Raw genomic sequence first — 135,392 nt, forward strand, 5'->3', positions numbered from 1 at the left:
TGAAGAAGAAGACTGTAGGAAATTACCTAGAACTGCCAAACACAAATATATGATAAGGCTCCAAACATTAAAACAATGTGGTACTAAAAAAAAAAAGAGAGAGAGAGAGAGAGATAAAGATATGATTAATTGTCTTCAATCTTATTTTTTTCTAACATTTGTTGAGAGCCACAGCCGAAGGGGCCCCAGCAAACTTCCAGCTGCCAGCTGATGATTGGCTCACAGCGGCCCCAGCAACATCTAGCTGATTGGCTCCTCGGCCCCAGCAAAATCTAGCTGATTGGCTCCTCTGCGGTGATGCTCATTGGACTGTTTCCCTGCCCTTTCAGACCACAGAGCTGCTCATTGGGGGACTTTTTTGGCTCTGCCCACGTGACCCAGCCAATCGGCCTCAAGAGCAGGAGGATTGTGGGAGGTGGAGAGAAGCTTGTGTGGGAGAGAGAGGCTTGTGGAAAGCCGGTGGTGGCAGTTGAGGCTCTGAGGGTTTTTCCTGAGAGGCTGTTTTGTTTGGCGTGTGTGGTTCTAAAAATAAAGTTAGTTTCTTTTGACAAGTGGCTCCTGATTGTGCCCAGCCAGACTGCGGCATTTGGTGGCTCGCACGGGGAGCGACTGAGGGTAAGTGAAACTGCTCGCCCCTGAGGGCAGGGTGAGAGGATGGGTAGCCATTTTAAGATTCCTCTTTTATTTTGCTTCACTTTTGTTTTAAGTTGCCTGTCCCTGGAGATGAGTGAGACGGAAGAAAAACCACTCACATCTGAGGAAAAACTATTTACGTCTGAGGAACAGATAGGGAGAAAGGACGGATGCACATGTCAGGAGGATAGAAAGGCTATAATGACTTTTTGTTGTTCCCTTTTTATTTCATTCTGTCTCGGTTTTGTTTGGCGTCATCTTGTTGGGTTGTATTATAGTAGAAATACGGGATCAGAAATTAGTAAAAAACAAACTGAAAGAGTGTTAAGTAAATTGTTAGAGGAAGGAGGCATCTCAGTAAAATCAAGAACAATCAGGGCATACGTTGATACAATACAAAAATGTAGCCCATGGCTTTTTAAGGAGGAGTTGTTAAATATATCACAATGGAACCATCATGGTGAAGATTTAAAAAGAATAGAAAAGAAAAGCCCAGGGACTCTGCCAGTTGGCACATTGCCATTGTGGACGTTCATATCTTGTTTGCTTAGTCCAAAGCCTTCAGTTCAGACAATGGTAGAGGAAGGAGAAGACATAATGATTCAAGTAAAAGAGAAGGTCTCTCAAGTTAGTCAGACAGAGGAAAAGATTCAAGTAAAAGAGAAGGCCTCTCAAGCTAGTCAGACAGAGAAAGAAAGTGTAAAACAGAAAAAGCCATCAGGGGGAAAGTTACAACAGGAGACTGCTACTAACACCTTTCTATCACCAGAGGGTGTAAGTGTCCAACCAACAGCACCACCTCTACAAGAGACTGCTACTAACACCTTTCTATCACCAGAGGGCGTAAGTGTCCAACCAACAGCGCCACCTCCATATGCTGGGAGGCCCCCAACCCCCGCAGTTGATAGTTGGGATCCTGAGACAAGATCTCAAATATTAACATGCCCTGTATTTGAGGCAGGAGGGCAGCGATTTTACCAAGTTTTAAATTTCAAAACAGTGAAGCAGCTAAAAGAGGCTGTAACAACCTATGGTCCTCAAGCACCCTTCACTGTAAGCATGGTCGAATCCATTAACAACTTGAACATGACGCCAGCAGATTGGGCTAATATGTGTAAAGCTGTGCTAAATGGAGGACAATACCTGTTATGGAAGGTTGCCAATGAGGAATTTTGCAAGGAGACGGCTAGGTGAAATGCAGCAGCTGGTTATCCTCAGAGAAATCTAGATATGTTGTTAGGAAAGGGACCTTATGAGGATCAGCAGCAACAAATTGCATATGATCCTGGTGTATATGCACAAATTGCTGCAGATGCAATTAAGGCATGGAAGACTTTACAAGGACATGAAGGTTTACAAGGTCAATTATCTAAGGTAATACAAGGAGATAATGAACCTTATGCTGAATTTGTAGATAGGCTTATTCAAACAGCTACCAGAGTTTTTGGGAATACAGAACAAGCAATGCCATTACTAAAACACCTGGCTTATGAACAAGCGAATCGTTGGTGCAGAAATATCATTAGACCATGGAAACATGAAGATTTAAACACATATATTAAATTATGTAGAGACATTAATGAACAAGAGCAAGTCGTGGCAGCTGCAGTAAAACAGGCTTTAGATGCCAGAGACATTAATGAACAAGGGCAAATTGTGGCAGCTGCAGTAAAACAGGCTTTAGATGCCAGGCCAAGAACATGCTACAATTGTGAACAAACAGGACATTTTAAAAGGAATTGCCCCATTGGAGGAGAGTTTAACAAAACTAGGTATCAAAGGAGTAGAATACCAGGTATTTGCCCACGATGCCGTAGAGGGAGACATTGGGCTAATGAATGCCGTTCTCAAACCACCATAGAGGGTACTCCATTATCAAAAAACGAACAAGGACCAGGTATTTATCCACGATATCGTGGAGAAAGGCATCGGGCTCCATTGCCAAAAAATGGACAGGGGGGCCCAATGCTCCGGGGCCCAAAACCACAAATATACGGAGCACTGGAGGAACCCAGCAACCCCATCAGGGTAGTGCCCACGACACATTGTCCATCAGATCCCCCATCAGACAAACCAGAGGGAGCGCAGGGTTGGACATCTGCGCCTCCGCCAGAGCAGTACTAACTCCAGAGATGGGAGTTCAAATCATTCCCACAGGGGTGAAAGGACCTCTTCCCAAAGGAACAGTAGGCTTATTATTGGGACGCAGCTCTTCTACTCTAAAAGGACTTATGATAAGTCCTGGGGTAATTGATCCCGATTATGAAGGTGAAATAAAAATTATAGCCAGTTCTCCAAAGGGTATATCAGTAATTTCACCAGGAGATAGAATAGCACAGTTACTAATAATACCCAGCCTACATGATAAATTTTCCAGTCGTACTGTAGAAAGAGGTTCCAAGGGATTAGGCTCCACAGGTATAGATTGGGCTATGCTTTCTCTAAATTTAGATTCTCGCCCCATGCTAAAACTAAATATTCAAGGACATGAATTTAATGGGCTACTGGATACAGGTGCAGACCTTAGCATCATCTCTCGTCAAGAATGGCCAAAACATTGGCCATTACAACAAGCCACTCAAACGCTTCGAGGCCTAGGAGTGGCGACTAATCCCTATAGAAGTGCAATGGTATTAGATTGGAAGGATCCTGAAGGATGTGAAGGAACTATACAGCCATATGTATTGGATCATCTTCCCGTAAATTTATGGGGACGAGATGTCCTAGATCAATTAGGTTTGACATTAACAAATAACATCAACCAAAATGCACCCACAATTATGACTCGACAAGGTTTTAGGAAAGGACAAAGATTAGAAAAACAAGAACAAGGTATAGCAGCACCAATACAAATAGATCAAGGAACAGAAAGACATGGGTTGGATTTTCAGAAAGGGCCACTGAGACAATAAAAATTACTTGGAAATCAGAAAGACCAGTATGGGTTCCTCAGTGGCCCCTGACTAAAGAAAAGATACAAGCAGCCCATGACCTGGTCAAACAACAATTAGCGGAAGGACATATACAACCTTCTGTATCTCCCCATAATACTCCCATTTTTGTCATCAAAAAGAAATCTGGTAAATGGAGATTATTGCAAGATTTAAGAGCCATTAATAATGAGATGGTTATTATGGGACCTGCTCAATCAGGGATTCCTCAATTGTCTGCTTTGCCAAAAACCTGGTATGTTTTAGTTATAGATATTAAAGATTGTTTTTTTTCAATTCCAATTCATCCTGAGGATAGTCCACGTTTTGCATTTACTATCCCTGCACTGAATCATGAAGGTCCTGATCAGAGATATGAATGGAAAGTACTCCCTCAAGGGATGGCTAACAGCCCAACTATGTGTCAAATTTATGTTAACAAAGTAATCCAGCCACTTAGAAATCAAAATCCTGAACTACAAATATTTCACTATATGGATGATGTATTATTAGCACACAAAGATAAAAACACATTGCTAGAATGTTATGCCACACTTACAAACTTATTAAAAAATTATAATCTAGAGATAGCAATAGATAAAGTACAATTAAATTTTCAAATTAATTATTTAGGAGTTCTATTATCCTCAACCATGGTCCGTCCACCAAAAATTCAAATACGAGTAGATCAACTCAAATCACTTAATGACTTTCAAAAGTTATTAGGAGACATAAATTGGATAAGGCCTTATTTAGGTATACCAACAGGAGAGTTGGGACCTTTATTTGATATCCTAAAAGGTCCATCAGATCCAAATTCACCCCGAATGTTAACGCCTGAAGCAAGAAAGGCATTAAAAATCATTGAAACATATATGGAAAATATGCATTTGGATAGAATTGATATAAGTTTGCCTTTATTATTTATTGTACTACCAACAAAAAATATTCCTACAGGAGTATTTTGGCAAGAAGGTCCATTATTATGGATACATTTATCTTATTCTCCTAACACTATTCTTACTAGGTATCCTGAGGCTGTAGGACAATTAATACTCAAAGGAATAAAAGCAGCAAAGGGAGTGTTTGGAATTTCTCCCAATAAAATTATTACTCCATATACTATGAATCAAATTGATGAGTTAGCTAATGAGTTAAATACTTGGGCAATAATCATGTGCAAATCTAATGTTTCATTTGATAACCACTTACCATCTAATCCTTTATTGTCTTTTTGGTCATTGCATCCTGTAATTTTTCCAAAAATGACAAGAAAAACACCTATCATGAATGCTCCAAATATATTCACTGATGGGTCAAATAATGGTACAGCAGCAGTAGTTACCCCTGATCAAACTTTTACATTTTTAGTACCCAAACAATCAGCTCAAAAGGTAGAGCTTAATGCAGTTTTACAAGCTTTTGTGATGTTTAAAGATTCTGTATTTAATTTATTTTCTGATAGTCAGTATGTAGTTAATGCTATAGTATCTCTTGAAGATGCTGGTAGGATTTCCCCTTCTTCTACTGTTTTCTCTTTGCTTTCCACTATACAAAGTCTAATCTGGGACAGAAAAGATCCATTCTTTATAGGACATATCAGGGCACATACAGGATTGCCTGGAGCCCTCAGTTTGGGCAATGATTTAGCAGATAAAACTACACATGACATACATATTTTCTCTACACTAGAAGAAGCTATAAATTTTCATAAAAAGTTCCATGTCAATGCTAATACTTTACAAAAGCATTTTAAAATAACTAAGGAACAAGCTAGACAAATAATAAAACAATGTCAAAATTGTGTGACCTTTTTACCACAAGTTAATCTTGGAGTCAATCCTAGAGGATTGATACCTAACCATATTTGGCAGATGGACGTCACACACTTGCCAGAATTTGGAAAATTAAAATATTTGCATGTTACAGTTGATACTTCTTCTGGATTTTTGATGGGCTCCCTTCATGCCGGAGAAAAAACTAAAGATGTTATAGCTCATTGCTTACAAAATTTTGCCACTGTGGGTGTTCCAAAACAGTTAAAAACAGATAATGCCCCTGGTTATACTTCTCTTTTAAACAATTTTGCTCAACATTTGGCATTACTCATATAACAGGAATCCCATACAATCCACAGGGACAAGGCATAGTTGAAAGAGCTCATCAAACTATTAAAATGTACTTATTAAAGCAAAAAGAAGGAATTGGGAAGGGGTATATATTCCCCAAAGATAAACTTAAAATAACCCTTTTTACTCTAAACTTTTTAAATTTGGATTCATCAGGACTTAGTGCTGCGGAAAGGCATATGTGTCCAAAAAATGTACATAAGCCCAAGGTACTTTGGAAGGATATTCTAACAGGACAATGGAAAGGTCCTGATCCATAATTGTCTGGAGTCGGGGGTCTGTTTGTGTGTTTCCACAGGGAGAACAGCAGCCGATTTGGATTCCAGAGAGATTAACCAAGGTCCTCACCCAGTGATTGTCTGGAGTCGGGGGTCTGTTTATGTGTTTCCACAGGGAGAACAGCAGCCGATTTGGATTCCAGAAAGATTAACTAAAGCGATTTCTACAGACCAAAAAGAAGATGATTTGGCTCAAATCCATAACAACTGATATCCAAAACTCCAGTTTGGCTATTCTTACATCTGCAACAGAACCAGGATGCTTTTTTCAATATCTATTTTATTATTGCCCTTTGCCATATCATGAAGTTCTATTTTGTTTTTTGAGCTCATACAGACCTAGGTTAATGTTTTGCTGATCAGTTCTATTTTTTGACTATAGAGTTTTTAAACATTGCAATGGAGATTTCACCTGTAAAAAGTTATAAGGCCTTTACTATAATGTTATGTGTTGTATGTATTATATTATGTGTGCACACTTGTGTTTTGTGTTATATGTTTGAATGTACGTATGTCCATATATCATATATGATGAGCGCTCATGATAAAATGGATCCAAAATTTTTTTTTCACGTGATTTATATGGTTTAATTTAAATTGGGTAAACAACTGTTGAGGATTGTTTTAATATGTAAACAAAAAAGAAGGTTAACAGATCTGTTTGTTTACTTTCACCTTTCCTTTTCATTATATTTAATAATTCTCTTAAAGATAATGTAAATTGTTAAGAAAATTGTTTTCTTTTAGTGCCTTCTGTAATGCTACATAATTTTTTCTTTAGCCATTATTGCCAGAATTCCTATCTTCATCCCAGTGCTAGTGAAGTCAAAGATAAAACCAATCTACAGCTTCTACAATAGCCATCACTGAACTGCTTGCAGAACTTGCCTGGACACATTGTGAGCTCACCTGTATGCATTGTGAACTATCTGTTGGTACAGCGAATTGTGGTAGTGCTGGAGTATTTTTGCTGATGGTGTCACCGGTGGTACAATTTTTCAAAGGAGCCCTCAATTGGCTTAATGTCATGGCATTTTGCATCCTCCTCTACTAGTGATGGTCTAAAATTTGGGGGCCAACAGAGGTGAGGCAAAGAACCTCACCCCCCCACTGGTGCAAAGGCCTATCCACAAGTATAGCTGTATGCTGGACCGGTAGTCAGTGACGGGTATGATCCAATTGCAGTGGTACCAACCTAAGACAGGAGGCTGACGCCTAGAGGTCAGTTCATCTGATGACGGGTAAGGACCATATGTTGAATTGGACTGCCTAACAGACACGGTCCCTAAGCCACATGCTTGTTGTTTAAACAGAGAGGGGGAGATGTTGAGAGCCACAGCCGAAGGGGCCCCAGCAAACTTCCAGCTGCCAGCTGATGATTGGCTCACAGCGGCCCCAGCAACATCTAGCTGATTGGCTCCTCGGCCCCAGCAACATCTAGCTGATTGGCTCCTCTGCGGTGATGCTCATTGGACTGTGACCACAGAGCTGCTCATTGGGGGACTTTTTTGGCTCCGCCCACGTGACCCAGCCAATCGGCCTCAAGAGCAGGAGGATTGTGGGAGGTGGAGAGAAGCTTGGGTGGGAGAGAGAGGCTTGTGGAAAGCCGGTGGTGGCAGTTGAGGCTCTGAGGGTTTTTCCTGAGAGGCTGTTTTGTTTGGCGTGTGTGGTTCTAAAAATAAAGTTAGTTTCTTTTGACAAGTGGCTCCTGATTGTGCCCAGCCAGACTGCGGCAAACATTGTTCCTATTTGCTTTGAAATATTGTCTGAGCTTTAATTGGCTTTCTATCCCAGGCCTAGTATTAAATTTTAGATGTTTCAAGCTTAAAAAAAAAAAACAATGTGGTACTGACAAGTGAATAGACCAAAGGATGAATAGAACTGCACAGAAGGTCTAAAAATAAACCCAGATATATATGAAAATTTAGTATATGTTAAAGGTGACATCATAAACTGGGATATAGCTCAGGGATAGAGGACATGCTTGGTATGCATGAGGCCCTGGGTTCAATCCCCAATACAAAAAAAAATGGTGTCACAAATCACCAAGAAAATAATTTTTTAAATGTTGTTGCACAACTGAACAACTATTTGGAAAAAATATTGAATTTATGTTTCACATCATCCTCTAGGAAACATTCCAAGAAAATCGTGGTTCCAAATCTACAGATTGAAACCATATTGCACTAGAAGGAAGGATGAATTCCTTTATCACCTCTAAGTTGTTACAACTATAATTCAATCTAGAAATAATAAATATTTATAAATATGATTACACTGAATTTTTTCCATTTTTGCATGACAAATGAATATGATAAACAAAGTAAAAAGACAAACGATAAAAAAGAGAAAATGCAACTTTTCACAAAGGACTAACATCCTTATTACATAAAATTTTCTAGAATTGAAGAAAAAGGTCAACATCACCATATAAAACTGAGCAAAGAAAGTGAAATAAGCTAATCCCAAAAAACCAAAGGCCAAATGTTCTCTGCTGACTCACAATGGGGGGGGGGGGCAGGAGTGGAGGTCACCAGATGGGGGAGGGGTGGGATGGGGGAACGGGAAGGAGGATGGGAATGGGAAAGAAGAATGAATCAGACATAACTTTCCTATGTTCATACATGAATACATGACCAGTATAACTCCATATCATGTACAACCACAAGAGTGGGAAGTTATACTCCAAGTATGTATGATGTGTCAAAATATATTCTGTCATGTATAACTAAAAAGAACAATTTTTTTAATTTTTAAAAACTGAGCAAAGATAGTTCACAGCATGCATAATATAAATAGCTCTTAAACATATGAAAGATGATCAATTCCACATTAGTAAGGGAAATGTAAAGTTTTTTAAACTGCACTATATATATATATATATATATATATATATATATATATATATATATATACTATTTCTCAGTTATTATAAATCTAAAATCCCTAAGTTGGACCATAACTTCTTTCAGTGAAAGTGTGATGAAATAAGCATTCCCATACCAATCACTTCTGCTGGGAGTAGTGCAGAGTCTATAGAAAGCAATTTTTAAAATATCCAACTTTTTTATACATACATTGGACTTCAGTCCAGCATTCTCACCTCCAGTAATATATCCCAAATGCAGGTGTACAAATACAAAATGAAAATCACAAGGTTATTCATGTGGCATTATTTATAACAGGAAAAGACTGGAAAGTACAGCTGACCATTACATAAAACACAACTCAGTTATAAAGTAGAAGAGGAGGAGAAAGAGAACAAGAAAAAGTAGCAAAGAAAGATCATGAAACCCATCATAGATAAAGTAAGGAAAAGATCAAACTGTAAAACAATGTTTCAATAAGCAATCTTCGCAGCCAGATGTGGAAGTAACATGCCTGAAGTCCCAGCGAACTGAGAAGCTGGGATCACTTGAACCCAGGCATTTGAGACCAGCCTAGGCAACAAAGTGAGACTCCATCTCAAAAAAAAAAAAAAAAAAATCAATATACTACTTTTGTTTTAAAAAGGGGAGAGGAAATGAAAAAAACATGTGTATATGTTTACTTTTGTTGGGATAAAACCACCAAAAGAATAAATGTGAAACTAATAGAAAGTTTGGGGATGGAGAAGAACAGAAGCCAGATTCCTCCATGAGTACATTTTTATAGAGAGGGCTTTCAAATGTATGAAGGATAACATCAGAGCAGGGGAACAAACAGCCCTGTGGGATCACGGCCTGCATGAATAGGTGTCCCAGCTAAGTGGCAGTTCAGTGGGCTGAGGATACTAGACCTATCCAGGGGAGATTCTGAAGTAACTAAATGAATTGAGCATAATGGGACCCAGAATTCTGGCTATTGGAAAGATAAATACAATTAAGACAAGGAAAGCTGGAGTGAATTCTGTGGTGTTGAATTGGAATCAGAAGTAAAAGACTTCAGTCTTTTGATTTTCAACATATGCATATAGAAATACCTATGCTTATTGGTATAAATGTACATATATACACAAGTTTATATATATAAAAGTTCTGACAACAAATGGGCCTAGAAGCAGCAAGATTCCTGTGTATCTCAGTTTCTAAATACCATTCTTCACTTAAAGAAACTAAGAGTACTTGGAAAAAATAGCTGACTGCTGGGCAAGAACAGGGGAAGAACGTGGAACCCTGAAAAATTCTTATTATTCTAGAAGTAAGGAAGGAAGTGCTCAAAAAATGATGGAGACGTGTAAAACAAACACAGAAACCAGCTTAAAGGAACTCCCTCAGGGAAGATTATGGACAATTTGAGCAACAACATAATACCACCAGATACCACAATGACATATTCAGGAAAAGAGGAATATTTCGATCTATTCAGTGTGTTTATTTACAGAGTCTGAGCCAACTCAGAAATCCAGGGGCCCAAAGCTCCATCATTGCCCTCTGTTAGAGAAATGGCACATGGGATTCCCATCACAGCTCTATCTGAACTCACTGGGTCCATGAAGTAACATGGAGTAACTCACTGGGACCAGAGAGTGACATCTCTCCGGTTCTAAAGTATGCCATTGAATAGCCTGATATAGCAGTTAGCAAAAGCCTCATATTGAGTCCCTGACCTATAGGATAAAAGCTACCACAGTAAGAAAGATCAAGTGGCATCCCCTGAAACTATACTCTCCTCTAGTCAAATTAATAAATATATTGCACTCCATAGAATGGCAGATATTGGTACTACCCTCAACAATTTGAATGATGCAGGGGTGTTTGTCTCATTGATACACAAATTGATTGTCATGGTCTGACTCTGATAAAAAGCAAATATAGTGGCAGATGATGGTGTACTACTGACAGCTACCAAACAGTATTACCAACTGAAGATGCTGAGCCAGATTTGGCATCATTACTAGAACACAGTCGCATAAACTCTGGTGTTTTAATACCCATCAGGAAGGAGGATGAGAAGCATTTCACTTCAGGTGGGACATGCCAAGAGTATACAACATTGGTGCTCTCTGTCAGAATATGTTGTGAAGACAGAAATACTATATTAGCATTCTATATTAATGACATCATATTAATATAAACTGATAATCAATAAACAGCAAGTACTCTGGCATATCCAGGAGATGAACATTACAAAAATATAAAGGCCTGCCCCATCTGTGAAGTTTTGGGGAGTTTGATGTTTTAGGCATGCTGAGACATCCCCTTCAAATCAAAACACAAGATGATGTACCCCTCACCACCGAGAAAGGAGCCCAAGCCAAGGCTTGATAAGGCTCTTTGGGTTCTGGAAGCAGCATATCCCATGCAGGGAGACACTGCTATATTTCACTTAGTGAGTGATGTGGAAGGATGTCAGCTTTGATGAGAATCCAAGCAAGAAAGGATTTTTTAGCAGGTTCAGTCTGCAGTACAAGCCACACGTCATTTAGGCCATATAACCCATGGATCTCATAGTACTAGCAGTACCTGGGATAGGAAAAAAGAACCTGTGAAACAGTCGTAAATTGCTGCCAAGAAGGTAAAATTGTGCAACCACCTGTGGAAAAGTTTGGCAGATCCTTGAAATGCTAAACAGAGTTACCATGTGTCCCAGCAATTCTACCACTAAGCAGACATGCAAGAAAAATGAAAATACATGTCAAGACTAAAACTTGCACATAAATATTAATAATAGCATCATTTGCAATAGCCAAAAAGTGGAAACAACCTAAATGTACAACAAATAATGAACAGAGAAACAAAAGGTAGCAGATTCATACAATGTTCTATCATTTGGCAAGAAAAAAAAAAAACATTGAAGTGCTAATACATTCAACAGCATAGATGAATTTTTGGAAGAGGTTACCAGGAGTTGAACCCAGGGTCACTTAACACTGAGTCACATCTCCAGCCCTTTTATTTATTTTAATTTTGAGACAGGATCTCACTAAGTTGCTTAGGGCTCACCAAGTTGCTGAGGCTGGTCTCTAACTTGAGATTCTCCTGCATCAACCTCCCAAATCACTGGGATTATAAACATGCACCACTGTACCCATAATGTAGATGAATCTTGAAAACATTTTCCTCAGTGAAAGGAGCCAAATACAGGAAAATGAGTTATATGCTTCCATTTATTTAAAATGCCCAGAATAGACAAATCACAGAGATTAAAAGTCTCATGGGCAGAGGCAGGATTAGGTGAGGAGTAGAAATGGGGAATACCTGCTAAGGGATACAGTGTTTCTTTTTGGAGTGATGAAAATGTTCTAAAATGAACATTTTTTTAGTAAACATTAAAAAAAAAAAAACAGCACTATACACTTGTGCTACACATTAATGCCCACTAGAGGGCATACACTGCAAAAGACATGAAACAATCAAGTGAATAGGATCCAGTAGATGTCATCCAGCCTGTGTCCTTGGCCACCCTAAGCTGACCTAACGGGATCATAGGTGAAACGGCCACGGAAGATATGAAAATGAAGCACAGAGTGTACAACACGATCTCACTCTCACCAAGGTTGATCTGGCTACTGTACTGCTGCTGAATGTCTGCTTTGGTTTAAATATGAGTAGTGTCCCCAAAAGGTCCATGTGCTAAGATCCCAGCAGGCTATGATTGGGAGGTAGTGAGACCTGTAAGAAATAAAATAAGACTAGTTGGAGATCTTTGGTCATTCAGGGTGTACTCTTGAAGGAGGTTGTGATACCCCAGTTTTCTTTTTTATCTCCCCCACCCCTAATTCAATATGTGGTGTTTTGCCCCTGTATCTGCTCCCACCATGATGTGCTGCTTCAACACAGGCCAAACCAATGGGTCCACCTGATCTTAAATTTAAATCTCCAAAACTGTGAGCTAAATTAAACATTCCTCTTGATAAAATTAGTAGCCTCAGGAATTTCACTGTGGTAATTCAAAGCCATTTAATACAATGTGTAATCTGTGGGCAACAAAGACCAACCGGTGAGGCCACCCAATATGGCAACATCCTTCCAGGACATCAAAGAGCCACCTATTGATATTTGGGTAATAGTTGGAATCTTGCATCTAGGGTTGACACACATTCTGGTATAACTATTTGCCTTTCCTCCCCACAGTGCCTCTACCAGCACCATATCCAAGGGCTCACAGAGTGAGGGCCAGAAACACAGTGAGACAGTGAGGCATTGGAGCAAAACAGCAAGTCTCATCTTAAAGTTGGTATTAGGGCACCACACTCACCATGCCCTAGACCCATCCCTGCACAGAGTAACTGATTCACTAACATGAAACTACACAGAGCATGGTATCGGACCAAGGGTCACTCTTAAAGGCCAAAGAGGAAAGCAGTGGACACATGGATTCACTGATTATACCATGCACCACATCATTCAAGACTGATAGGGGTGAAGAGGCCTCTTACAAATACAACTGAGAGGGCAAGTCTCCTTAAACCAGTGTCCATTGTAGGGGAAGGGTCCCCTGTGGGCACAATGCTTAGGCCCAGGAAACAAAAGATGGAAGCAGAAGAAGTCCCACTCAGCATCTGTTTTAGTCAGTTTTTTCACCACTGTGACCAAAGACCTGACAAGAATAATGTGGAGGATGAAAAGTTTATTTGGGGCTCACAGTTTCAGAGGTTTCAGTTCATGGTTGATCCATTGTTCTGGGCCTGAGGTAGGGCAGAACATCATGGCAGAAGAGTGTGGTGGAGGAACTCAGCTCAGGACATGGCAACAGGAAGCAGAGAGAGAATGAGTTCTGCTCACCAGTGACACAATATAGATCCCCATGACATGCCACAAGTGACCTACCTCCTCCAGCCACATCTTACCTCCCTGCAGTTACCACCTAGTTGATCCATTCAAGTGGGTTTATGCACTGATTAGACTAAGGCTCTCACAACCTAATCATTTTGCCTCTAAACCTTCTTGCATCATCTCACAAAAGACCTTCTTGGAAATGTCTCATATCTAAACCATAACTTCATCACTCTAAGGGGCTCACTCAGGGAATTTGGGCTTCCCACACCTGCAACTCTGGGCCAGGGGTATCTAGAGGTCCTGGTTCTCAAAGAAGCATGCTTACACCAGGGAAAAAACACAAGTCTCCATAACTTCCTCCCAATCATCATGCCATGTACTCTTTTTTTTTAAGAGAGAGAGAATTTAATATTTATTTTTTTAGTTTTTGGTGGACACAACATCTTTGTTTGTATGTGGTGCTGAGGATCGAACCCAGCGCCGCACGCATGCCAAGCAAGCGCGCTACCGCTTGAGCCACATCCCCAGTCATCATGCCATGTACTCTTCATGCCTGCAGCCCACCACGCTGCCAGGAGCAATTGACTCTTATCATGAGGGGGCAGGGTTGCTGCTGCACAGTGGGGGCAAGGAGGAATGTACTGCCCTGGGTGTTTCTTCTTTTTTTTTAGTTGTCAATGAATCTTTATTTTATTTATTTATATGTGGTGCTGAGAATTGAACCCGCTGCCTCACATATGTGAGGCAAGTGCTCTACTGCTGAGCTACAACCCAAAGCTCATTCTTGCTCGGGTTCTTCTCTTTATCTATTCCCCTTTCCCCATTCCCTTGCAAGCTTATTCTAAAAGCATTTCTTAATAAATCACATGCACACTGATTCCCACCTCAGATTCTCCTTCTAGAGAATCTGGCCTGAAATTACACAGGTCAATTCAATTTCAATGTGGAAACAAATTTAAATGAACTTAAATTGAAGTAATTTGATAACCACAGTTCAAACATCATCCTCTAGATCAGTGACTCCAAGATCTCACTGTGATAGAAATCACACAGCAGATTCTTAACATGGCATTTCCTAGGTTCTACCCTAAGCTGTCTTAACCAATACTCCAGAATTGTGACTTAGGAAGCTCTTTTCTGAAAGTTCTCCTGGTACTCCAGACTACTTAGTGTGGAAGCCATTGATTTATACAACTCATTTGTATTGGATGGTTTAGATATATCTCTACAGGAACTTGTGGGATGTGTGAAATGAAATTTCAAGATCCCTCCCAACATTAAGTCTGTGATTCAGTTAACTATCCATTACAAACCAATATCCCTTCACTGAAGAAAAATATAAGTTGATTTTAACCTAATCACAGAATAATTATTCATTATGAAAGCAATTTAATGTGACTATTTCTGAAATCTTAACATAAAATTTCTGAAATAGTATATTTTTATTGATTAGATTGTTCGAAATTATGATGATTCTTTTTAATATGTAAGTGATACAATTTACTTCGTTAGTCAGAATAGGTTACTCTATGACCATAAACGAGTTCAAAATCTCAGTGACTTCATACAGTGAAAGTCAATTGCAAAGTCCACAGCATGTCTGGGCAGCTGTCTCCAAGTCCAGCACTCAGCTGTACAGACAGCTTCCATCCTGAGGCCCTCCATCTCGACACAAGGCTTGGAATTCACTGTTGCTGAGAATCTCATAGTGGAAATTAAACACCATGGCCCTGAAGCAATTCCGACCATTTCCATTTACAGGTCCTAACCCATCAGTCAGCACTAGTCATATTCTTCCACAATAAGAGAAAAAGCCACAGAAGGCTAATTCTGCCGTGTGTCCAGAATGAGAAGCTAACTGCATATTGTGGAGACTATCAGTGTCTATAATAGTTATTAAATTAAATGTGGAAGATTCACAAAAGTGGAAGAAAGAGATACACACATATATGAGCACATACCCACGCGTGCACACTCGCACCCACACGGCACCACTGCTTTGGGGTTCGCATTTATTTTTCCTTTGAATCACTGAATAACATTTTTATAACCCTTATTTTTATTTTATAATTATTCATTTTCACTGTAGAATTTTTTTAAATACAACAATTATTATACCAAAAATTATTAAAACCTTGCAATCGCACCTCCAAAAGATAACCGCATAACATTTTTAATGTTTTATTAGTGTCTTATAGCTAGCTGTATGTAATAGTGGGGTTCATTTTGACATAATCACATATGCAATGGGATATAACCTGCTCCACTGCAGTCCCCAATACCTCCCTTTCTCCCCTTCTCCCACCTTCTCCATTCCCATCTCAGTTCCCCCGCCTTTATCCCACTGGCCTCCCTCCCATATATTTATTATTTTTATAATTTTGTACTTTATAAATATACATAAAGGTGGAATTCACTGAAACAACTAATTTTTAATCAAATCTGGAATAACACTACTCATATTTTTTCTAATATGCTTGTTCTCCTTATCAATACACACAAATTTCAATATGCTAATGACTATCAATTGTGATTTCTGGGTCTGTTATTCCATCTCTAAAATAAGGATATTAATCCACTTAACTTCTATTCCCACTCCCCTTATTGTGGTTTAGCTTCCACATATCAGACAAAACATTTGACCTTTTTTGGGGGGGGTATTGGCTTATTTCACTTAGCACGATAGTCTTCAGAGCCATTTATTTACCAGCAAATGTCATAAAGTCATTCTTCTTTATGGCTGAGAAATACTCTGTGTGTATATACACTACATTTTCTTTTTTTTTTAATGTTTAGTTGTAGATGGACACAATACCTTTATTTTATTTATTTATTTTTATGTGTTGCTGAGAATCGAACCCAGTGCCTCATGTGTACTAGGCAATCACTCTACTGCTGAGCCACAACCCCAGCCCCTACATTTTCTTTATTCATTCATCTGCCAAAGAGCCCCTAAATTGGCTCCACAGCTTAGCTATTGTGAATTGTGCTGCTATAAACATTGATATGGCTGCATCACTATAGTACCCTGATTTTAAATCCTTTGGATATATACTGAGGAGTGAGATAACTGGGTCAAATGGTGGTTCCTTTCCTAGTACTCTGAGGAATCTTCATACATCTCTCTAGAGTGGTTGCACCAGTCTTTAGACAAAGGGAAATGAAGGGAAGCAGGAGGGGGTGGGGGGGGTAGGAAAAGGAAAGACAGTGGAAAGAATCTGACATAACTTTCCTATGTACATATATGAATATACCACAATGAATCTCACCATCATGTACAGCCACAAGAAATTAATTTTAAAAAATAATAACTATGAGTAAATGATGGAAAGGGAAGGGACCAGAGGGTGGGAAAAAAGAGATCCTGTGGTTTGAATTAGAATAAGATATATTCCATGTTTGTATAGTTATATCAAAATGGATTCTGCTGTCATGTTTAACTGAAAATAACAAATAAAAAATAAAATAAGGATATTTGAAGAGATTATCTCTAAGATGCCTTCTAGCTCTAGTAATTTGTGGATACACACACACACACACACACCAATGCCTGCACATGTTCCTCTCATGCCCCCTTTACCAAAGGTGACTCCCAGGATCATCTGCACCTTGAAGAACAAAGACCTCAAATCAACCTCCCTTGGAGTCCACTTTCAGGACCCAGAACAGCTCTCAGCACTGGGGCTCTGTTCCTCAAGATGACCTTCAGAAGCCCCTGTTACTTTCACTGTGATATACGAACATCATTAGGGTCCTGAACTCTTGGCCAAAATTTTCATTAAAAAGTCCTGCCAAACCAGAGTACAAATACTTAGAATTGATGAATCTTAGAATATGTGGTTAGAAAAGAACATTGGAACTGTTTCCCCCAATAAAATGCACTCTTCTGAAACAAGTGCTTTATTTTGCTCACAAGTGTTCACACTGTCACTTAGAACATTTTCTGAAACAGTGAACATTCGTCATTTGAATAAGTGACTCTAGCCTTACCCTTTTGTCTTCTAGAATACTCAAAAAGGATTCATACAACATCTGCTTCTATACCTCTAGCAACAGAAAGCTGATCATCTCCTGAAAAGACCTGACCCATTGTTTCACTAAGCGACATCTGTGCCTGGAGGAGGGCAGTAAAGAGAAGGGAGGTGACCAGCCAAGTAAACAAATAATAGGCTCTCAGGAAATACAAGCTTCAGAGATGATTTCCTTGTTTTTAAACTGAATTTTACTGTACAGGAAATTTATTCCCATTTTTTGTTTGTTTCTTCGCTTTTGCTGTTGTTTTTTTAATTCTACCTTGTAGGCTGGGCAAAGAGGAGTTATTAAATTCAGTTGTTATTGACAGAGCCTTTCTGCAATTTTACATGACCACCAGGGGGCGCACAGGTTGTTTAAATCGTCACTATCTCTGCGGCTGGGGACCTATAGAATCTTAGGCTGATACTGGACTTGAATAAATAAGCAGACATACCACATTAAGGTTCTGTCCTAGCCCTTTTTACAACAACAACAAAAAAAAGATTATTCTTAAAGGGATATTACCAAGCAAGACAGATACTTGAGTTAAATGGCAGCTAGTGAGAAGGGTGGATAGAAATCCCTTCTTTACCTTTTATTAGGCAGCCAGGATACCCAGGAGAAAGCCAGAGATCTACACCTGCATACTAAAGCTTTGAGGTGAAGGAATTGCAAGGTGAAGGAATTTGCTGCTCTGGAATCAGTCATACAGAAGTCACCTGTTTGTACTTCCTTACTCTCTACATCTCTGGCAGTCTCCTTGTAAAATGTTAGGGCTGGAAGGAGCTACAAGAGCATCCAGCCATTGCCCCACTCTTCTTACAGATGGGGAACTAAAATCCAGAGGAAAATAAATTATTTGCCCAAGGTCATATTATAACTACATAGTTGCAGATCCTAGATTGAAATCCAGGAGGTTATTTCAGTAAGCATCTTGACTGTTTGGTGGAAAGGAGGTGGTCTTTAAAAATATCCCTTTGGGGGCTGCAGTTGTGGCTCAGTGATAGAGCGCTTGCCTAGCATACCTGAGGCACTGGGTTCACTCCCCAGAACCACATAAGAAAAACTAAACAAAACAAAGGTATAGTGTCCATATACAAATAAAAATATTATATATATATATATATATAAATTCTATCAGTGACTAAGATTGCTCTTTGTAGAAGGGGTTATTGATTGCGACATGTTTACTCAAAAAGAAAGGGGATAGAGAGGTAGAAAAGATGGAGACAGAAAGCAAGCAAGGAAGGAAGAGAGAAGGAGGGAGGGGAGAGAAAACTAGAGTTTTCTGATGGGCTGGTCTCCAGGCAGCCTCTGCTGCTGCTCTGTCTTCCTAGCAACTGCAGCTATGCTGCATTGTTTGAAGGACTCAGTCTGTTCAAAATCAAAAATGAAGGATGAACCCCCAAAACAAAAGCATTCTCCTCCCAGGGCTTAACACAACATAATTCAAGGACAAAAGAGTCAAAGGTGAGCAATCCCTCAAAAACTATCTGCAGAACAATTAAACATTGTCAATAGCACAATTCATCTCTGTAGTGTAGACATGGAGAGCCTAGAAGCCAGAACTAGAAAGGCCTTGGAATCATCTTATTCAAGTTCTTCACTTTGCAAGTAAGGAATATGCAGTTCCAAGTGGAGGGCATGATTCACAACTCAAAAGCACACAGAGGCCAGGTGAATGAAAAAAGCTGGGGGCAGGTAAGACACTTGTTAGCTGTTATAGGAAATAGTGACAGTCTCCTTTAAGAAAAGCGACAGAGTCATCACATTGATAAATGACAACTGGAGGCCTCAGTGTTGAGGATAACAGGGAGAACACACCCTCCCTCAAGGGGCCAACTGTTCCAGCTCCATTTGGTCAATGCCAGGTAAGAAAGTAACCTTTAAGTTGCCAAACTTCATTTGTTTATAGGGGTTTGTCTGGATCAGCCTCCAGTTTCTGGTTTGCGCCCTTTGGCCTAGGGTACTATTGGATAGGAAGAAAGTTCCCCCCAGGAAGGCATGGCCTGGGGTAGTTTCAACTCAGCTGTCCACATGCTTTGTGACCTGCCAGAAATCACTGCTTTCTTTAATGTGAGGATATAATAGGGGACCTCTAAGGTTTGACTGGACTGTCTTTTTGGATGAGGATTCTAAATCAGCACGTCACTGTGGGAGGATCACGGTCCAGCAACCTCCTGCATCTCTCCGTGTCCCTGTCCCACTGAACTTCAAACTGGTCCAAAACTGAGCTCATTATCTCCCCAGATGGTTCCCTGCTGGTCTTCTCCCCTTCACACTGTACCCCACATGGATGGCACCACCCCTCAACCAACTGCCCAGCTCTACAACCTTGCCCTCATTCTAAATTCCTCTCTCCCACTCTCATCCACTCAGCAAACTCTTATCAACCCAACTTCTTATCTCCCAACTCGGTTCACTGCTTCCCATCTCCAGCTCCATCCTCCTAATCCAAGCATCCATAAATTTCACAGGAATTACTATATCAGTCCCTCCCACTACCCCTTCCATCTCCATTCTCAACCTTCTCTAGTCAATCAGATTTTTATTCATAAAACACAAGTTCCCAGCTTAAAGTCCTCCTGTGATTGCCCTCACAATGAAATCCAACCTCCTTAACATGCCCAATGCCTGGCTTTCTCTAGCAGATACCTAATGCACTGCCTCAGAGAGACAGAGAGAAACACAATAGCTTATTCACCTGGGAGTTCCCAGAACCCTGCACAGTACTGGTTCAAGCCCTGACAGCAAAGTGATGTTCATTGAATGAATGAATATAAGTAGCTGAGGACTCTGTCGCTTAATAGCTGTGTGTCTCTATTGTGAGTCTCGCCAAATCTAGACACATATATGCCTCCCCAAACCAATGCCAACAACTGAACTTAAGATCATTTGTGTGTGAAATTTGCAGGGACACCAAATAAAACACAGACACAATTACCTTTATACAAGCTTCAGGACAGCTTCCCCACTCTTAAGTCTCAGCTCACCAAAAGAGAGAGCAAGAGAAAGTCACGAGAGGCTGGCAAGAGAGAGAGCACATTCGGAAGTGAGCTTTTATTGGGGGGACTCTTGTTCTTAGAAAGTTCTATCCAAAAAAGGGCAGAAGAGGCAGGGCTAAAAGGGACAGGGGAGTGTAACTCAACCCTGGGGACACATCCCACAAAGAAGACCTCTTACTATCCAAGCTAGACCCCGCCCAAGCCAGAACAAATGCAGTGGTTGGTCAGAATCTGAGGCATCAGGACTGGAAAGAGTGTGGTCATTCACTGTGGCTCCCCACAGATGCACATCTAGACAACACATTAGTTGCTACATATCTTCTTTGTGCTTCAGTTTCCTGGCTCAGTACCTACCTCCATAGCCTCAAAATGTGAGTTAATATATGTAACATGTTTTGAATAGCGCCTGGCACATTGTGGAATTTATTAAATAAATGTATGATGACAATGACTGACCTTGACAATGATGACTGACCTTGACAGCCTTCTGTGGCACTGTGTATAGTGGATATCTGCTCATTTGGGGATGCTCTTTTGGTAATAGACTGCCAGTTTCCTTTTGGATAAAGTCTTGAATAAAGTCTTTATCAATTAGGGGTGCTCCCCCCCCCTAACCAGTGGAGTAAACCCAGGCCTATAACTCGGTCAAAGTGAACGCTAAGTGTCCTAGAACTATGAATCTTGAGTGGCAAAAAGAAGGGAAAAAAGGTCAGTGTTCATGCGTCCTATAGGGATGCCTGATGTGACTGTGAAGATGTTCTTGACCCTGCCAACTTATAAAACTTCCCAACTTTCACATTTCAAGCCTAGTTCTTCAGCTCCCCTCCATCTGTGAACCTCCCCCACAGCTTTCCAATGCTCAGGTGAGCCAAGGGTTATTTCTGTGTCTTGCTGCCAAAGACCATGCACCACCCTCCAGGGTCCAGAGGCTGGTCTCTATTTCCCCACAGTTCATGCCTACTTTTCATCACTTTCCCCACCTAGAAACCTCCAGTAGCTTCCTGACTCATTAGAATAAAATCCAAATTTCTCCCATGGCAGGGGGGCAACTGTTTTCTCTCTAATGTGCGTACCCAACTTCTGCAGCAGTAGCGAGCTTACAATACACTCTCAACATCTGTTCAATGAATGTGCTCTGCAAGCACCCCAATGACCACAGGAGAAACAAAACTCTGATTCTCACTCCTCCCAACACAAGTTTCTCTGATGTTACTTCCTGGGATCGTCACCCAGGCAAACTTGGCCCTTACCTTGAGCTAACTGATGGGTGTCCACAGCTATTGGAGGCTTGGTCTAATCTGTAGCCAGCCCCTACAGGGAGATCACACTCTTAATCCCCAACCCCAACCTGTACACACCCCAGCAATTGATCTCAGCTAAGTTTCTCCTCTGAGAAACCTTTCTAATGTCCTTGGTTAGCTCTTCACCCTTTGGGCTTGCAGCCAGGAAATATAACTCCTCCGGAGGTGAGCTCTTAGGAACACCAGGGTGCCCTCTTTCTTCAAATCTATTGTTTCACACAAGAGCTCTGCTTTTTATTTTCCCATCTCCATTCCATCAATAGGTCCTAAACCCCCAAATCCTTTTTAAAAATTTTTTTTGTAGTTGTAGATGGACAGCATGCCTTTATTTTATTTTTAAAGATAAAAATGCTGAAGATCGAACCCAGTGCCCCACACATGCAAGGCAAGCGTTCTGCCGCTGAGCTACAGCCCCATCCCCCCAAATCCTTTTTTTTAAAAAATCTTTAGTTGTAGATGGACACAATACCTTTATTTTATTGATTTATTTTTATATGGTGCTGAGGATCAAACCCAGTGACTCACACATGCTAGGCAAGTACTCCATCACTGAGCTACAACCTCAGTCCCAAAATCCTTAATATATGGTGCTTGGGAGCTATCCCTAGACCCCTAAAAAGTATAACCTGTGCTAACTTAAGTATGGAATAATGCCTAGCTTTCACTGAAAGATCTCACCAAAATGAGGTTCATAAATCCCACTTATCCATTTGCTCTAAATGACATTGGCCGTATGAACCCTAAGGGTCTTCCATCAGGAAAAAAAAAAAATTCTCTAGAAGACTTGTTCTTAGAGCTAAGACCTAGAGCTACCTCAAATCTTTTACAGAAGTGAGTAGGGTAAATAAGAAGAAAAGAAAGGTGGAGGGAAGGGAAAGAAAGTATGAATTAGTCCAAAAATAAAACTTACCTACTTTGGCACTGCAGATATACTAATGTGTTCCTTCACCTGTGAAATAATCATTCTAGCATTTAACAAAAAGTATTTGTGTACCTACTACATACAAGGTCAATGTCTGTCCATGTGAGCCTTGTATTTTAGTGGGAAAAGACAGACATTTAAAACAGTGAATATATTAAGTAGATGAATTCTCGAGTTTTGAATTCATAAATAAGTGTTCTGATATAAAATATAGAATTATTATATACAGGTTAAAATATATCATAGAATGTTATATATAAGACATAATTATAAACTATATTATAAGACATTCTATATATATAATGTTAGTAATAATTAATGTATATATAATATTCTAAGCATACAGAATATAGTTTATAAATAAGTTATGCCACTGTAAAAGGAAAGATAAAGGCAGATGGGAAGCTGAAGGGAGCAAGAAGGGGCAGGCTCCAGTGGTCAGAGGTGGGCACCATGCTACACATTTTTAATCCTAACAATTTTGTATCCTCCAGATACAAAATACAAATTCGAGGCCAGCCTCAGCAACTTAGAGAGATCCTCTCTCAAAATAAAAACTTTTTAAAGGGCTGGATGTGTAGCTCAGTGGTAAAGCGACCCTGGGTTCAATCTCTAGGACCACCAAAAAAAAGGGCGGGGGAGAGGGAACAGTGGTCATGGAGGGGAGACCCACTGAGAAAGTGACGCTTGAGCAAAAACTTGAAGGAGGTAAGGGTATGTGTTCTATGTAACTCTTTCCATTTCTTTTGGCATCCAAGATGATCAAAACCAAATTTGAGACTCATTACAATACCTGAGAGGCCCCTGTGGACTGTAAATTTGTGGTCTTTTGTCCCTTGGAGAGGCAGGGCAGTACAGTGGCTAACGGCGGTGTGGGTTCCAGTATAAAACTGGGTTCAAACACGGGCCCTCCGCTTACTGCAGGACTTAGCACATTATGTTTCGTTTCTCTGAGCCTCTGTTCCCAATGCTTCAAAATGAAGACAATAAAAGTACCTACCTCACAGGGCTCTTTTCAGGATTAAATGAAATAACATACGCAAATTCCTTTGCGCGCACACACTTCATTCCTTTGCTCACAGGAAGAACTCAATAAAAATCAGCTGTAATTATTGAACCTTGCTCTTGTCTCTCAAAATCTATTTACATTTTACTTGGTCCTAACTCTTTATTCTTATTGATATTTTAGCATTGCTTTATGGCTTCTGTTTCCGTGGTAAGCTACCTCAAATCCTTTGTGGGTTGGGAGGGTTATAAATAAGGAAGTAAATATATAAAAATCTGGGCAGGAGAATACTTTCAACCAAAGCAAAACATTTCATTACCAATAGAGTGAATTGCAAGTGAGGCCAAAAATCAAGAAATATTGACTCTAATTTCTAACAATCCATCAAAAACCACCAGCAAGATGTTTTCTGGTTTTTCAAACCATCCCTTCCCCTCTTTCCCAAACCCCTCTTCCTCCCTCCAACAAGAGAGGGTAAATGAGTCACGCAAAATGACCTAGACACCTCCTAAACCCTCCCAAACTCACATCTACTTCACTTCCTTACGCCTCATAGCACTGTCCTTCCCCATCAGAGAAGAGAAATCAATGGGGTCACTTTCCCCCATGGTTGGGGGGAGGGGGTGGATGCCAGCTCAGTGAGCAGTCAGACCTAGGCTAGAATTTCATTACTGCCATTAACCAGTGAGTGCTGTGGCCACAGGGAAGCCTCCTGGTCTCTCTGGGCTTTGCTTTCTGGTTGGAAATAAGAGTACCTCCCTGCCAAGGTTCTTGTGCAGATGAAAGGGAGAATGCAGGGAAGCAACATGGATAGCTTATTTTCAAAGCCCTCAATAAATGCTAGTTAGACCTTCCTTCCTTAGCTGCACCCCAGGGTAATGCTTAGTGGACTGTGGGAATCTGAGTCCCCTTAGTAAGAGAGTGGATGGGATAGAAGTGGGGTGAGGTATATCTCTGCTCGATAGAAACTCACTGAGTGTCTCTGGGAATGTCAGGGAGGCTCCAAGGAAAAGAAGCAAAAGAGAAAGAAGTGAGTAGGGTAAATAAGAAGAAAAGAAAGCACTTAGTACTTTTCAAATAGGTCATCCCAGTTCTTCCTCACCCCAGCCCTTTGAGGTAGGTGTCATTAACCATACTGACAGTCAGAGCTGGGCTTTAAACCCAGAGCACACAGCTAGGAAATTTTGGGAAGGCAGCTCTGGCCTTCCAAGGTTGCCTTTAGGAAGGACAACAAGTTATCACCACAACAATATATTTTAGTCAGCTTTTTCGCTGCTGTGACTGCAAGAGCCGACCAGAACAATTGTAAAGGAGGAAAGGTTTATTTAGGGGCTCATGATTTCAGAGGTCTTAGTCCATAAGAGGGCAGTTCTGGGCTCTAGGTGAGGCAGAACATCATGGCGGAAGAATGTGGCAGAGGGAAGAGGCTCACTTGGTCAGAAAGCAGAGAGAAAGCTTGAGAGAGAGACTCCACACTCCAGATACAAAATACATACCACACAGCCACATCCCCAATGAACCACTTACTCCAACCACACCCCACCTGCCTCCAGACCCAACTTAATTAATCCCATCAGGGATTGATTCACTGATTAGATTAAGGATGTAACCCAGATCATTTTTCCTCCAAACCTTTTTGCATTGTCTCACATGAGCTTTTGGGGGGACACCTCATATCCAAACCATAACACAGTAAATCCCAGACAACACTGACAAAAACCTGTGAGGTCCTAGCCCACCTCATCTGTGACTCCTGAGCTAGGTACAGCAGGAATCTGCTTGGTGGACCTGATGAGGACTACCTAAGACCCGCTTTCTCCTCTTACTTCCATCAGCTCCCAGGGCTGTTGCTGTTAAATCATCTCTGCTCTCTGAGATTGGGCTTTGTGATTGGCTAGATCTTTTTTTTTTAGAGAGAGAATTTTAATATCTATTTTTTAATTATCGGCGGACACAACGTCTTTGTTTTGTATGTGGTGCTGAGGATCAAACCCGGGCCAAACGCATGCCAGGTGAGCGCGCTACCGTTTGAGCCACATCCCCAGCCCCTGGCTAGATCTTAATTTGAAAAACACACCCTTTAAATAACTTTAACCAAGTCACCTACTCTTTCTGGTTCCCCTTTGGATTATGGGCCTATCAAAATGCCTACCTTCCAAACTTGCCATGGAGATTAAATAGAGCAATGCACTGAAAACATACAAAACAGTGCCTGGCACAGACTAGAGTGCTCATTTATGGCAGCTGCTACAGTCACACTGCTGCCGACATGGGGGGAAATCAGCCTTACTTTCAACCATGGTGTCAATATTCTCAAGGAGGGAAAACAAGGTCTCGAGCATGGCCCACCTGCACATCCATGAAGCCAAGCAGTATAGCCTGGTTACCCCACAACTGCTGTCCCCAAAGGAAACTCCTGGAGGGTAACAAGGATATCTAGTGGGCTTTGTGTCCCCTCCCAAGAAAAAGAAAAAAAAAAGCTAATCAAGGTCCAGTCTAGGGTCTCCTACCAATATCTTTGAAACACATACCTTAGAGCCCTTCTGTGCTGGAGTCAGGGAGAGAAAAGCACCCAGTTCTTCTTCTCGTGAATTCACATTCCACCCAGGGAAAAGATAAGGAAACTCCATCACAGTCAGAATGAGAGCAGAGTGTCTCTGGAAATGTCAGGGAGGCTCCGAGGAGAAAGCAGTATTTGAACTAGACTTTGGGTAGTAAGGAAGTCATGGGAGATGGCATTCCACAGCATGGACAAAGGTCTAGTGATGGGAAAACAGAATACTTCATGAGGATGGAAGACTAGATGGGAGATAAATGAGGAGGCAGGGGGAGCTAGCAAGGTCCATAAGCCTCAGGGGCAGGGAGTACATAATAAAGGTCACAGCTACCATACAGAAAATGGGGAAAGCAGGCCTGAAGTTCTAAGTAGGACAGTCACAGAAGGCTTCTTTGAGGTGACACCTGGAAGATGAGTAAGCCATGTGATTACCTGGGGAAGTGATTCCAAACAGAGAATAATAGTGCAAAGGTCCTGCGGCCACAAAGTGGCTGCCACATTGATGACGCATTAAAAAGGTCAGTGTAACTAGACCTTGGGAGGAAGAAGGAGACTTTGAGGTTACAAAGTTAAAAGGAAATAGGTTCACCAATGGCCCTGCAGGCCATAATGGGGGCTTTAACTTTTACTTGGATTAAATGGACATTGCAGTAAAGGAACAGCATTACCTGACTTAGATTTTAAAAAGATCATTCCAACTGTTGTGCAGAGAATCAACTGCAGATCAAGGGTGGAACCTGAGTGACTAGTAAAGAAGCTATTGCAGAAATCAGGCTAAAGAGGTCAGTGACTAGAACCAGGGTAGCAATGGTATGGTGGTTCTCCTGGGCTTCCCCGTGCAAAAAAAAAAAAAAAAAAACTTAGGATCCCCACCCTGTATGCAGCCCAAAGCATCAAAAAGCCCCCCTCAGGATGCAGTGTAGGGAACGGGCCAGCAGGGTGCCAGCCTGAGGAATGTGGAGCTTGTGGGCAGTTGCTTGCACGTCCAGGCCCTTGGTGCCCACAAAGAAAGTAAGACAGGTGCTGTCTTTCGACGCATGTCAGGTGGGTGAAGGAAGAGGTGTCCACTCGCCCTCGTTCCTCAGAGAGAGAACACCGAGGAGTGGGAAAACCGGCACCTCTTGCGAGTCCTGGAACCGGTTCTGAGCTACTGGCACTGAGTGCGCCCGGGGCAGCCGCTGCACGTACGCAGGTGTCAGCACCTCGCGGGAAGCGCCACGGCCCCTGCTCAGTGCACCGCTCTTCCTACTAGGCCCGTCCGCCAGCTCTGACCCTTTGTATCGTTTGCCTCTACCCCCATCCTGTCTGCCTATCTGTTCTACCCCAGGTTAGGTACCCACTGCCCTGTTGGGGTCCCTCTGGCGGTGGCCGTAGCCGCGCAGCTCCGACCCGGGGCTCCAGGAGAAGAAAATCATGAATGAAATGGATGCGGTGCTCCCACTCCCCCGCCCTCCCTGTCCAGACAACCTTGGTTTGGGGGCGGTGCCTGCGGGGACTCCGCTCAGAGTTGCTGGGGGCAGGGGGCGCCTGGGATGGGTTCAGAGGTTAAGGGTGTGTGATCCTCGCCCCCTGGGGACCTGGGCGCCGCGGGAGCTCCCCACCCCCCTCCCTTGCAAGCCCTGCGCAATTCCCCCCAGCGGCGCAAGCCCGCCCGGGGGCGGGGCGGAGCCAGGGCTGTGGGTGCCCAACCGACCCGGCGGCTGCGCTCGCGACTCCGCAGCTCAAGCGCATTTGGTGGGGCTGTCGGGCAAGGGAGCGCGCACGGAGCGCGGGACTGAGCGCCTGGCGGACGGACCGACGGACGGACGCCCCCGCACACGCAGACGCACAGAGCTCGGCGCGGCCCCCGTCACACACACAATCGCGCAGAGACACACACAGGGACACACGCAGACACACGCACACTCGCGCGAGTACATCCTCCCGCCAGCCTGCCTGCCCGCTCGCCGGCGCCCGGAGCCCGCTCTGGCCGGTAAGTGCGGCGCCTCCGTGGGCGCCTTTGTGTGTGGAGCCGGAAGGCGGAGGGCGCGGGGTCCCTACTGGGGCGGCCGCGAAGCTGAGACCTCCTCCAGCTCAGAACGGAGGAGCCGGCGCCCGCCCCCGCCACGCCCCCCCGTGGGGCTCCCGGCGCCTCCGGACGGGGGGGAGGGGTCTCCCATGCGGGGGAGGGGGCTTGACGCTTGGTGGCTGGGAGGCAGCGGCAGCCACTCCCCGCGAAGCTCTTGCGCGGTTCCAGGGAGAGATCTGGACAGTGGTCCAGGTCGAGCCTCTGCGGCCCAGGCTGGTGCGTGGCTCTTGGCTGCATGGCCTCTCCAGTGTCTGAACCCCAGGAGGGAGGTTGGAAGTCGCCGCCAGACTGCTGGCCTCTAAACCTCAGCTTCCACAGCCTTCTTATCATCGCATTGCCTTCCCGACCCTTTTGCTTTAGGCACCCGCGTCCCACCCACTCGCAAAATAAAAGCCCAATGTGTTCCCCTCCCCCATCATATTGCTTTTTCCTGGATGAGGCCCAGGTTCCTGCAAAACCCATAGATTGCCCAGGTCAAAACCTTGAGGGGCTGGAGGGGTCCCTGGATGTGGTCCTTACCCAAGAATCGCACATCTTAGCTGGTCAGGACCAGAAGAACCTTGGGAACTCATTTAACCCCTTCATTTTACAGATAGGGAAACTGAGACCCAATGAGGTGGTTTGACCAAGGTCACCGGAGAGTTAGTGGCAAAACCTGCATTAGAATCTGGGATCCTTGGCTTTCATACTCAACCCCTCCCCTCCCACACACAACTAGATCCTATTCCCATTGAAACCACAGAACCCCAAAATTAACCTAAGAACCACGAATATTTGTAATTCCAGCCCTGCCCCCATTTGAAGCGGCAAGTGCCATTCATTTGCTACCATTTTTACTGTTTAAAAAATGAATAAATAATTGTCCTTTCATTTGTTTCATTCATCCTCTAAGGCGAGCTGTTTTGCAAGCACTCCAGGTTTAGGATTAGTTTGGGAGAAAGAAACAGCTCTGGATTGGAGATGAGATTCCAGGGTGTTAGTCCCAGTCCTTCCAAGAGTCCCTGAGCCTGAGAGTCTTCAGCTGGCCCAGTGGCACTCAAGGATTCATCCTCTTCCGCCACTTTGACTTACTGCATCCCTCCCAGTCCCTCTTCCCTACTCCTTAAGGACCCAGGTTTTCTAATCCAACAAGGCTACCTCTTCTTCCTTGGTGTTTGTTAAGCGCAGCTTCTTGGTATTGCTGACAAAGCTACTAGAGAAGCTTTAGTTACAACTACACCAGGTTCCAGAGTGTCTCAGCACAAGGCTCAGTCAAGGGCAGCTGGGTGTCCCCATAGCTGATCCCCATGCCTGGTACAGAGGGTGCCCCCAGAGGTAGGTTGAGGGAGTGCTAGCATAGGTGTCTGGTGAAGGGATGAAGTCCATCACCTTCCAAGAGACTGAATAGAATGGTTGGCAGAAGGACAATGTTCAGTCTCTAGGGGCCTGAGGCTCTGTCTCAAGAGCTTCTTTCTTGAGTGGGCTGAACTGAGCCAGGGGGCCAACTGGCATAACTCCAGGGGTGGTCCCTGGCATTGTCCTCAAGAGGCACAGTTTACAGAGACACAGACACTGTAATGAACAGTAGCCCTGGCTTTTTGCTATGCAGAGGCTTCCACTGTGAGAGTGCAGAGAGCAGTGTTCCAGGCCAGGCCAAGGCTCTTTGCTGGCTGTACAATTTCAGTAAATGCTCACACTCTCTCTGCATCTCAGTTTCTCCATCAGAAAAATAGGATTGTGAGATTGGAGATTTTCAGGATATCTTTCAGGTCTGAACTATGTATTGAGGAAAGGTGGGAGGGGGAAGGAGAAGAGCACTTTTATATAACTATTATGGCCCTGATTTCCTCTGCTTTTACTCTATGAGGGTATAATTCCTGACTTAAAGAGATAATAATGTAGGTAGGATACTGAGCACAGTACCTGGGGCATAGAAAAAGCTCAAGAATTTGGTAACTATTAATACCATTAGGGCCCCAGCTTTATAGATATTCCCTCCACTTCCCTCCTTCAAATCATCCAAGGACATGGGATCTTTAAATCCTTAAAGTCCTTCTCTCTCAAAACAATCTCTTCCCTGTGACCTATTCCTGGATTTAATGCTCAGACAGCCTAAGACATCCATCTAGGAGGAACAATACTTTTATTTATCAGTTATTTTGCAACATAATGTAAGTAATAATATGTTTGTTGTATGTGTGTGTACACATATAGTGCCAACAGTTTCCTTACGCTTTAGCTTTTGTATTTAGTCTTCATAACACACTCACAGTAGTGTTATCGGGCCCCTTTTACAGAAGGGGAAGACAAGACTCTGCTTTTAGCTTTTCTAAGGGTGCATGCCTTAAGAGTGTCAGAGCCAGAGAGCTAGGTTTCCAGCTCAGATGATCTGACTCTAGAATCTCAACTCTTTTTTCTGTATCATATTGCCTGTCCTTTCTGGAGACTTGCCCTAAAAGAGAGACAATAACCCTCTGGAAAGAGTAAAGAAGAGGAGATTTATCCTTCTGGAAGATCAGATGGCTTCTCACAGAAGCTAGGTGGCACCTGAGCTAGGTCTGAAAATCTTGTACATTAGAAAGACTGGAGGAGCATTTCAAGAAGTGGAAGTGGCCACTAGGAAGGACTTCTAGGACATGAGCAGAGCAGTTCATTCCAACTGGAGCAAAACAGATAAAAGAAGAGTGATGGGAAGGAAGGCTGGATCGGAGGGGCAGAGGTAGTTAGGGCACTGAGTGACAAACTAAGGGGTCAGTCTTTAGTTTGAGTAGGGGAGACACATTTTGAAGTGTAAAGAAACTCACTCTGCCCCATGGAGAACAGGTTGGAGGTGGAGAGCCTGCTGGCAGGGAGCCCAGCTAGGAAACGCTGTCGGTGGTGGAGGTGAGAAATAAGGAGGGTCTGGACTGAGGTGGTTTTAAGAATGGGTAGAAAAAGGAGTTGATGCAAGAGGCCTCAGTGTCACCAAAACCCAATTTGATGGGGGTGCTACAGGGAGGGAGGAATAAGTGACAGCAAGGCTTTGCAGTAGAATGGATGAGGTTGCCATTCTAGAAGAGCCCAGCAGGATGGGGAGTGGGGAGGCTTAGAAAGGAACCATGACTCTGACGGGGAACCCTGACGATCACTCCTGCAGTGCTGGCTCACCAGTCACCATCCATATTGTCAAGAGCCAGTTCATTCATTCATCCCATTCATTCTCCAATGAATGTGAACATCTCTGATATGCCAGGCTCTTGTAGGCTCTGGGGATGCACGGCTGAAAAAGATGAACTTCCTGCCTAAGCTCTCCCAGGAGAGACAAAAAATAAAACCTAAGCATAAATATTTCTTATGGAAAGCTGTAGTCTGGAGAAGAGTAAAGCAGGATGAAGGGTTACTAGGGGCACAGGTGGAGGAAGAGATTTGCCTTTAAACAGTATTGCCTTTGAGGCGTGATATCTGAACAAAGCCCTGAATGAAGCGAGGAGACCAACTGGAATAGCTGTCAAAGAAGATAAGTGCAAAGGCCCTGGGGTAAGAGTAGCTCAGTGTTTTCAAGGAACCTCAAAAGTAGCTGTAAGAGATAAGCAAAGGAGAAGCATGGCAGAGAAAAAGGTAGGAGAAAGGGGCAGGGCCAATGGTGTAAGTTCTTCAAGGCCTGAGAAATGAGAATTTGCATGGGGTTAATGGGTCCAAGAGAGCTTGCGTTCTGTTCCCCTTGGGTACTTAGTGCCTAGAAAAATAACCCTGACTCTACTCAGTGGCTCACTAAATAGTTAATGAATGTTGGAAATGAACATTTATGTGGGAGAATTCATATGTTAGACTTACTATGACCCGCTATATAATTGTATCAAGGCATAGTAAGGACATAGTAGGCTGTGGTCTGATCACAGTGGTAAAGCTTAGAGGACTTGAATGTCTGTGTTGAGATTCAAATATGAATTTTTGAGTCAAATCTGCATATTTTCTTCAGTAGGGCTTGATATTAGAAACTGCTGTTGACTAAGACTAAATAGCAAAACATACCTGAAATTACTGTAACACAATTAAAATGGTGACATCTGGGGGTCTTCCTTCATCCCCCTCCCAGCACAAAGGCACATCCTCCTGGCCTCATTTCACCTTTCCCTTGCGTAACTCTCATGCTCTTGGCCATTGCCCTCAGAAGGGCCCATATTTGTAAGAGAAGACATCTTCATCATCCAACACCCAAAAAGACAAGTGAGGAGAGAGAAATCATTTATAGGAGTAGAAATTCTTCTCTGACACTTAAATAATTATTTGTATGAATCTACAAGTGGGAATGGGAGAACTCCAGAAGATAGCCAGTTATGTAAAGCACTCAACTGCATTAAACTGGACCCAGGACATGTGCATATTTCAAATTATATGGCACCTGATAAGCAAATATGTAACCAATTCACCAGGAAATATCTCTGAACTAGTGTTCCTGCCAGTGTGGATCAGCACAGCTGTCTGTATAAGTGTCCATGTTCTAATCCTAAACTTACCAGTGAGCAAGTGACCTGGGGTAAGGTTCTCCCCATCTCCCAAACTCAGGTTTTCCTTATCTCTGTGAGGTAAGGCTTGGGTTTCTAGGGCCTCTGAATCCCAAAGCTGTTCTGGCCTGGCCTGTCTGTGGGCCCACATTATTGTCCTTGAACAAAACAGTGTTTGTACTCAGTGTGGACCCCGTGGTGCTCAGATGGTCTTGGTGGGTATGAGGCATGATGGGTATGATCCTGCTGTGGAGATTAGATGGTCCCAAGAGCAGAGGAAGCCAGGTATCATGTTGGATCTTATGATAAGCAAATTGACATATGGTCTCAGCCTTAGAATCATAGAATCTCTGAGCCTTCTAGTACAGACTCCATCCAGATCAACAGATCTGTCACCTCTAAATTGGAAACTCAAGGTCATCCTAAGGGGAAAAAAAACCTGAAAATTTTTGAATAATATTCTTCCAAGAAAAAAAAAACTCTTCCTTGCCTTAAACCAGAATATTATGGAAAATAAGATGTCTGCCATTCTTCTCATCTAGTGAGAAGTGGAAGGCACTTTGGCCACTAATATCTGCAAAGCTCAGAAATTTCTGCCGTGTAAGACTGAAGAAAGCATTTGTTTCCCTGAGCTTGCAGCACCTGGAACAAAAGCCACCCTCATTCCTGTGTCCCTTGAAGCATCCATGACTCTAGTTTCCATACCTGGGATGCAGCATGGGTTGAAAGGGCTCTCCTTGAGGTCCATGCAGGAAGCCCACAGTTGGCAGATATGTAATGGAGCAGGCATCCTGGTGTATATTCCTAACTTCAGGCTAGCATGGGGGATAGGCTGTTTACAGCCCAGTCTCCTGAGTATTCTAATAGCAAAATGAAGACATTGAATTGCCTTACCGTTTTGTGGTGAGGTGGGTGGTTGCAGTTATTAGAGAGACATACAGAGATTCAACATGTGTTTTTTTTAAGTCAACACAAATGCCCTCCTGACCCTGCCCTCTCTCTCTGGAAACCATTCAAGAAGAATTGGTGGACTTCAGTGGTGGCAGCTATGTGGGTACCTGGAGTCAACCTCACAGATTGTTGCAAGGCTGATAGTGTGTGTATGTCATCCACCTGCCAAGGGGTACTACCCAGCCTTTAAAAAATAAATCACAGTTGTGAAAATCACACAGCCCTACTAATACTAGAAAACATGTGAAATTAACAATTCTTTTGGGAAATTACTCATTATATACCTACCAATGGTAATGTGGTAATTCTATATGTATTTTTGTTTGTTTGTTTTTGTACTAGGGATTGAACCAAGGAATGCTTAAACACTGAGCCACATCCCCAGATCCTTTTTATTTTTTATTGTGAGACAGGGTTACGCTAAGTTGCTTAGAGCCTTGCTAAGTTTGAGGCTGACTTTGAAGTTGCAATCCTCCTGCCTCGGTCTCTGGAGCCGCTGGGATTAGGATGTGCAACACCAGGCCCAGCTTTGGATGCTTTTTTTTTTTTAAAAAAAGAATTTTGTTTGCCTGGCTTGAAAAAGACCTCTGAGGGAAGTCTTAAAAGTTGAGTCTGGGAAGAAGTCATCAATTTAAAAAAAAAAAAGTATATTTTATGTGAGCTCTGCATGGCCTTGGAGGTAATAGAAAGGAGGAAAGACAGAGCAAAATACAAATGAGTCAAACCTCCATTTCTGAAGAATTATTGTGATGAAAATGCCTTGTGGGTAGAAAAAGAAAGCTCTCAGGGGAGACCATAGTGGGTGGAATTCATTCATGCATATAGGTATTTACTGCTCTGGGCATCGTGGTGGACACAGGAGCCTCAGCAGTCGACATGATCAGGAGGACCCTGCCCTCGAGAAGATGATGTCTGGTTGCCAGAGAAACAACCTGGCAACAGTGACCCATATTGGTGCATGCTATGATAATAACAAGACTAATTTTTACTGAGTGCTTAACTGCATTCTCTTACTTAATCTTCGGTAACAGTTCAGTGAAGAAGGTTTTTGTTATATTCAGTTTGCAGGCTCAGAGAGAGCTTAAGTAATTTGCCAAGAACACACAGCAAGTAAACAGGCAGAACCAGAAGTCAGACCTAGGCTGCAGCTGCTCTGGTGCTGAGACACAGAAACACAAAAGAGGCACCTGCCCAAGGTGGAGGTCACAGAAGGTTTCCTGAAGGAGGGGCTCAGGTGAGCATTTTCATTTAGGTCAGTTGTATTCTTCTTTAGCCCAGGATTTCAGAAAATGAGTTTCTCTAGCAGCAGCAGCCAGTTCTGCTTCCAGGGATTCCAAACTCCCAGGGAACACTACCTTACTGAGTCTCTGTCTCATAGGAAGATGGTCACTTTTATTCTTGGTGCTTATGCAGGAGGTAGTAAGGCCAGGGAGGGGCACTTTCTTTACCCTCCAACATCTGCTGCCTCTTCCTCTTCCCTAGCAGCCCTCCTTCCAACCCTGTGGTATCTGGAATATCATGAGGGCCTCTGGGGCCCCTCTTGGACACGGGGAGAATCAAGTGAGTGGGCTGCAATTAGCCAAGTCCAAGGCAGTGAAAGTCGTATTCTGTGCCTGTCACTCACCTGGAAGCCTGGACTTCTTGGCTACCATCACCGCCAAAGCCCTATCCCCCCTAAGCACATATGTAGCCAGTTTCTCTCTGCTTTTTCAGTTCCTCCAAGGCTCCCTATGGCCTGCAGTGGCATTTCTCAACTGGGCTCCTACTGGCCTTTGGGTAGGAGAGTCATTTGCTCTGAGAGCATCCCTGATCTCATCCTTTGTATCTGCCAGTAGCATCCTTCAGTCATAGTGACAACCAGAAACACACATAATTTTAAGATCTATTTTATAAACAACCTGAGGTACAGATCTGAAATGGTCCATTCAGTGAGTTTTGACAATCATGTGAACTTGTATGACTGTCCCCGAGATCAAGATATAGGACATTTCCATTACCCCTCAAAGTTCAGAGGCAATAGTTGCTCCTGTTTCTATCATTGTGGGATAATTTTGTCTGTTCTCCACTTTCATGTGTATGAAATCTCATAGGTAGGTGGCCCTTTGTGTCATAAAGTAGTTTTTGAGATCTCCCCATTGGGTTGCACACACATACAAAACTAACTCTGTTCTCTCTCACTCTCATTTCTAAATGCCAACTAGAATAGCAATACCTGCTTTATTTCCCCTGAGGGAAAAAAAATGGCCTTTGAGTTAAGATCAGTGTCTTAGCTGAATGCTCAGAGCCCTCTGACAGGACTCCAATTGGAGTCCCTCTTCTGCCCAGCCTCTAGCCCCACTCACGTGCCCCCTCCTCCCAGTATACCTTGCTCATTTCCCTCTCCAAACCTTGGCCCTTGCCGTGTGCACTGCCTGGAAAGTCCTTGTCACATATGGTGACTCCCGCTTGGCCTCTCCCACACCCTCACATAAGAAAGACAGCCTCAGTTTGCATCTAACAAACCTGGCTCTACTCACTGTGCTGGAAGCTAGCAGAGTACAGGGACCGGGTTCAGCTACATATTGCCACAGGCCCAGCACAGAGCCTGATATTAAAGAGATGGCTATAACAACCAGTCCTACCATTAGGCATAATTGTAATACACCAATAAAAATAGGAAAAAAGAAATAGATGCAAAATTACAGCAGGTTTTGCCTCAAGATTTAAAGACAGAGTTTAACCCATTAAGTCCCAGGTTTTCAGTTCTGCAAATATTTCAACAAAATGGACACAGGTGCATAAAAACTTACGTGGGAAATCATAATCTAGAACTTCCATATATTTTTATTAATTGGCATTAATATTATGTTAATAATATTATGTGATTATGTGCTATACAATTATATATTGTGTACTATATTTAAGTTTTCAAGGTGTTCCACATCTGGGACGAGATGAAGCAGATTAAAATAACTATGCAAAATGGATCCTAAACCACTCTCTAAAGAGAGGATTAAGACCAAAAAAAGTAGTCAGGAAAGCCTAATCTCTGACCACTGATGATAAATATACCCTGAAACTTAACTGCCAGTGAGCAAAGGCTCCAGTCCTTCCCCCAAATACCTGGCATCAATGAGTGTGAAGTAATGCAGCTCAGGGGCCCAAGGGGACAAGGAGTCTCTCCAGGAAGGTTCCTGGAGGAGGTGAGCTCCAGGATTGTCAAAGAGAAACCTTTGTTGAGTCTGGGACTTACATAATCTAGAGATAATTCATAGAGATCCTTAGAGCATGATCTGTCCCATTGTGACCCTTGGAAGGGCAGGAGGCCACAGCTCCAAAGGGAAGAACAGGGAGACAAGTGTTGAGAGACAGGGGTGAGCACGGTTAGAGGGTGGGCCAGTTTCGTGTCAGAGGAAAGCTTGGGGAATCTACTTCTTTTACCTGCTCTTCCTGGGGGGGCTCTGGCTCTGGGGACCTAGAAACAGCCTGGAGCTCTCCAGAGGGGGAGTCATCAGTTCTGCCAGGGAGGCCCTTCTCATCCTCCCGCTCCCCTTTCTGTATTGTTCTCATTAGCTCCCGGAACACCTGGCAGAGCCTGAGGAAATAGGAAACAGACCTTTATAGCTGACAGCACTGCCTGGTACAAAGAGCAGGAACATCTCATGCAGGGTTGACTTAGAGGGAGACCGGAAATGAAGCTCTGAGCCAGGTCAGCAGGAATAACGAGGAGGATGTCCGCCTCAGGATTGCTTAGCACTCCCTTCACACGTCACTCCCTTCCTGGCCTTCACCACAACCCTGCAGCTCCTACAGGGTGGAAGCTGGGGCTTCAAGAGATCAGACACTCCTCAGGGCCCCAGGGGAGAAGACAGCAGGATGCAGCATTTCAACCAGGTCCCCTGCCTCTGAATCCATCCTTTTTCCAGAGGACAGTGGTTGTGTGAAAGTGTGCAACCTCAGGATGGTCAGTCTGTCATATTTTGATTCAGCTCATGACTGAGGACCTCTGTTGACCGCTGCCCTGGCCTCCAGGTTTCCAGCTGTCTTCAGCACAAGGCAGCAAGAGGATCCACCATCCTGGCTCCTTCTGCTCCTCTCCACTGGCTACCTGAGCAGGACCAGCGGGACCACTCATCCACTCTTGTGTTAGACCCTAACCCCTCTAAGTGCTTTTCAGCTCCTATGTCTTCTTTACTTGTTTGTCACAAGGGACAAATAGTAGGGATGCAGCTTATATTTATTAAATTTGAATTCAGAAGGTCAGACCCTTTTCAACCTTGATTCCTGGTCCCACCTGGATTTTTTTTTTCCTAGTTCACACTAGTCTTTCTCCTTGCAGAAGAGCCTCAGATCTAACTGATGTTTCTAAACCCAGGCCTTACTGACTCAGTTTGATTCCATCAGACCCTATGGTGGCAGCATTTCCCCAGCTTGTACTGCCACAGCCCGAGCCAAGTATGACCACAGGAGGGTTCATCAGAGGCTGGGGACAAAGGTCCTGATGAGCAACTAGAGCTTACGGTGGGTATGGCAGGAGCTAGGGCTCCTAGCTATAGGTAGGAGCAGACTTAGCCCTGGACCTCAAATTTCCCCTCCGTAAGAGCATCCAAGCCCTATGGGAAAGAGCTTTGAAAGTGACAAAGTACAGAACAGACGCCAGACAGAAATATTGCAGAAGATCCAGAGTCAGGCACAGGCAATACTTGGCAGTTCAGGCCAAGGATGGCATCATGAAGTCTAGGGGTGAAACCAGATGCGGGTAGAGACCAAATGTAAAATAACATGTAACCTGGGTGCACCCAACACAGGTGAGGTCTGAAGTCTAGTTTCAGGCAGGAAGGGGAGAGCTGCAAGTTCAGACAAAGTCTCATCGTAGTGGCAGGGACTCTACCTGTTAGAGCAGAAGGCAGAAGGCCAGGTGCTAAGTTTGGGCCAGAGCCAGACAAGCAACATTGAGACTGAATTAAAACTCTTTTAAGGACAGTACTATTGGCTAACACTTAACATAGTGTGCTGTGTGCTATGCGCGCTTCTGAATTAGGCTTACTCACTAGGGATTTATTGAGTTAGGTATTACTACTGGGCCATATTATAGATGAGGAAACTGAGGCATGGAAAGATGGAGCAAAACTCTTGACTTCATCTAAAACTGGCAACATAAACTCTCACACTCATAGATCAAAACCAGCTATGAGGAACCACTAACACCATAGTTATTGACAAATGCCAATTGACATATTTTGGAATATGCTAGGCCCTGTTCTAAGCATTTTACATGTATCACATGTAAAAACTGTGTGTGAAAATCAAAATTCACTTAATCTTCATAACCATTTCTAAAGGTGCATACTGTTATCTCCACAGATGAAGAAACTGAGACACAGGGAAGTCACATATTTCACCCAAATTCAGCCAGCCAATAGGGCGGCCACGATTCACACTTGGGCCATCCAGTGCCACAGCCCACCACTTTTGTGGTGTTTTGAATGAGCCATTTGTAAATGCTCAAACCCTATCCACTTTTCATTTAACTTTTTGAGAAATAGTATTTAAACATTTGCCTGGTGCCAGATAGAGTAGGCATGGCAAACAGGAAGGTCCATATCAAGAGGCTCTAAACCTGGAGGCTTAAACAAAGCCTGGACCTGGAGCTGCAGCAAAGTGAGTTTGAAGTCTGCTCCTCTCAAATGTGTCAACTGTGTGACCTTGAACAAATGACTCATTCTTTCCGTGTCCCCATCTCCACTTGTGTGGAAGGAGGAAGATGGCTGTTTACTGCTTAGGGTTCTAGTGAGGAACAGTGACATTGTGCCAGGTCAGTGGTTGGCATGGCATCCAGCTCACAGTGATCCCTCACTTTGGGAAGTCACAGTGATTACAAACCCCAGGCTTGGGTACAGACACTCTTGTGAGGAAGGACACAGGCATCAGCAGATAATCCCCATCAGGAGAGGTGAGAAAAGAAAAGGGAGCATCCAGCTCTCCTGAGGGAGACAGGGACGGTTCTGCTGCAGGTGACATTTGAGAGGGTCTTAAAGAGCAAAGGAGAGTTTTCCAGGCAGAGAAAGGAAATGGGAGAGTGGTTCCCAGGGGAGAGGAAGTACATTCCAAGGCATTGCAGACAGGAGCAGCATCTCACTAAAAGGAAATACCAGAACACTCCTATAAGAGGTGTGATCACACTTTCATGTTTATGACTGCCTGTTTTCTCCTTGTAAATTAAACTGTATACCTGGGGGGGGGGGGTTATAAAGAGAGGGAGCAGTCTTGGGGAGCAGGGGGTTAGACCAGATGAACTTTGAACCCCAAAGTTCTATGATCTTCCTTTGAGGTCCTGTGTACCACACAGTTTATAATCGAGTCCACCCACAGCACCAGATAATCTCGGTGGAACAGCCTCCCCTCTGCTTGGTACTGGGGCAGCCTCTACCTAGGCTCCATGGACCAAGGCCTTGCTTCCCTGCTGCTGTGAGTGCCCTCTGCTGGTGCACTGCCACTCCACCATCTGCCTCCTTGCTCTTGGTCCCAGAACCAAAGACTGTCCTGTAAGGAAAGGCCCCTAAAGGCATTCACTTACCCTTTGATTTCTCTTTGGGGCTACTGAGATTCAGATCAGGGGAAATGACTGGACCACAGTCACACAATATACCCAGCCTGTGACCACAGCCCAGAGCTGGTGGGTCCTTAGCCAGTGAATATATTTGTCCCTTCATTGATGGAACACAGCAGACACCATCCCACACTCCCCACCATACCTGCCTCCCAGTTCCTGGAGGTGCCACTTCAGTGGAGAAACCTACAGTCGTGTCCAAGACTGGGCTTCCAGTCATTCAGTTCCTGGGAAGGCACAGCAGGGAGCACCTTCAGGATTGTTGGGCAACCCCCACCCGTACCCCCAGCTCCTCCACTAACTTACCCGCTGTATGAGCCCAGCAGACATTAGTTTCTTCATCTGTAATATGGTCATCCCTACATGCTACCCAGTGGATTATGTTGAGGGTTCTCTAAAAGAAAATATAGCAACTGTTATACTGGGTACTCTCTTCCTCTTTGAAGAGTATGGTTTTTACTAAAGGCTAAAAAGTAGAAGAAAAGAGAGGTTAGGAATATGGGCAGTGGCAGGCAGATCTGTAATTACCAGCTGTGAGGCACTGGGCAGATCGCTTCACTTCTCTGAATCTCCATGTTGCCCTCTAGAAAAATGCAGGTAATGATAGTGTGTTTCTCCCAGGGCTGTCATAAGAACTGAATATCACACGTGCAAGGCACTCAATGGCAGCATTGCATGGTAAGGGCTCCCCAGGGACAGATGCTCTTTCTATTGTTGATACTTTTGTCATTGTCATCTTTTTATCAGGCAGAGGGCTGTGGAAGATATTCCTGAACAAGTGACCCAAAGATTGATTCTGCCCACTTTCCTCCTTCTGGTCACCACTTGCTTTCCATCCTCACCAACCAACCATGAGAGAAAAAGAATGTGGGTTTTGAGAGCAAGTAGGAGTGGCCTCAGGGAGAGGCTGGAGAGCCTGAGCTGGACCACAGTGAGGTTCTTGCCTCTTCCCCCCAAAGATGAGGTCAGGACATAATGCTCTGACCTCAGCCTGGAGTTCCCTGACCTCTCTTGATGCTGCCCACATAGCTGGCCTCTGCTGCTCAGGTCCTAGTGTGTTGACCAAGATGAGCAGAGAACCTTTGTGTGTCTCTGCTGTCCCCACCACACCCAAGGTAAGGGTTTTGCAGGATGGCGACCTTCGACGCCTCCCTGCAGCCGTCTCCTCAAGGCACAGGGGTAGCAGTAAATTTAATTATGCCAGATCGTTGGACCAAACCACAAGCATAGGCAGGCTTGAAAACTCATTCCTGTTGTCCCCAAGAACTATGCACAGTCCTTAGATGCCTCACTCATCCTAAGACTGCCAAGGCAGGTAGGCAGAGTTCAGAGCCTGGCCCGCTTTCTAGAAGCCAGGTCCTGGCCCTTGGCTGCAATTTGTGCATTGACTGCCTTCTCACCTTCCCCACCAGCACCCTCATTCCTCTTCTGTGCTGTGCCTCTGTTGGTCATTTGCATAGCTCTGAACACTTGCTATTTACTAGACCCCATGATAGTCACCTCCACATTTTTCTTGTTCAATGGTAAACCTCACCCCAATCCTGTGTGGAAAGCATCATCATCCCTATTTGCCAAATAAAAAAAAGTTCAGTCCCATAGTGATAAAGACCCTTTCCAAAGCCACCCAGCTTGACTGGAACCAAGTAAAGATCTTCCCCAGTGAAGGCTTTCTGGGGGACTTGAAGATTCAGCTGGAGCTTAAAGCCTGAACTAGATTTTGAGGAGGGGTGCAAGAGGTGATGGCATCCAGGCAGGGGACTATGCTTCCTGGTCATGGAGGTGAGGGAGAGGCAGTTACAGTCTGAAAGCCCAAGCATCTGGGGGAGGTGGTCCAGCAAGCCCAAGCCAGGACACCCCCTTTCTCTTCCCTGGATTATCACACCTGACAGTCCCAGGTCAAGAGTCCACTCTTGGTGCCAGATCTCTGGTCAGGTATGGAAGAAATGCCTTATTGTGTTTCTTAAATGCAACAAGGCTGCACTCAGAGCTCCCCATCAGCCCTGGCTACTGGGAAAGTCAATCTGAGTCATTACCGGGAACCTGTCTCTACCTGCTGCTATGACCGCCATCCATCAAGGAAACCACACTGATTAATCTGAGATTCCTTCCCCTCCAGCCTAAAGGCCTCTCCAGGGTCCACTGACTCTGCCCTGGGTGGGGTTTGCCTATGTGGGGCACAGAAACCCTAGTCTAAGATCTGGCCCTCTCCATGCACCTCAAAGCCATTCCCAGGTGATCCTGCCATGGCCCTCACACACATCAGGCACTGATCTTGGAACCTGCTGGCTCTGTTGCTTCCTAAGCCTAGACATGGCCTCCACTCCCTCACCTTCACCATCCTGATCAAGAGACTCCCCTCAAGGGTTTCAGCACCCACAGGACACAGAAAATGAAGGACAACTCCTCGGGGAATATGCCCTTGGGCCTGCCACCAAACCTCCCCCAGGGCCACTAGACAACATCTCTTACCTCTCTGGAAACAAGGGAAGGGAAAAGGAAAACATCACCAAGGAGCGGCTCAGCAACTGCCCTGTCCTTTGCCACACTCCCTCTCCATGCTGGCCTTGTCAGACTGAAGTCTTTCCATTCCTCAAATGTGTCCTATTTTCTCTCAACTCCAGGCCCATTCACGTGCCCCCCTTCTGCCTGGACACCACCCGCAGTCAGTCACTCCTGCTCCTCATCCCCGTCACTCCTATGCATCATTAGGAACCTCAGCAGTGCTCCTAGGGTCAACTGCATGTGTCCCATCAGACATGCCCCCTGGCCCTGACCATTTTTTTAACCTACATCCCCCAGGAGATGCTTATAGCTCATTATGTTCCCAGGGGCCTCACATGTGGTCTGCACACAGTAGGTTTTTGTAAACACATGTTGAACAAATGAATCCCGAATCAGATTCAGCCAGTCCCTGAATCAGACTCACTTAAAAGATAGAAAACTGTTGCCTGAGCCTCTCAGCAAGCTGAGCAGGCCCAGTGACTTTCCGTTTTCCCTTTCATGGGACCCATGAGTTCCCTGCCATCCCTGTTCTGTGGAGGATTCAGTCATGCCCAGGCCCCAAATCCATCACCAGGGTAGGGATGAAAGGGAATTCATTCATCTGGGTCCATCCCACCCAGAGAACACTCAGACCCTGTGTTTGGGATCCAGAACACTCCAAGTTTGCAGTGTGCTCAGACCTGGGGACAGATGGCTGGACAGTGGACAGCTGGGCCAGGAGGGTAGGCAGCTTGGAAAGATGGAAATAGCAGTGAACTAAGCATTGGGAGTCCTGGGCTCAGAGCCTATCTGTTCCCCGAGTTTGCTGCACAGATCAGTCTGGGTTCTTTGGCTGCCAGCAACAGAAACTGATTGAGTAACCTAGGCAGCAGAGAGATTTATTAGAAGGCTTGAGGGGTGTGACACTGAAGTACCAGATAACAGAGCTTTGGTTTGAGGGTCCTCCCTATGGTGAGGGGAAGGCAGGGTACCAGATCAGGAGAGAGGTAAATCTCAGAATTTTGTGTACTACCTGAAAACATTTGTTAGCATGCTGTGTGTCCTGAGGTAAGTCATTTCTCTGGGCCTCCATTTTTCCATCTGGATGTTCTGAAGTTGGCCTCTCTTCCTCCATTCACATCTCCAGTTTGCTTTTTGCTGAGAAACTTCCCACCCTGGCCTCAGATGGCACCTTTCCCCATCCGGACACCTTGGGAATGAAGTTTGAGGGAGCTAGGTGAGTGTGTGTGGTGCCCCACAGCCCACCCATTGAGGAGGCCAAGCCTTCTCCACCTGCATGCTCTGTGATTTGTTACTCACTTGCATGTGGTGACCAGCCTGATCATTTCTTCTCCACCAAGCCAGCATGGCCTCTGCTCCTGCGTGCTGAATATTCTGGGTGGCATTATGGGCTCTTCCTGGCCTTGATCTGGCCATCTTCTCTAGCTTGAGAAGCTCTTAACTAGAGTCTGCCCTCCCAGAAAATCCAAAGCTACCAACCCTGAGACCCTGCCACTGGCCTGCATTTGACCTTTAACATGTCCATTAATAGGCTCAGGGCCTGTGCTGAATGCCTAGATACGCAGTGGTGGAGGGGATGAGGATGTTCCAGAGTCTCAGAAAGCCAGTGGGGGAGGCAGGTGCATAAACAGCTAATTATAGCAGCAGAACAAAGTAAGAGACAACAGAAGTGGGAGCCAGGTGTGTGGGGAACCCAGAGGCAGGACAGCTTGGTTCTTCTCGGAGATCAGAGAATGCTTCATGGAAGAGGATATGCCTAAGAACAAGTAGGAACGAATAGGATTTGGCAAGACAGAGGAACAGCATGAACAAAGGCCTCGAGAGGTTTGATTCAGTGAATAGAGATGTCTGGAGGACTTGGAGCCTTAGGAGATTGGTAAGCACTCCATGCAGCAGTGTTCAGAGGGGTCCAGGGGCATGAAGTCCAAGGCACAGACCTCATCTGCTTGGGGTTGGCTCAGTCTCACACCCAGGAATCCTGACTTCAGTATCCTAGCTCCTCCTCACTTGTCACCCATCCTGGAAGCAGACTCGGGCTCCTCTGCCCACTGGTAGAATAGCTATAAGGTAATATTCCCTCCATGACACAAAGGAACAGATGAAGGTGCTAGCATTTGAGTTGCAAGGGGTTTAGCGTCTGACCACCTTATTTTATAGGTGAGGACTCAGGCCCAGGGCAAGGAAAGGATCCAAAGGCATAAGGCTGTTGGGAACAAATGGGAAAGCGTAGTTTGGTTCATAACAATGCTGTTCATGATAGCCAAAAGCCTGAACAGCCTGAATGTCCATCAGCTGACAAATCTATCAGCTGATAAATGGAAATGGACAAATGGACAGTGGAAAATTATCCAGCCACAAAAAGGAATGAAGTACTGACACGTACTACCAACTTGTATGAACCTAGAAAACATTCTTTTAAGTGAAAGAAAACAAACAAAATGCTTCCAATTATATGAACGATCCAGGATAGGCAAGTCATAGGAAGCAAATTAATGGCTGCCAGGGGCTGGGGGAGGGGAGAATGGGAAGTGACTCCTTAATGAGTACATGGGGTTCCCTTTGGGGTTGATAAAAATTTTCTGGAAGTAGATAATGATGGTGGTTGCAACACCATTATAAATGTAGTAAATGCTTCCAAATTGTACATCTTTAAATGGTGAATTTTATGAATTTTATCACAATTAAAATGGGAGTAGTTTGGGATCAGAGAAGATGCCACCAGCTGAATCTAATGTCCATTCTACAAACATATGCCACCTTCCTGTTACAGATCTCCCCACCACAGTCCAGGCAAGGGGAGCATATGCCCCCTCTCAATGCAGGGAAGCCTCACGGTAGAGTGGAGGAGGGCTGCCCTCCTGGGGCAAGGTTCCTCATGTCTAGCCTGTTTCTTGATCATGTGCCTGTACTGAAGCCTGATTCCCCATCCCACTGGCCAGCTGACTTCTCATTAGTGCCAAAGTTTCCATGAATCTTGGGCCTTCAAGCCCTGCTTTTATTATTTGCACTGCTCCAAAAGTTCTTCCCCTTGCAACCCATCATCTACCTAAAAACATCCTTTAAGAATCAGCTCCTGGCCAGGCACGGTGGCGCACACCAGAGTCTCAAAAGGCTGAGGCAAGAGGATCATGAGTTCAAAGCCAGCCTCAGCAAAAGTGAGGCCCTAAGCAACTCAGCGAGACCCTGTCTCTAAATAAAATATAAAATAGGGATGGGGATGTGGCTCAGTGGTCCAGTGCTTCTGAGTTCAATCCCCAGTACCCCCATCCCCCCCAAAAAAGAATCAGGTCTTGTCTGCCCCTTGGAGAAGACTTCCTTTCTCCCTGCTCCCTCACCACAAACTGACCTGAGCCTCCCCCTTTAGTTTAGTGTATATATCAACTAAAGCAGGCATCCGGGTGCAGTCATGTTTACTTGTCTCTCTCCTTGAAAAGTCAGGAGAGGGTAAGCAGTGGCCTGGCTTGCTCACTATTGTTTTCCTGGGACAGCTCTGGGCCTTTCCTGCAGGAGGTGCTCAGCAGATGCTTGTCAAATGAGCACCTCCATCTCTGGGGTTCTCTGAAAAGATGTTCTAAAAGCATCAGTGGGGGGCCAGCCCAGCAAGTTGCAGTCTGTTGATACAGGACAGTTTTCTGCTCCTATCGCCCCGCTGATAGAAATGGAAGAAGAGAGAGAGAGAGAGAGCCTATAGCAATCCATTATAAGCAGCTATTTCTGTTCCTGGTGGGCAGGGAGGAGGGCAGTGCCCAGAGATGGGGTTTCTTCATCCGGTTTACATGGGCCATCTCTGTTTTGAAAATCTTGCTAAACCCTCCCCTGAATAGCCCAGATGCACAGCTTTGCCCTAGGGGGTTCCTGGAGTTCTCTACCACGGGGCAGAGCAGCAGGCCCTTGTTCCATTTTTCCCCTGCAGTTGGGAAGTGCTACTCTTTCTGCTTCTCTGATTATGAAATTAGTCATTTTCTAGGAAGCTTATTTATAGAGTCCGCTGCACACAGGCAGCACTGAGCTATTCTGAATGCGGCTGGGGGCCTGGTAGGCTTAAGGTGTGAAAGCAGGTGTGAGTCACACCTGGGTCCCTTCCAGAGGATACCCTGGTGACTTTCTACCCCACCCCCACCCCGTCATGGGTCAGCCCTCCTGGGCGAGCATGCTCCTTGGTATAAAGAAAGCTCATGATTGGCAGGTCGGAGATAGGAGTTCTTCAGCCTGAACCCTGAGGCCACAACCTCAGTCTATAGCTTGGTGCAAGTCAGACTCCTGTTCTCTGCCTCGGTTTCCTCCTCTGTAAAGGGAGAGCCCTTCCAGATTGTGTTTCTCTAACTGTGCTGGACAGCAGCTGTGGGGGAGGGTTCCAAATAGCTTAACAAGGACGTGCCACAGATTATCTCAGATGATGGCTATGTTTGAAGTCCTGAGGTTTTTTTAAGAATGTCAGGGAAACCTTGAACGTCCTACTGTGAGTCAGACACTGTGCTCAGCTTTGAAGACACAATGGTAAATAAAACAGCAATGGCGGTCCCTGGCTTCATGTGGCCCATAGTCTAATGTCTGAGACTAGTTAATCAAACAATGGCATAAATTAAAATGAATTCCCAAGTGTGTCAAGTGCTATGAGTAAAATAAAAATTAAAAAAAAAAAACTGGGAGAGCTGGAGGAGCTGTCCAGGCAAAGAAAACATGTTCAAAAAACTGTGAAGGGAAGGACCCTGTCCAGAGTGGCTGCAATGTAGATGTTGGGGGCAGAAGGATATGCAATAAAGCTGGAGGAATAAATGAGGCCACATCACACAAGAGCTAGTGAACTGTGCCAAAGGATGTTTATATTTGTTCTAAGTATAAAAGGATGCCATGAAAGTATTTTTTTTCAAGGAAGGTTATGTGACAAATTTCAGTTTTGATTCTAGCTCAAGCCTGCCTCATCCAGTTGTGCAGGGTATAAACTGGGCAACCTCTATAGGCCATGTGCATTGGGGCCATGTGGAGAAGGTCTTGGAGGCCAGCCTCAGTGGATGCCAGAGACCATCAAAGAAAGAGAGCCCTTACAGTTTGTCATTTGGCTGGAAGATAGTAGCCCTTTCTCTGCAGGAACACTGGGCCCTGAGACTCAGAGACTCTGCCAGTTGGAGTGAGGAAAAAATAAAACAACACAATGTCAGTTAAGAGAAGAAAATATCAAAATGTGAAGAGTTATCCTTGACCTGGCCTGCCTGCCCTTAATTGTTTAAAATCTGCAGTTGGACCTGAAACAGGCCTCAGGACCAGTGAGAGGCAAGATTCCCTGTCAGGTGGGTAGGGAGACAGCTGACCTCCTGGGCATCTTAGGAGCAATGAGCTAGTACATCTGTGTTAAAGATTGTTTTGATGTCAGTTTCAGGGGGGAAAAAATCCCCCTGGCTTAGCTAGAAGGTAATGACTTATTTGAGGGATCCTGGGGCATCTCATGGTCTTGATGAATATGTCGTCCAATCAAGACTCAGCACAGGAAGGAATGAGGCTGCTCTGGGGCCCTTGGAAGCAGGCGTTTGAGGCCCTTCTCTCCAGGGGATGACCACTACCATGATTCAGCACCAGCAGCTGTGGGCTCCAGGCCTCCAGAATACATTACAGTTGTGCAGGAGAGAGGTTCTGGTGGACTTGCCCTGGTTTGTGTGTTCAGCCTTGATCAACCCACATTTGCCACAGGCCAGAGACCGGAAGGGCAGATGGGGCCATTGGAGTTCTCCCCTGCATTTCATGCTGTTGCCAGAGTAGGGGACCCTGTGAGCAGTGCAGGTGCCCTTCAGGTCCGTCAGTTCTGAATCCCATGCATGGGTCTAACTGATCTCCACCGTCTTTTTCCAGCTTCTTGGGTAAAGAAGGAAAGTTAGACTAGGACAATCCTATAAGTTACCTTAATGAACTAGAAAGAGGATTTTCTAATTTCAGAAAGAGAACATTTAGAAGATGCAAAATACATACATCACTCCTGTTTCTAGCTCTTTCTGGAGAATTCTGCCTGCTGCTTTCCATTGCCTGAGGCCCACGGCTCTTGCACATCTTGGTGAGCTGGACACAGGACTGTGGTTACCAGACCCCTCTTCTTGCTCAGCCCTGGTTCAAAACCACAGGATTTAGGAAGCAGAACTACAGAGCAATAAGAACATGAGCTTGGAATCCATGATTTCAAACCCAGCTCCACTCTAATGAGCTCTGTGATCCCAGGCAAGTTACTTAATCTCTCTGAACTTGTTTAATGACCCCTGATTCATGGGGTCATGGTGAGAACTCAACATGGTAAAGTTTGTAAAGTGCTTTTGCACAAAGTAAGCCCCCCATATTAGGGAAGATGGTGATGTTGATGATTCTACATGGAAGACACCTGCAAAATTCTGCAGGTGTCTAACCTATTTGATAGACTGGTCTTTCCCTCAGGTCCCTCTGATAAGGTGAGGCTACTTAAGGGACAGAGTGCTGAAGTCTTTTTATCTTTGCTTGGGATTTTGTCCTGATCCAGGCTCAACAGCCTCATCTCATATCTTTCATCCTGCTGCAGGAGTGAGAGAGAGAGCCTCGCCGCTGATGACTCCGAGGGAGGGGCCCTGGACATGTGCTGCAGTGAGAGGCTGCCGGGTAAGTTTCCCCCAGCATCCAAGTGCCCCGGGGTCTCCCAGCAGAGAGAGGGCCCCTGCTGACATGGGGCTGGAATAAAGTCTGGTTAACTGTGATCTTGGTCCAGAGGTACAGTGCAGCTGCTCCAGGTTTAAATGGGGAGTTTCCTCATCTCTGATGTCTTCCTGACCTGCTAGCGTTTGGAGCTTCTCTAGGCAGCCAGGAAGAAAGGGCAGCTATGGCTGTGCTGAGAGGTGGAGGGCTCAGAGGGACATGTCTGCTGACCAGCAATGTGTTGGGCAGACTTTGACCACATTGTTGGGAGCCTGGCTGTCTGAACCCCAGCCATTGCAGTCACCACGGAGATGTTACCAAGGCACTCCTGCCCACAGGGTGGCAGCATGCCCTACCAGTTGGAGACCACATACCCAGGTCGTGATGAACAATCTTGGAAGGAATAAAGGGAAAGGGGCAAGGAGAGGATTTTTAAATGTATGTTTCCTCCTTTTTATAATTTTTTTTCTTATAACAAATGTCCATAGTAGCAATACTAGAAAATAAAGACAAGTGAAAAAGAAAGAAAAGAAAATCATCATAATCCCATAGCAAAGCACAGCTTTTCATATCCCTCTTACAAAGTTTTTGGTTAAAGAAAAAAATTCTTAAGAAATAGCCTTTTGAATTCTAACTGAAGTCCTAAACCAGCAGCTTGTCGGAAACCTCATGGTTGGTAAGAAACCTTAGAATGGAGTCTCCATGTGACACCCTCTAAGATTGATGTCGCAAACAACTAGATGTGACACTAAAGCAGTGACTCTCTAAAAAAAAAAGAGAGAGAGAGAGAGAGAGAGAGAGAGAGAAAAGGCAGTTATTTTATTCACACCAGTGTTGGTGCCCAGGCTCCCCAGGAAGCTCCTCAGCTATCCTGCCTAGTGAGCCCTTCGGTGCAGTTCACCCCTTGTCCAGTAGGGGAGCCATTGCTCCCTTTGGAGGGACCTTTGAGCTAGTCTGGGACGGAGCATCTCACAGAAGAGTTGTGGGGACCAGAACAGCAAGCTTGAAGAAAAGAGTTCTCTGAAGGGATGTCTCAATATCTGCAGCCATCACATGGAAGGTCAGCAGACCCATTCTGTGTGCCTTAGGAGGAGGATGTAAGCCCAGTATGTAAAAATGAAAGAGAGACCTGTTGGCCCAAGGGATACAGAACTTACTTTCTGTCTCTAAAAGTGATCCAGTCATAGAACTTAATGATTCCAGAGGAAGAGAATTAGTGTTTCATCACTGGAGTCATTCAAGTATTGAGAATACAGCATTGGAGAGGAAATTTCCACAGTGGGTGGGAGGTCTAGATGACATCAAAAGTCCCTTTCAACTATTAAACAGTTCTGTGATTCAGAGATGAGTCATAGAATTCAGAGATGATTCTACAATCAGGGATGGCCCCTCTGGATAGAAAAAAAATCCACAGAAAGTGGGACGTGATGTATAGGAGTCCAGAGAGTAGCCATGGTGTGGAGGAAAAGGCACGGGCTTTGGCATTTAAGTCTGGTTGATCTGTTTACAGGCTGTGTGTTCATGGACAAGTCATTTAACCTTGCCGGGCCTCCAGTCCTTCATCTGTAAATGGAAACAACAGCAACATGAATATTTATCCTCGCAGAGGTCTTGGGAGGTTAAATATATGTAATCAGTCATTCATTCAACAAATATTTATCTATATCTCAGGCATTATACTAGGTATTTCAGATATAATGGTAGATAAAACAGACATATTCCATGTCCTAACAAAGGTTCATGGGTAAATTTGGCTTTGAGCCATTACTGAAAAAATGGAATCAATCCATAGCAGAGAGGTTATAGTAATAAGCACAATATGTTTAATTCCAACTCTCTCCCTTTCCTCCCCCAAAGCCAGGAAACAATGTAGAATGGAAAAGGAATATTAGTCATCTCCACTGAAGCTGGCTCATTACCTGCATTATGCAGTGCCCAGGGAAGCTGGTATCATTTGCTACCCTGTTAAACAGATGAGGGGACCAAGGCCCAGGGAGTTGGGCTGCCTGTTCTAGGTCATTTAGCTGGTATTTGGTAGAGGGAGGATTCAGTCCAGGCAGTCTCTCTCCAGAGCCATTGTGCTGACTGCTGCTTCCCTGTTCTGCTCCAACATCCCCAAAGAACTACTGTTGTCTTCAGGCACCCTGTGGACTGTGAGGCAAAAAGGGTTTAGAGGGCTTCTCCCCAGGGAGGAGTTGGGAGTAGGTAGGCAATGTCATCATGCCTGTGTCCTTCCTCTGGAAAGCCCTCTCTGCCAGGGTCCAGCTGAGTTTTAAACCTCTCTAGAGTCCCATAATGCCATCCTGACATGGTATTTATTATTGCAATAATTATTTATCTGTCTCCTTCATGGGACTATGAGTTCTTTGAAGGCAAGCACCTCTCTTTCCACTCTGCGTCCTCCCTATTCAGCATTTATTCACTTATTTCTTCATTGACTATTAATTGAGCACCTACATGTGCCACGCACTATTACTAACCACTGAAGTTTCAACTGTGAACCAAAACGGAGAAAATTCCCCACCTTCACAGGACAATATTTTGTGCTGGGTAAGATTAGGAACTCCAGACCCAAACTTGGCTCTGTCACTTATGGGGAGAATGATCCTGGACAAGCTATTTTCCCTCTCAGGCCCTTCCATCTGCAAAATGGCAGGAATAATAATCACTGCTGTCTAGAATTGTTGGAGAATCAGTGAATCAATAGAGAGTTTAGAACAGGGCCTGGCACAGAGCAAGCACTGTATAGGCATTTGCTATTAAGGGAAAGATAGACAAAAAGTAAAATAGATAATATGATAAATAGGCATAAGTGCTGTAGAGAAAATTAAAGCCAGGAAGACAGGATGGGAAAGGACTGGGGGTGGCTTGGCATCATAAATTTGTGGACCCAAGCCTGGTATGGAGAAGACTGCCAAAAATGTTTGTGAGGCAGAGCCGCTGATCTAAACTGTAACTTGGACGCAAATGGATTGGAGGTACATAGGCTAAGAGAGTCGGGGTGCTGAGCCTTCAGAAAAATGCACGGACACAGCACGCAATTGCATAATGATGGTGTAAAATACAGCTCTTGAGTGCTCTCTCCCCCTCCCCACTGTCTTCCCTGCTGGGTAAGAAGAAGGCAGAACCAGGGCCAGCCATGCCTGGGTGACTCATTCATTCCCACACACACCTCTGGGCAGGGCAACATGGTCAGCACTCCCAACCATGGTCACCCAGACCTGAGCAAGCATCAGGCAGGTAGTATAAGTCTCTCTGATTGAGCTTCCTGAAATAGAAACCCCCTGGGGCATGGCCAGCAACCTAGACAGCCCGAGCTGCTGCAGAATGGCTTGTCCGGGGATCTCCACATGGGCCCCAAACTCACATTCGCTCTCACTGACACAGCTGCACGCTCACGTACACACGTGGCACATACCCACGCGTAGTCATCCAGGCACGTGGCCTGCCTCTGCCTCACAGAGTCCTGTGGGGGTGGACACGCACCTCCAAAGGACACACACCTGCATGTCTTCCTCTTACACCCTCAGCTCCCTCCGCCGCCACCACCCCATCCGCCTGCTTCCACCTTGCAGGCTTCCTGTGATGGACAGCTGTGCTAGCTCTCATTCCAATTTGAATCTCTCTCTCACCCCCCATGACTGACCCCGCACCCCGTCTCCCTCACATGCATGAAGATCCGAAGGCACCCTCCTCTGCTTTGCATTCTCTGTCTTTTCCCAGACCCTCAGTCATACACGTTTCCCAGGTACTGTTGCAGGCACTTGGTGTGAACTGGGTTGCCTTCCATGCCTCATACACCTGCACACACATACACTTCTCTTCTCCCTCACATACACACTCTTCACATGCTCACCTTCCTTTTCTTCTCTTTCACTCTCCCTCACTTGCTCACTTTCCTTGCTCACAGTCACCCAAACACTTGGGTACATTCACACTCACACTCCCCCTCTTCTGTGTGTAGGTGTTCACATTCACAAGAAAGCAAGCAACACCGCTGATGCAGGGGCCTCTGCTCCTCACCTAGCTTGGGACCCATCAGCTTCCTTGGGGATCCAAGGGAGGAGAAGGAGGTAGACAATAGTAGGTGCCAGCCATGGCCAGGACATGGAATGGAGAACCTTATCAAGTCTTGCTTTCAGTGCCTTCAGCGGGCAGACTCAGGACAGGCTGGCTCCTGCCATTTGCAGGGACTAGGGCCAGATAAATAACAAGGCTCCTAGTGGTGCTCAATCCTGCACGGCAAAGGCAAAGGCGTCCTTGCATGCATGTGGGTATATCCGTTTATGGGTTCAGGCATGGCCCACAACCCCCCCAATAGCCACCCATCAAATCTAAAAATACTGAAGCACAAGTCAATGTCTCCCCTCAGAAAGATGTTATGAGGGAAAGACCCCTGCAAGCAAAGGGTCATCTGATCAGGGAACTCTGGAATTCTAGTAGTACAGCCTAGAATGAGGGTATGAACACTAGGTGGTCATAGACTCCAGGTGAGCACATCTCCTGAGCCTGTGAACTTCTCACTGTAGGGAGTGGCATGGCCAGAGAAAAGGGAGTTCAGGGTTCAAGTCTAAAGACAACACTGCTCTTAAGAGCAAGGTACTCCCAGGGCCCTTTACAGCTAGAAGCTGGCTGGAGTTATGTCCTGAGATTTAAGTGAATCACAATCAGTTGGGTTTATGCCAGGTTTTGAGTATATGCTGAAGACCTGAGTAGGGCATTGCCCTTTTAGTAGGAACAGCTGATCTCTTGGGCTAATGACTCTAGGCTCCACTCTCCACCTTAAATCATGGTGTCTTGAAGGCTGACTACAGACCAGCCCAGCACAGTTCTCAGTCTGTATCATTATGAATATTTAGAGGACTCTCCTTGAGTGCAGGGATGAGGTCTTGATCTCAGTAAGAGGCCTCCACCCCATCCCGGATGCCACTTTATGAAGTAAATGGAGACCTGGAGGAGGACAGCTTTGCTCTTCTGATCCCACCGTGAGTCCCTTTGAACAGCAGAAAGGACAAGGTCATAGCTTTCTCAGCCATTCCGCCTTGCCACTGATGAGGTTTTGCACCAGAAACCAATAAGGGCAAATGAAAAGGCAGCCTGAGACCCTTTTATGAACTCAAATTTATTAGCCATCCACTCCAGGCCCAGTGCTTGCCAGGCACTGGTGATACAGGGAAGCAAGCAGGTATGTTCCCCACAAGCTCTCAAAGAATACAAGATGTCTTGGAAGGCTGCAGTAGTAATGCAGACCTAGCTTAGTGAGCCAAGGAAGGCTTTCTGAAAGAAGTGGCTGAGAGGATGGGTAGGTCCAGGATCATGTCTTTAGAAACTTGCTAAAAAACACTGGACTAGGTATAGGTACACACATATAATCCAGCGGCTCAGGAGGCTGAGGCAGGAGGATTGCAGGTTCAAGGCCAGCAACTTGGTAAGGTCCTAAGCCACTTAGACCTTGTCTCAAAATTAAATAAATAAATAGGACTGGGGATGTAGTTCAGTGGTAAAGTGACCCTGGGTTCAATCCAGGGTCCCCCCACCTCCTTCCCCCAAAAAGCTTAAGGGCTGGTTAATCACCTCATTTGCATTATGTGGTTAGGAACCCTGACTCGCACAACTGAGCTCCAAACACACCTCCTGCAAGCAGTCACCTTAGCAACCTGGGGATGCACACAGCAGCATGGAGGACCCTCACAAAGACATCGGAAAAAAAGGGGCCTCAGTCCCTGGAATCAGGTTTAGGAAGTGTGGGCAGGGAATTTGAGGGGAAATAAATAAAAGGGGAAACGTCCTCCTGGCTCCGTGGACTCCTCACCTGTGTGGAGGATGCCTGGTGGAGGATTGAAGCAGGGCCCTTCAAAGTGTGAGGCCAGGACAGGAGCCATCGTCCTGGTGGGCCTGCCCTGGTATTGGGCATCAGGCTCCAAGGGCCCAGGCCTAGGCATCATGTCTCATAGATGGGTTTGGGCAAGCCCTGTACTCTATACTTCTCCAGCCTTCCCAACAGACATCTTTGTGGAGAAATGGGAAAAGCCGTCTTTTCGTGGCCGTTTGAGAGTTCAATGAGATGATGCATGTGAATGGGGGTTTGTAAACCATGAAGTCTTTTCACATGTCATTTTTTATGGTTTCTAATTGTTGGATTTAGAAGGCCTGGCTGTGAATGAATTTAGGTTCTGTGCTTTTTGAGCTTGGAATCTTGCACAAACCACTATAGATCTCTAAACTTCTGTCAGCCCCACGTGGGCTGTGACTAACTGTGTTAGACCTTTAAAAAGATGATCTTTTTGCCCACATCCCTGTTGAACATCACCTAGCTTAAGATAGACCATTTCTCCACCACAGACAAGACCATTTAGAATTGTGCTTTTGTCCCCTACCCAGCCCAGTGCCACCCTCTGCCAATCCGAGGAGCCCACCCTGTTGATCCTGGCATCCAGCAGCAAGACCAACCATGGTCACACTCAGCCTCTTAGGCCTGCTTCTCTCCAATAGGAGTCCAGCCTGTAAGGAAAATTCACATTAGCCAAAGAAAGGCATAACGCTGTTTTTGCATTAGTTATATTTTGCCACAAGGCAAATTACCCCAAAACTTTGCAGCTTAAAATGATATTTACTATCTCACACAGTTCCTAAATCAGGAATCCAGGAAGGGCTTAGCCATGTGATTCTGGCTGAGTCTCTCCAAACATCTCAGGTAATGGACGATTGCTCTAGTAATCCCAAAACTTGTCTGGGAGTGAACATCCTCTTCCTACCTCATTCACGAGCTGTTAGGATGCTTCAGTTCCTTGTAGCCAATTGGCCAGAGGTCTTAAGTTCCTGTCCAGACAGTCCCCTCCATAAGCTACTTGAATGACCACCCAAGAAGGCAGCTGTTCTTGAATCTCAAGAGTGAGAGATTCAAGAGAGCATGGGAGACTCTAAGATAGAAGTCACTGTCTCTTCTACCCTAACATTAGAAGTGGTATTTCTTCATTTCTGTTGTGTGCTCTGGTACCATGTTGGAGAGGTTGCAGAAGGTTGTGAATACCAGAAGGTAGGGATCATTGGAGACTGTCTACATATTGCTTAAAAGTTGAACCCCTAAAGAGACATATTCTTAGGATATGCCTACATACATAATAGTCTATAGTTGGAAAGTCAACCACAAAGAGAAAAATACAAAAATAAAATACCATTTTCTAAAATCATTTAAAATTAAAAAAAAAAAATTGGTCACTCCAGAATACTAATTAAAATTACTAAAGCTAAGCCAAAGTGGTAGTTTGTAGGGAAGGTTCCCTCTGGGGTAAGTCATCTCCCTTTGGGTTGGGTTGCTCTGTTGGCAGCCCCAAAACCTGGAACTAACCCAACCCAGGGATCTTAATAGGTGCTGGGAATCCTATGGGGGCATCTGTGGGGTCAGCCATCAAGGCAGGGAATTCCCTCTCCCTTTAGAGATCCACAAAATGACTCAGATGGTATGTAGGTGAACCAGCTCAGGGAAGAGGAGATTCAGGGGCTTCTTGACAGTCAGCTGTGCTGCAGCTAAATCCATGAAGGTTTCCCCTTCTGGGAGTGTTGATTCCCAAGCAGCCCGGGCCTCTCTCCAGCTCTCCCAGTTCCTGGTTCAGACAGGATGAAAGGCCTTCAGCTTCTGTTCTTTCTTTCCCTTTGGACATTGGCCCAACTTCCAACTCACTGGCTTTGTTTCGGGTTTCCTTGGGGAGGGGGAGGGGTTTATTGAGAGCTTTCTGAGCATTGTTGGCCCAAGTCTTGTGTGTGGTACTCTGTGCATCTTCAGTGGTTCACCGCTTGGGTTTCCCTCCCTTATTTATCCTGTTTATCTGCCACTGCTATGCCCTTCTCTGCATACTTCACGTGTTGAATGTGCATTTTTGTTTCTCTGTGCTCTTACAGGATGGGTGGCAATGGTTTTTGTCTTATATTTTTAAGTGTGTGTATTGAATACAGGGTCCCTGACTTACAGTCATGGAACTTACAGTTTTTTTGACCTGAGATGATGCAGAAGAAATATGCACTCAGTAGAAACCAAACTTCACATTTTGAATTTTGATCTTGACCTGTGCTAGCAATACACAGTGTGATATTCATTATAATGCAATGCTGGGTGGCAGCAACAAGCCACAGCTCCCAGTCAGCCTCAAGATCACAAGAGTAAACAACTGAGAGTCTGCAGTGTTGCCAGGCTTGATGTTTAGTAGAATAGATTCATTAAATCCATTTCTACTTTCCATGTTTTCAACTTACAGTGGATTTTGTGGGCCCATCATAACTCCATTGCAAATTGAAAATCATGTGCATGGTATGAAATCTCATTGCTGTCACTCAGTACTGAGTGCTCCTAAGCTCCTTCCATAGAACTTTGATCCTTTGCTCCTAAGGGCTGCAAGTGCTCCACAGTATGTCCCTGAACACCTCGCTTACCAGAGCAATGGGCTTGCAGATGCCTCCACTGCAGGAAACGTTGATTTGCATACTCATTTAGGCACCATATGAAAATTTCTTCGATGTTTATACTCTGGGGTAGAACTACTAGTTTCAAACTAGTTCCAGCAGAGGATCTGGAAGAAGCTAGAGCAGAGACAACCAGGAGGAAGGTGTCATGGAGGAGTCTGGGGAGACAAATGGGACTAGCATGCCAGAGGATGCTAGTCCCTTCTTTTTGGCTATGACAAGATTTTGGTCTTTATCCTAAGATCAAAGGGAAGCCATTAAATTAAACTAAATCAAGGGAGGCAGATTTTTTTAAAACAGCAGTTGTTTTTTATTTTTTTTTAAACATTTATTCTTTAATTGTAGGTGGACATAATACCTTTATTTAATTTTTATGTGGTACTGAAGATCGAACTCAGTGCCTTGCGCATGCTAGGCAAGCACTTTTCCTTTGAGCCACAACCCCAGCCCCCAGAAGTTGGTTTTTAGAGCTGGAAAGTCTCCTAAAGACCAACTCTTTGACTTTAAAGAAGGCCTGGAAGGCCTACAGGCAGTAAGATGCCGGGGAACATGCAGCTTGATCAAAGAGCCCTCAGGCCTCTTGCTACCTTGCAAGTGCATTGTGAGTCTTTGGGTTACCAAGAGCCATATATGATGACTCCAGGTGACATGGAATTTGTTGGTACTACTGTCAGGGGGACATCTTGGGCTGCTTTTGTTCTACTGCTATCACCTGTACTTTCCTATAATTCTGACAGCATTTAATAGGACCCACCAAAGAACCCCAAGGTAGGAGCCAGCTCCCACTGCCACAGGGCCTCAGGCCTCAGATCTTCTAGACACCCACAGACAGCCCCTGTTAAAACACCCTATGCTAGCTTCATATTGAAAAGGTTGAACAAGATGGTTAAAGACTTACCAATCCTGATTCTGCCTCTTACTCTCTAGACCTAAGTTTCCTCATCTGTGAAATGGGAGGGTAAAACAAGATGCTGTCTAAAGTCTTCCTGTCCTTTCCATACAATTGTGCTTAAGTCTCAGGCACTGGGGGCCTCTGGTACTCGATTGCCCCAGGACCTGTGGGTTCTTTCAGTTCTTTGCGTGGGCAGCTGTGGCAGGGGTGCACCCTCCGAGTTTCATTGACCCTTTTCACCCTTGTACTTTTTGGGCCTCCACGCCAGAAAGGTACAAAGAACTGGGCCTTTGTTTGCAGCAACAAAGCTGTTTGCAATTTCATAGAACCGTTTTTTTGTTTTGTTTTGTTTTGTTTTGTTTTTTATATCCCATGCAAAGAGTACTTGAGTCGCATTTTGTTTTGAAAGCTTGTTAGCATTCCGGATTTAATTAACTGACAGAGACAAAGCTGCCCTGCCTCCCCCACCCCTAGTTCATGCCCACTTCCTCCTCAGACCCCAGTCCCAGCCAGCAGCCTCAAAGCCTCTGCCCACATCCAGGTGCGGCACCCGTTGTCTTCCTGGGAGCTCACCTGGCATATGAAAGGGAAATCCTCACTATGGCCTCTCCCTCTCTCCCCTTCCCCTCTCATCTCTGGCTGCCATTTATTGAACATTCACCATATGCCAGGCACCAGGCTAATAAGCATTCTGTATAGTTCACCTCATGGTATCTTGAAATTCCTATGAGAGAAGTTTTAGCACATCTCTTTCTCCAGAGGCAAGACTGAGGTTCGGAGAGGTTGCCACTTACCCAAGGTCATATATGTAGTAAGAGAGCAAAGTTGGGACTCAGACAGAATGTAGGACTTGACTGCAAGCCACTACAGGAAGCTACCTGCCTGGAAAAAAGGCCACTGGGGGTGGGGGCAGGAAGAGCTGCAGTGGAACTTGTAGGGTCAATAGGTACTCTTGGCCAGAGCTAGTTCAAGTTGCCAGAAATCTGCCTGCCTTGAGCTTCCAGGCACAGGTGCCATTCTTGCCCACAATGTGCCGCCTTCCCTCACATAGCTTCTCTGATGTCTGCAAATGGTGGTCTGTCCCTGCTCCCAATCAGACCAAGCAGTGGGTGCATGCCCTTTGTTCCCAGACCTCTCCTCCCATGGTCTTGATCCCAGTCCTACCTTTCTATGCTTCTCTCTCCAAAAAAGCCCCCCATCCAGGTTGTGATGGACTATGCCAAGGGAAAAGGCCTGTCCCTGTGCCCCCCAACACACATTCTGGGATGGCTCCTGCCCTCTCTGTCCTGGAAAGGGTTGAAGCTCCTTCTCAGGCAGACTTCCCCCAGCAGGGAGGAGGAAGCAGTAGTGGAGGCCCAGTGCAGGGCAGGCAGCCCAGAGTCTAGTAAGAGGAAAGGTGCTGGAGCCAGATGGCCTCGCTCCAAGTCTTGGATCTTCCATAAGTTGTGATGGCCTTGGGAAAGTCACGTACTCTCACACTTCTCTTTTCCTATCTTTAAAAGACAGTTCTGTTTTTTATATCAAACCATTGTTGTAAGGGTTAAATGAGTCAATACTTACATCAGTCTATGAAAAACCCCCTCTCCACCAGGCAGCCCCAGGGTACCCAGAAAAGGCCACATGGGCTTTTCTAACCTGTCCTCACAGTCCTGTGATACCACATCTTCCACATTCCCTTCTTCAGAGAGATCAGCCAGGGTGGAGAACACGACTGTACCTATTGATGGAAGTAATATTGAAGATTTGACACATTGGGAGACCATCACAGGAATTAAAAAACCTCCCAAGTCAGGTAGCTGATAAATGGTGAGCACCCACATAATAGTTCAGAATCCTCTAAATGCCTCTGTTTCCCACCCCACCCCAGCCAGCTTTCCAGCCAAGACAGTCTCACTGCCAGCCCAGACCCTTGTCATCTTTCTACCCCTTCTGTGGATCTCTTGGTCTTACTACTCACTGGTTAGCAGGACTGATGGGTGGAGGAGTTGTGGGGAGCCCATATGAACTCCCAGAACCCCAAATCCATCATTTGTTTACCTTTGCTGGGAGCAGCTAGAAATTTTCTTTGCCAGGGCTGTTGTGCCTTCTAGGAGTCATGCCAGTTAGACACCAGACATGTCTACGAATAATAAAGGCATGCTTGGGCAACTCTACCCTCTCACTTCCACCTAACCTCTGCCCCCTAGTATGCCTGCTATACACCTCAAAAGCCAGCAGAAAATGGGGCATCTCCACTCCAGACTCCCAGTGAGGACAGAGACCACAGCCATGCCCAACAAGGCCAGGCTCTCCCTCTCAGAGCTCAAGGCACTGCTGACAGTGTGATATTATGATGGCAGAAATAGCTGATTGGACCTATTCCTTCTAGACCCTTCTACCCAGTGGCCTTTCTCAGCACCTCCCAAAGCACCTGGCTTGATTCTGCATTCAGGGCAAAACTCAAAACAAGGTAGGCATACCTGTCCCAACTCATCCCTTGTATGAGTTTCCAGACCTTTCTTGGAATAAGAGAAAAATCATTAAATATGAAGGCCCAATGACCTGAATTTAAATCCCAATTCTGTCACTTCCTGGCTCTCTGGCCCTGGAAATCACTTAAGCTCTCTATGCCTCTGTGACTCCACATGTAAGCTGTGGACAATAATGTCAACCCATATCCTCGCTGTGAATAGCATTGAATGGCACAAGACTCACAGGGCACCTGGCTCAGAGTAGGCAGAGTGAGAACCTAACAGAGCCACCCCTCCAGTTAATCCTCCACAGGTGGAAGCTGTTAGAAATTGGCCAAGGTTACCTCACCTCTTCCCCACTCCCCTTTATCCCCACAAGAAGTAGGAGCAGTCATCTTGTAATCAAGAGGAGACAATGTCTAATGAAGGTATTTTGAACACCATGACATCTGAAATAAATCCATGCCGGATGTTGAAGAGTTCTTGAAGATGGTATGGAAAGCAGAGGGCCTGTTCCTAGCCTCAAAGAGGAGTCACATCTAGTGTGTTGGCTGAAAGGGTGGGCTCTGGAGGCAGACTGCCTGGGTTCTAGTCTCCGTTTATACCCATTGATTAGCAGACCTTGGCCAGGGGACTTAACTCCCCTAGGCCTCAGTTTCTTCATCTCTAAAACTAAGAATAAGTACATCAGTGTTTCTTGGGTTATTTTGAGGATTGGAAGTGTTAATACGTGTAAAACGCTGGGAGCTGCACCAGCAGGTGGCAAGTATTCGAAACTGTTAGCCGTGGTGGTTGTGGTAGCAGCCAATGTCCAGGCTCTTACATTCTCCAGCCATTGACCTTGGGCAAGCCACTTCCCCTCTCTGGGCCTCAATTTCGCCACTTGAGAAATTGGCAGACTGGACAAGAAAACCCTCAGGGCGAGTCAAGCTCTGACAGCAATTCTGAGAGCTCTGGCAGGACTGAGTGAGATGTTCTTTCGGGCAGGGTCCCCTGTGACTGTGTGGGCTTAGCTGGTAGGTCACTCTCGGCCACACTGGGAAGGAAGAAAAGCTGAATGGGACAGAAACTCCCTTCTCATGTAAACAGGAACAGGCTGAGCCAGCCTTCCACTCTAGTTCCGGTAGGCTGGCTGCCCAGAGCTTGAAGAATGAGTCATGACAGAACAGCCACAGTACAGTTCTCCAGCTCAAGTGGCAACAGCCCTGTGGCAGAGTAGCTGCAGAGTAGCAGGTGGATTTGGGAGCTGGGTGACAAGAGAGGGATCATAGTGTTCCTCTGTGCCTCAGGTGACATCTGAAGGCCATTTGCCTGAATGCCCTACCCAGGATCCCTGGAGCTTTGAGCTGGGGTGCTGAGCTTCTTTCCAGTACTCCATACCATTTGGCCTCAGAGGACCTGTTAGCCAGATATCAAACACAAAAACTGCACAGCAGCCCCAGGCAGCTGGTTAGGGTTCAAGGTTTCCACAGAAATGGCCTCCTTCCCTCCCTCTCAGACTCTCCCCATCCTCCCTGCCATTGTTGCAGTGACCCCTTCCTGAGAAGGGGTATGGCAAAATGGAACCATCACTTGGTCTGGAATCTCAGGGTCTGCACTCACTTGGACCAAGGCATTTGACTTCTCTAAGCCTCGATTTCCTTGCCTGGAAAATCCCCTTCACCCTGTGCAAGAGGCAAGCCTGATATTAAATCGCTTGTCAGCAAGCTGCCTCTGAGTCAGAGTTTCATGCGTGGCAAAGCAGCTACCTCGCTGTGAACTATTGAAAAGCCAGCCCTTGACACAAGCAGCCGCCTCTCACTGACAAAACGGGCTGATGATGATAATGTCTACCTCATAGGGCTGCTGAGGAAAGCAAATGCAACTGTGTGCACGGAAGTGCTTTGGGAACAGCACAGTGAGATGAGATGGCGTTATCATCCCCCCGAATAAGATAGTGAGTGGAAGGGAGGGCAGGGCAAGGAGAAGAGCTGACATCATCGCTAGGAGCAGGACAGTGGTCCATGCAGTCAGGACCACTTTGTTCACTGCTGAACTCCCAGAACCTAGACCAGGGCTTGGCAAAGTAGGTATACAGCAAATACTTCCTAAATAGAGTAAAAGTGAATCTTTGTTTTCCCGGTGCTTGGCATATAGTTGATGTTCAATAAATGTGTGTTGGACTCCTGCACAAAGAAGCAGAGACTAAAATCAAAGAGACATGTTCCTCGTTCAGTTCTCTACCCCTAAATCTGCCATCACTTTCCATAACAGACCCCCCACTGCCTATTCCTGAGATCAGTGAATCTTAACCTGAGGTCTGTGGATCCCCCAGATTACATGCAGAATATAGTATGGGTTTGAAAATGTATCTTCCTGTATACTTTTAAATAAACTGCTCTGAAAAATGTGCCTCTATCAGGTACCCAGTCAATACTCATCACTTAGATTTATCAGGCCCTCAGGACTGCCTGGTACCCAGTGATTTAAAAACAAGAATTAAAAAGCCTCCCCTTATCTCAGATCTGCATACAGGGCCCCATCAGCCTACATTTTCTCTCACACCCCCATATGTGCAAGGCAGTTAACCTGCCATCTTTTATATGCAAAAGTGACAATCACATTCTCAGAGGGGCTTGCTTTCTGAGTGACTGCTCTGCTGGGTGGGTCACACAGCTGTGCACACTCTATCGATCTCTAATGTCCCATTGCATGCATTTAGATATGACATATGGGAGTCAGGACCTGAAACCTGGGAAATTCTAACTAGATGTCGTGATACCTAAACTAGGAACTTTCATCTCTTTTTAAAAAATATTTTCTCTCACTACAAGTATGTGTGTGTTTATATATATTTATTGGAGGAAATTAGAATATACAAATTAAATCACCTCTAATCTCATCTCCCCCACAAAAATACTGTTAACACCTGCCTTATATTCTTCCAGTTTACCTTGAGCAACATTTATTAAGCACTTACTATGTGCATGCATTCACTGTTCACTGTTCTCCATGCTCTACAGACTTGAGCTCCCTTTTTTTCCCCCTTTTCCCCAGTCCTGGGAATTGAACCTAGGACTTTGAGAATGCTAGGCAAACACTCCATCATTGAGCCACATCCCTAGCCCCAGATCTCTCATCTTACATCAGGTATCCTCCATTTTTGAATAGACACATTTATACTTTCTTAATTTTCAAATCCAGTGAGGTCATACGGTTTTATAACCTTGCCTTTCTAACTTCATACTTTCAAAATTTCTGTGTTATTAAATATTCATCAACACAGTCATTTATAATGGCTGCATGATATTTTATTTCAGGCAAGTTCCATGCTTCTCAGACTGGGGTGCATGTACCCCTGAGGGCAAAGCCACAAGGTAAATGTCACTCATCTTCCTGAAGCATAAATTTGATCTGAAGATTTGGGTAAGGGGAAAAAATTTTAATATCAAAATGAGTGCAGATACACCATAGAATAGGATATAAAGCACCCGTGGATTTTAAAACAAAGCAGCAAAGTCAAAAATTCTGTGTGCTTGTTGTTATTCCTCAAAGGCCCACATTTCCTCTCCTCTGAGATGGTAGAAACATATAAGAAGAACCACATTGTACTTCACACCCCTCTCTTTACAGATAAGGAAACTGAGACCCAGGGAAAAGAAGGGATTGCCCAGGGTCCACAGCATGTGCATTGCAGAGCTGCAGCATAGAAGCCAGGTGACCTGGGGCCAAGACCCTGACAAATGTGTGGGTGAGGACCTTGCCCTTGAGAAATCCACCCCCTGATCATCAGTGGTGGAAACTTTTGGCTTCCCACATGATCTGTCTTCTAGCAGCAGCTTTTCCCCCTCTCATCTTGCTGTGAGCTGACTGCACAGGTTGTCAGTAACCGTATAGCCTCCATGGGTAGATGCCCGCCCCATCTCTTAGACTCCAGCCCTTAAGATGTATCACTTAATGCATTGTATGGTAAACATGTATTTACTGGTTTGTTTAACCCAGTAGACTAGGAGTCTTTTGAAGGCAAACATTCTGTGTTATTTTTAATCATCTGCCATTGATTGGGTACCTGCAAACCATAAATGTCAGGAACCATGGTGGGTGTTTTATCTGTGTCTCTAAACTCTTCGTAACAGCTTTTCAAAATATGTATTATTATCCCCCTTTATAGGGTAAGAAAACTGAGTAAAAGAATATCACTCTGTGGCTAGGATCATGGCTCAGAAGTAGAGAGCTTGCCTAGTATGTATGGGACCCTGGGTTCGATCCTCAGCACCATATAGAAATAAATAAAATAAAGGTATTGGGCTGGGGATGTGGCTCAAGCGGTAACGCGCTCACCTGGCATGTGCGGGGCGCTGGGTTTGATCCTCGGCATCACATAAAATAAAATAAAGATGTGGTGACCACCAAAAACTGAAAAATAAATATTAAAAAATTTTTTAAAAAAGGTATTCTATTCCCCTACAACTAAAAACATACTTTTTTTTTTTAAGGATCTCACTTGTCCATCACCATACCCTTGTTTAATAAATATTTACTGGAGACTTTCATGCCAAGATTTGTGCTAGATGCCGTAGATAATCATGATGAGCAAAACCAATACCACCCCCGCCCTCACAGGACTTCCAGGAAAGTAGAGGATATGATATTCCACAAATCATTTTACAAACCATGGCAAGTATAATGTACCCCAGAGCCCATCTGACTGCCTCAAACTGAATCCACCTCTGCTACTTACCACCTAGGTGACCTTGGGTATTCTATATCCTATACTATGGTGTATCTGCACTTGTTTTGATATTAAAATGTATTTTCCCCTCACCCAAAGCTTCAAATCAAATTTATGCTTCAGGAAGATGAGTGACATTTATCCTGTGGCTTTGCCCTCAGGGGTACATGCATCCCAATCTAAGAAGCATGGAACTTCTTAGCTGCTGTTTCCCCCTCCTCTTCCTGTCCAGTAGAATGGGGGTGATGGCACTGCCTGCCTCATAGAGTAAATACCTCAATGCATGTAAAGCACTCAGAACAGAGCTCCACACCTTCAGGGCTATTGTGCTTCTGAAGGAGTGGCATGGGGTGCTAGTACATGATAGGGCAGGACCTACTCCAGGTGGCATTTGATTGAGATCCATCAGATGAATAGGAGTTACCTTGGTGTAGGGTAGGCAAGGGAGGGAAGCAGAGTGTTGGAGGGATATTCCAGGTAAAGGAATAGCATGTACAAAGCACTAGGGACAGACTCACCTGAGGAACTACAAGGCCACAGCTGATGCACAGCAGAAGAGGAACCAGGCAGGAGCGCTGCCAACAGACCGCTGCCGCACTCGAGGACGTACTGTCTCTGCCGCCATGGCAGGAAGGTCTTTTCTCCCAGCACGGCACGCAGCTGCAGCCTACATCGCCACCCCAACGCCTCTGCTCCCCACACTGCTGTCCCAGACTTGGTCTTTTCTCTGTGAGGTCACCATCATAGCCCAGAGGTCTTCTCTCTGCCTACACTGCTTCCTACACCTCTCCTACTGTCACAGGGAGGTCTTTGTTCCGGGCGCCATTACCACCAACCAGTGCTGCTGCCGAAGATCGCCGCCACTGACCCGCTCCGCTGCCCAGAGGTCCACAGCCGTATTCCCGCAGGTTTGGTTTCACGCGGCCACCTCCATCTTGGGACTCCAGCCAGCGCCTGGAGGTCAGGGGGTCAGAGTGCCAGCCGCTTTGCCACCACTGCCATCTGGGGAACAGCCGCCTCTGTTTGGGGACATAGTTTTGGGACCTGGAGGTCCTGGGTCAGAGTGCCTGCAGGGTTGGCTGCACCTAGAGTCTTCCTGTTGGGAGTGCTGGTGACTGCCATCTTGCAGCTTCTTTTCAGGGTGGCTCTTCTATGTGAGCACATCCCTTGGTGATCTCTCTGCAAATTGGAACAGCATTGAGATTTTGGGAATGCAATGTAGCCAAGACTGGAACATCTGAAATCCAGATCTGTGGGATAGCGACAGAGTCTGTATGGGCTCATCTGGGCCTGGTGATCCCATGAAGAATCAGTCAGGACTGAGAGAACTTTGAACTCTGAAGCAAACAATTGTTCAGTTTTCCATTGAGGTTTTTGGTTTTGGTTTTAGGGTTTGGTGATGGTTGTTGTTGTTGTTGTTGTTGTTTTGGCTTGTTTTGTTTTTAAATATTTTTTAAATCTCTTCTCTAGCATTTCTACTATTTTGGGGACCAGGTAGTTTTCATGCATGATTTTGTTGACTGGTGTATGGATGGTATTTTGCAGTTTTGTTGTGTAGGCTTATATTTTTAATTTTTTATTGTATATATTTTTCCTCTCACTTGTCTGCTTTCAAGGATTCTCTATCTTTTCTTCAATAACAGTCAATCTCTGTCAATTCCTCTTCCACTCTTACTATAAGTTTTTGCTTCTGGCTTCTGTCCTCCTTCCTCGTGAACATCAAGCCCTGCACCACTTCTGTTCTCTCTTTCTCCAACATTTGGGATTGTGAAACCTTTTAGCAAATTTGCTGTATATAGTGTGCACAGTAATTGAACTTGTCATTTCTGTTTGTTGAGAGAAAACTGTGGAAGTCTTGATAGGATCTCGTGGGTTTGGGGCTGTGTGTGGTTTACATTGGATGCTATTAATGTTGGTCTCCCCCCTTGAAGGCAAGGTGCTAGAAACTTCAGGGACACTATAGGTCTTCAGGGTAGAATTTGTGCTGCCTTAGATCCATACTGCTAGATGGGAAAACACATGAATAAAATGAAGAAAAAAAAAACAGGGGAATAAAGTGCCCCAAACAAACCAAGATGCTCCAAAGACAGAATCCACTGACAACACAGTAGAAGAAATGTCAGAGAAGGAGTTTAGAATGTACATGGTTAAACTAATCTGCAAAGTAAAGGATAATATAAGGAGTGAAATCAAAGAAAAAACCCAGGAAGTGAAAGATCAGTTCAATAAAGAGTTAAAGATTGTGACAAAAAAAAAACAAGCAGAAATCCTTGAAATGAAGGAATCAATAAACCAAATTATAAATTCAATAGAAAGCATTACCAACAGACTAGACCACTTGGAAGACAGAACTTCAGGCAATGAAGAAAAAATATATAATCTTGAAAACAGAGTTGACCATGCAGAGAAGATGGTAAAAAAACATGAACAGAACATTCAAGAATTATGGGATAACATGAAAAGACCAAATTTTAAGAGTTATCGAGGTGATGAAGGAGCAGAGATAAAAAACAAATAAATGCATGATATCTTTAATGGTAATATCAGAAAATTTCCCAAATCTAAAGAATAAAATGGGAAATCAAATACAAGAGGCCTGTAGAACCCCAAATGTACAAAATTGCAGCAGACCCACACCAAGACACATTATAATGAGAATGACTAACAGAGAATAAAGATAAAATCTTAAAGGCCATAAGAAAAAAAATGAATTACATATAGAGGGAAACCAATTCGGATCTCAACTGATTTCTCAACCTAGAACCTCAAAGCTAGAAGGTCCTGGAATAATATATTTCAAGCTCTGAAAGAAAACGGATGCCAACCAAGAATTTTATGTCCAGCAAAATTGTTTCGGATTTGAAGATGAAATAAAAGCCTTCCATGATAAACAGAAGTTAAAAGAACTCACAACCAGAAAGCATGAGGAAGAAGTGAGGGAAAAAAAAGTGAAAACCAACGAAGAGAGGAACAATGCCAAAGGAATAGTCAAAATAGTCAAATCAAAGGATAAATTAAGTCAAATTAAAAAAACAAAAATAAAACAACTGGGGCACAAATAATATCTCAATAATAACCTTGAATATTAATGGCGTAAACTGATCAATCAAAAGACACAGATTGGCAAGTTTGATCAAAAAATAAGACCCAACAATATGCTGTCTCCAAGAGACTCACCTCATAAACAAAGACATCCATAGACTGAGGGTGAAAGAATGGGAAAAAACATATAGATTGTGTGGATCATGTAAACAAGCAGGGGTTTCTATCCTCATATCAGATAAAGTAGACTTCAAGCCCAAGTTAATCAGAAGGGACAAAGAAGGACATTTCATACTTCTTTAGGGAATTATACATCAATAAGACATAACAATCATAAATATTTATGCCCCAAACAATGAAGCATCTACGTACATCAAACAAACCCTTCCCAACTTCAAGAATTAAATAGATCACAGCACAATAATACTGGGTGACTTTAACACACCTCTTTCACTGGATAGATCTTCCAAACAAAAGCTAAACAAAGAAACTCTAGATCTAAATAATATAATCAATAATTTATACTTAACATATATAGAATATTTCATCCATCAATGAGCAAATATATTTTGTTCTCAGCAGCACATGGATCCTTCTCTAAAATAGACCATATCTTATGTCCTAAAGCAACTCTTTGCAAATACAAAAAAAAAATAGAGATAATACACTGCATCCTATCAGATCATAATGAAATAAAATTAGAAATCAATGATAGAATAAAAAATAAAAGCTACTCTCTAACACCTGGAGACTAAATAATACACTATTGAATGATGAATGGAAAATGAAGAAATCAGAGATGAAATTTAAAAATACTTAGAGGTAAATGAGAATAGTGTACAACATATCAAAATCTTTGGGACACCTTGAAGGCAGGGCTAAGAGGAAAGTTCATTGCATTGAGCTCATTCATTAAAAGAATAAAAAGTCAACAAATAAATGACCTAACATTACAACTCAAAGCCCTAGAAAAAGAAATATAAATCAACACCAAAAAACAGTAGAAGACAGGAAATAATTAAAATCAATGAAATTGAAACAAAAGAAACAACTGAAAAAAAATTGATAATACAAAATTGGTTATTTGGAAAAATAAATCCCTAGCCATGCTAACAAAGAGAAAAAGAGAGAAAACTCAAATTACTTAAAAATGTGTTGAAAAAGGAAATATCACAATGGACATGACTGAAATACAGAAGATAATTAGAAACTATTTTGAAAATTTATACTCCAATAAAATAGAAAACCTTGAAGACATCGACAGATTTCAGAGATGACCTACCCAAACTGAATCAGGAAGATACACACGATTTAAACAGATCAATTACAAGTAATGAAATAGAAAACACCATCAAAAGCCTACCAATAAAGAAAAGCCCAGGACCAGATGGATTATCAGCCAAGTTCTATAAGACCTTCAAAGAATGATTAACACCAATACTCCTCAAAGTATTCCATGAAATAGAAAAGGAGGGAGTCCTTCCAAACTCATTCTATGAGGCTAATCTCACCCTGATACCAAAACCAGACAAAGACACATCAAAGAAAGAAAACTTAAGAAAAATATCCCTGATGAACATAAATGCAAAAATTCTCTATAAAATTCTGGCAAACTTCATACAAAACCATATTTAAAAGATAGTGCACCACAATCAAGTGTGGTTCATCCCAGGGATAAAAGGTTGGTTCAACATATGGAAATCAATAAATTAATAAATCACATCAATAGACGTAAAAACAAGAATATATGATCTTCTCAGTAGATTCAGAAAAAAAAAAACATTTGACAAAATATAGCACCTCCTCATGTACAAAACACTGAAAAAACTAGGGATAGTAGGGACATACCTCAACTTCATAAAAACTATATATGCCAAACCCAAGACCAACATCATTCTAAAAGGAGAAAAATTGAAAGAATTCTTTCTAAAAACTGGAACAAGACAAGGATGCCCTCTTTTACTGCTACTACTCAACATTGTCCTTGAAACTCTAGCCAGGGGAATTAGACAGGAGAAAGAAATTTAAGGGATACAAATAGGAAAAGAAGAACTTAAACTATCACTATTTTCTGATGACATGATTCTATATTTCAAAGAGCCAAAATATTCCACCAGGAAAACTTTCAAAACTCCTAAATGAGTTCAGCAAAGAAGCAGGTTATAAAATCAACACCCATAAACGTGTTTCTATACATCAGTGATGAATCTACTGAAAGAGAAATTAGAAAAACTACCCCATTTGCAATAGCTTCAAAAAATAAAATACCTGGGACTCAATCTAACAAAAGAGATAAAAGACCTCTACAATGAAAATTACAAAACACTAAAGAAAGAAATTGAAGTAGACCTTAGAAGATGGAAAGATCTCCCATGCTCCTGGATAGGCAGAATTAATATTGTCAAAATGGCCATACTACCAAAAGCATTATACAGATTTAATGAAATTCTAATTAAAATCCCAATAACATTCTTCATAGAACTAGAAAAAGCAATCATAAAATTCATTTGGAAAAACTAAAAACCCAGAATAGCCAAAGCAATCTTTAGCAATAAGAATAAAGAAGGAGGTATCACAATACCAGACCTTAAACTGTACTAAAAAGCCATAGTATCAAAATCAGCATGATATTGGCACTAATACAGACACATAGACCAATGGTACAAAATAGAAGACACAGAGACAAACCTGCATAAATACAGTTATCTCATACTACAAAAAGATTCCAAAAACATTCACTGGAGAAAAAGATAGACTATTTAATAAATGGTACTGGGAAAATTGGAAATACATGTAATAAAATGAAATTAAACCCCTAACCCTGCATGAAACTCAACTCAAAGTGGACCAAAGACTTAGGCACTAGACCAGAGATCCTGGGCCTAACAGAAGAAAAAGTAGGCCCAGATCATCACCATGTGAGTGTAGAATCTGACTTCCTTAATGAGATTCCTAAAGTGCAAGAAGTAAAATCAAGGATCAATAAATTGGACAGATTTTAAACTAAAAAACTTCTCCACAAAAGAAACAATAATATGAAAGGGAGAGCATAAAGAAAAGGAGAAAATCTTTACCACACACACCTCAGATAGAGCATTAATCTCCAGGATATATAAAGAATTCAAAAAAACTTAACACCAAAAACAATAAATAATCCAGTCAATAAATAGGCTAAGGAACTGAACAGATACTTCACAGAAGAAGAAATACAATCAATCAGAATGGCAATTATCAAGAATATAAACAACAATGAATTTTGGCGATGATGTGGGGGAAAAGGTACACTCATACTTTGCTGGTGGGAATGCAAATTGGAGCAATCATTATGAAAATTTGTATGGAGATTCCTTAGAGAACTTGGAATGGAACCACCGTTTGACCCAGCTATCTCACTCCTCAGTTTATACCCAAAGGACTTATAATCAGCATACTACAGTGATGTAGCCACATCAATGTTTATAGCAGCTCTCAATTCATAATAGCCAAAGTATGGAACCAACCTAGGTGCCCTTCAACAGATGAATGGATAAAAAATTATATAGATATATAGATATAGTATATATTATATATATTACATATATAATATATATAATATACACACACATATATGAATGATAGACTATTACTCAGCCTTAAAGAAGAATGAAATTATGGCATTGGCCAGTAAATGCATGAAGTTGGAGAATATCATGCTAAGTGAAGTAAGCCAATCCCAAAAAACCAAAAGCTGAATGTTTTCTCTTATATAAGGATGCTAATTCACAATGGGGGCAAGGTTAGGGAAGAATAGAGTTACTTTAGATTAGGTAGAGGGGAGTGACGGGAGGAGGTATGGGGTAGGAAGGATAGTAGAATGAATCAGACATTATTACCCTATGTACATACATAATTGTACGACCAGTGTGATTCTACATCATGTACAACCAGAAGAATGAGATATTATACTCCATTATATATGATGTATCAAAGTGCATTCGACTGTCATGTATAACTAGTTAAAACAAACTTTTTAAAAAGAAGAGAAACCAGCTGGAAAGGGGGAACCTATTATGTTCACACGGGTGTATCCAGGATCAGGGCTGTGTATTCCACTGTTGATCTGGGCTGTAAGAGGCTCCGGAAGTGTTTGTGGCATGAGTGAGGAGGCATATGCACAAACAGCTGTGTTGGTCTCCTCTGGTTCTGTTGTACCCCAACCAGAAAAGAAGTCCATTGTCCCATCTGCACAGTGATGTGTGGGCAGCTCCATCCCAGCTAACAAGCCGTACACATCCGTTTTGTTGGTCTTGCCCTTCTGGGTGATAAACTGAGACATGAGTTTGGGTGGGGACCAACATGTGGACTCACCAGGATGGATAGCACTGGAGTAGCCAGTGGTCGTCGGATGTGTTGGTAGAACTGTTGAAATCATCGTAACAGAAGCCCAGCATATGGAATGGGAACAGGAATAGCTTCCATGCTGAGACACAGGCATAGGAACTCCAGGCACTTGGTAACAGCCCCTGCTGCACCCAAGAAACCCTGGAGCTCCGAAAAGCACAATTAGAAAAACAGGGGTTGAGCCCATCCCCCACTTTTCAGGTGGGGAAACTGAGATTCGAAAAGGAAGTGACTCTCCTGAGGCCACACCAACCACGGACAGACCCTGAGCTCAACCCCAACATGTGCTATCGATCTTACTACACCAAGATTTTCTTCTACATCCCCCAGATTGCCCACCCCCTCTCAGTGTGGGGGTCCCAAGGTAGGGGAGGCACGTGGCTGTGATATTAACAGTCCAGCTTTCAGCCCCTGTCAGGACACAGACCACGAAAAACAAAACTCCAGAGAGCAGGCGTAGGTGGGTTGTTCAGGGTCACGGCCTGGTTATGCTGTGTCTTTTTTTTTCTTTCTTTCTTTCTTTTTTAATCGAGTTTGAGGTGGTTGTTTTTTGTTTCCTTAAGAAATGGAAAAGAATGAAGCTGCGTAAATACAACGATATTAACTCTGAAAAACCTCCTGCCATTTTAACTCTGTTACTGGAGAAATAAAAGAGAAATAATTTGTCCACCCACACTTAGCTCTTTCTGACGAAGGTAGGTGAATATTGCTTTGCTAATCGAGGGTGACTGCTGGAAGAGGAGCCACGCTGACTGATCCCGGATTGGGAGGAAGCCACAGCAACTCCAGAAGGAACTGTCCACCGTGGGTCAGCAGAACCCTGTGCACGGGCAGGGCCTGGTGTAATTGGCCTGTGTGTCCCACCTTGCACAGGTCTCCCCCAGCCGGTAGTGATGGAGGCGCTGGACGAGGCCAAAGGGCTCCCCAGTGTGCAGAGAGAGATGCCACCGCCCCCACCACCCTCAGAGCCAGCTCAGAAACCACCACCTCAAGGCACCGGGAGCCACTCCCTCACTGTCAGGAGCAGCCTGTGCCTGTTCGCTGCCTCACAGTTCCTGGTAAGGATGTCACAGGCCTCATGAGGACCTGGAGAGCGGGTGGGTTGAGGGACAGTCTTCCACTTCTTCCCCAAGATAGCTACCTGGGGAGACAAAGAAGAGGGGCCCTGGGTAACTTCAAGTCCTGAAGATCATGTGAGGGGAGGGCAGGAATTCTGCTGCAGCTTCAGGAGATAAGCCCCTCACAACCTGTCTGACCTCACTCAAGGATCAGGACTGCAGGGCCCCCCAGACCCTTGACCCCCTGATCCTGAGGACTTCCTTCCTGTCTGTGGAGGCCTTTCTGGGAGGCTTCCCTTTTTATGTATGTACCTGTGGGGTCTCCCTTTGTTTTGACTGTTTTTAGTCTGCTTTTCTCCAAGGAGAGTCCTGAAATCTCTCCTCTGGGTACACAGCACTTGGGCCCTTCCCTCAGCTACCACATCTGGACCTGAAAGGTTCAGGAACCTCCTTGGGGATCCAGATTGAGGGTGAGGCTGAGAATGTGGGGGCAAGGAGCCCGGGCTCTGAACTCAGCCTGATCCCCCGACTGCCCCAGCTTGCCTGTGGGGTGCTCTGGTTCAGCGGCTATGGCCACATCTGGTTGCAGAATGCCACAGATCTCATCCTCTCCTCGCTCACAATCCTGAAACAGCTGGGACCCACGGTGAGTAAGCTCTGGGGAACCTTGGGGTGGGGAGATGTGTTAGGGGCCTCCAGTCCACCCTCCCCAGCTCCTGAGTGGGGCTTCTCTGAGTTCAGGAGATATTTCCAAGCCCCTGAAGTTCTGCCTGCTCCCCACCTCAGATCCCAGAGATGCTTTTTAGAGCCTCAGTTTTGTCACCTTTGGAATAGACAAGGACTCTGCCCCCACCACCACCCTGACCTGTTTGTTTAATGTTCCCCAGGCCTGGCTGGGCGCAGGGACCTCGGGAGTCCCCAGTCTGCTGCTGGTCTCCCTGTCCGTGGGCCTGGTCCTCGTCACCACCCTGGTAAGGTGCCCCCTGCCCCAACCTCAGTGCTTTCCTCCTCTGGCCCTGAGGTCCTGCTTCTCACCAGCTCCCATCTGATCTACAGACTAGACATCCTGGGTGCTGGGTAGGACAAGGACATGTATCTGTCTCCCTTGGCCAGGATGCCTGGCCTGGGGCAAGAGATGCCTTCTTCCTAGAAATTGGCTTGCAGCCATCTGGGCTGGGGAAAGGGGTTGAGGCAGGGAGGCTCCCAGAACCCTGGAGGACAGGGAGGGAGAGTAGATGGAGGAAACTCCTAACTAGGAGATCAGAGTTCCTCATAGACAGCTCCCAGGAGAGCATGGCTGGTCTAGATACATGGAGGGACAGAGGGCCCAATCCTGTGGTCACCCCAGGACACCACAGCTGGCATGGTTCTAGGTCCATTAAACCCTATATTCTCAACCAGGTGTGGCACCTCCTAAAGGCTCCCCCGGAGCCGCCCACCCCGGTGCCCCCAGAGGACAGGCGCCAATCTGTGAGCCGCCAGCCCTCCTTTACCTACTCAGAGTGGATGGAGGAGAAAGTCGAAGATGACTTCCTGGACCTGGATCCGGTGCCCGAGACTCCTGTGTTTGACTGCGTGATGGACATCAAGCCTGAGGCTGACCCTGCCTCACTGACCGTCAAGTCCATGGGTCTGCAGGAGAGGTGGGAGGGGTGGAGGAGGGGTGGGCTTGACGGGCCCTCATGCTTTCAGCTCCCATTCCAAAAGGTAGATGTCTACTCTGACAGCCCAGGAGAGAGCCCAGCCAGTGTAGATACATGATCTTCAGGTGTTAAAAAAAAAATAGTGCTATTACACAAGCACACCTAGGCATCTTCCAGTGTGCACATGTGTATACTCTCCTTTGCTCAAGGAAGTTCCGGTAGCTTTCCTTACTGCAGGACTCGTCAGGGCCTTTAGTGTGCCTGTGTTCGTTGTAAATCAGCAAGGAGACAGTATGTGGCATTTCCCAAAGTCTGGCCACAGAACCCTTTTCTAAAGTGTCTCAGTATTCTGCAGAGCACTTTGGAGGTGTGAAATCCTCTTCTCAGACCCTAACTGCGTAAGCCAGGTCTCACCACCGAGTAATCCCCATGACGTCAGAGAAAGAGCACTGGATGAAGAGGCAGGAAACCCAGCTTTGTGTTTCATCTCTGCCACAATGAGAGCCTCGGGGTCTCTGGTCCCCGGTCCCCTCATAAGGACTCACTTTCCATCTCTGTGTAGAGGGGGTCCTTTCTGTTTTGTGGTTTACTGGACACATGAACTTATCCTTGCTGCCACTGAGCTGCCCCTGGGACTCCCTCCTTTCCTGAGGGTCCTGACCTCTCCTGGAGGATGTGTTCTTGACCCACTGGCAGCCTCAGTCAGGACTGGGCCCAGAGCTGTGTTGCAGAGGTTTGGAGCCATCTTAGGCTCGAGCCCTGCTCCTCTGATCCCAGCTAAAGCCTGTCCCTTCCCAAGATTAATTTCCTCCTTCTCGGTCCTTCCAGGAGGGGCTCCAATGTCTCCCTGACCTTGGACATGTGCACCCCAGGCTGCAATGAGGAAGGCTTCGGCTATCTCGTGTCCCCACGTGAGGAGTCAGCCCACGAGTACCTGCTCAGTGCCTCCCGCGTCCTCCGAGCAGAGGAGCTCCATGAAAAGGCCCTGGACCCTTTCCTGCTACAGGCCGAATTCTTTGTGAGTCCCCTTGTGCCTGCCACCCTCTGTAGGCGGACTCTCCACTCATATCACTCATCCAGCCAGCCAGGTTGTGGGTAGTGCCCAGACTTGGCATCTGGAGTAATGAGCACCACCTCATTCTCAGCTCTCCTGCCACCTTGGGCAAACTGATTTTTTTCTGAGCCTCTGTGTCCTCATCTGGAAAATGGGATGAAATGATAGGATTATGGAGATTAATTACTATGTGCAAAGTAGCCAGCTGGGTGATTGGCATGCTATGGTGTTCCTAGGTCTTTGCCAGGACTCTGCTCTGAAAGCCACAGAAAGCTGAACTTCCTATCCTCCTGTCTTCCCACCCTCCTCCGGCCTGACATCCCTAAGCATTGTACATTGTCTTGACATCTCTCCAGTCCCCTCCCCTCCTTGCCACCCCTAAGGCTCTAGCTTAGGTCCTAATCTCCTCCTGCAGCCTCTGCAACAGCCTCTGGCTGTTGGACTTTGAGGGGTCCAATCAATGACAGCCCTGTTCACCTGCCTGAGTGCACAGCCAGTAAAGAGCTAAAACATGGCAGATCACAGTGACACCTTTACGGCAGAAAGGGTAGGTTTGAAATGAGGCTGCACAAGGTACAGCAAGAGTAAGCTTCCTGATACCAAGCCCCAGAATCACACAAACTTCCCACCACTGAGGCAGTGCTGGCCCATGGTGGACCTTGCCCCATGGGGTGCCTCCATCATTCTTTCTTGGCAGGAGGCCTCCAAGAGGAGGAAGAAGAAAGGGGCTGAGGCTCAGAAGCCCACTTCCTCAATCAACTTCATCAATCAGATGACTCACCCACCAGCACCCTCAGACCCACTGCTCCAGGTTCTCCAGAACTTGACACCCTGCAGAAGAAATGGGTCCGCCTGCTTGATCTATCCCCACCTCCTTTCCCAGCCTGTGCTCCAGCCCCATCCCACCCCTGCAGGGACTGTGCACTTACAGTTGGGCCAGCTGCCCTGTGCCTGCGTCCCCATCCCTATTTCTTCCTCACATCTTTCCCCACCTGATGCCTCTGGAAAGGCTTTCTTAACAGCCAGCCTCAACTCCCACTCCAGGCTCCCACCCACCTTCTCCCCTTGAAGAAATAGCTTCCATCCACCATGTCCTTTTCTGTTAAATAGAGTATTGTAGGTTTTTGTTGTTGTTGTTGTTTGTTTGTTGGGTTTTGTTTTTTTGGTTTTGTTTTTGGTTTTTTGGGGGGTTTGGGTTTTTTTTTTTTTTTGGGGGGGGTGGGGGGTGTTGCTGGAGATTGAAGCCAGGGCCTTGTGCATGTAAGGCAAGCACTCTACCAACTGAGCTATATCCCCAGCCTGAGTATTGTAGATTTTTGCCAGAGAGCAAGGAACATGGCCTGAGCACCCTCTCCATGGGTAGTTTTGCACATGTGTGTTTTTGTTTCCTTTGGATTCTCACAACCCTGGAAGGCATCATGATCTGCATTTTACAACAGCCCATATAATCTGTCCAGAAACAACAAACAATGGGACACTGTGTTCAGGTGGTAAACCGTGTGGACAGATCAGAAGGAGCACAGGGGCAAGAGGCACTGGAGAAAGTCCCAGAGGACATCTTAGGGAGGGGGAGCTGGGGTGAACCTTAAGGTATTGGAATGATTTGGAAAGATGGAGGGTGAGACCAGTGCTCCCAGCGAGTGGAATGCCACAAGCTCAGCCTGGAGGCAGGACTGTGAATGGCATGGTCCTAGCCGCAAAGAGACGGGCACAACTGGAGGTCAAGAGGGGCCAGATACAGGGAGGCTTTGCATGCCAGGAGCAGAGGGCAGACGTGGAGCTCTGGACACAGGACAGGTGGAGGGGCACACACAGTCCTGGGGGCTCGGCAGAAGACCCCTTCTGCTGCAGACTCAGGAGGCTTCTCAGAGGCCTCGGCCTTTCAGATAGACGCATGCGGAGATATGGGTGGGGCAGGTGTGGCAGGAAAGCAGCACCACCAAGGTAGGGACGCATAGGGTGGGCACATAATTCAGTGAAGCCACCTGGTTTCGCTGTTGCACAGAGAACATGGAAGAATGCAGCGATTGGCCTTGTCACTTCTGTCTTGTTCTTCATTTATTCATCACTTGCTGAGCGTCTGCCATGTGCCAGGGTGGCCCTCAATAAACACTAGTTATAACATGTGTCATGCTCTTGGTGTGTGCCAGTCACTATCCTAAATGCCCTACGAGTACTAACTCATTTAACAGTAAATGTTTGTTGAATGAATGAGTGCACTTAAAGTAGCCCGACAAAACTTGAGGGCAAGCAGCACCTGGTTAGAACATCTTCAAGAGCCAGCCCACAGCTGCTCACACCCCCATGTCCTTCTCCTGCAGGAAATCCCCATGAACTTTGTGGATCCAAAAGAGTACGACATCCCTGGGCTGGTGCGGAAGAACCGCTACAAAACCATCCTTCCCAGTGAGTAGTCACTGCCCTAGGGGTATGGGGACAGGCTCACCCTCACCTGGGAAGACTTAAGCCCAGAACTGGGTCTCCAGGGTGGCAGGACACTCATCCCTGGAGGGCACCATATGGAGGGCTGGGGTGACCAAGGTCAGTTCATTTTCTCACACAGCCCTTGGCCTAGCCCTTGCCTGGCCTGGCCAAGTGTTGTGCTGGGCTCTGTAGAAACCCAGAGACAAAGGGAGGCTCCTAGATAGTATATAGTGACTGAAAAGTGTTTTCCCATCCTCTTCTCTCTTCAGAATGGGCAGGTTTTAAGGAGAGGACATTAAGGCTCAGAGAGGCTAAGTGGCTCATCCACAGTCACATAGCTGGGAAGTACAGAGCTGAGTTTGGTGACCCCAGAATTGGACTCTTCGTCTACCTCATGTTCCATTTGATCAGATTGTCAGTTCTCCATCAGGTAGAGCCACCCCACAGGGGAATGAGCTGCCCCTGTCAAGTCGTGAGGTCCCATAACACAATGCATCCAAGCGAATCTGCCCGGAGCAGTCCCCTGGAAGGTCTGAGAAGGGGGTTCTCCTTTGGGGATGCATTCCAGTTTCCTCCCCGTGGCACCATTTTCAGATAACTTTCATCAAATCCCTGGCTATCTACTACAGGGATTGGGACCAGGTGTCTGGCCCCAGGCACCTGGGCTAACCTGGAGGTAACTTGTTGAAAGTGGAGCCCCCAAAACCTACTCCACTCAGTTTGTAGAGTAGTGAAGCTTTAAAAAAGTGGTTTCGCTGTCAGCATCTCCAACAACATGTAAGATGTCATAACTTATTTTTAACTTTTAAAATATCGACTTGTGGTTGCTATAGTTACTCAGTCTCTAGGTAGTTCCGGTTAAACAAAGCACCATTTATGGCCAGGATGCATTACTCAGGGCTGCCACCTCTTCCCTCATCTCTCCCTCCCCTTTCCCAGCTCTACCTGGAAGGAAGGGTGGGGGCACCCCAGAGTGGAGAGGAGGGCTTTGCCGGCCACTCAGAATGGCCACTGGAGTCAGACCGTGCTCCATGTGGTCCTCACTGGATTGCTGACAGGTTCCAGCCACCTCCAACCCTGCCCGAGCCTCCAGGCTTCCAAGCCAGCCCAGCAGAGAATCTTATCTGTGTCCAGCAAGAACAGATCCTTCACCCTCAGAGACTGGGTTGGGGGACAGAGGGCAGGTCAAGCTTAGCAGGGGCCCCCCTCTTAGATGCAGAACACCCTGAGGTTTCTTCTTTCGTCTATGTTTTCTGAGCCCCTGCCTGGGGTCTAAGAATTCAGACATGAATGAGACACAGATTCTGTGCACTTGGAGCTCCCAGGCTAGTAGGAGAGAGAGGTCTATGGACAGTCAGAGGAATCACTAACCCCGGCAGCACCAAGAGCCAGATACAGGGACACAGTTTCTGTTCTTATCACCATGGTGTCCCAAGCACCAAAATAGTGCCTGACACACAGTAGATATTCTGCACCCATTTGAATGAATGAACGAATGAATGAGAATGAATATCTCTCAAATCTCGCTCCCCTCTCCATCCTCACCACAAAGTGACTTTTTGGAGTTTGAGCTTCCATGTTGCCCTGTCCTAAGGGGTGCCATTTACATAGACTGCATTGACATAAATGCTCCACAGAGCCCTGCCATGCCAGGCAGCCCTGTGACCTTTGATATTTCTTTCTTGGATCATCATAGTAATTTCCTGACTGGTCTCCTGACTCCACATTCTCCTCTCCTGTCTGTCTTCTACTCTTGCCATCAGAGTGGTACAAAACAAATCTAACCATGTCCTTCTTCTCCTTAAACATTGTCATTGTCACCCTTTCTAAGCATAGTTTATGAGACTCTGGCAGCTGGTTCCTCTCCAGCCACATCTCTCACCAATCCCAGCCTTGGCCCTGTGTGCACTTGTATCTGACAGGACAGGATTCCCTGTTCTTTCTGCTGTTCCTTCAACTCCAGCCAGGAAACCCACCCACCCACCCAGGCCCCCCGCTGTTACCACAGCCCCAGTGCTCACACGCCACTACTTGTCTGCCTCCCAACGCTGTGCCTTCTTTGGGGGAGGGACTGTGGCTTATTGCTTTAGGAGTCCCTTCTCACATGCACAGCCCCAGGCACAGAGTCAGTGCTCCATAAGGGCCATCATTGCCACAATAGTTCTTTAATACCAAAGACCTGGGTATCTGACCAGAGGGGACGGTGCCCACTTCTGTCTTTCTGGCACCTAATCTGGGCAAGGGCAGCTAGGAAGAAGGGAGATGGCCCAGGCAGAGTTTCCTGCTCCTGTCCTCTGCTCCTCACCCAGAAGCCCCCTCCTGCTCACCCTCTCTCCTCTCCATTCCTGCCACCCTTCTATGCCCCCTCCATGAAATGTGCCCACCCCCGAGACACTGACCAAGATCCAGAGAGTGAACTGGGACAAGCAGAGGGCTGGATGGGGGAGACTTAAGCATGTCCCCTCCTGCTGCGCCAGGTTTTCTTCTTTCTATCCACTCAGTTAAGGTAAAACATGTAAAAATGGTCCCAAGAACAGCTAGCTCGTGGTGTCTACTGTGGCCCACATTACTTACTGATCTAAAGGCTCCATTTATTAATGTTAGAGTCTTTAACCTTTACAAGATAAATGAGTTCACTGTAGAAGGAGGATGTCCCCAGTTGTAGATAAGGCAGGAGAGGTTAAGTAAATGGTCCATGTTGACAAGCTGGGAAGTCATAGAGCCAGGATTTGGACCAGGCTCTCTGGCTCAGTCATGTCTCTTAATGACACCCCCACACTGCCTTTGAGAGCCCCATCATGTGCACACTGGCAGTGCCTTTCCAGCCCTCCCTATTGCAGTGGAGAAACTGAGATTCAGAGAGGGGACAAGACAGGAGGCTGGTGACAAAGCACAACCGGGACCCAATGCTCCAGGCCCCCAGCCAGCTTCCCTACACACCCCACAGAACGTCCCAATCCCAGCCTCTCAAAACTAGTCAATACAGGGAGGCTCTGGCTGGAACAAAACAAATTCTACTCCAGGAAGAAGAACAAGATGTTATGGGAATCTGTTACCATGGAATTTGACAAGTAAAAAGATTGTGGGAGGAGACCCTTTGTGCTCACAACTCTACAAAGACCCTCCAGTCTCATTTCAGACATGGGAAACTTGACCTTTTTCTCCTAGTATTCTCCTCAGCTTTCTACCCCCAAATCTTAAAGCCCTTATATTTACAAAGAATTTCACAGTTTATTCAGCACTTCCACCTCTGTTTTCTCATTTATTTTCCCAATAGCTCTAGGAAGGAGGTATACTTACCCCCATGTTATAGATGAGAAAACAGAGGCTTAAAAAGGCCATGTGCTTTATAAGCTCACGGAGAAGTCGGTGACAGTGTGTTCTCGTATTCCAGCTGCTGCCTGCTGCCCAGGCGCTGTACCCAGGCCATTCCTTCCTTAACTAGCTCTCTTCACTCCAGAATACAAGGTGTGAGTGAGTACAGGGCAGCTTCAGGGGCAGAGGGCAGGCATTGAGGTGAGACCCAGGGCCTCTTTCTCCGTCCTCCTCTTCATCCTGGATTATCACCTGCCTGAATGGACCAAGGATGGGTCATCATTTTGCTAGTGTGCAGGAGAAGGAAGAACTGTAGGATTGCAGAAGAAATGTGGTGCTTTGGAGTAGACCAGGAATGGTGGGCCCTAGCAGCACCCATGAGGGGGTTAAGTGAACTAGAGATGGGATAGCCTCCCCTGTCCCCCACAGATCCTCATAGCAGAGTGTGTCTCACCTCGCCCGACCCTGATGATCCTCTGAGTTCCTACATCAACGCCAACTACATCCGGGTATGTAGCCCCATCCCAATGGCCTCCCACTGAAAGAGAGGCCTGAGCTGATGGGACCCCATCCTCCAGTCTGGCTCCTGCAAACCCCAGAAAAGCCTGGGATGGGGACAGGACCCTGAGAGCACTGCCTCTGACATTGACCTTGGACTTGGCTGGCCACAGGGCTACGGTGGAGAGGAGAAGGTATACATCGCCACACAGGGACCCATTGTCAGCACGATCGCTGACTTCTGGCGCATGGTGTGGCAGGAGCACACGCCCATCATTGTCATGATCACCAACATTGAGGAGATGAACGAGGTAGGGACCCCACTTTGCCAGTGTCTGCTTTTTTTGTGCCCTACACCAAGCATCTTGTTTTCATATTAATCCTTATGACAATCTTGTGAGACTGGTAGTGTTCGCTCCACTGGCCAGATGAGGAGATGTGAGGCTCAGTAAGGTTAAATCATTTGCTCAGTGCCACACACTCAGAGGCAATGCCTAGACCTGGTCTCTCCCACTCCAGTGCACATGATCGTAAGTACAAGGCTGCCAGGACTATGTCTATATGGAATAGTAACCCATTCAATTGAATCCCCATAGAAGTCTTTCAAAATGGGTATTATTTCCATTTTCAGATGGGGAAACTTGAGGCTCAGAGAAGACAATTAGCTTTTAGATGATGAAGCTGAGGTTTACACCCAATGTTGACAGCAAACTTGAATATTCCTCAGCTCTGAAGAATCATAGCGAGAGAATAAGAGGGAAGCAGGGTTGGGGGTGGGATATATCCAAACCTGATCTGGGCCCCTGCAGAAATGCACTGAGTATTGGCCAGAGGAGCAGGTGGTGCATGACGGCGTGGAGATCACTGTGCAGAAAGTCATTCACACAGAGGATTACCGGCTACGACTCATCTCCCTCAGGGTGAGACTGGGGCTGGGCTGGGCTGGTAGGATGGGGGATGGGGGTTTAATTGAGGACTCCACAGAGAACAAGGCCCAAGAGTACAGTGTAGCTGATGTAAAGGTCTCTGTCACTCCCAGAATTCACTGATGAGCTAGGGTGAGGGAGTGGTGAATGGAGAGGCCAGATCAAACCCCCGTTGCATTTCCCAAACTGTGGTTGCATTTAATGCTGTTGGGCTCATTCTCTACGCTGCCATTCATAATGACTTTTAGCTCAGCTTTAAATGCTCCCTAGGCCAAGACTGGGTGAGAGAATTCAGCAACCTCCAGCATTGTCCTTATAACTAAAGGCTCATTATGACTTTGAGATGCAAACTAGAAACATCACTTCAACTTGGATGCTGGGCTTCTGGTATGTAATACCCAATATGTCCACCAGGGGTCAGGCGCTTCCATGGTTAACAGAAAATGTCAAGAAAAAGGAAGCTACACAAAATATGAGCAATACAAAACAGCCCAGAGTGGGGGAAGGAATCCTCCCACCCTGAGCTGTACTTCCTCCAGGATCATCATAACAGAAGAGACTGTTCCTTTGGAATCAGGGAGATTAATAAGTTCTGGTTTTGAAAAACGATAAGATTCAAGTTTGGGGGAAGTAGACTCTATTAATAACAACTCTGAAGGGAAGAAGAGATGAGGCAGGCACCAAGAAGGTGACACCCAATCTGCAAGCAACCTGGGAAGTCCATCAGTGGTGACAGCCACAGGGTCCAGCCACAGAAAGTGAGCTCAAGGCCTGAAACTTGTCCCTCTGAGCTGTCCCTCTTCCACTGTAAAGGAATGTCAGGGGGCACCTCAGCCCCCAGAGGGGAGTACCCACCATAGCAGCCCCTATAGATCTTTCTGGAGGGCATGAAGGGCCAGGGAGTAAAGATCAGAGGTTATAGTAGTTGTCACAGTCAAGTTACCCAAGGACCTGAGGAACAGCTTTCCAAGTAGAAATTTCCCAGAAAGAAAGACTGAGATGAGAGGGTTGGGGGCTGCCTCATCTTCTCAATGCCATGGAGCTGGTCAAGGAAAAAAAAAAACAGGGCATCTGAGGTTTGAGGGTATTTATTTTTGTCCATAAACCATTAAAAGCACCTGCCCTGAGCTTGGTTTTGGGTTGGATCCTGGGAACACAGCTGTCCAAAGCCTGAACTCTGCTCAAGAAGCACACAGAAGGTGATAAGGAAGCTAGAGATAGATAAGAATGCAGAAGGACTCTCTGCTAGCTGGCATGTTCAGGGAGATGCTGAAGTAGTGATGCTGAATGGACACTCAAAGGATGAGTAAGAGTTGACTGAGGACAGACAAGCAGGAAAAGCATTCCCAGCAGAGAAACAGCTGTGTGTGTGTGTGTGTGTGTTTGCGCGCGCGCTGCTGGGCATGTGCACGCATCCAGATGCTGTGCTAGAGATATTTTATCCACAGACCATTTTCAGGAGCATCCATTTCAAGTACACAGGGTGGCATATATGCCTGGAAGGGTAGAGCCTATGCCAGAGGTCTCATTTGCCAAGCTAAGAACTAAGGGGAATGGGTTTTATTCAGAGAGCAATAAGAGCCATTGAAGGGTGTCTTAGTCTGTGCAGGCTGCTATAACAAACACCACAGACTGAGTGGCCTATAAATGACAGACTTATTTCTCACAATTCTAGAGGCTGGGGAGTCTGGGATCAAAGCAGCAGCATGGTCAGGTTCTGCTGAGGGCTCACTTCCTGGTTCATGGCAAAAAGATGAAGCTCTCTGGAGCCTTTTATATAAGTACTTGAATCCCATTCACGAGGGTTCTGCCCTCAGGACTGAATCACCTTCCAAGGGCCCCATCTTCAAATACCCTCACACTGGGAAATAGGTTTCAATGTGTGAATTTGGTGTGGGGAAATGGGGGCGGGGGGACACATTCAGTCCATAGCAAAGGATTTTAAGCACAGAGTGGCAAATCCAGATTTGTGTTATGGAAAAACAGACCACTTCAACCTCTGTGGTCCCTGTGTGGTTAGGGAGGAGATGGGATCTCAGTGCAGTGGAGAGATGGTAAAGGTCAAAGTGGAGAGGAAATAACACCTAATAAGGATGGTGAGATGAGGCAAGCAGAGCAAAATCTGGAGAAAGGAAGAGTCACAGGCCTCTGGGCCATATGACTAAGGGACAACTAGGATATTTGGAATCTGGAGACAGTAATGACTTAGAGAAGGAGCTCTTGGCCTCTCTCGGATAATTCTGGAATTGTTGGGGCAGAACTAAAGACCAGCCCCCAGTACCAAGCTGACTTTTGCCCATCTGGTGTCCCTGGGCAGTATGGTGTAGATGGGAGGGCTAAGGGCTCCCACTTCCTGTGTCCTTCCTATGTTTATCCTCCTTGCACCCCATCTCCATCTCTGGATGGTTTGTGGGCTGAAAGCATTCACATATATCTGGGGTGGGCCTCTGTCTCCTGGGCAGAGTGGGGCCGAAGAGCGAGGCCTGAAGCATTACTGGTTCACATCCTGGCCGGACCAGAAGACCCCAGACCGGGCTCCCCCACTCCTGCACCTAGTACGGGAGGTGGAAGAGGCAGCCCAGCAGGAGGGGCCCCACTGTGCCCCCATCATCGTCCACTGCAGGTGGGTTCTCCTAGCTACCCACTGGGATAGGGTCCCTCCCCATCCCTGGGTACTCTTCCCCTCACCCTGCCCATCCCCTCGGCCCTCAGTGCAGGGATCGGGAGGACCGGCTGCTTCATTGCCACCAGCATCTGCTGCCAGCAGCTGCGGCAGGAAGGTGTGGTGGACATCCTGAAGACCACATGCCAGCTCCGTCAGGACAGGTCAGCCCAACAGGCAGTGGTGGGGGCACACAGGGACACTGATGGGTACACAGGGGTGAGGGAAGATGACACACCAGGCATGGGCTAATGGGCAGATAAGGAATATGGAGGACAGCAGATAGAAGGGCAAGATCCAGATGATTCCTCTTCTGGAAAAAAGGGAAAGAGAAATAGAGCTGGCAGACAGGATGGGCCAAGAGCATGGGACCTATCATCTGGGTCCCTGACAAGAAAGATCAGGGACATTGGCTGGCAAGGGTTGGTCCCTCCAATTGCACAAGTCCCCTGGCATGCCTCACGAATGATGAGTACTCCATGGGTTTGGGGGCCCCCTCCTATAACTCATCCCTTAGTGACTTCATCCCACTTTGCATCTCTGCTGGGCAGGGGTGGCATGATCCAGACGTGTGAGCAGTACCAGTTTGTGCACCATGTCATGAGCCTCTATGAGAAGCAGCTGTCCCGCCAATCCCCAGAATGACCACACTTCTCTTCCAAGGTCCAACTGGGTACTGCCCAGCCAGAGTCTGGGCCCTCACTACAGTCATCCAGGGCCTTACTTGGGTCTGGCCTGCTCCCCTGATCCTATCTGTCCCTCTTCCTTCTCTTTGATCTGCTCCCTCCCTCCTCTATTAGCCTGGCCTGGCCCCTACCCCCAGCATAGCTCTTCCTTCTGTACATATTGGGGAGTGTGGCAGGGTGGGGGAGGAATGTGCCAGGCCAGGCCTGGGGCCCCAGGGCCTGACCCACCATGCAGACCTGGGGCCTCAGTTTTTAATGATGGTTCCATTGCTATTTGATCCAAAATGTTTCCATGCCTCACTCCAAGTGTCCTCCTGCTGTAGTGTGTTCTGTCTGTCCATCCATCTCTGCTGTCTATACCGGACACTGTGTCTCCTCAGCCCAGGAAAGGAGTAATGAGCTCCAGCCCCTAAGCAGCCCAGGCAGAGGTGCCTGCCTCAGGCCCCCATTCCCACTTCTCCCAACAGGCAAATTGCATTTTGCACCCAGTTACTGGTACCAGTAGATAGAGGATGGGGCTGACAACATGGAGGCCAGGCCTGGGGAGCTCCTGAGGGTTTGGCAGAGATCCCAGCTAGGGAAGGTCTCTGGGTTGGGATGGGCGTCACAGCCAGGGTGACCTCTTGGTGTCACATGCCCTCAGGATGCATTGGAAGGGGACAGATGGGGGTGGGGAACCCAAAGATCTGGGCCCTGACGGGGGGCTGGGGAGGGGAGCTCCAAGGGTGGGACGGGGACTTGGCCCCAGATCTGTGTAAAACATTTTTCTGTCACTGTGGAAAAGCCTTCCCAAAAGTCTCGCTGTGTGTCGCTCTGCGTGTGTTCCTGTGTCCATGCGTGTGGTGAGAGCCCATCAGCTGGGCATGCATGACTCTTTGGCAACATGTGTTATCTTGGAGCCACGTGTTTTTATTGATGACTTTAAATATTTATTCCACGGCAGACAGAGACATTTGGTGTCTTTTTATAATTCGCTCGTGGTCATTGAATAGAGCAATAAACAGAGCATTTTGAGCAAAACTAGCCTCCCAGGTCTTTGTGATTTACCTGTCCCCTGCACTCCATGGGGCTGTGTGCCCCTCTTTCCCAGCACAGGCACACACAGCTGGGCGCTCATGCTCACTGGTGCCCCTTGTGGAGACTCAAATCCAAAATTGAAAGTCCCTTCTGCAAGATTCTCACACACTCTCAGCCCTAGCCCACTAGGTGCCCTAGGCCATGGGGAGCCTCAAAGACAGGTATGGGATGCTTCCAGAGAAGGCCCAGTATCTGGCAGGCCACTAGGTTCAACAGATGGGCTAGAGAGGTCAGGGCTGGGAAAAGGGGACACTCAGGTCACACTTAGGCCCCTCCTTGTTGTCAGCCCATATATCCCATGGTAGCCCCACCAGTCCCAACAGCAGCTGCAGCCCAGCAATTTCCCTTGTAAGGCCTGGACCGAGAGTAACCCCTCCCAAGGGACCCAGGGAATCTGATCCTAAGCCATCCCAGACACTCCTGCTCTATTCTTATCCCCTTCCCCATGGGATGGAGCAAAAGTAGCCGTGACACCACTGAAGGTAGACGGGGGTCACCCCAGGGCAGGACGAGGTGCAGGGTGGGACTTCTGGCCAGCCTTGCAAGATACTAGAACCTTGAGTGGGTTGGCTGTGGGTCCAGATGTGCAGGGTATGCTACAGACAAGGAAAAGAACAGCGGGGTGGCTGAAGTAGCTCTCATGGAGGTCCCAGAGAAGGGGGCATGCTCTCCAGCTACCCTCCAATAGAGATCTCCCTCCAAAAGGATGTGCCCCTCTACCCAGATTACAGAAATTGTACAGAAATCCTCTCCTTTCTGCTTAGGCCGCACATGCACCACACATGGTAGTGTTCAGCCCCTTGGATTGGTGCAAGTGGCAGATACCCTAGAACTTCCCCAGTGCATCCCAGAAAAACAAAGACCTGTGGCTTTGCTCCCAACCCCTGCTGGACTGTGCATGCACATATACCTGAGCATGTACATGTACACACACTGACATGAGAACTTCGGCTCAGAGAAGTCCACTCAGCAGCAGCGAGAAGCAAAACTTCTACCACAAAGGAACAAAAAACGTACTTAGGGACCACCACCCTCTGCCTCCCTCCCACCTGGTCCCCAGTATTTCCTCCAGCCCTCCAGCTTGCTTCCCTCCCCAACTTCTCACCCCTGAAGCTGTGTGCCATCCCGCTGAGGTAAGAGTCTAAGTAAGGGATCCCCCCAGGGGGCCAGGTATTTAAGGAACTGATGATCCTCAGTGCCCGCTTTTGGGGCAAAGAAGAAGGAGACGGACACCCTACAGCTCGGGCACCAGCTGAACCCCAAGCTGTGGATACAGCATTCAAGTATTGGAAGGTACTGGTCAGTTCAGAAGGTAAGGCTTCCCTCATGCCCCTGGAAGGGGGCACAGGCTGGTAGCTTGTGAGCCCCTAAGGGGACAGGGAAGTGGTCTCAGAACCCAAAGGTAGAAGTTTAAATGAGGTGGGATAGGAGGGTAGTCTCAAACCACATAGCTCAGGAGAAGGCTTTTGATTCCCTAGAAGGCCACTGGCCTGAAAGCCAAGAAACTATGAATTGCCAGGCACAGTGGCACTCACCCGTAATCCCAGTGACTTGGGAGTCTGAGGCAGAAGGATCACAAGTTTGAAACCAGCCTTGGCAGCTTAGCAAGACCCTGTCTCAAAAAATAAAAAAAGGCCTGAGATATAGCTCAGTGGTTAAGCACTCCTGGGTTTAATTTCCAACAAAAAAAAAAAGAAGAAGAAGAAGAAGAAGAAGCAGCGGCAGCTAGGACCCTGTTCTGAGTAAGCTTGGACAGTGGACAGGTCATTTCTCTTAGACATAATTTTCCTCATATACCAAATAAGGGTTTAAAATTGATATGCGGGTTAAAGGAGGCAGGTATTTACATTTATCGGATACTGTGGATCTGTTGAGAATGAAAAAATTCTTTATGAATTGGCATGCAAAGGTCTCCAAGATAATATTAAGTAAAAAATGAAAGGGAGCAGAACAGTGTGTATAATAGACTGCCAGGCATTAAAAAAAAAAGAACATACATCCGTGTTCTCATGAAGGAGCCTAAAGGCTACATACGGTAACCTCTCAGGAGAGCATGGGAGATGGGGCACCCAGGAGTGGGGAGGAGATGTTTTAGTTTCTTTTTTAATGTGGTTGAACTATACTTATATATGTTATAAAATTATAATGAATATAAACTAAGCCTCTGCCTTTACTGTGTCATAAGTGAAAGCAAAGCTGTGGGAATGAATGGTCATCTATCTTAGCATTCCACCAAAGCCAGGGGTCCCTAGGACCCAGAGAGAAGATCCAAAGGTTCCTTCTAAGGCATGTGCCAGCATGGCTTAGTCAGGAAGTTCCTTCTCAGGTCCTGCGTCATTACCTCCTGGTAAAGCGCCCATGTCCACAGGTATCCTCAACACCCTATGGACCCTACGTGGTTGGCTTACTTATTCTCAGCCCTGTATCTTCCCCTTCTAAGAACTTGGAATTGTTTTGGGTTACCTGGTGAGGGACAGGCCTATTGGTACTTGTAATCAATCAGAGAAAGGGATAAGAAGTAAAGAAAAGAGAGGTCAGAGAGCAAAGGCCTGCTCTCCTCACCCTTTCCTCTGCATTCTCATTGCCCATACACCCACCCACACACATGCACTCACACATGAACAAACATCTCTGAATCACCCTCCTTCTCCCTCCCATGTTCTTTGTGGCCTCATTCTTCCCCTGGTCCTCACAGGTGAGTGCTCAAGTCTATTGTCACCATGACGACCATTCACCACCAGCAGATGCTGCAGGAGCACGTGTCCATGGAGTTCTCCAGCTCCACCACCCACATACAGACCTTCTCCCAGACAACCAAGATCGTGGGAGGCAAGTAGAGAAAGGGGGGTTGGGAAGGGGCAGCTTTCTTTGTCCATACCTATCCTGGAGTAGCCTCAGTCCTTGCCACTAGTGGGCCTCTCAGGAGCCCTCAATACCAGTAGCAACCCCCTCCCCACCTGTGCTTCTAATCTGGGGCTTGATAAATCTTCACCCAGCTGGTTGTTCACCCATAGATCCAGGAAAACAGATTAAGAAAAACCAGTCACATGGATGTGTGTGAAAGACTGATAAAATCTAAATTGCTTAAGGAGACCTGAGGCTAATGGACTGTGTCTCCCATAGTAGAATTTCAACATGAGGAAAGATAGGAAGGTAGTCACCTTATCTTCATATGAATAATGCTGACACTGTTCCATTTAAGAAACAGGAGACTTGGCTACCAGCGGAGAGAGGATGAACACATAAACAAGTGACCTAAGCTCCCAGGTTCTTAACCCTTGGGGACCAGACTTGGGCCAGGACAGATCCAAGAGAAAGTTGAGAAAGGGTCTCAGAGCACTGCAGACTGTTTTAGTTTAATGTCTCTAGTGGAAAGTGATTAAAAGATGGCCAGGGGCCATCCTCACAATCATTGCCTCTCCCTCAAGGTTCCAGAAGGATAGAGTCTCTCAAAGTCCTCTGTGCACAAGGTCAAAGTCAGATAAACATTCTAGACCAAGCACTCCTGGCTAATGAGGCAGAGTAAGTAGAACAGCGAGGACCCAAGGTCTAAATTCTAAACCAGAAGTTGCAAATTCAAGTGATTTATATCAATGGTTCTCCTCTCTGGTCACATAATAGAGCAATCTTAGTTTAGTGGGTGGAGAAGGTGAAAAGAATGTCAATACCTAAGTTTCACTCCAGACCATTAAATCAGTTATTTTCATAAAGCTCTCCAGGGATTCTGATGTGTAGCCAGAGTTGAAAACTACTGACCAACAGAGTCCATGCAGGGAATATAAATGTGGGGAAAAGATGGGTAAACTGGAGAGGACACTCCATCTAAAGGACAGCCACATCTCACCTCCCACTGACTGTTGTTAATGTGGGAATACGAGTTCAGTGTTGAGAATACAGCAATCTGAATTTTTATGTGAACTATTTCAGTTTTCAGATATAGGGCTGCCTTTTTTTTTGTCTGCATATTGCAGAGGTCAAATAAAAGACATCTTCAGGCCAGATACAGCCTCCACACAGCTATTTAAGAACTCCAGTCATTATTTCAAAGAAGACCATGAGAGCTTAATAGGATTATGGGTTGGTTTTGTTTTCTCATCTTGATCCTTCCAATTAATGGGGATGCTAAAGGAACCTACTTCCATAGAATGATGTGAATATTAAATAAAATCATCTCTGATATGTGCCTACCATAGTTTCTTGTACAAGGAACATGACCCATGAATGAGAGCAATTGTTATTTGTTGATAACTCACCAGCTAAGAAGATTTTATGTTGTTTATAGTGCTAAAATAGGTTTTTTGTTTTCCAAATAGGAAATTATATTACCACATTGAATATGCTCTTGGGAGCTTAGAGGTATAGCTCAGTGAGCACATGCTTAGCATGTGCAAAGGCCCTGGGTTGGACTACCAGCACTGAAAAATAAATAAATAAAAAGTGAACATACTCAAATAATGAGATTCATATGTATATCCCTGCTGAAATAGGACTATATCCTGTCCTTCAATTAAGAATCACCACTCTGAGACCAGATATGGTGGTGCATGCCTTTTATCCCAGTACTTGGAGACTAAGGCTAGAGGATCACAAATTGAAAGCCAGCCTGGGCAACTTAGTGAGAACTTATCTCAAAATAAAAAGTGTTGGAGTGTATGTCAGTGATAGAAGACCCCAAAGCTCCATTCCCAGTATGAAGGTTGGGGGAAATCACTACTTTCAAGACAATGAATGATGAATCCACAGAATGGCAGGGGGGAAAGTCTGGAGCCAAGCTTAACTAAGCTACAGCCCTCACAAGCAGAAAGGTCTGGCCCATATTACTGCTAGTGAGGTACAAAGACTTCCAGAAGAGAAGTCCGAGAAAACAAGGAAATCCTAAAATAGAAGTGGGGTTTTTGCTGTTGTTGTTGTTGTTGTTGTTGTTTGTTTGTTTCTGAAACAGGGGCATTGCTAAATTGCCCAGGCTGGCCTTCCACTTACAACTCAAGAGTCAGCTTCCCAAGTCAATGAGATTGTAGATGTACATCAGGGAAGACTCCTTTTTGTTTTGTTTTTTGTGTGGTGATGGGGATTGAACACAGGGCCTTGTGCATGCGAGGCAAACACTCTACCAACTGAGCTATATCCCTAGTCCCTGAATATTCCTTTTTAAGAAAAATAATAAGATTCAGGGCTGTGGAACAGTGAGGTGATTGACCATTGAGGAATGGAAAGGAGTTGGCGTCCCCTAGTGGCTACAATTTGACATAGCAATGCCCCATCTACTAAGCTCTCGCTCGCTCTCTCTCTCTCTTCTCTCTCTCTCTCTCTCTCTCTCTCTCTCTCTCTATATATATATATATATATATATATATATATATATATATATATATATATATATATAAAATTAGATGGACACAACACCTTAATTTTATTTGTTTTGGTTTTTATTTTTTATGTGGGGCCAGGGTTGTGGCTCAGTAGAAGATGCTTGCCTAGCATGTGTGAGGCACTGAGGTCCCTCTTTCTGTGTGAAAGTGGGTTCTGTACCTTCTGGATTTGGCTCTCCTGCTCCACCATCCATCCCCTAAAGCAAAAATGAGTTCTCCAATCCAGAACTGAGCTCCCTACCTGGAGCCCATTCTGACTTCTCACCTGCTCCCACAGAGGAAGTCGTGACGAGGAAGTCCTCCAGCACAGTGGAGTTCTTCAATTTGGTGACCCGGAGTTCCAACATCCCTGCCGGCGAGAGCGTCCCTGAGTTTGTGGAGAAACCTCACCCAATCACCTTACCTGAGGGTGTGTCACTGCCTGTCTTTCCCCAATCCCCTGGTTCTTCCCTTTCTTCCCCAGGTTCACCCGCCCCACCCAATGTTCCCCAATACACAGACGTTGGCAGAGCCAAGTGAGTAGTATCCTCCCCATGGCTGGGCTAGGCCCAGATCTTCAGGAAGAGGAGAGAGTAGGCAGAGTGTCTAGCCTGTGGGCGGAGGTAAAAATGTGTCCTGTGCCCACCACAGGGGATAAAGCTGTGTTCCGAGCACGGGTGCAGGGGAACCCCAAACCCAACGTCTCCTGGAAGAGAGAGAGTGGCATCCCCATCAAGGAGTCCGCTAAAATATTCTACGACAGCATTAACAAGGAGCACGTGCTGAAGGTGCGCCCTGATGTCAAGGTCCATTACCAAGGAGGTGGGAAGCAGGGAACCCAGGGCGGATTGCCTTTCCTCACACCTAAAAAAGAGCCACAAGGGCAACCCAAAAACTGGGCAGTGGGAAGACAGGACATTGTTGCCCTAAAGGCACAGGCAGGCTGGAAGAAGCTGACTCAGGAACTGTGGTTTTGCCAGTCAAAGAAGGGAACCAAAATTACCCACACAGCAAGGTCTAGCTAAGGCAAAGTCAGAAGGACAGGGCCAGAAGGTGAGAGAGCCAAAGACAAAGGAGAGATCAAATCAGTGGATGTGGGAGGAAGCTGCAGAATCATAGTGGGCAGAGTGAGAATGAGGATTAGCGCCTCCGGGATTGGGATTGATTGGCCAGAGCAGTGTGAGCGTAGGGGGTTTTGGACCCAGAAAAGTCCTGCCTTAGGCCCATCAGCTTCCGGGTCACTTCCCAAGAGCTGGTACTCGGCTTCAACCTCTGGCTTCAGGCTGTTGGAGGAAAGGGATGGTGGATTACTGGGAGATGTAGGCCTATAATTACTCCCGACCCTATAATTACTCTGGTCCTGCCCCACATCCCTTTGTGAAAAAAAGATCTCCTCTCTCCCCCAAAGTCCCAGAAGGACAGAATCCCTCTGACAGAAGTTGGCTCCTTCTTCTTCCAAATCCCAGCATTAACTGGACTCAGCCTGGCACAAGCACACAAGCTGCCCTAGAGTCCCCCTACTGGCCACCCCTTACATAAGCTCATTCATTCAGCAGCACTTATGATTACCTTGACTTCCCAGAGCCCACCCAGCTGTAAGCGCCTGCAGACATGCACCAAGTCAACCCTATTCACCGTTTCCTGGGGTTCAGCACAGCCACTAATACAAAGGAGTAAATAAATGTATTACATGAAGAAAATGTTCATTTGGTGCTGAAAACTTAGAAGTCAGAAAGTCCCCACTTTCTAGGAGCTCTCAACCCAGGGACAGAATCTGAGAAGCAAATAGAGAATGTTATTACCAGAAAATCAGGTGGAAAACAGGCATCCTCATACTAGCTATTACTTGGTACCTCCAAATCATAGAGGCTGCTCAATCCATCCAACACTCAGTCCCTCCCCAAAGAAAGTCTCTTTCCTCATCTTATAAGAAGTCACTCTGTGGTTCCCTCCCTGTGCCCTCTAATGGTCTGATCCAGCTGGAACCACTGACCTCAGATGACTCCGACAACTACAAGTGCATTGCAAGCAATGACCATGCAGATGCCATCTACACCGTGTCCCTGCTGGTGACAGAGGGTGAGACAGCCCCCTCCTCCTGGCCTTTGCTCTTAAGATAGACTTAGACTCCCCTCTGTCTGACATTGCCCCTCTTTCTGTCCTCAGGTCAAGAAAAACTAGATTTCAAGAAGATGTTGAAGAAGAGGTGAGACTAGGAAGCCCAGGGTACACTCTCCCACCCAAGCTGGAGCCTTCAAAGGCCCCTCAACAGGTCCCTGAATTCCAAGAATTCATGGATTCAAAGTTGGGAAAGCTCCCTCTGTCCTCAGATGGGAGGCACTTAGTACAGCTTGGTCCCCTCTTTCTCCAGGGCTCCTCCACCCCCCAAGAAGAAGCAGAAAGTGACAGATGAGAAAGAGATGCTGGAGATTTTGTCCAAGGTGCCCAAGAAAGACTTTGAAAAGGTCTGCATGGAGTATGGTTTCACTGACTTCCGGGGGCTGCTCAAGAAGCTCAAAGGGATGAAGAAGAAAGCGGAAGTGGAGGTCAGTGCCCAGCAGGGGGCTGGAACCTGCAAGCCAGGGCATGGGCTTCAATGCCAGTGCTAAAGCCAACCTGCACACACATTCTCAGAGGCCTACTTTCCACTGCAAGAGCAGGAAAGGAACTCAAGTCACTTCCTCCTACCTCTCCTCTCTTTACCTCTTCCTGGTGTGCTTGCATGAACTTTGGAATCATAGAGATCTGGCATCAAATCCCAGCTCTACTGCTTTATTGGCTGTGTGACCTTGAGTATCTCTCTTGAGTTTCCATTTCCTCATCTGCAAAATGAAAACTATACTTTCCTCCTTTATTTGTTTTTGTGTTGTTGTCATTCATTTCTTCACTCAACAAACTCATATTAAGCATCAACACTTTACAGAATCTGTGTAATAGGCCCAGATACAAAGTCACTTTCACAAATAGCAGTTCCTTTCTCATCCCCCATAATATTCTTCTCCTAAACCTTCTAGTTGATCAATGACCCTGGGGGAAGGAGTTATTTAATGAGCCTACTCATTTCTCCCCAGTCCCTTAGGGGGTCTCCTCTAGAATTTTGGAAACCACCTGGGCATACTCCAGATGCTCTAACATTTGCCATTTTATTAAAATAATCTTACAGGCCATCCGGATTCTGAAGCCCCTGGAAGACATAGAGACCAAGATTGATACCACAGTAACCTTTGAGTGCATCCTGGAGCTGAAGGACCCCAATGTCAAGATGATATGGATCAAGGTGGGGTCCACCCTAGTAATATAATTTCTTCTTTGCATCCTCTCTGTCCTCAGACCCTCTCATTATCTGTAAGCCAGGGCCTCTCTTCCATCCCATCAAGAGAATGCCCTCATACAGTTGAAAGAGGCAGGGAGCTGGACTTTATTCTTAGCTCTTCCATCACTTTGCTTTTGATCTAAGACAGTCACTTTTCTCTCTCTGTGCCTCAGTCTACCTGTCTTTACACTGAAAGGCTAGATTAGATAATCATAAGGTCACTGAAGATCTGTGCCTCTAGGAGAAAGCATCTAATGAACTCATACATATTAAGAGTTTAAGCCTTATGGGGAGACAGGGATTCGGAATCTCTCAAGCCAGATTATAGGGGCCTCTGAGAATGTTTAGAGAGATGGACAATGCATCCACCTGCTTAAGCTGGCTTTGGGGAATGGGAGCTCTGTAAGTCTCCTCCTAAACCCCTTCATCAGCTTTCCCACCTGTTCCATGAGGCAGGATACTGAGCCACTGAGGATCCAATACTCCCTGGGCAAGTATGATGTGAAGCAGATGGGCACCAAGTACATGCTGGTGATTACCAACGTAAACATGAGTGACGCCGGCGTCTACAGCCTGTCTGTGGGTGATAAGCGGATGAGTGCACAGCTCACAGTGCTGGGTATGAACGTGGGTCTGGGAGAGGAATGGCCAGGGAGGGGTCCTTGGGGATATTGGAAAGAAACTGTGAGATTATGCATGAAAGAACTGCAAGAAGATGGGTGTTAATAGAAGAAAAAAAAATAAGCTGTAAGGGAGAGGACTGTGAGATAATAAGTGCCGTGGGACATGTAGCATACTGGTTAAGAGCACAGACTCTGAAGCTAGACTACTGGAAAGTCATATCCCAGCTTCTGCTAATTATGAGCTGTAAGATTTAAGGCAAGTTATTTAACTTCTTTTCTTCAGTAAAAATAAAACTGTAAAACGTGGAATCAGGTAAAATATATGTGATAAATGGATGAACTAATATGTGCAAATTGGCTAGAAGGTTTTAAAAAATTGCTATTAGGGGCTGGAGTTGTGGCTCAGTGGTAGAGCATTTGCCTAGCATGTGTGAGGCCCTGGGTTTGATCCTCAGCATCACATAAAAATAAGTAAATAAAATAAAAGAGCCATTTACAACTAAAATATATTTTTTTAAAAAAATGGCTATTAACATTACTGGAGAGGAGACCCTGGGAATAGACTCCAGAGAAGAAGGGCTCACCAGTGGGATGAAAGAAAAAGGGTGCTTCCCCCCAGTGGTGGTCTACAGAACACCAGTGACACTTGCATATCCATGTTCCCTTCTGTGTTCAACCTCCCCCATTCTTTGCTGCAGATGAGCCACTGAAGATCTTAGGAGATCTGAAGCCACTAAAGGTGACAGAGCGCCAGACAGCTTTGTTTGAGGTCCGCCTCTCAAAGAAAGAGCCCAACTTTGTGTGGAAGTTCAATGGGAAGGAGTTGAAGAGGGATGACAAATATGAAATCTCAGTGTCTGAGGATGGTCTGACCCACACACTTAAGATAAAGGATGCCAGACTCAGTGACAGTGGCGAGTTCTCTGTTCAAGCAGGGAACCTGGTACAGAAGGCTCAGCTCACTATTGACCGTGAGTGGTTGGGGAAGAACCTGAGCGGTGGGCTTTGTGCCATAGTAACCTCTGCAAGGGCAATCATACATCCTCCTGTCCATTCGTTCATGTGACAGGTACTGGGAAGAGGGTTTTCTGAAAACTCCTAGTCTAGTAAGGGAGGCAGGTGTGAAAATAACTAAAATAGCAGTTCTTGGGCTAGGGATCAAGACATGCTGGAGTCTTATGAGGTGGGATATCATGGAAATTATTATGGCTTTAACATCATATCATACAGCACATTTATGTTGCATTCCAATATTATTGCTAGTTTGGAGATTTGTACATGATGGTAGGTACACCAATGAACATGTTACTCACATGAATCACAACTGGGATCTGCCACATGGAATCATCACTGCTGTGATGGAGACAGTTATAGAGGCCATGGGAGCACAAGGAAGGGGCACCACCTGGCAATGTCAGATACTGATATGATGAGGTAATGCTCAAGTCTTAATAAGGAGAACAAAAAGCAAGAGAAGTACAGCAGGTTCAAAAGTTCAGACATGGCAGGTACAATATCAGAGATCTTGCCTGCAGTGCTGTAGAAGTTGTTATCCCACGCTACATAAGAGGAAACTGATAGTCAGCCTGGTAAATGAGGTGTGTGAAATCAACAACTGAGTAAGGGAAGAGCTGGGACTCTCCCTGCCATGCAGTTCCTTGGGTCACGTATTGCATAAAAACATACTCAATGTGTCAAGTTCTTACATTTTCTAGGGCCAAAAAGACAGCAAAGCAGCATACAATTGCACTAAAAGGATACTAAGAGTTTAGGAATAGGCCAAAGTATGTGTGTCTTTCTATCTACAGGCATCCCCATAAAGTTTGTGAGCACTCTCAAAAATGCACGTGTGAAAGAGAAGAGTCGTGCATGTCTCGAGTGTGAGCTGAATTCCAAGGATGTGACACTGAGATGGAAGAAAGATGGGCAGCTGCTGGCACATGGCTCCAAGTATAGCATGAACCACGAGGGCAAGCGAGCAGAACTGATCATTGAGGATGCACAGCTCAGCGACGGTGGCGAGTACACTGTGGTGGCCATGCAGAATGGGGATCCCACTGAATACTGTAGTACAGCCACCCTCACTGTGGAAGGTACACACCCACCCCGTCAGCCCACACTACCAACCCACTAACCCAGAAATTTCCTTACAATGGACACTGATCTGCTCCTTACTGACTTCAAACCTCACCAGATCATGACCAACTTGTACCTCCCCACTCTGATCACCCCTATCTCCCAAATTCCAACAATCTCAAATCCCCCATTCCTTGAACATTCATACTTCTTAGACCATGATCCTCCCCCATTTTCCAGATTCTATCCCAAATTCTTTAACTTCATCTTTTACTTCCAGATTCTGAACATCCCCAGCAACCCTGACCATCCCCCACTCCCTAAGTGTAACCATTCCTCATTGACCCTGACCAACCTCAACTCCAATGACACTAGGCATCCCATCGACCAACATAACCACAACTAAACATCCAAACTCCACTCATCACCTGCATGTACATCATTTCTGTCTTCAACATCACACCCTAAGTCCCAGCCAAGCATCCTCCACTAATCAATTCCCCCATTAACCATCTCTCAGTCTTCCTGGCTGCCGTTTCCCAAAACACTGACCTTTCCCCAAATCCCCTAACACCTACTTGCACCAGCCCCCCCACCCCCACATTGACCATGGAGCAATCTACAGACCAAGGCCAACCCATCTGTTCATCATAAATGATTTTGAAAGACACCTAAACCCTAACTGCTCCCACTACAATACCATCAGCCATTTTCCCATGAATTCCTTCCCCCTGAGTCAGTCCAGACCCTTTCTTCCCAGAGCGCCTGGCCACAGTGAAGAGCGGGATGTCCGACGTTCACGCTGCCACCGGGAGCCCAGCAGAACTGTGCGTAGTGCTGAATGACGAGAAGGTGGAAGGCGTGTGGCTGAAGGATGGCAAGGAGGTTGGAGGCAGGAGTCAGGGAAGGGGCGAAGGAGATCTACCTGCCCCACGCTCTCACTCACTCCCACCCCTTGTCCCCTAGATCACTGACTTGCCGGGTGTGCAAATCGTGAAGCAGGGTGCAGTGCACAAGCTCATCTTCCCCAACATGGGCCCGGAGCATGAGGGCAAGTATACATTCCGAGCCAAGGGCGCCGAGAGTGAAGCCTCGGTATTCATCGCAGGTAAGGTCCTGTCCAAGGAGTTGCAAGGACTCCTGGCCTGCCCACATGCTCATGGCCCCTCCCCACTGACCCCTCCCCATCCTTGGTGGGCAAGCCTGCCCTGCTGCCCTCCTCTACAGATCCTCCTGCCATCGACCCCTCAATCCTGGAGGCACTAGCTGCACACCCTGTGACTGTGAAGGTAGGCCACACGGCCCACATAAAAGTGCCTTTTCGGGCAAAGCCACTGCCCAAAGTGACGTGGTACAAGGACGGCATGGAAGTTACGGAGGAGGAACGCGTGTCCATGGAGCGCGGGGAAGACCAGGCACTGCTCACCATCTCAAACTGCGTGCGTGAAGACAGTGGCCTGGTTCTGCTCAAGCTCAAGAATGACTACGGCACAGCCACAGCCACTCTGCACCTCAGTGTGCTGGGTAAGGGAAGGGCCTGGCAGGACTGTCTGGAGGCACTGTCTGCCCAGCACTCAGGGCAAGCGGCAGGCTGGTGAGGAGGACCACCACAGAGTTGTTTGGTCAGGGGATGGGGCTGAAGTGCTGACTTAGCAACAAGAGGACCACTTCCAAAATTCCTAAGTAACCCTGGTCAAGTGGGCTTCTCAAGCCTGTTTCCCACCAGGAACGGGTGATGTTTTTCTCCCCACATTATCAATTTTTAGTGGTTTTAAAGTGTATAACCAGTGCACAGCACAGAGTAGAATTTTCAGTATGTTTTTAAGTATTATTCTTGACTGAATAACAAAGACATGGCTGGAAGTTTAGGAGAAAATGAGGAGAAAGAGAGGTGGGATTTTAGGAATGGAGGTGAGGTTCGCTGGGAAAAGTGGTGAGGTGGGAAAAGAAATGGAGTGAGGTGGAGGTGAAAGGGTAGGGAAATAAATAAAATGGGAAATCTGGATGGGGATGGGACTGGGATTTGGGATTGGTCTGAACACTGGGATAAGGAATAAGAGGAGCTGGCCTTAATGAACTTATATTGAACCTCCAATATATGCACACCCTATCACCACCTCCCCTGCCTGCAATTCCACCACTGTGGGGTAGAAAGGTTTGGGTTTTAATTCAATTCAGCAGCAAGAATGAGTGCCTCTTCTGTGTTGTCAGTGTTGGAGATGCAGCGATGAAGTATCCCCAACAGTACCTCAACCCAAAAGGGATAGACAAGTAATTATAGGGTAGAATGTGATGCCAGAAATCACTGGTGTTCTGGAAGCTCAAAAGAGGGAGAGAACTTGTCAAGAAAGATACCAGAGGACCAACTAAAGCAAGAGTTCCCAGAGGGGTGCAGTCCACCCATTTCTATCCAGGCAGGAGGTTCAGAGGGCAAGGATCAAATTCTTTTGAAAAGTCTTAGGAGGAAGGCTAATGGACACAGGGAAAAGCAAGAGATCCAGAAAGCTCAGAATCCATTTATGCTTCAGGCTGGCCAGACATCTGGTGAGTGGGAGGAGCCTCTTCTGATCCTTTGCTTCAAAGCCCTATTGTAAAGCTGTTCTCTGTCCTCAGACCGCCCCAAGCCTCCGCAGGGCCGAGTGGAGTTCCTGGAGCTCTCGGGTAATTGTGTGCACATGAAGTGGAAGGCCCCCAAGGACAATGGAGGACGACCTGTGACACAGTTCATAGTGGAACGGAGGGCAGTTGGCAAGAAATCCTGGATTAAGATAGGCGAGGTGGATGGCAAAGTCACCAACTTCTCCACCAACAAGGTGGAAGAGGGAAAAGCCTACCAGTTCCGTATCCTGGCAGTCAATTCAGAGGGTGTGAGTGACCCCCTGGAGACTGACGAAGTATTTGCAGGAAATCCCATAGGTCAGTGAGATTGCCTGGTACTCAGGGGCTCAGCCAGGGGTCAGGCTGGGGTCTTTCAGCCAGTGGGGAACACTGGACTATGGGGAATTCCACAGGATCATCTAACTGACCCGTGAAATAGATTGATTGTAGAGGAAGAAAAGAACATAATTTCGGGCAGGAATTCTAAACTTTTTCCTGTCAGATCACATATGCAACATATCCCCTTGGGTATACCTAGATATGCACAATTCCAGAGAACTAACTTCACTTTTTTACCATTCTAGATACCATCCTAGAATCCAAGGGAACATAATGTCACTTTAGGGATAATTTTGAAAATACTCTTCATATTTTCCCAAAGAAAACCCTTAACAATATGGGCATTTTAATTATGACTGCTAATTAATTACTTGCTACACCCCTCCCAACTGATTTCCAGGTCTCAGTGTGTCAAGACAGTAGAATGAAAACTGTAGCAATGGGGGTCACATGGTTGGAATGTTTAAGTCAGTGATCATTACTCTTGGCTGTATATTAGAATCACATGGGGTTTTTAAAAAATGCTAATGCCTGCACTCTACCCCAGGCCAATTAAATTAGAATATCTATAAGTAGGACCCAGACATTACTGGGTCTTACTTCTAGACAGGACTTCTAGATAGGATAGGGTTACTTCTGGAGTTAGAAGTAATCCCAGAAGCTCATTAGTTGTCAGTGGTGGATTTCCTTTTATACCCTACTTGATGATAAAGTACAACCAAAGTTAAGTATCAATCAGGTTTTTTTAGGGGAAAGAGGTCAACATGGGGAAACAACAGTCTCTGTGCTCCCCTCTCCTAACCTTTGCCCTCTCCATGGCTCCATAGAACCCCCAGGTTTTGCCTCCCAGCCTCAAGTGACTGATGTGACCAAAGAAACTGTGACCATCACATGGAATGCCCCTACCCAGGATGGGGGAGCCCCAGTGCTTGGCTATATTGTGGAGCGAAGAAAGAAAGGCAGTAACTTGTGGGTACCAGTCAACAAGGACCCTGTACAGGGTAAGGTCCTTGGAGCAGAAGCTCAAGAGGGACCAAAGGAAATCTTGCTGAGGGGACCCATTGCTACTCTGAATTTCTGCTTTCCCCTACTCTTTTGAGTATTTTAACAGCATCTCATGACCTCCTCTTCTAAGATATCTCACGTTTTGACCTCTCACTCCATGGATGCTCCTGGACTCATAAACCCTTCATCTCCCCATTTTAGGTACCAAGTATACCGTGGATGGTCTCCTGGAGGACACAGAATATGAATTCCGAGTTATAGCTGTGAATAAGGCAGGCCCTGGACAGCCCAGTATGCCATCCAGTTCAGTGGTAGCCAAGGATCCTGTTAGTGAGTATGGGGCTGCCAGCCTCAACACATAATAGAATTAGCTCATAAAGCACAGAGAGAATTTCTTCCCTGGAAAAGTCTGATAGAAGAGATCATACAGGCTCCTTCATTAGAAACTTCCAGGCTTGTGGAGGGACAGGATTCACACACAAAATAAAGCCAGCTGGGCTCAGTGGTGCACGCCTGCCTGTAATCCTAGTGACTTGGGAGGCTCAGGCAGGAGGATCAAAAGTTCAAGGCCAGCCTCAGCAACTTACTGAAGCCCTAGAGAACTTAGCAAAACCCTATCTCAAAATAAAAAGTTTTTAAAAGGGCTGGGGGAAATGGCTGGATATTCAATTATTTAAGTTCAATAAAATATTTAAATTTTTTTTAAAAAAAGGGCTGGGGATGTGGTTCAGTGGTAAAGCATCCCTGAATTTAATACCAAGTACCAAAAAAAAAAAAAAAAAAAAGGAAAGAAAATAAAGATTGAGCATCAGGAATAGTGAGGAGTCAGTGTGGGAAAAGTTATTATCAAGCTTTAAACATTTCAGTCAGGTGAGGTAGAAAAGGTATGTTAAGGATTGAGTGAGGGTGTTGGGGAGATGATTAGGAGGATGAGTTTAGAAGATGAGGTCATGGTATTCCCTATAAATGGATATAGTAGAAATGGTTAAAGGTTGGTGTTTTGAATGTATGGGTTATGTGAATTTGTGTGAGGAATATTAAATATTAACTTTAAAGATGAAACTATTGAATTGGTAAAAGAATTGAATTTGGAGGTTGTTGGGTGTGAAAGGTTGAGTTTTAAGGATGTGAGCTATAAGAGTTGGTAGTAGAAGTGGTAAAAGTTAGGGCCCAGGAATATTGAGGGTGGGAAGTAGGCATGGTCAGGTGAGGTAGTAAAGATATTGTTGAGATTGAGTGAGGGTGTTGGGGAGATGAATGGGAGGGTGAGTGGGATCAGTTGGGGACTGACTGGATGTCTGTCCTATCCAGAACCCCCAGGCTTGGTGCAGGGACTGCATGTGTCTGATTCATCCAACTCGAGTATTTCCCTGGGCTGGCAGGAGCCTATAGAAGGAGACCCACCCTCTGGCTATATCCTTGAGATGCGGGCTGAAGACAGCAAGGAGTGGTCCAAGTGCACAAAAATCCCCATCTCAGGCACCTGCTACACAGTGGGGGGCCTGACTGAGAGGCAGAAGTACTTCTTCCGTATCCGGGCTGTGAATGAAGCTGGGGTTGGGGAGCCTGTGGAGCTAGATGAAGGGGTTCGTGCCATGCCACCACCAGGTAAGGACAGAGAGGGCTGAGGGTTCAGGCCTATCATTCTAGCTCCAAACCTTCCTCTCAAGGGTCTCATCCCACAGGGGGAAATTGGGTGGTGCTATATCAAGACAGAGTTATCCAAAGTAGCCCCAGCTACTCAGGAGGCTAAGGTAGGAGGATCACTTGAGCCCAGGAGTTTCAGAGCAACTTGAAGAACATAACAAGACCCCATCTCAGAAACAAAAAGAGAAGAACAAGGAAAAGTAATCCAGGGCTATAGCTATAGCTCAGTGGTAGAGCACTTGCCTAGCATGCATGAGGCTATGAATTCAATCCTCAGCATCTCGAGAAAAAAAAAATTCATTTTTCACTTGTGCCTTGTACCTGGACAGAGTTAGAAGTAACCCCAGAAGCTCCCCAGCTGAAAAACATAAGCACTCATTGTGTGCCAAATATTATCCACTGTGAGCCAAGGGCAGTGTCAGGGATATAGAAATAAACAAGACACAAGACCTGCCTTCTAGGATCCTACATAGTAGTAGAGGGAGACTGACAGGAAACAAATAAATGCTTCACAGTGTTGCTGGGCATCTATAGATCTGATGTCCTTTAATGGACCCAGGAAAGAGCAGAGGTTGGGAAAGCTTTGGAGCGAAGTCTTAAACTGAATCTTCTGGAAAGAGGTCCATGCCCTTACTTCTTTCTCTTCCATCTCAGCTGCCCCAAAGTTTGACCTCAGTGCACGGCTGAAGAGTCACATGGTGGTTCGTGCTGGGACAGCTCTCTGCATCCATGCAGCCTTCTCCGTGAGTTGTTGCTGACCCTGGCCACCATATACCCTCCACATAACCAAGATGACTATTGTAGACATCGTAGTCTCTGCCTCTGACTCTGTTCCCCCTTGCCCAATTCCTGGCACTAGACTGGCAGGGGACTTCTTGAGAGGGCCTTCTCCCAAATACCATTTGGGTGATTGATGGTATCACCTCCTGTCACCACCCAGGGCTCACCACCACCAGATGTGATCTGGAAGAAAGATGGTATCACTACAAAGGGCCGGGAAACGATCACCAAAGGCAAAAACCATTCCCAATTCCTCATCAATAGCACCAAGCGCTCTGACTCAGGGGTGTATCGAATCTTGCTCCAGAATGAATTTGGAGAGGCACACTATGACATTCACGTGCATGTGACAGGTATGGACAGCAGGCAGAAGGCCTCAGGAGATATCCCTGCATATTCCAAATGTAGCTTACTGCTGTTTAAGCTCCTCCTGCTGGAAAGTGGGCCTTAGGTTAAGGAAGCCTTCTTTGACACTATAAAGGTTTTATCACCTTTGCCTAGTGATGAGGTTTGATTCCCCTCTGGTTCTCAAAGGCCCGATGCCCCTCTGGTTGATATTCAACTAGGACCAAGCCATTGTTTCAGTTTCTTCAGTCTTATTTGGTGAGCTTTGGGACATGAGAATATGGTCAGCAGAGAGACTAGAGAATGGGAGAGGGGCAGGAAGGACAAAGGGAGATGAATCCATGAATAACTGGAGTGACATCTTAGAGAGAACAGGAAGCTTTATAATAAAGCTCTAAGCCTCCAAAAGAAGAAAAGATAAACTTTTATTGAGTAGTAGTAACTCCATGCCATGCAGTGTATCCATTATTCCTATGAAGCAAGTAGTCATTGTTATTCTTCATAGTGCAAATAAGGAAATGGGTCTCAAAGAATAACTTGCCCAAGGTCACAGGGCTACTAAATGTCAGAGTAACATTTATGTTACTGTCAGAGTAACAGAATGAGGCTTGTCTAGCTCCAAGACATCTGCTGCCTATGAATCAAAGAAGAGAAGTGCCTCATCCTTTTTTCCAGTGGGCTGGGCAAGTAGGTAGGATAGGGACGTAATACTTCAGCCCCCAGGTAGCTGATAGACTTTCTAATTGTTCCAGATTTCCCCCGGCCTCCTACAAACCTACAACTGTTTGAGGAGGTCCCCAACACAGTGACTCTGACCTGGAACCACAGCCCTGATGTGCAGGAAGATGGTGATGCGCACTATGTCATCATGAAGCGGGATGCCAGCAGTCCCACATGGTTCACGGCAGCTGAGCGTGTCTTCAGCAACAAATACACAGTGACAGGGCTGCTCCCAGGCAGAAAGTACTATTTCAGAGTGGTAGCCAGGAATGAAATTGGTGACAGTGATCCACTGGACTCCAAGGATACCTGGCTCGTCAATAAGGACCACAGTAAGTAGGGGCTTGAGGTTTGCATTACATCTGGGAGCCCTGATGGTGGGGATGACATAAAGGTCACAAAGGGGTATGCAAGAGTTGAGATAAAAATCGGAGAACCCTGGCACACACCTGTAACCTCAGAGGCTAGGGAGGCTGAGACAGGAGGATGGCAAATTCAAAGCTATCATCAGCAACTTATTGAGGACCTGTCTCAAAATAAAAAAATAAAAGAGTTGGAGATGTAGGTCGATGGTAAAGCATCCCTGGGTTAAATCTCCAGAATCCATAAACATATAAACAAAATCAGAGATCCATTGAGATGGAAGAGTTAATATCTGAGACACTGAGGAAAGTCAATGTTAGGGGTACTTATTAGAGAAGATATCTTAGGGGCATTTTGAGGGATGATACAAACATGGAGATGGGTAGATACCCTATTTTTGAGGCGGGGATGATGGCAGGGGGATAGGGTTGGGTAGAGAGGGGATTAGAGCAGAGACTCTAGGTCTGCTCTGAAGAGGGGCTTATAGGAGTGAGGGCTGGGGACTGACTATGAGGAGCAGGAATGAAGTCTGAGCAGGAATGAAGAGAAGAAATTTAGGGTGGAGATAACAGAAAAAAATTGGAAATGAGGGACTAAATGGGACAGAACAGAGAATACTAGGCAATGGAAGCTAAAATGATAGAGGGGAAGTTTGGAGGGGAGTTAGAGGCCAGGATAACAGCTTGAATACCCAGGTCTGATGAGTTGGCACTGGAAAGACATCTAAGCTCCTGGGGTCTGGGAGAGTATAAAAACCTGTGAACCTGCTTAGATCAAAGAACTCTAGAATGGCTTGGGGGTAGGGAGGGGTAGTGTGGTAGAGCCTTTAGGAACCAGTGTAACATCAGGGCTTCCAGAGTTGATGGTGTCTGAGAATCTGGTCCAAGTCCTTGGGGTTTCATGTAGGCTGGGTCTCCAGGTGCCTTCCAAGCTCTAAGACAGGGATGGCAGCTAGGGAGCCACTCACAGGCATCTACCCCATCCCTCCTGCACAGTTGAAAACCTGGACACCAAGCTGAAGCCATACCAGCAGAAGGACTGGCGCCACGCACCTCGTTTCCTGACTCCGCTCAAGCCACACATGGTGCTCCGAGGCCAGGATTGCACCATGACCTGCGCCTTCCTTGGGAACCCACGGCCCACAGTGACCCTCTACAAGGGTGATGTCAACATCACGGCCAACTCCAAGTTCTGGTACAACTCCACGAGTGGAGTATGCACCCTTGTCATTCCCACCTGCACACTAAAGGACAGTGGGGAGTACAGCGTGCTGGTGGAGAATGAACTTGGCAAGGACCGCAGCAGCTGCACACTTACCGTCTATGGTAAGGCCCCGAAGAGTCCATTCTGTCAGGGGCAGGAGTGCCAAGCAGTTATTTCAGTTTGGGGGCCATTAATCAACTCTCTTCATTTGGCTAGCACCATTTTTTATTCTGACTGCCATCTGATGGTGCAAATATTTTCAGGGTTCTTACCACTCTTGGATCCTCTCAGTATCATTTGTTATGTTCCTGGCCCCTGCAGATGTAAGTTTGTGATCCTTTAGTAAGCTGTGTTTGCAACCTTTGGTAATCCTAGACCACCTTTAGAAAAGATGGTCACCAGACTCACCAACCACAATTGCTCTAGCAAGGTTCAAGAAGGACTCTGTATGTTTACAAGATTTTGCAAGTGATTCTGATGTGCAAACAAGATTGAAAACTATTGGTCTAGGGCAAGGACAAATGGAAGGCACAAACAGCAGAGGGACTGAATGCTCCCCTCCCTCTTGCATATGCATGTCTTATTTCTGCTCATATGTGTGCACATAGAGGGAAATGTTTCATTCCTTCCCACACATAGCCAGCAATGAACCCAAAAAAAACTAACCTCTTTGCTTCCTCTTGCTTAAATACCCCCTAACTTTCCCCTGATCCTCAAAATAAAGTCCCTAACCAACAAGTCTCTCCCACTGCCCCTCCTCTCTCCATCCTCATCCTCTGTCACTCTGTCAACTCTCAGAGGTGAGTGGTGCTCAATTGTTGTGGTCTCCATGGTTACAGACCTCTTTCCATCCAGTTATAGATGCTTTTCCTTGGGGAAAGAACCATGTCCTTTGGCTCTGTCTCTCAAGTGCTCAGTTCAGTGGCACTGAGATAATGATGCCTCTGGAGTGGCTGCTAAACTGCACAGAACTAGGCCAGGGCAGGCACTGTGGGAGCTATACAGCTTTGATTTCACAGATAGAGAGATCCCTGATGATTTAACTCTGATTCTAAGCACACAAACCCAGGGCCCTGATGCCACCACTGACCAACCACATAACCATGGCAAACTTCTGGATTCTTTTATCTCACATATTTCATAAGGCTGTGGGGCTTCAGTGAAATAATACATGGCAATGCCTGGCACAATGCATGGTTAAATATTCAGTGCTGAAAAAAATGGTAGCTCTTGCCAGGCGGTGGTACATGCCTATAATCCCAACAGCTAGGGAGTAGGCTCTCACTGAGTTGCTTAGCGCCTTGCTGTTGCTGAGGCTGGCTTTGAACTCGTGATCCTCCTGCCTCAGCCTCCCTAGCTGAGTTGGGGATGTAGGTTCAGTAGTTGAGTGCCCCTGTACCCAGTACCCGTCCCCCAGAAAATGGCAGCTCTTGCTTGGCACAGTGACAAACACCTGTATTCTTAGTAACTGGGGAGGCTGAGGCAGAAGGATCACAAATTTAAAGCCAGCTGCAGGCATTTAGTGAGGCCCTAAGCAACTTAGCAAGACCCCATCTCAAAATAAAATATAAAAAGGGCTGGGATGTAGCTAGTGATTAAGCCCTCTAGGTTCAATCCCTGGTGCCAAAATAAAAAGGGACAGCTCTTGATCCCTGCCCTGCTTAGCCAACCCCAGATTGAGGGTCCCAAAGTCCAGTTCCCAGTTCCTGTATAGTAACATAGTAACTAAGCCCAGCAGTTTGTAGTTTCCCTGGCCCCTAGCATCATTAACACTAACAAATATTTGCTTTGACCTTTCAGACAAGGATGACAAGTCAATTCTAACATCAATCACTGAGAACCTACAGAAGAAATCAAAGCACCTGATGTGAGCTCCAGCCCGGCCCAGGCATCTGGAGGCTATTGTAATGTGGGGCTTCTTGGCGTTTCTCTGCATGGCCCCAGTGTACAAAGCCCAATTTGCTCTCTGGGGTATGTCAATGTAAACATCTGTGAAGGGACAGGACAATAAACTCACTGAGCTTACCCTTTACTACTCCTGAGAGTGGAGTACAATAGGGGCCTAGAATATGAATTCAAGTGTAAGATGAACCAAGCTCCAAAACCATCCACAAAGGAGTGACAACCTCCTTTTGACTGTGCCTTGACTTGCCTTCCCCTCCTCCACAGCCACACTGCACTCTCCCACTCCCCTCAGCATAGGGCAAGTCTTGAAGACTTCATCCTTTTCTGCATCCTGCTCAATCCCATTTCTTCACACACAGTAGGTCTGTGTTCAGCACTCTGAGGTTTGAAAGGATCAGGACTTTGCCTCTTTGGTGCCCAGGGGTCCCACTATTAAAGCTAGAAGGGACTCATCATCCAGTTTCAAATATTTTACAGCAGAATCCTTCTTTAAAATAAAAAAAATCTTAAGTTACTGCACTTGAAATTAGGGTCATTGAGCCTTCTTCCTCTCCTTATTCCTTCCTGTTCTCCACCAGGGATCTCATAGAACCCTAGTTTGGCTGGGCAGGTAGCATACACCTATAATTCTAGATTCTTGGGAGGCTGAGATAGGAGGATCATAAGTTCCAAGCCAGCTTTGGCAATTTAGTGAAACCTTGTCTCAAAATAAAACAGAAAAAGGACTGGAGACGTATCTCAGTGGTAGAGAGCCCCTGGGTTCAATCCCTAGTACCATGCAGGCAGGGGAAGAAATCCTTAGTTTGAGGCTCAGTGGTAGAGTTCAAGCTTAGTATGCACGAGACCCTAGATTCAATCCCCAGCACCACAAAAACAAAAAACAAAATACATGAAACCCTAGTTTGAAATATCATTGATTCACCCAACACCTATGAGACTTGAGTGTCCTATATCACATTCCCACAAATGTGTTCTACCAATGGCATATTCACCACCATCCAAGGCTTTCCTTTCTTCTTCAGGGTTAGGGCATTGCCTGTTAAAATGCAAATGCCCCTGGAGTAGTGTGACATGTTAATCTGACAGGGCTTTATGTCTAAAGTATGAATCAGCCAATCTATTCCCATTCCTCCCAGCTGTTCAACTAAGCCTAAAGTCCCAGAAGAAGGAGATACTTGAAGGGAAATCTGGATCATTTGGAGCAGGCAGCAGGTCTGTGATGGATAGGGGAGGAGGCAGGCAGCAGTAGAGGACATTGGGTAACTAAAGGTCACCAATATTGCTGGGCACCTGTGCATAGGGAAATTGCATCAAGGACAAATTTGGACAATGGCAAACACTACCCTCCCCCATCCTCCTAAACTACCTCTCCTCATGCACACATGTGACCAGAGAAGGGAGACCCACTCCAACTAGCACAGTGTCAGCAGAACCAGAGAGCCAGGCTGGCGCCAAGATGCCCTGGCCAAGACTTTGACCCAGGCTGTGAGGACAGCCAGGGCCCCTGGCACCATGCCCCCACCCACTTTCCAGGACAGGCACGTGCATGCTACACAGGCAGACAAACAGGGGAGCCAGTGGCCCTTGATTTATTTTTTATTTATTTATTTATTTTCATTTGGGCAGTAGAGGATGGAGTTGCCTCATCCTTCCTTCCCTTGCACTGAATGTGCCTTCGGTCTTAAGACCCTAGAATGTCATTGGAGCCCAGTGTAGGAGGGGCAGGGAGGAAAGCACTGAGTGGGTATGTTGGGAGGAAAGGTGCCAGGCTCAGCACCCTTCGGTGGCTCCCTGAGGCCCTCTCCCTATGAGATTTTACAGACAGCAGGCAGAGACATATGGCAGAAAAACACACAGACTAGCTAGGAGACAGACTACACATATACACCACACACACGCACACACACACACACACACACACACACACACAGCCTGGCCCTTTCCTTTGGCATGGTTTTTACCTTAGCCCTGGGAACAGGAACTAAGGGTGGTGGTATGGGGCCTGAGCTCTGGGCTGGCCTGTGAGTGAGATGGGATCAATCCTTGGTATCCACAAGCTCCCACACCAAGGAAATTCCTCTCCTGCCTACCCTTCACCTCCATAGTCACACTTAAAGATTGAGATTGTTCAAGTAACAAGGATAGACAAGGGGAAGGGAGATTCCATCTTCATCCAATCTTCCCAACTATGGGCCTGTTAAAAGGGCTTCAAGCCCCGGTCCTGGGTCATCTCAACACAGATTTCTCCCCTCTTTCCCTAGACTATACAGAACAGAAAAGTTAGGAGTGGATTCATCCAGCATTGCCACTTGTTCTAGGCATAAGAGATGAAGTCAGACTCTTTCACCTAGTAGGGGAAGGGGCGGGTCAAGAAGCTGAGCACCATTACCCTTCAGGAGGTCTTTGACAGTCCTGATGGGGTAGAGGTGGGGTGATGTTCTGGCTCCAGAAAGGAAGCTGCTTCTCTGAGTACTCGGCACTATCCTGAACCTCTAGCTTTGCTAGGGAGAACCTTCTCCTGCTTACCCCTTCAAACTTGTCAATTCCCAAGTGATACCGACTGCCCAGGCTGGCACTGCAGCCATCCTGATCCAGCTCCTGTAGGTTCCCCAGGGTCTGGACCCCAGCCCTAGGAGAGGGAGGTGAGCAGATCCTGGTCCCTCAGTTGGCCTTGTTCAGTCTATAGTCTTCCACTGGCTCCCGGCTCTCCACAGCTGACAGGGCGATGAGCATCTGAGCAGCATAGTAGGTGGACATGATGACTACCCGAGAGTATGGCACAGGAAAGCAGAACTTGTTCAGTGCAAGGATCATGTCTGAGATGATAAAGAGCAGTGCACCACTGCCTGCTGCCAGCTCAGTCCAGCGCCAGGCTGCCCCAGCCAGCTGCAGTCCTGCCATAGCTCGCCAGCCCATGAAGCTGATAAGGGCCACATAGACCCCCACCAGGTAGGTGAAGGCACCTGAAAGCCCTGGATAGAGGAGGGCATAGCACAGACCTGACAGCACTCCCATCACCAGGCCTGTCCGGAGAGCCAGTGGCCGCATGCCAAAGGCTGAGGCGTAGAGCATGTGAGTCACAGCAAACATCAGCAGACCTGGGAGTAAGAGGGGATAAGGGATGCTGAAGGCAAGCTTAGTAATTAATGAGTATTGGGGGGAGTAATCCAACGGATTTTCTATGGAAGTTAACAAGTGCAGGAAAATCCACAAAGGTAATGATCACCCCTACACACACACTCCCCTAAAGAACTTCAGAACTGATCACTAGAGTTCACCTAGTGATCAGGCAGTCCTCCAACAGGGGACCCCACACCACAAAAACCCTCTAACTCCCCCATTCAAAAGCTCCCTTTTCTAAATCCTTGCCAACCCCAAGACCCTCTTTCCCCCAGCCCCAGGATCCCCCCCACCCCACCCCAGGCAGTTACTATGACCACTAACCGTGCACAAAGTAGCCCTGGTCTTGCCAGATGAGGAAGGCATCACCTAGGGCAGAGAAGATGAGCCCCACAAAGATGAGGATGGCGCTGGGGTGGGCCAGCAGGAATCCAAGGCCATGGGCCAGAAGGAAGAGCCAGAGGCAGAAGATAGGCAGGCACTTGATGAGGACACTGACCCACGACGGGCTGGATGAGGGTAGCCAGAGCACAAAATATACACAGGTGGCCTTGAAGAAAGGCACCAGTTTGGGTCCCTCACTCTTCACCTGGAGGATACAGGAAAAAGGCAGCACTCAGAGCTTTGGAGTTCAGAAGCTCATAATGGGGCTCAGAGTCAGTACCTTCAACCCAGATATCCACCCTAGAGACAGGCCTATGTCCCCCCATACCACCCCAAACAGGGAAGGGTGATATACAGAAACCCAGTCTGGCCTGCCCCAACCCCCAGCAGAGTCTAAACAACCCATCATCACCCTGAGGCTCCATTTATTAGGAGGGGAAAGGGCTCCATTTGACTACTCTTGGCTCTGAGTCTGGGCCAAAAGCAAGCAGTCTTTAAGAAAGTGTCCCCTTCTGCAACCCAACATGCCTCCCCCTTCTGGTCCCCTTCCTTTTCCTCCCTAGGACCCCTTTAGCCTCTCACCTGCCAGCATCAGCACTACCCCAGCTATCTGGAATTGGAATGAAGTCAGTAGGAAACAGACACCCAGACTGGCCAACTCAAGATCCTCAATAATGAGGCCAGGACACAAGCTTAGGGCCTGGCAACACAAGGAATGTGGGAGGGTAGGCAGTGACAACCTCCTCCCACTCCAACTCCTCTTCCTTTTTGGCCGGTCTACTCCTCATTCTCCACTCTACCTGCCTTAGCTAAAGGTGGCATATCAAGACAAGGAGAGGTACTAAAGATGCTAGAGAAACAGACTCATTGGTTGGAAACAAGAAAAATGTCCCTGAAACACCAAGATTTCAAGTATCAGGGGAAGGAAGGTGCATGTCTGTCAGTCTTGTTTCCCAGAGAACAAGAGCAACTCAACTACACCAGAAAAAAGCAGGAAGCGGGGGTAGGATGGGGGTTCTTTTCCCAGCTTCTGATCTGGAGCCAGCAAACAGACTGGGAGATGGAGAACTGAGAGGAGGAAGTTAGAGCAGCTGACTTGGTCTCAGCCGGATTAGGGGGGAGGGTGGCAAAAGAAAGAAAGGTTGTACCCAACCTCTGCAAGGACAGTCCAAGCTGGAGGAGGGGACTGCTACAGATATTTTGCATCTGGGTTCCCTCAAGCTACATTCCTTGGGTTGCTAGTTCAGGGTCTTGGAGGGTGATTTGTAGAAGCTGAGGTTCCCTGTGCACTCACATTCTGCTAAAGTGATTGTGTCTCTGGCTAGGTGAGCTGTCCAACACAGGGCTTTGGGGAGACACTCAAGACTCCTATACCACCAGTTACCCGGGTATGGATCAGACGTGATAAAGGGGACTAGGAAGAAGCAAATGAGTGGTACAGGGTCTAAGCCTGCTCTTTCTCTGTCAGAGGTGAAAGCAGGGAGTAAAGATGAGTTCCTCTACTCCCTGGAAATTTCCTTATCAAGGCTGGTCAGGGTAAGGGCATGGCCAGAGGAGGAGACTGGAAGGGATGGTCAGCTTCACGACATCCACTTGTCAGCCTGTCAGAGCATCAACTGTCCTCTCCATCCTCCTCCCCTAGTCCCATATTTTCTGAGAAACTGGCATTAGGTGGGAAGACCAGTACTAGATACAAGAAGGGTGGGGAAACACAAAAAAGGTTCAAGTTGAGAAAGTCTGAAAAGGAGGCGATGTCAAGAGAGAATGACCCATCTTCCCTAGCACATTATCAGGATTGCTTAGATTCAGGGGCGTCCTCTCCCGCGCCTCCGACTTGTTTATAACGTGAGGAAGAGGAGAAGACCAACTTGGGACAGGATTCCAGAGCGGTCCCAGTCGCCCTCCGCTCCGCCCTCTCCCACGCCTTCCTGTGGTCCTCCTACGCAGAACCCGTAGGCCCTGGGCAGTCCTCTCCCTCTCCCAGACCGCGACCCCGTCGACCCGCGCCAGACACACACAAGTCAACAAAGTCACGCTTCCGAGTCACGTGCCCAGTGTTTTCCTCCCTCCCGCAAGCGGGCGGGAGGTTGGGGGGCGCTCGGAGGGCGGGCACAGCTGGTCTGGGGAGCAGAGGGCCGTGACAACGCCCGTCTCACGCTGGGGGAAGCCGGCCGCAGCGCGACCCCTGCCCCGCCTCACCCCAAAACAGTTTGGCCTGCGACAGCCCGGTCATCAGGCCAATGGGCTCTGGCCACAAGGGACACTGGCTGGCTCGTTCACTCACCACAGTGAACGGGGACACCATGGCGACCGCGGCTGGCACCCGCTCCGGGTTACAGCGGCCAGGTCGCACCCACGGCCAGGTGAGCAGGAGACGACGTAACAAAGCCTGGAAGTGAACGACAATACCTCCCGCGCGCCGGGAGCTCGGAGTTCTATCTGCGAACCCCGCAACGTCACCACAGACACCGCCAATCAGCGGGCCGAAGTCCAGTGTGGGCGGGGCGCTACTGGAGATGCCGGCCAGGCTCTGCCGGCTTCTGCCTGGAGAAATGAGCTTTCTCACTTGGAGGCCCAGGCCCCGCCCCCGCCCCCGCCCCTGAACTCAAGCCTGGGCATCCCGGACGTTGAGGTTGACCCCCCCCCCCCCATGCCTGGGTGAGGACAGAGCTTGGCTCTGCCCTGGACACATTTTCTCATAACCCAGGAACAAAAGGCAATGAAAGGCAGACTCTCTGCAGCCTTTAAACTTGCAGTCCCTGTAGACGCAACTGCAATTAGATACAACTCTGAGTACAAATACATCCAAATGGATACACAGTGGTCAGCAGACATAACCTTCAACATGAGAAGAGAATATATATATAAGTACACAGAAGCCATAGACCCATAATTGTAACATATATGCAAACACACACAGAATCACAATTACACTGAAAAAGTATAGACACAAAACCATCAACTGTGGATTGACCCCTACCACAATCACCCCCAACCCCTTTTTAAAAAATTATTTATTTATTTATTTATTTATTTATTTTGGTCTGGTACTAGGTTTGAAGGCAGGGGCGCTTTGCCACTGAGCTACATCCCCAGCCGTTTTTAAAGTTTTTTTGTTGTTTTATTTTGTTTTAAGATGAGATCTTGTTAATTGGCTGAGGCTGGACCTCTATCCTTTACCACAAAAACAGACAAACATGGGCAAGCAGCAGCCCATAGACCCATAATTCTAACACAGAAACAAACAGTCATACTCAATTGCCCTTAGACACACACCTTTCACAACTCAGACAACTGTAACACATACACACACAAAAAAAAAAAAAAAAAAAACAGGAATGACATGCATAATTGAGCACACTTAAGAATTCAGAGTGGTGCAAACTAAATAGGCCAGAAATACAAACTAAGTGAATTTAATGTTGACATTACATAGACCAAAGGTACAGAAGCACATCTGGAACTGTATGAGTTCAGACTCATGGGCAGACTGGTAGGTAATTAAATGGACTGAAATCTAGTCCCAGTTTCGATTGCCCTGTGATTTGATGAATCTCTTCTCTCTGACTTGACTTACTCATCTGTGAGATAAGTGAATGATCTCTAAGCTTCTGCCCAATTCCACCTGACATGTGTAGGATGGGGAAAGGAAAGGGCTGCTGGTTTCAGAAAATTTAAATCCAGCAGACTTGCTGCAGTAGAGGAGCAGAAGCTATGTTTCTGAATTTGGGAACTGGGGAGAAAAGAATGACTAGACCTAGTTAGCAGTCATCAGGAGTATCATCCTGGAATGGTGACATGGAAGCCCTCCTGCTGGAACCCAGCCTTGTACTGTCCCAGGAGAGTTGCACAGATTGAAATCTCCTGTGAGCCCCTTCCACAATAGGTCTCGTCCTTTGTTTTCTGGGCCCTACCCACCTTTTCCTAAGCCTGTGCTATTGACCTGACACCCACTCAAAGAAGAAATACCCCTCTGCTAGTGACAAAATTGACAACTAGAGTCATGCTGAGAGTGGTGGTCCATACCTGTAATCCTAGCAACTCAGCAGGCTAAGGCAGGAGGATTTCAAGTTCAAGGCCAGCCTGGACAACTTAGGCCCTGCCTCAAATTCCTTTTTCTTTCTTTTTTTTTAAATTTTGTGGCACTGAAGGTTGAACCCAGGGTCACTTTACCACTAAGCTACTTCCCCAACCCTTTTTATTTTTTTTATTTTGAGGCAGAGTTTTGCTAAATTGCCAAGGCTGGCCTTGTACTTGCAATCCTTCTGCCTCCTCATCCCGAGTTGCAGAATTATAGGTGTATGCTACCATGCTGGGGAAATAGCTCAGTGATAGAGCACCATGGTACAATCTCCAGTGCCACAATGAAATAAAATAGCCAGAGATTCAAAACCTGATGCAATTAAGTGTGTGAGTCAAGACTTCTCACAGACAGGATGTGAAGCAGCCACCCACAGCCATTGGCTCCTACCCTACAGGCACTTCCACCATAGAACCCTGTGGCCAATGAACTCTGCCTGCTCTGTTTTCTGTTTTCTCTGTTGTCAGGGGCTGTGAGAAGACCCCCTTAAATGGGGGACTAGAATTGCTATCTGGCTGGCTGGCGTGCTTTCTCTCTCTCTCTCTCTCTCTCTCTCTCTCTCTCACACACACACACACACACACACACACACACCCCTACAAAATGTGCTGCTTGTAAATAACACTGGACTGAGAGAAATACTGTACTTATTATTGGTCCCTCCTTTTCTGTCACTTACTAGTTGTATAATTACCATGCCATCTTTGAAGTCTCAGTTCCCTCATCAAGAAAATGGAGGACTTATACAAGAAGATAGGTGCAAACATTCCAGTTTTCCTGTTCCACCCTCCAATGTCACTTAAGGGATAGTTCTCAAACCAAGAATAGCCAAGGCAGGGTATTTTTCATTTCTATGAACCTTCATTTACCTAATTATAAAAATTGAGACAGTTGGACTGGGAGTAGAGCTAAGTGGTAGAGTGCTAGCCCAGCGTGGGAGAGGCCGTGGGTTCCATTTGCAGCACTGAAAAAGAAAACAGGAAGAAAGAGAAAGAAGGTGGACTTTACCAGTGATTCACAAGCAGGGCCTATAAAAATTCCTTGGGAAGTTTTTAAAATATAAATGTCCTTGTCCCACCCTAGCCTACTAATTCATAGATTTTAATAAGTTTACATACACAAATACTTAAACATACAAAATATGAGATCTATCATTGTTATCCACAGGGTTTGACTCAGTACTTGATTACCCAATAGGCAAACTAGCCATATATATGTATCACTCACAAAGCTGAGACATCTTCCCTCTATGTTGGTTATTCTTCATTTGCACTCCCACCAAGATCCATTCTTGGTCTTTCAAGATCTACCAGACTCTTTTATTCTAATCCTAACATCCCACCCTGGGAGTCCAAGTTCTATAGGATATATTACCATGGTTCACCAGGGGTCTGGCTTCTAATGGAGTTCAGCTAATGAGAGTCAGAGACCAGTCTGAGCATGGGAGGAGAACAGATAAAGTCTGCTGAACCAGTCTGAGAAACTGGCAGTTCTAGAAGCTGTGCTCCTCCATTGTTAGCTCCAGGCTCCCTTCCTGAACCTTCAGGCCCAGGGTGGTGTCCTGAGCTAGTTATGTCATTAACATAGACTAAACATGTATGTGTCTTTACGCAATGTCTGAACTTACTGAATAACAATGAATTCACAGGCTATACCACTTTCAACAGTGGCAGCTCACTGAGTACCTGTGGGTCACCTGACAGTCCTAAACTGGGCAATCACAATTTTTTATTTTGTTGTTGTGGTTGTTTTGTTTTGTCTTGTTTGAGACAGGGTCTTGCTAAGTTGCTAAGCTGGCCTCAAATTTGCCATTCTCCTGCCTCAACCTCCCAAGTTGCTGAGATCATAGGCTTGGGCCACCATGCCCTTTTATTCTAATCCTAACTACAAATATCTAAAACACTCAAGTCTCACATTACACTTTGCACAATGATATATATATATATATATATATATATATATATGTGTGTGTGTGTGTGTGTGTGTATGTGTGTGTGTGTGTGTGTGTGTGTTGCAGAATGGCTAAGAAAGTGTTAAGGCAGCCACAGAGATTTCTGAGGCTAAACTGAGAGCAAAGCCAGAGATCAGATATAAATGCAAAATATCACTGAAAGTGGTTAGATAAGATTACAAATGAGCCAAAGATCTTGTTCAGAGCACAGAGCTGTCAAAGTGCAGGAACTTACTCTAGGTCAGAGTGTCAGCTGACAGCCTATGCAAGTTGTCATGGGCTGGAGAAACCATGCTGTGCTAAAGCCCCTGGACAGAGGATAAAACATTAATTGCTATAGAAATTTTAAGGGCAAGGCTCATGACAGATGACCAGATGACAGGGTCAGTGTGCCTCCTTTTATGGACCCCCGTTGAGAGGGTCACTTCATTCAGTGGTTGGGTGTGTTCCATAAGCTCATGGACCTGGTTTTTTCTGAAATGAGTTTGATAAGCCTGTGCATCCATATGTTTCTGATTAATTCAGTAAGTTCACAGGTGGTCATTTTTATTTGCATGATTAATTTATTTGTGCCTTAGGTTGTGGTAGGCTGATGGTGGTTGTTAACTTGGTGGTTGTAGATATAGAGTCATTCTACCTCAGCACTTGTACACAAAATGGAATAACTCATGGCAAACCACTGCCAGCTTGAACACTGCTATTTGATTCTTTGTAGAATAACCCAGAGCAGGGTTACTGCTCTCTGCAGTGGCAGGGCCTCTTCATCCATGACTGATTTTTTTTTTAACCCTGTCCACATCTGTGCAGATAATCATTAAATTCTCTTCAGGTAAATTCTTGAGGTTCCAGCACCCTGATTGATACAGGCACCAACAAACCATTAGCCCACTCCAAAAAGAAAGAGCTTTTCCTAATTTTATTCATTTGGGTAAGATTTTATTTGTTCTAAAAATCAATTTTATTTACTACTCAGTGTTTTTATTTTGAATTGCATATTTCAGGGGCAGAGAGTAGAATAGAGCTGGCTGAAAATTGGCAATCCTTCCTTTCTTTTTATTAATTTTTTTTAATTTTTTAACTACATGACAGCAGTGGAAAGCATTACAATTCTTATTACACATATAGGGCACAATTTTTCATAAATATGTATAAAGGTATGTTCACGCCAATTTATGCCTTTATACATGTACTTTGTTGTTGTTGTTGTTGCATTACAATTCTTAATACACATATATACCACAATTTTTGTATCTCTGTATATAAAGTATGTTGACACCCAATTCAAGTCTTCATACATGTACTTTGTATAATGATGTCCATCACATTCCACCATCCTTGCTAATCCCCTGCCCCCTCCCTTTCCCTCCCACCTGCAATCCTTCCTTTCTATACCCAAAATGACTTCTTAGCATGGTCTTTTTCATGCAGCTTTGAATTGTCTCTGTATTTGTGTCTTCTGTAAGAATATGAGCCCTTTCACTCATTCATCCATCCAACAAAATGTTTACTATGCATCTAATATGTGTTTGAAATGCTAGAGTTGAAAATATTGAGTAAAATGCAGACTCTGTCCTCATGGAGCTCACAGTTCATGCAGACAGGAAGGTAAACAAGTGATGCAGTATGGCAACTGAAATAGTTCAGGTATGAAGATATGTCACAGGTGACATCAAAAAGATATCAGGAACATTCATTGCACCTGTCACGGTTGAGGAAGCTGGGGCTAAATCTAGAAGGATGAGTTGGTCTTAATTAAGCAGACACCAAGGTTATGACATTGACAGAGGAAATTGGATGTGGACATAAAAGCATCAGAGAGCTGGGTGTTGTGGTGCATACCTATAACTCCAGTGACTCAAAGGCTGAGGCAAGAGAATTGCAAGTTCAAGGCCAGCCTCAGCAAATTAGCGAGGCTCTAAGCAACTTAGTGAAAACCTTTCTCAAAATTAAAAAAAAAAAAAACGGTGAGGGGTGGGCTGGGGATGCAACTCAGGGATAAATGACCCCTTGGTTCAATCCCCAGTATCAATACTAATACTAACAATAATAATAATGGCATAAAAGAGACTGAGTTCAAAGAAGTGCCTCTAGTACTTGGATGAGCAGAAGAGTCAAAATGGAAAGACTACAGAAGTAAGCATGAGCCAGGTCAGGAAGGCCCTTGAATGTTCTACTAAGGAAATTGGACTTGACCTTGGCCAATTATCTTCTGTTCCTTAGTTCTCTCGTTTGTTCTGATTCTCATATACCAGAAACATGGACAATGCATAGAAGAATAATCAACCATCATTCTGGACTTGCCCTGCATCCTCCTGTGGGGCTTTCTCAGTGGCCACCTCCATCTCTGACCTCCATAGTTTTGCCTCAAGATAATTTCTCCTCACTTAGATTGCCCCATATGAGATTGTAATCCACCTCTAAACTGTTTGCCTTTTTCCAGACTGGCTGCCAAAGATCTCAGCTAATTTCTCTGTGTCTGTACCACCCTCAGAGCACTTCTAAGCAACTCTCAGAATCCCTATTCCTAGAAATCTGGGGAGGCAATTAGAAATGTTGAGGGTGTCACAAGATTAGTTTTGGTAGCCGTGTGTGTGTGTGTGTGTGTGTGTGTGTGTGTAGGTGAGTTGATGAGTTGTTAAAAAGCGAGCTGAATATGTGTTAGCCAAGTGCAGGTGTTTGGGAGGAGCTAGATACAGATCTATACCTTTGTCCCATTACCTCTGTCCCATAAAGGAAGACCAGTGTAGACTTAGAAGTCATAGACATACTGAAAGCTCTGTGGATGTGATTAACCATGAAATGGTCTTGAGGGAGTACAGAAGGACCAGACCAATTCCTGGGGCAGTGGGGTGAGGGGGCAATGGCACTCAAGGGAATGGTAGAAGAAAGAGAACAAAGTGGAACAAATACACAGGTAAAAGATATGTTGACAGGAGACCCTCATCATTATACATGTATGAAGATGTGAATTTGGTGTCAACATACCTTATATATAATCAGAGATATGATAAATTATTGTGTAATGGTGCATTAAGAATTATAATGTAAAAAATAATTTTAAAAAAAAAATATATGTTGACAGCCTAGAAATGTAGCTCAGTGGTAAAGTGCTCCCCTAGCATGTATGAGGTCCTAGGTTTGATCCCTGGTACTATGCCCATGCACACATGTACTCATATACAAAAGATATGCTGAGGAGTTATCTATTACAACCACATGTACCCAAACTCCAAGTATACTAACAGGGAAAGAAACAGACATATTCAGAGAAGTACACATTCATGCAAATGTTTTGTGGTTTTGGTTTTGTTTGTAGTACTGAGGATCAAACCCGGTGGTACCCTACAACTGAGCTACAACCCCAGACCTTTTTCTTTTTTCTTTTTTCATTTGAGACAGGGTCTAAGGTACTGAGGTTGCCCTCAAACTTACTATCCTCCTGCAGCCTCCCCACCAGTTGTAATTATAGCATGCACCACTGGGCCCAGCTGATCTGTGGTTTTTGTGATTTGGTTTCTTCCTTCCAAACAGGTGACAGCTGGTGGTTCTGCTTCTCTTCTGTGGTGAACCAGAAGTTTTGCAGACAGAGAACCATGACCCATTATCATTCTTAACCCTATGCTCCATGGTCTTTGTGAGGTTTCACACCCCAAACCCCAACCTAGGGCATTCCTACAGGCCCCTTCTGCCCTTTCTTCTTCCAGGAACCAACCTAGGAATACCAAATGCTAGTGTCACCCATTCTCTGAAGACAACCATTCCAGAGTGCCTTTGTCATGCTGGAGTCCATTTGGGTCAGGGAAATGAGCCCTGGAGTAGCCAATGTGACGCATGATGCAGGGTGGGTTCCTGGAAGCAGTTATGGACAAAAGATGTTAGCAGAATTCACCTTTCCAGATCTGTAGTGAGGGCTAATTTTTCATGCTGTCCTGAGATAACACGCAGGGAGGGCAGGATCCATGAGGACATTATGGATTTTTTGATTAGACTGTGGGTTTTGGGCCAGACACCCCAGGGCTTAAAGTCCAGGCTTTTTATCTACTATGTACCCTTAGCAAATTATTTAACTTCTCTGACTCTCAGTTTCCTTTTATATAAAATACAAAACCTGGCAAGGGTGGTCTGAAGGGGAGTTTGTTAATGTTGTACCACATCCAGCACAGTCCTTCACCCCGAAATGCTTACCCTTCCCCCCCCCCCCGCCTTTTTTTTTTTTTTAGAGAGATTGACAAGGGCATTGTCGGGCCTTGAGGCACCAGTCGATTTTTCTAACTATAAATTTGCCAACTAAGGGTCTCTTAATGAGATTCATTACCAGGAATGAGCCAGAAGGGATTCCTTTCACTGTAGTATGTGGGATTTGATGACCTTCAATACCCGAGCTTCCAGAGTCCCAGGCTCTGTGAAATCTTTTTGGTTTTGGGTTTTTGTGGTATTTTTTTTTCTTGTCTGTTTGTTTTGTTTTTTTGTTTTTTGGAACCAGGGATTGAACCCAGGGGCACTCTACCACTGAGCCATATCCCCAGCCTTTTTTTGTATTTCATTTAGAGACAGGATCTCACTGAGTGGCTTAGGCCTAATTGCTGAGGCTGGCTTTGAACTTGCAATCCTCTTGTGTCAGCCTCCCAAGCTGCTGGGATTACAGGCATGTGCCACCACACCTGACCCCAAGTGTTTTTATTAAGTCCTTGTGTTGTGGTCATCCAAGTTCAGCTTTCTCATCACCCTCAGTTCCCATAGTTACACAACCCGCATTCACACCCTAAGTTCCCTCGCATGCACTTTTGGGTTGCTCCTTCCTCAGTGTTGGAAAGTTAGTAGGAGGATTAGAAACAAAAAAGAAGAAGTGTCAGGGAGTTAGACAAGAGAGAGAAAAAAAAACTCAAGGATTTCACTCACTAAGCCCCCCAGGATCCTGAATTAATTTATCCAGGAACTTCTGACTCAAGGGCTTTAGGGTGGGGCCCTAACATCTGTATTTTTAAAAAATGTTTTCTCCTCAATCTCAGTGCCTAAGGGCCAATTTTGGAGCAGACCTCCCTAAGTCTTCCTCTTGGAGACCCATCTCCCCAGACAGCAGATGATCTGCCCTGCTCAGACCCCTTTTCTACAAGCAGATGAACCTCACTGGTGATGGGAATGAAGGTTGCACATGTTAGGCAAATGATCTACCACTAAATACACCCCTAGTCCCTAGCATTTATTACACTTTTACAATGGGGCTAGACTTATCTGGGACATAGATATGAACAAAGCAGACCTTCTCTGCAGGGTGTGGTACAGCACACCAGTAATCCCAGCTACTCAGGAGGCTGAAGCAGGATAAATCACAAATTCAAGGCCAGCCTGGGCAATTTAGTAAGTTCCTGCTTCAAATTTTAAAATAAAGGTGGTGGGGGAAGTGTTTGGGATGTAGCCCAGTGGCCGAGTGCTACTGGGTTCAATTGCCAGTACTAAAAAACAAAACAAAACGAAAAACCAAAGTTTCTTTGTCCTCATGGAGTTCACAGTCTAGCTGGAGAAGCCAACACAATGATGTTCCTCTCCCCAGTTCTCCCAGGACCAAAAAAAAACTGGACAGGAGCATCAAGGTCTAGCTGGGTTTTTGAGAAGATTGCTCTCATGCACTAGAAGTGGAGAATATAACAGTGAAGCTGAGGCACCCGGTACAAAGGTCTCTTGTTTATTTTACCTCTGCCCTCTCCAAATTCTTTCCTATTCCAGCTCGGCTTCCTGCCTCTCATCCGGAGAAGGGCAAACTTTGGGAGCATGTAGTAATCACGTACTACGATAAGGTTTAGACTGGAAATGAGAAGTGACTGGAATTGTGACCACACTCCTCTTCTTGTCCCCAACCCTCATGGCTCCCAGGATACAAAGAAGAGGAAAGACAATTATTGAGTTGGAAGCACAAAGCAGTTCAATTCCCCCCCTCCCCAGAACTGAACATTTGATTCATTCTTCTTATTACTACACCACAAAACAACCAGTACCTGCAACAAGCTTCTGAACCTCCCTTGTATGCGGACGTATTATGAGTGATCTCCATTTGCTCCAGGGCAAGTCAGCTTAGGAAACAGGCTCACAGAGTTGAGTTTTTTTGTTTTGTTTTGTTTTGTTTTGTTTGTTTGTTTTTTTAATAGTCTGCATGTGCTGGGATTAACAGAACCAGTCAAATTGTAAAAACACTTGGACACTGAACTGGTATTGCTTATTTCTTTTTTTTACTTTTGCTAAGTAAGGAATTTAAAAAGGAAGAAAACTATCAACTCACCACCATTGCTTCATAAAAGATATATTAACTCTAGAAATGAAGAAAATAGAGTCCTTTCTGTTATGAAAGTTCAGTCCTTGTCCCCAGTGCCAATCCAGTAATGAGGACACAGTTTTGAGCAAAAAGAAAAAGAAGTTTTATTGCTTTGCTTTGCTTTGCTAGCAGAGGAGAAACACAGGGCACTCCTGCCTAGAGGCTGTGATTCTCCCCATCACAGGGAACAGGGTTTCTTTTAAAGAGGGGATTGATTCAGAGAAATCCCATTTCCCTGAGAATAGGGAGGAGAAGATCAGGGAGGAGAAATTCAGGGAGTAGTTGCAAAAAATAAAGAACATGTCAGTTTTAGACCAACAAAGACATAGTCAAAGCATAAAGTGAACCACTGTTAACCACTTTTCTTCCTTCCTAAAAAAAAGAAAAAAGAAAGAAAGAAAATAATCACAGAATTGAGGTCAATTCTTTAAATAGACTTTACTGAAATGAATTGAATTTCCTTTTCTCATTTCTCCTAGGCCTGGTGAAACCATTATCAGGGACAGCACCTGTTTTGGGGTGGGCATATGTTAGAGTCTTAAACAAGTCAAGATGGCGCCTGGCATTTTGCAGAGGGAGTGGTTTGTGAAGTAACGCCAGCGAGCCATTAAGTGTGGAGATTCCTTATTGGTTGACTGTTGTATCTAGTTTATGTTAATTAAGATAAGCTGTGTGGAATGTATATATACCCCTCCGGTCCTACAATAAACGGCTCCCACTCCTGCTGTATCAATGTACACAAGTTGCTCGTCACCCCCCAGTTATTTTGCTGCAACCAGACTGTGGCAGGCATAAGAGGCATTCCTTGTGACAAGTGTGAGGAAGCAGCCTGGTCATAGAAACAACCTCAGAGGCCAGAAGTTTCTGGTTAGATCTAGCACCAACAATTTCTCCCAGGCAAGTGACAATCTTTCTGAGCCTCGGTTTCTTTTGAAATGGAGAGATGAGTAGTCCCCTCCAACAGTTTTCATGGGAACTAAATGAAAGAAGTATGTAAGGCACCTAAATATAAGGCACCCAAAATAGTATTTAATAAATAGTATCTTCCTTCTTTTATTTTTTTCAAATTTGTTCTTTTTAGATATACATGACAGTAGAGTGTAACTTCCTTCTTTTAAAGAAACTGAACTTCAGAGTGGGTTACTATCTATCTGCCTGGAATGACTTAAGTGTGGTCTTTTCTGGGGCTTCTCAATGTTCACAAACATTGTGACCTTCTCAGTGTGCACAAACCGTGAAGTAGCATCATAATCACCTGGGAAGCTTGGTAAACATATGGATGACCAGACTTTACCCAGGAGTTCTGATTCAAGGGCTTTAGGGTGGGGCCCTAACATCCGTATTTTAACAAGCTCCCCCAAGTGATTCATATGCACATGGAACTTTGAGAAACTCTGTATTATATAACTCACTGCCCCATTCATCCAGTAAGCATGTGCCTGGTGCTAAGCAGACACAAAGAACAAAACATAATTTTTGAAATACCAATGCCTAGGACAGAGCCTGGCACATAATGGCACTTATTAAATGGTTATCAAATAAGTCTTCAAAGGGGTGCATCTTATGAGGGAGACAAAAATATGAATCAATAAATTGGCACCAAGGAAAAAAATATCCAAAGGGAATTAATGCTGCCTGCAGAGGGAGATGGCAGAAAAGGCTTCCTAGGGGAGGGGGCATTTGATAGCTTAAAGAGTAACATTTGCCTACCAGAGTAGTAGATTTTGCAAAGATTTAAAGTTGTGTCAAAGAAGGGATATGAGAGTCTAGATTTTAAGATACCAGGAAGAATGGTAGGAAAAGAAGCAGGAAGAGGTAAGTGGATTTGAGGACTAGATTGTGATGAACTTGCCCTGCTAAGGAGTTTCAACTTTGTGATGAAGTCCATAGGGAACCAGTGAGGTTTTCAAATAGGGAGTGAACAGATTTTCATGTAGAGATATCACTGTTAGTGGAGGCCTAGGCCAAGGCCTGACTCTGGGGCCCAATATATCAGGTCTGGCTACTTGCCCCCCAAATCAAAAAGAAATAGTAAAAGGAAAAAGGAAGTAGCTTTAATCAGTGTAGCTACAATAGGAGGACAGAGGAATCCTTGGCTTTAGCCCTGACTTTGAGGGCCTAAAAGTGACTTTGAGGTTTTACATAAAGGAAAATGAGGGTAAGGGTTGAGGGTTCACAAAGCTGAAGGGTTTGCACAGCTGCCCACGCAGGCAACTTTGATCAGGTGTGGTCTGTCCATCATTATCTCAGAACTGGTCAGGCAGGGCCTTGAAGATAAGAAAGTTGCTGTTGCCTGGAGGTAGTTTCCACTTATCACAAGATATTTATCATTAGACCTGTTCCTGAAACCCTAGGTGACTCTAAGCAAAAGAGACAGATGCAAAATAGAAGCAGATATGCCAAGTTTTTAATCCTGCTTTTAGTTGCGCCAATAGACATTTGCAGGTGAAAAGTGAAGAGTCTAAATCCATGTTACAACTAGCAGTGACCTGTGTGGACAGTGGGGTGACAGGGTCCATACTGAAGGAAAGGAGACTCATCAGGGAAGGATATGGAAAATAACAGCCCCCAAGAAAAGGGGAATGACAGCCTCCAGGGAGGAGGGAGGACAATGGATCCTGGGAGAGAGAAGGTAAACATTAGGCTCTGGGCTTTCATCCTTTCCCAGTAACACTGAGTCCTGGAGGGGAAGGCAAACAAATGGGCTCTGGGCTCTGGATTTTTATCCCAGTAACAAATTTAGTTTCAAGCTTTCACAACTCTTTCCCTGAGTTTCAAGTTGAGTTTTTACACCTGTTTTTCTGAGTTCGATTTTTAACCTGCACAACTAGTTTCCTGTCTCCCCACCTGGCACATCCCAAGTCTCTAGTGATTAAGTCACACTAAACATTCTGCTATGATTAACTCTCATTAAAACCTATAAAATACAGACCCCTCTTGTAACCGGTTGCCATTTTTTCCCCTGAAAATGTGCCGTTCCGCCACTGCTTGATAAAGACAGCTTGTTGATTCGAGGTCTGCTCCCATTTTGGGGTATTTTTGCTTACAATCAGGAAGTTGTTGCACTAGCCCAGAGAATACTGGAGATGATCCAAGCTGGAGTAATGGCAGTAGAATGTGGAGAAACCAAATCTAAAAATTTTTAAGTATTTCCTTCCAGTGAAGCTTAAAAGACTTACATGCCTTCTCAAAAGAGGCCAAATTATTTTATTGAAGTCATTTTGTTACCACTGTTTACCAGTGACGAGTCCTTGCTTCCCCGAAGTATAACACCAAAGAAGCTCCATGAGGCAAATGTCAAGTAGAAGGCTTTATTAAAGGACAGCAGAAAAGACTTCTCCCTGGAGGAAGAAGGGGACCCAAAAGGTGGAATCCGTGTAAGGGTGGGGTCTTCCCTCTTTTATAGCTAAGGTCTTCTTCCAGCTTTCCCACACTCCTGTCTTTGTTTCCCTTTATCTAGCAGTAATAGAATGTAGGTGGGAAAGCCCAAAAGGTGGGAGATGGGTGGGCTGAAAAAGTAATTTGGGCAGGAAGGGCCTGGGGCGGCTTTTGATTAGCACTTTCCTGTTTGCTGGGAGCTGTTTCATTAATAGTTCCTTAGGATGGGTTCCGGGCCTTGGGGACATTAACATTTCACTTTGCCCAAGTGCTGCTCTGTTTTCCTGGACTCCATTCTTGGTAAAGGCCTCCCTTTTCTTTATCTTATTGGATATTAGACCTGATTTACCTAACTACACTAATTACCTTATCTGTAAATCTGGCTTCAATTTGAGGAATTTTAAGTGCAAGAAAGGCCATTTGATCCGTGTTTCCCTACATACAGCAAGACATAAAAAAAAAATACTTTCAGAAGGATTGTCCTCACATACAAGGCTGAAAATGGTCTTGGTCATCAAAGACTGGTAAGTGAGGCTGCAGTGAACCTGAATAAACCAACTCTCTGGAGGAACCTTTATCTGCCACTAGCTTCTACATCCATCCTCCCCACCCAAAAGTCTCTTATTAACGTTCATGAATTTATCGGTCCTAATTATATCCATTTTTCCTGTCATTTATTCACAAATTTGTTGTTCTTTAAGAAGCATAAAAGCGGGCTGGGATTGTGGCTCAGCAATAGAGCCCTCACCTAGCATGTGGAAGGCCCTGGGTTCGATGGTCACCACCACATCAAAATAAATATGTAGAATAAGGGTATTGTGTCCAACTACAACTGAAAAATAAATATTTTTTTTAAAAGAAGCATAAAAGCATCACATTTTGTTCATTTCTCCAGACTTCAGTCTTTTGTGAAGATCTTATGTACATGTAAAATTAACAAAATGTGCATTCTTTTCTCTTGTTAATCAGCTCTTGTATAAATTGTGTTCCTAGATGTAGCCAAAGATCTCACATAAGAACTAAAGGCTGAGCATTGTGGTGCTCACCTGTAATCCCAGCAGCTCAGGAAGCTGAGGCAGGGAGATCACATGTTCAAAGCCAACCTCAACAACTTAGTGAGGCTGTTTAGTGAGACCCTGTCTCAAAATAAATAAAAAGGGCTGGGGATGTAACTCAGTGGTTAAGCACTCCCTGGGTTCAATCCCTGGTACAAAACAAATTAATAAATAAATAAGAACTGAGGAGGGCAGGAGCAAACCCTCTCCTACACTAAACTTGGGATTCTCTCATCCCTGTGTGGCCCTTTTAAAGGTCTAGGGTGAACCAGACCTAGGCAACTTAGCCAGATCTTTTTTAAAAACATTCTTTAATTTTTTATTTTAAAGGAGCTGAGAATATAGCTCAGGGGTAGAGTACTTGCCTAGCATGCACAAGGCTCTGAGTTCAATCCCCAGTTCCACACAAACAAAACAAAAATTAGGATAAAAATTTTGTCAATAAAGCTATTAATATTGATTGTGACCATAACACATAATCACCATGAAAACTTCAGAAACTGTAGAAAAGTATAAATAATATAGTAGGAACTCCCTATAATGTAGTCCAGAGATAATCAATGGGATGTTATAGTATATTTGCTTCTAATTCTTTTGCATGTGTATTTCAGGGTTTTTTGTTTTTTGGTTTTTTTTTTTTGAGAGAGAATTTTTATTATTTATTTTTTAGTTTTTCGGAGGACACAACATCTTTGTTTGTATGTGGTGCTGAGGATCGAACCCAAGCCGCAGGCACGCCAGGCAAGCACGCTACCACTTGAGCCACATCTCCAGCCCCTATTTCAGGTTTTAAAATGTAAATTTATCATAAGTTATTTAATCCTCCCATATTTTTGGATATGTAAGTTGTTTTCCTACTATTAAAATGCTATAATGAGCATCAACTTCATAAATCTTTGTACATATTTTTTACTATTTTCATAGGATAGATTCTTAGAAGTAGAGTGCTTAAACCAAAGGAAATTATTATATTTATGATTCACAAATTGCTCTCCAGATAAATTGCCTAATGACTCTCAGCTTCTGCAACAGCTATGAAGAACCTTAATTCATCTGATAAGTAACTCTGTAAGCCCTTTACTTAAACAGTATGTGACGATTATGTTTCTGTTTCAATTAATTTTCTATAGTTTTGTACTTCCTATATTAATAATAACAAATATTTTCTTTTTTATTTTTTAGTTTTAGGTGAACACAATATCTTTATTTTATTTTTATGTGGTTCTGAGAATTTAACCCACTGTCTCACTCATGCTAGGCGAGCACGCTACCACTTGAGCCACATCCCCAGCCCAGCAAATATTTTTCTAGTGTTTTCTATATGCCAGAGACACTGTGATGGGTGCTTTACCTATAATTTCTCTTTTAATTCTCACAATATGAATAGGGACTATTATTATCTTCATTTCATAGATGAGGAACTTGAGGCTTAAAAAGGCAGGCTGAAAGACTTGCCCTAGGTCAAATATGAGGAAACAGAAAATTATAAAGCCCAAATAACTCATTAATCAGCTTTTGTCAGAAATAATATCTGAAGCCAGAGACCACAAGCCTTAATTCCCCACTTAATGAGGAATCTTGAAAAGAAAACTGTTGATATTGTTACTTATCAGCTAGTCATTACATCTTGGACAATATTGAAAAGAATGGAGAATATTTACATATCAGTTACCACTAAATTTGTGTTAAATCTATTTTTATTCTATATCCTATAATTATAAAGTTGAGTTTTTGTTCAGGACTAAACGTATCTCACCAAAATTCATATGTTGAAGCCCTAATCCCCAATGTGATAGTATTAGGAAATGATGCTTTGGGGAGATAGTTAGGACAAATCAAGTCATAAGGGTAGAAAACCTATTATGGAACCACTGACCTTATAAGTAAAGAAAAATATACCAGAGCTGCTTCTCTCTGCCATGTGAAGGAACAAGAAGGCAGCTATCTGCAAGCCAGAAAGGAGGCCCTCACCAGAAACCAATCATGGTGGCACCCTGGTGTCAGACTTACAGTTCCCAGAAATTTGAAAAAAAAAAAAATATATATATATATATAGTTTGTTTAAGCCACAGAATCTATAGTATTTTTTCATGGAAACTGACTAAGACTGTTTCTAAGTTTGTTTACTAGGAAGGGCAAAGGACTTACCTGTATGTCAGGTTTCCTTAAGAATTTGAATTTAGCCATAAGTTATAATTAACTTCCTATGAGTTCTCTGACTTCATTAAGTCACTGTACTAGTGATGTCACTAGTTTTTGGACAGCACCAAACCACTGCCTTTAATATTTACTTTCGAGACATGTATATCAATTTGCTCTTTTCCACATGTCATCTCAATTTGTAATTATGAGCATATACGTGAGATTACAAATCCCATAAGAGATGAGATTGTGCTTGTTTCTGGTCAACACTGTACTGCTAGTATTTAATATAGAGCCTGGCACATAGACCCTCAATATTTGCTAAGAAAATGAGTGCATACCTGATTATACATGCTATAGAGCCAAGAAGAATCCCATTGAGGGAAGAGAGCTAGAAAAGATAAAGAGGGAGAGGTGGAGAAAGTTGATGTTGTGGCAAAGAAAAAGTTCACTGGTAATAGAGCAGTTAAGGGGTTAAGAAAGGAGATGGTTGAGTGGTAAAATGGCAATTTTCAAACCATATTCCTGCAAGACTTTAAAATCTCCTTATTCTGTAAATTGGTCTGAAAACAGATTTGTACCACTATAATAAAAGAATCCAAGGGTTGTTCTCGATTTTAATTTTCTCAATGTTAAATTTTTATTTCATGTATTATTTATTAACCCTTTGACACTTGTTCTCTATACAAAGACCTAGTATGTTATGGCATGTTATGTAATAAGTAGTTAAAATTAATATGTATGTCAATACTACCAAAAGTTTACAAATAGCTGAGCATGGTGTCACATACCCTTAATCCCAGCAACTCAGCAGGCTGAAGCAAGAGGATCACAAGTTCAAGGCCAGTTTCAACAATTAGCAAGACCTATCTCAAAATAAGAATAAAAGGGGCTGTAGCTCAGTGGTAGTGCCCCTGGGTTCAATCCCCAGTACTGAAAAAACAAAAACAAAAATCTACAAATAACAAGACCACTGAGTCTGTTTGAAGATACCTGAGCCTAGGGACAGTGGCGCATGTCTGCAATTCCAACAATTCAGAGGCTGAGGCAAAGGAAGATCACAAAGTTCAAAACCAGCCTCAGCAACTTCTCGAGGCCCTAAGCTATTTAGCAAGACCCTGTCTCAAAATAATAATAAAAAGGGCTGGGGGTGCTGCTCAGTGGTAAAGCACACCTGGGTTCAATCCCCAGTTTAAAAAAAAAAAATTGAAGATACCTCAGGAAAAGCACTGCAGGTGGTAGAATTTTTTTTTTAAGGAGGCAGGAGCTAGGCAGCCCCAGAGCCAAGTTTCCTAAGGCATTTTACAATTGCATCTTAGAACTATCTGATGAGGAGTGGCCAAATATGTTGTTCTAAGTATGCATTTGACCATTGTCTAGTGTTTTGATGACCACATTGTCCTTACTGCCTCAGGCTGAGGTATTAATTAATTAAATCCCCAAATATTTTCTTCCATCTTGAATTTTTCACTGTTGTTTAACCACTGAGCCACATAACCCCAGTCCTTTTTTTAAATTATTTTTTATTTAGAGATAAGATCTCACTAAGTTGCTCAGGACTCATTAAGTAGCTGAGACTGGCCTCAAACTTGAGATCCTCCTGCCTCACCTCCTGAAAGGGTAAAGTTTCTAAGCTGCAAAGCCTGAGTTAAAATGTAAAGGACCAGGCATTGTAAACCTGCTTCTAAACTGCAAAGCCTGGGTTAAATTCCTGAGGCAGTTAAGACAATGCCCTATTGGC

At 45.4% G+C, this 135,392-nt stretch overlaps 3 protein-coding genes and 1 long non-coding RNA gene across 8 annotated transcripts; 2 read left to right on the forward strand and 2 right to left on the reverse strand.

Moving 5' to 3' along the window:
* The first annotated feature begins 28,194 nt into the window (after window positions 1-28,194).
* Window positions 28,195-88,567, forward strand: Ptpn5 (protein tyrosine phosphatase non-receptor type 5). 4 transcript variants are annotated; one of them, XM_058577031.1, is made up of 16 exons: window positions 28,195-28,447; window positions 44,175-44,264; window positions 49,584-49,660; window positions 74,499-74,683; window positions 75,222-75,329; window positions 75,571-75,654; window positions 76,085-76,326; window positions 77,155-77,344; window positions 78,078-78,191; window positions 79,702-79,786; window positions 83,549-83,628; window positions 83,791-83,928; window positions 84,427-84,537; window positions 87,006-87,166; window positions 87,256-87,369; window positions 87,757-88,567. In XM_058577031.1, the coding sequence occupies exons 2-16, from the start codon at window positions 44,245-44,247 to the stop codon at window positions 87,848-87,850; spliced, it is 1,803 nt and encodes a 600-aa protein (XP_058433014.1). In that variant the 5' UTR covers window positions 28,195-28,447; window positions 44,175-44,244; the 3' UTR covers window positions 87,851-88,567. The 4 variants fall into 4 exon arrangements, with proteins under 4 accessions (XP_058433014.1, XP_058433016.1, XP_058433015.1 ...); XM_058577033.1 differs by lacking the exon at window positions 75,571-75,654; XM_058577032.1 differs by lacking the exon at window positions 44,175-44,264 and having other exon boundaries at window positions 28,197-28,447.
* LOC124088435 (uncharacterized) lies at window positions 50,492-94,987 on the reverse strand. Of its 2 annotated transcripts, XR_009226156.1 has the most exons (9): window positions 94,603-94,987; window positions 76,177-76,315; window positions 74,300-74,762; window positions 66,722-74,182; window positions 65,813-65,887; window positions 60,678-60,759; window positions 58,121-58,267; window positions 56,110-56,194; window positions 50,492-51,256 (listed from the first exon to the last, which is right to left on the reverse strand). It is a non-coding gene; the product is annotated as an uncharacterized LOC124088435 (long non-coding RNA). The 2 variants fall into 2 exon arrangements; XR_009226155.1 differs by having other exon boundaries at window positions 66,722-74,762.
* On the forward strand, window positions 89,823-111,257 carry Igsf22 (immunoglobulin superfamily member 22). Its single transcript, XM_046437980.2, has 22 exons — window positions 89,823-91,797; window positions 94,615-94,746; window positions 94,968-95,104; window positions 96,296-96,395; window positions 96,483-96,522; window positions 96,688-96,862; window positions 97,480-97,593; window positions 98,086-98,248; window positions 98,951-99,223; window positions 100,061-100,345; window positions 101,089-101,213; window positions 101,295-101,436; window positions 101,556-101,852; window positions 102,942-103,244; window positions 104,093-104,266; window positions 104,472-104,600; window positions 105,582-105,878; window positions 106,572-106,660; window positions 106,858-107,050; window positions 107,795-108,094; window positions 109,121-109,450; window positions 111,129-111,257. The coding sequence occupies exons 1-22, from the start codon at window positions 91,689-91,691 to the stop codon at window positions 111,197-111,199; spliced, it is 3,978 nt and encodes a 1,325-aa protein (XP_046293936.1). The 5' UTR covers window positions 89,823-91,688; the 3' UTR covers window positions 111,200-111,257.
* A 1,554-nt stretch (window positions 111,258-112,811) lies between these two features.
* Window positions 112,812-117,175, reverse strand: Tmem86a (transmembrane protein 86A). The gene is made up of 3 exons (XM_046437979.2): window positions 117,022-117,175; window positions 114,678-114,942; window positions 112,812-114,331 (listed from the first exon to the last, which is right to left on the reverse strand). The coding sequence occupies exons 1-3, from the start codon at window positions 117,040-117,042 to the stop codon at window positions 113,895-113,897; spliced, it is 723 nt and encodes a 240-aa protein (XP_046293935.1). The 5' UTR covers window positions 117,043-117,175; the 3' UTR covers window positions 112,812-113,894.
* Window positions 117,176-135,392: the final 18,217 nt, after the last annotated feature.

Source organism: Marmota monax, unplaced genomic scaffold (assembly GCF_021218885.2).
Source record: "Marmota monax isolate L192 unplaced genomic scaffold, Marmota_monax_Labrador192_F-V1.1 WCK01_AAM20220418_F8-fsc00061, whole genome shotgun sequence".
Taxonomy (NCBI): Eukaryota; Metazoa; Chordata; class Mammalia; order Rodentia; family Sciuridae; genus Marmota; species Marmota monax.

Coding starts and splice junctions, on each gene's coding strand:
- Ptpn5 (XM_058577031.1), top strand. CDS start 44,245: ATGAAGTTTGAGGGAGCTAG. Junction 77,345..78,077: donor TGCTACAGGCCGAATTCTTT/GTGAGTCCCCTT, acceptor CTTTCTTGGCAG/GAGGCCTCCAAGAGGAGGAA. Junction 87,370..87,756: donor TGCCAGCTCCGTCAGGACAG/GTCAGCCCAACA, acceptor TCTGCTGGGCAG/GGGTGGCATGATCCAGACGT.
- Igsf22 (XM_046437980.2), top strand. CDS start 91,689: ATGACGACCATTCACCACCAGCAGATGCTGCAGGAGCACGTGTCCATG. Junction 91,798..94,614: donor GACAACCAAGATCGTGGGAG/GCAAGTAGAGAA, acceptor CTGCTCCCACAG/AGGAAGTCGTGACGAGGAAG. Junction 101,214..101,294: donor GGCTGAAGGATGGCAAGGAG/GTTGGAGGCAGG, acceptor CTTGTCCCCTAG/ATCACTGACTTGCCGGGTGT.
- Tmem86a (XM_046437979.2), bottom strand. CDS start 117,042: ATGGTGTCCCCGTTCACTGTG. Junction 114,943..117,021: donor TGGTGTCCCCGTTCACTGTG/GTGAGTGAACGA, acceptor TGTATCCTCCAG/GTGAAGAGTGAGGGACCCAA. Junction 114,332..114,677: donor CCAGGGCTACTTTGTGCACG/GTTAGTGGTCAT, acceptor TCTTACTCCCAG/GTCTGCTGATGTTTGCTGTG.